This window comes from Ahaetulla prasina, chromosome 3, assembly GCF_028640845.1.
Source record: "Ahaetulla prasina isolate Xishuangbanna chromosome 3, ASM2864084v1, whole genome shotgun sequence".
Taxonomy (NCBI): domain Eukaryota; kingdom Metazoa; phylum Chordata; class Lepidosauria; order Squamata; family Colubridae; genus Ahaetulla; species Ahaetulla prasina.
The window spans coordinates 190,541,860-190,650,708 of NC_080541.1; the positions used below are offsets into that span (position 1 = coordinate 190,541,860).

At 38.2% G+C, this 108,849-nt stretch overlaps 3 protein-coding genes across 12 annotated transcripts; 1 reads left to right on the forward strand and 2 right to left on the reverse strand.

The window, feature by feature from the left end:
• Positions 1–4,596: 4,596 nt before the first annotated feature.
• PHF20 (PHD finger protein 20) lies at positions 4,597–56,529 on the forward strand. Of its 5 annotated transcripts, none has more exons than XM_058174330.1 (19): positions 4,597–4,732; positions 14,469–14,571; positions 17,662–17,772; positions 21,182–21,353; positions 22,936–23,020; positions 25,279–25,358; positions 29,228–29,612; positions 32,181–32,288; positions 32,721–32,888; positions 34,133–34,300; positions 34,464–34,739; positions 35,741–35,839; positions 36,764–36,925; positions 42,108–42,283; positions 43,522–43,657; positions 44,556–44,751; positions 45,889–46,288; positions 47,095–47,266; positions 56,326–56,529. In XM_058174330.1, exons 2-19 carry the CDS (start codon positions 14,474–14,476, stop codon positions 56,340–56,342), a joined length of 3,009 nt encoding a protein of 1,002 aa, XP_058030313.1. In that variant the 5' UTR covers positions 4,597–4,732; positions 14,469–14,473; the 3' UTR covers positions 56,343–56,529. The 5 variants fall into 5 exon arrangements, with proteins under 5 accessions (XP_058030313.1, XP_058030311.1, XP_058030312.1 ...); XM_058174328.1 differs by lacking the exon at positions 56,326–56,529 and adding an exon at positions 51,668–53,256; XM_058174329.1 differs by lacking the exon at positions 56,326–56,529 and adding an exon at positions 51,668–53,256 and having other exon boundaries at positions 43,522–43,621.
• Positions 53,644–60,062, reverse strand: SLA2 (Src like adaptor 2). 2 transcript variants are annotated; one of them, XM_058174340.1, is made up of 7 exons: positions 59,922–60,062; positions 57,960–58,056; positions 57,327–57,413; positions 57,080–57,183; positions 56,605–56,754; positions 56,280–56,412; positions 53,644–54,878 (listed from the first exon to the last, which is right to left on the reverse strand). In XM_058174340.1, exons 1-7 carry the CDS (start codon positions 60,016–60,018, stop codon positions 54,791–54,793), a joined length of 756 nt encoding a protein of 251 aa, XP_058030323.1. In that variant the 5' UTR covers positions 60,019–60,062; the 3' UTR covers positions 53,644–54,790. The 2 variants fall into 2 exon arrangements, with proteins under 2 accessions (XP_058030323.1, XP_058030322.1); XM_058174339.1 differs by having other exon boundaries at positions 53,644–54,883.
• Positions 60,063–62,504: 2,442 nt separating this feature from the next.
• Positions 62,505–104,773, reverse strand: NDRG3 (NDRG family member 3). Of its 5 annotated transcripts, none has more exons than XM_058174334.1 (17): positions 104,687–104,736; positions 82,644–82,748; positions 80,961–80,996; positions 77,647–77,752; positions 77,314–77,434; positions 76,877–76,939; positions 76,519–76,579; positions 75,820–75,906; positions 75,384–75,440; positions 74,030–74,133; positions 72,401–72,466; positions 70,670–70,721; positions 69,242–69,289; positions 67,830–67,865; positions 67,473–67,524; positions 66,814–66,852; positions 62,505–66,085 (listed from the first exon to the last, which is right to left on the reverse strand). In XM_058174334.1, exons 2-17 carry the CDS (start codon positions 82,698–82,700, stop codon positions 65,907–65,909), a joined length of 1,164 nt encoding a protein of 387 aa, XP_058030317.1. In that variant the 5' UTR covers positions 82,701–82,748; positions 104,687–104,736; the 3' UTR covers positions 62,505–65,906. The 5 variants fall into 5 exon arrangements, with proteins under 5 accessions (XP_058030317.1, XP_058030316.1, XP_058030320.1 ...); XM_058174333.1 differs by lacking the exon at positions 104,687–104,736 and adding an exon at positions 104,554–104,674 and having other exon boundaries at positions 65,898–66,085; XM_058174337.1 differs by lacking the exon at positions 66,814–66,852 and having other exon boundaries at positions 65,898–66,085; positions 104,687–104,768.
• Between the last annotated feature and the right edge of the window lie 4,076 nt (positions 104,774–108,849).

A 108,849-nucleotide genomic window follows, 5' to 3' on the forward strand; every position in this document is an offset into this window, starting at 1 on the left:
AAAAAATGACTCTCCAAAAATTCCTGTAAAAAATTTCTTACTTCCTTTTTGATTTCTTCTTTTAATTTTTGAATCTGAGCTGAAGAAATTTCAGCTGAAATTTCAAAGTTTTTAATAACTTTTGGCACTATTTGCTTAAAGGCCATTTTTTTAAAAAAAGGATAGCTTAATAATAAACCAAAAAAAAGAAAGAAGAAAAATTTTTAAAAGAAAATTTCAAAAAAAACCCTATCTTTTAAGTCTATAATCCCAAGGAAGATGAAAAAATATAAATCATAAGATTCTCATTTCTTCCAGTTAGTCAGTATCTTCCTATATATCTTCTTTTTCAACACACTTTTGGCACTATTTGCTTAAAAGCCATTTAAAATATATATAACAAGTCAAGCCCAAAAAGAGAAAAAATATAAATCATAAAATTCTCATATCTTCCGTTTAGTCAGTATGTTTCTATGTATCTTCTTTCTTCTACTTCAACACTAGCTGTTAGTAAGCATTTCTACTTTCGTTTTCAGAGCACACATTCCACAAAACCGCCATTTGCTTTCTTCTCTCCTATCTTCGCAGCCAATAAATCCTCAGGGTTTCACAATCTTCTTACAAGCAGATGTTAGAACTCCAGTTTTTGCTCCGTCCACGTTTAAATCCGTCATTAAATCAATTCTTGTCGTGGCGGTTGGATGCTTCGTTTGTTTGCCATGAAGGCAAGTGCCTCTCCTAGCCCGGAGCTTATCAGATTATAGAAGGAGAACTTCCCACCAGATAAGGGCATCTCAACCTCAAATCTAATTGCTCAGCTTTCCTCCTTCGCCCGGAGGAAAGAATACAAGCTGCTGGACTCAGATTTACGATGTCCTAACAGCTTTTACAGACTAGGGAGTCAGCAGCTAAATCATAGCTGCTTTCTGCACGAAGCAGAGCCAAACCGGAAGTCAAAATTTCATTTTATTAGAGATGTCATATTGGCACATCTGGAAACACCCACATCTGAAGTCTCCCGGGTTTTCCCCATCCCAAAGGAAATCCAAGTCCCCCTGCACCCACATGTCCATCACATGGTCCAATCAGGCCACCATCCTAGCTGGAGTAGCTTCTCAATGTCGGGGGAAACGGCGGTCAGGTTGGGGAAAATCCTCTGGCTTGCCGTAGGACCGAGTCTGCAGATATTTTCTTAAGCTCCGCCTCCTATAGCCTCTTCCAGCTTTTCGACTCGGTCCTTGCCAGGACCACTAGTGTCATAGCTTTCTCCCTTTAGCTGTAACTGTTCTATACCTTTAAATAGCTGTAAATCACCATTAATTAGCTGTAGACTCCTACTTTCCTTTCCAGCGCGACGAGCCTTTTAACAGGCTCCGCTGAAGGCCGGCCTCATCGGGTTTAATTATCGGCCGGCAGTTCCTGGGTCAGCGTTCACAGGCTCGCCCTGACACGCGCCCAGAAGGCTCGCTGTATATATTATCAGCGAGCAGGCAGTGGCTACCCTTAACAACGTCCTGCCTCGGCGTTGGAGACCTCACGCCAGAACTGACTCTTTGCCTATCGCGTTAGCAGCCTTATCGGCAAGCGATCTGGAACGCCCCCTCCCTCGCATTTCGGAACGAGCTGCCTCAGCGAGGGAGTGGCAAGAGCAACTGCCCCCGCGAATGCGCACATGACCCTCTCTGCTCCCCCTGCTCCTGGCACAGTAGGCCCGTTTTTTTGCTGTCCCCAGCCTCCAGAGCCTTTCTAGGATCTGGGGAGTGTGAAAACAGCCTTTCCCACTCCCTCAGAGGCCCTCTGGAGGCCGAAAATGGCCCGTTTGCCAATTTCCTGTGGGAATGGAAGGCCCATTTTTTGCTCACCCCAGCTTCCAGGCCTCTGGAGCCTGGGGAGAGAGAAAAATGGGCCATCCCCACTACCCCCGAGGTACTCCAGAGGCAGAAACAGCCTGTTTCCCTACTTCTGGTGGGCCCAGAAGGCCTGAAAATCAGCTGGGCTGAGCTCATGTGCCCACCGATATGGCTACGCGTGCCACAGGTGGCACGCATGCCATAGGTTCGCCATCACGGTTATAGATTGTCTAATCATTCACATTTTGCCCATATTCCCATAATTCACAGTTCCCCATTTTGGTGTAGCCGTTTTGTTACTGATCACAATAAAATACCCTAATCCCATGATGGCGAACCTTCTGCCTGTGATGGCATGGGAGCCATCGTCCCAGTTTAGCTCTGCTATGCATGTGCACGTCACTGCCCCCGGCCAGGTTGTCTTTGGGTCTCTGCCACGCATGCATGGGAGGCGGGGCACAGGTGGGGCATATGTGCAGGGTGCATGCAGGGGGCTGTGCACACATGCGTAGGGAGCGTATGTGCAGGGGCTGTGCACATTGCATTTTGGGGGTTCGGGCACACACACGCACATTTGCACCTACGCACCCACTTTGGGCACTCGGTCTGGAAAAGGTTAGCCATCACTGCCCTAATCTATACGGACTGGGTAGAGTACAACAGCTTGGAATAAAATACAATTAAAATTATAATAACTTTTTGATGGTCACTCGAACAGAATAATGGGCCAACAGCTAACTGGGACAGTAGTACTTTACTGTAAATTGCTTCCTTAAGGCAAGGACTATTGGACCACCCATACTGGGGTAGTACATACCGGTATTTCATAATGGAAATCATTCCTGAGAAGATCTGTTGCTTGGTCTATGCTTCACAAATATTCCAAGGAGTCGGATGTTCAACAGACTCTGTGTAAATGTCTGAACAGATGTTCTTTTGGAAAAGCATTGGCTGATCTAGCTCAGTCCTTCACCCTGAATGGTTTTAAAGCAGTGGTGAAATCCAAATATTTTTACTACCGGTTCTGTGGGCATGGCTGGATGGGCATGGCAGGGGAAGGATACTGCAGAATCCCCATTCCCATCCCAAACGGGCCAGCCAGAGGTAACATTTGCCGGTTCTCCGAACTACTCAAAATTTCCGCTACCGGTTCTCCAGAACCTGTTAGAACTTGCTGGATTTCACCCGTTTTAAAGATGACTACAACTTTGTATTGGTCCTGGAAGCCTGCTGGAACCAATTCAGCAACTCCAAAACTGGATAGGGGTTAGCCCTATCAGCATTTTTGACAGTGCTTGCTATAACAATTGGAGTTTCCAGGTCATCTCCAAAGGCAACCTCACATAGACTATCTAATGAAGTGATTATTAACTTGCCAATACATGCTGATCAAGGTAGGGTGGTAACTAGTCAAAGTTGGACAGTCCCCTAGCTACAGCTTCCTTGTTTTAATAGAAATTGACAATCCAGGAGACCCCAAGTCACAAACTAACTTGTTTCAGGAGGGTATGACCCATCAAAACTAAGCACAGGACTATAGTAAATACAGTACAGACTTCTCAGCGATTTACTGGCAAGCAACTCCAGCTTGGAATGGTTTAATCTGAGCTGCTTTTGTCCCATCAGGATCCTTAGATCCTCCAGGAACTGATTCAGGACTTAAAAGACAGGATCTTGGGCTTTAGATTTTTATACCATGTTTGATTAGTGCATGCGTTGGGATTTTTCTTGGTAGGGGCTAGGTTTATAAAATTGTATTCTTTAAAAAGTGTTTGTAAAGCAAATTTCAAAGAAGCACTTGTCTCAAAATTTTCACTTAATACCGTTTTTAAATTCCTGCAGATTTCTGAGCAAGAAATAACGCTTCAGGCATTACGTGGACGACCTAATGAGAATAGTAATAACATGTACAAGCAGCTTTGACATGTGTCATTAGCTATTAATTATAGTGGGTGGGGTAGCTGCGCCAAGCCTCGCACATGAAGAAAAAGAACAATATCTCCAATAAGTATGTTGATTCGTTCATGATTTAGTGTTATATCGAACATAATCAAGAGAATCGAAAGAATTTTCCAGTATTTCGGATATTCCAGTATTTCTTCTAGTTTGTGGGCTTTCGATTTGGATGAAATATATGGGAGTATATTGTACGGTTTAATCCACGCAGTCATCTCTTGACGATCCTTACTATGAGGGTAAACGTGATCCTATGAAGCTTCCATGAGTGGGGTTAATTTGAAGCCCGGGATTTCCTCCAGTGGTAGACTATAACGTCTCAGGCCGAAATCATGCCGAATCTGGATTACCGAAGATTCTTTTAAACAGCTAAAAGATACCAAGAACTAAATCTGCACTCCGAATACGTGATTTCATCTTACACCGCGATATCCTTTTTTCCTGCTCTCTTTCTTTGCAGGCGTGTAATTTTGTGGAAGAAAACGGTCTCTGTTCCGTCTAATAACGTAGTACTTTGTATACTAGACTTAACAGCAGCGCGATGCTGTCGTGGATGCTCGTGGATAAAGATCGCTAGGCAGCCGAGCTTTTCAGTTTCTGAATATCTGCAACACACTGGAGATCTAGCGACCACGACCGCGCGGGATCGGGGATCTCATTCGTCCACCGCAAAGGTTCCGAGTGGGAGAGATTGTGAGCAAAGCCGGCCCGCAAGTTGCGCTTCTCCGGACTCCCGCCCGACAGCAAAAGCCACGCCCCCGCCCGCTCCTCCCCCCCTCCTCCCCCCCTCTCACGGCGATCGGACTAGCGGTACTGCAGCCGTGGCGGCCATTTTGTGGCACTGCTGCGTCGTCGTCGTCGGCGGTTGTTTGGTTTCGGTAACAGGAGCTCGCGGGAAGAATCAGCTTCCACGCTCACGCCTTTTTTTTTCCCGTGCGAAGAACCCGGTAAGATACAACGACGCTTCTTAAGGAACTCCCGGCGGAAAGCAGCCGGAGGAAACCCGGCAGGGGAACACCAAGGGCTCCCGCCACGGCCTCACAAAGGCGGAGAGGGGCGGGGACCGGCCGGGAGTCAGTGGGAGACTCCCAGGGTTTGGGTGCCTGGTTTTTGTTCAGTGCGGAGCCCAGCGGCGCACCGCGTAGGCGAATGGCTCCTGCCGGGTTCTCTGAAGCCTTTTTTAAGGGGGCTGGCCCTGGGGCCTGGCGTACCGGTCCCTCCGGCTCGTAGCGCCCGCGTGGGCTTGGCGAGCGGAGGCCTCGCGAGTTCTTGCTGGGGGGCGGGAGGTGTTGCCGGCCGCACCATGCTTTCCGCTTTGCCACTCCGGGTCGGAGGCCGGTGATGATGATGCCAGGCTCCTGACCGAGGCTGAATGCCAAAGCGTAAGCGCGCTTTCTTCCTGCCTAAAGAAGTGCTGGCTTTTTTTTTCCCCCTTGGGATGCCACTACTTTTGTGACCTTGATCGCCGGGAGGTGCTGCATTCGCCTTTTAAATCGGAACGTCTCTGGCTTCAACCGGGCCGCAAAGCCTCGTCGATGTCTAAACGGCGTGAAAAGTTGTACTTTTGTGTATGACAAGCCTTGGCGCGCGTGGTTGCTTTTTCATTCCGTCTCTTGTTTTCAGGGACCGCCTCCGGATAACGTTTTTCAAAAAATAGCCTTTTTAGTTAGTGACCGGCAGTAATTGACACCGCCGTGCTGTGCTATCTTTCAAAATTGCATTCCTGAAATCAACTGTTAGGATAATGAATAAGTGCTGACGAATCCCTGGGACTTGGGAGCGCGTATTATTAACTTGACAGACATGATGGGTGTTGCAGTTATATAACATTACTTTCTGCTAATTGCTTACCCTCGGGGTTCTTATTGTTTGAAGAGGTCAGTCCTCTGAAGGGCTGAACCGACCATAGACATTGCAAGGTTTTGTTTTTTTTAATTTACCGAATGTCTACATGCTATTTTGTGTTTTTTTTTAAAAATTATGAGAGAACAACCTGGAATAAATTATTTTTTCTGCTTTTACCTAGAAATCTTAATAGCTTGATTTATTTTTCACAGAATTGGGCTTAATTGGTTTGACGAAGAAATCAATTAAACATATTCAGTGGGGTCAGAATAATTCATTTTTCAAGTTTCTGAAGTTACCTAGAGATGTTGGTAGAACAAAATAGTTGAACTGTGTTTAGTTTTCTGTCTTTATTAAGGGTGATTCTTTATAACTAGATCTTTCATATTTCAAACATGGAGTAAAGTATAACAACAGTAGAGTCTGAAATACTTTAAATTAAAGGAATTTCTTTTGCGGGCTAATGAATACATTATACAGTATACAGTATTTTTTCAGAAATTTTGTCTTTTCTTTTTGAAAATTTTATTTAAATAATAAATTCTTATAATGATGTTTCTTCATCACATTGTCTAATTCAGCAGTAATGAAACTTTTGAAAATTTACTGCAAGTTCATTCCAAAATATAACATTTTCATTGCAGCATACGCCACTTAGAAAAACCGTTCTCCTCAAAAGTGTGGCTTTATTGAACCTACTTGCCCAAGATGATAAATGTGGCACAGTTTGCCATACAACCTTCCTGATGTGCTGTGTATCTACCGCTTACATGTGTCATAATTGTTTGCAGACTGACCTCTGTTGGTCCAAGACAGAACTGCGCAGGCGACATGGTTTTGAAAACTAGTCCTGCCCACTTCCTTAATACAAGAGAAAGGCAAAATTTGACTTTTGTTGTTCTTTTGCTTACTCTGTTTTTATCTTGACTGTGGTTTATGTTAGTGTGTTGTTTTTATTGTTACATGATTTATGGTATTTTAACTGTTAACTTTTCAGAGTTATAAGTTTGAGATGGGCAGCCATATAAATAAAAAAATTAAAATGTTATTTAAGTGTTTTTTAGCTTTTTTCTTAGCCTCATGGAGTTTTGGATTTAGTTTGGCATATCCTTATCTGAACTAAAATCCTTAAGTATAGAATGTAAGGGAAACTCTTAATTTTTTAAAATATATATTTCTGGTTTGATTATGTTGAATCTGAGAAATCAACCAGAAACCCCACATTCAAAATAGTGCCTTTCGAGGTATATATTTTTTATCTTTTTAAAAATTAAACAAAAGCAAGGCAAACATTATTTAAAATATTGAATTAAAAAACTAAAATAAAAGAAAAAATGTAAATAAACATTTATGTTTAACATGTTTAAAATCTTTGCATTTCATCCTATCCTAGTTTCTCAATATTTTTATCAAGTATATATGTACAACCTGAAAAACACCTTTAGCACAACATTGTTACTACAGATAAAGGATAATAATCAAATTTATATTAATCAATCTGTAATTGAAAGGTTTTTCAAAGCCTTCCTTTAATGTTTCAACTTAAACTGATTGCAGAAATTTTTGAATACACTGGACCAAAGCATTCAAGTTGTTGAGATAAGAATTTGAATATATTTCTTATGTTGTAACAATTTAAGTGCCTTAAAAAACATTGTCAATGGCAGAAGTCCTATGAACATTTGTTGGGTGATTTCACCAATATCTTCAAAACATTTGACCAAAAAGAATGGATAATGAGCATTTCTATCAGAACCGATTCTAAATTATGTTATAATCCCACCAACCCAATCTTATGAGTTAAAATTTATTTAATGTAATTTTAGTGGTAAGAAATGCAGCTTTGGGTGATTTTCCAGATCAATATTTGATGGTTTTATACATAAATTTCTTCTGAAATTCATTCCATTTAGATCTCAAACAATCCTCCCAGAACTGATTATTTTACGCACAATGGGATTCTTTAAAGAGTTGTGGCTCACTTATTTTGTCAATGTCATGTGGGGAAATTCACTGGAGAAAGCAATTTATGCTAGGAAGAATTAGTAATAAAAGGAAACCAGGTCTTCAAAGAACAAGATAGCTGAACAGCATCAAAGCTGACACTAGTGAGAGCATAGTAAACTCAAAGAAACTGTGCAAGATCAGAAGATGTAGAGCAGGGGTGTTAAATTGACAGCCCACAGCCCAGATGCATCTTAAATTGGCCATGGGTGTTAAATTGGCCATGCCCACCCCAGCTCTGTGAAGGCAAAAGAGTCACAATATGTCACGTGACGTCAACATGACACAGTGAGTTTGATACCCGTGATGTAGAGAAACCTGGCCTTATGAAATCACCAAGACTGACACAACTGAACAGATAACATCATCCTCAACATGAAAGAGTTTTATGTAATATTGAATAATAGTTGATTTTTAGTAAGAAAAAATTATACCATTCCTTAAGTATCTTTAAAACCAATGTAAAGATTTAGGAACAGTTCCAGTAAAGGATTGTTATGAGCTAAATAAATGTATTGGTTATGATCTTCTGCACATGATTAAACCAATTACTGTTGCCACTACAATACTTGTATTTAAAGTAATTACTGTTCTAAATCTTCTGTTTCTAGTTCCATTGCCTGTTACTTGGTTTCATAATTCCTGATTTAACATGGTATTGGGACTCAAACTTCTTTTGTTAAGCAACACTGTCAAAATGGTGATGTCATTGGACTGTGCCATTTAGCTATGGCAGATCCAACACTTTTGGTTGGCATTGTTAACTGAATCCACTTGATCTGAAGATCAGTGGTGAAATCCAAATTTTTTTACTACCGGTTCTGTGGGTGTGGCTTGGTGGGCATGCTGTAGTTTGGTTGGCGTGGCTTGGTGGGTGTGGCAGGAGAAGGATACTGCAAAATCTCCATTCCCACCCCACTCTGGGGCCAGCCAGAGTTGACATTTGCCAGTTCTTCGAACTACTCAAAATTTCTGCTACTGGTTCTCCAGAACCTGTCAGAACCTGCTGGATTTCATCCCTGCTGAAGATGGCAGTGAAGGTTGCAAATTATGATTACATGACCACAAAACACTACAACGTTATAGTAGCTAGCCAATTGCTGTATGTCTGGATTGCGATCCTCTGACTGCAGGAACAACCAGTTGTAAATATCACTCATTCAACTTTAGTAAATTCGGTCACTGAAAAATTATTATTAAGTAAAACTACCTATATGAAAATAATTTCCTTTAAATTTTCACATGACAATAAAGAGGACTTAGCAAACTGCACACTGCAAGCAAAAATATGATGGAGTTTTATACATACCTTATTTTTCGGAGTATAAGACAACTTTTTTCATTTATACAGCGAATGTTGCTGAAGCCCCATCCACTCATCCGTCCTCACCCTTTGGCCGTTTTTGGCTTCTGTGCATCGCGTTTTCTGCCTCCACACACTCAGTTTTAGACCCGTTCCAGACTGGGGGTCTCCACAGCACATCGCTGCCAATTGCCACCTCCATGAGTCACGTTTTTGGCTGGTTCCAGGTGGCGGGGATTGGCAGCGGCAATCACCAGTGCCTGGAAAGGGCCAAAAATGCAACGTGCAGAGGCCAAAAAACATGACGCGCAGAGGTGGCAATCGGTAGCAATGTGCTCTGGAGATCCTGGCAGTCTGGAACAGATCAAAATGGAGCGCACGGAGGCCAAAAACACAACACATGGAAGCAGCGATGGGCTGTGATGATCCCCACAGCCTGGAACAGCTGATTGGCAGTATTCCGGGAGAGCAATCCAATCGCTGCTTGTGCTGAATCAGGCTGCGATAACGTGCTGAAGCTGACCAGGCTGTTTCTATTTACTGCAAGGACGCTAGCCAGATGAATACCAATGGATGCTGGTAGGCAAAGGCAGAATTTTTTTTTCTTGTTTTCCTCCCCAAAAACTAATGTGCATCCTATACTCCAAAAAATACTTTATTTGAAACATTGATATCTTACAATTAAGGGTATTAATTCATTTTAAAAATTCAAATAAATTTGGGGCATACTAATTCATATATCATTGGATTACCTATCAGGGTAATTCTAACCTGTATCATTAAGAAATGAATATCTGCTATCTCAAATCCATGTTTAAAAATTTTGGAAGCTTGAAAAAATGGAAAGAATTTCAGAAAAGTTTTGCCAGGATAAACGAGAAGTTAGGGGGGGAAAGAATGTAAATAGATTTTTAACCTAAGGAATAGTACCTCTTTTAGCTGTACAGGATATTAACAAAGATATTTTGAAGAGAGAAAAATTTATAAACTAAAGCTGAATTTAAAATAACATATTAGTTGTTAGCTAACAATATTTAACTGATGCAATGTGTTGCCAGAAATAAACCATATTTATTCCTGTAGACGAATCAGTCATTCGCTCACCAACACAAAAGCATACGAAACCTAGTATTATATAAACATCTGGCCAGTGGAAAACATGCAGAATTGTACATTATTTTAGCCTGAAAATAATCTCTTGAAAAAATTTAGTTTACAGTCCTACTTCCATATTAATGAAATTAATTTTGAAATAGCAATGAGTAAGTTTTTTCTGAGGATTACCAATGTAGCAATGAAAAAATGCAATATATATTTAGAATGATATATAAAGATACTGTATTTAAATTTAACTGCAGAACATGTGTTTCAGAACCATAAACAAAGCCTTCTTTACATTTTAGTTGTGCCTATAATTGATTGATTGGTTATGTGCCATCAAATTATTTTCAATTCTTAGTGAAAAATAAAGATTATCTTCAGGATGATATGTCCCCAATTTTAGATGCACTCATTGGTGTTATAACTGAGTTCAACCACCTTATTGTTGGACATTTTCTCTTCCTTCTACCCTTCTCAGCATTACAGACTTTTTGGCAATTCACAAATTGTTCAGTATATGATAATTTGAGCTTGTTACTTGTGCAAGTGAGACCTGTGAATTCTTTTGTTCTGTGATCCATTTGTATATTTTCTTGGCTGTTCATGCTATTCTCAGGAATCTTCTGTAACAGTAGTATTTCAAAAGCATCAGTATCCTTGTCCTTTTTGAAAGTCTAACTCACTTCCATAGAAAATCACAAGAAAATCCATTGCCTGCACTATTTGATGTTTTAAGGTCTAGACCAGTTTTTGGTGCCTAGTGGCCAAAGCGCACATGAATGCACGCAAACGTGCCAGAACCCCCAAAATGCAATGCAAGCACCCCCTGTGCATGTGGGCCCCCACGCATGCACACGTCCCCTGCATACGCGCCCCCTGCACTCTGTTTTGGCTTCCAGGTTGGTGTGGAAGGCTTTCCAGGCCCAAAATGAGGTGCGGGGGCCCTGCAAAGCCTCCTGTATCAACCTGGAAGCCAAAACAGGGCACGGGGGTGTCACACAAGGCTTCCCCTGCACCCTGTTTTGGGCCTGGAAAGCCACCTGCACCCCCTGTGCATGCATCCCGCCGCCCCTGCACATGCTTGTGCGCGTCCCCCGCATGCATCCCGACTCCCCACATGCATGGCAGAGACCTGAAGACCAGCTGGCTTGCAGGAGGTGTGCGCGCATGCGCAGTAAAGCTGGGCTGTGGCAACGACTGGCATGCTCGCAGAGCATTTCGCCATCACAGGTTCGCCATCACAGGTCTAGACAAATCACAGCATATGAACATGTTTTCCAAAGTCTTCATAGTTACTCTGTACCAGAGGTGTCAAACTCAATTTCATTGAGGGCCACATCAGGATTGGGTTTAACCTTGGAGGGCTGGGGGGGCATGGCCATGGTGGGCATGGTACAGGAGCACACCTCCTCAGACATGGTTTTATAAACTTATAAAAATAAGTGTACATTTCTGTGATTTTGTTTTTTTAATATTTACTTGATCTACTTGATCACCTTATGAGAAAGAGACCAGATCAAGAAACTGACTCCATAGGAAGACTAGAACTATAAATTATTGACATAGGCTATAGTAGCAGAATCCTGCAAGCCTGAAAGGTAAAATATTTTACTTTTCCTCCTTTTATAATCTGAGTCAAGGAAGATCTCCTGAGGCCCCATTTTGGGTCTGGAAGGCCTCCTGAACCACTCTGCAGGCCCCGTTTTTGGGCTTGGAAGCGGTTGTGGGGGGGGCACCACCCCGCACCCATTTTTACTAGCAGAGGCACCATGGGCCGGTCCTTTGCTATTTCCAGACCGGCCCATCCGCATCGGGCCCGCGGGTCTTGAGTTTGACACCCCTGCTCTATACAGTGCTAGCATGCATCCAAAAAATTGTGGAATTCTAAATGTAGGGCCATAAATTAATTGTCTCCACATTCATTTAATATTCTTATTTAAGCTATTTTAGAATAATAAGTACTTATTAAAATACTGACTATATCCTTTTATGGTTAATTATTGCTATATTTAGCAATAAGTATAGTAAAGTAAGATAAATGTTGCTCACGAAGACAATATTAAAAGGTTGGAAAAAAGTTAAAAAGTTCTAAACCTTCATATTTTGTATTATTACAGCAGAATTGAGCATTTCTTAGGATTGTCTGATTTGAACCTTTTCTAGAAATAAACAATTTTTAGAACTCCAAGACTCACCAAATTAAGACAAGTATAAAAACAATTAAAAGGCAGAATTTATTTGATCATATTTAAAGTATTTTTTCTGAATCAGAATTGAAGTAAATTTGGATGTACATTCTACTCACCCAAATATTTCATTTCAATGATGTTTCTAATTAATTTCTATATTCAAATGGAACAATTATAGGTTGGAATTGATCTACATTAAATAAACCTATTTCACAAACATTTCTGCCTTGGGAATTGTATCTGTTTTATTACAAATAATATAATAGTAGTGTGATTGTAGAATTGTATTTAGCCATTGATGTTTCTTTCCTGGAAATGTGTTTTTAGTACAGTATAAAAGTTATCCAGTTGCAAAAATCAAGTATCAGACACTCACTGCTGCTATTTTGGATTAACCAATCAAATCAAATGACCACTGCCATTCAGAATTGCAGGGGATGAACTGGATGAGCTTATAATTGTTCTTGATGGTATGGCATGTTTTACTATTCCTACTATGCTAGTAGTAGGTATTGAAGATCTACTGCTGTGTGTGTGTGTGTGTGTGTGTGTGTGTGTGTGTGTTACTTAATCTTTTTCCTGAAGATAGAAAGCTGATTTGGAAACATTCATTGCCTGGTGGGATGAATTTCAAGAGAGTATTAAGGCATGTGCTGACCAATAAGTGCTGGTCTAAATTTTAAAAAATTCCCATAATGACTACAAGTAGTCCTTAACTTACAAACATTTTCATTAATAATGTCCTCAGAAAGGGTGGTTTATGGCTTGTAAATGCTTTATAACATTTCTAACCATCACAAAATGTCTCCTACCCCAGCTTGTGATTTCAGTCTGGGTGCTTGGTAACCTGTTTATACTTACAGCTGGTTGCCAGGCACCCCACGATCATGTGCCATCTTCTCTGTCAGCTTCCCCAGAAATTGTACAGGGAAGGTTGCAAGCTATGGGGGCTGGTTGAAAGAGCACCTTGTTGAAGGATTTCAGCTCCATGCTTGAGATCCTTTGGCAGGAACTTTTTCAGCCAGCCCCTAGAGATGAGAAGGAACCAAAACCCAAGCAGGATTTTGCAGAGAGACAGCACACTAAGGTATGCAGGGTGCCTCAGGGGTGAGGGGAGGCCCTGGAAAGCCCAGCACAGATTGTGTGGGAATGTCTCCCCATTCAGGGGCTGAAAATATTGCTTGAGTTTTGAGCCGAGCCTCCCAGGGTCTTTCCCCAACACCCTGAGGCACCTTGCACTCTTTACCTGGGACTTCACTTAATGTTACCCACATAATCGCTTAACATCTGCAACCAAGAGTGTCAACATTCTGGTCATTGAACGAAGCAGTCACATGATGTCTCAATAACTTCACTTAATGATCAAGATTCTGGCCTCAATTGTGCTAATAGGTTGAGGACTACCGATACTTATCTTCAGTGATTGAAATTCACACTTCTTGCCTCTGATACAATAAAGAAAATAAGATGTTCTTGACTATTATAATATTTTCAATATTATGAAAAATGTGTTGGTAGAGATTTTTAGAGGAAAAATTGAATGCTCACAGCAGCTTTTCAGCTACATAACTGCAGCATATATTCAGTGATGGTTAATAGTTTTTAGCAATAACAATAACAATAGCATTTAGACTTACATACAGCTTCATAGTGCTTTACAGCCCTCTCTAAGCAGTTTACAGAGTCAGCATATTGCTCCCAACAATCTGGGTCCTCATTTTACCAACCTCGGAAGGATGGAAGGCTGAGTCAACCTTGAGCCTGGTGAGATTCAATCTGCCAAAAACTGTTGGCAGCTGGTGATCAGCAGAAGTAGTCTGCAGTACTGCACTCTAACCACTGCGCCACCGCAGCTTTTTAGATGTTTGGTAGAGAAGAGTTTGTGCTAAATGATGATCTAATATGTAGCAGTAAATTGTTCATAGCATGCATATTACTAGAACTATATGACATGAATATTTATGTAGTTTTCTCTTTTTAATGTACTTGTTAACTTTCTCACTCATCTGAGAAAAAATACTTTTATGGCAATATCAGGGAGGATAGTTTTATTTATCAAATTTGTATAGCTGCCCATCTTTCCAAAAACAATTCTTGGCAGTACAGACTTAAAAGGTTAAGATTTTTAGCATAGCATATTCCATACATGCTATCTACAGTAAACACTGACCCATGTATTTGCTTGTCCTTTATTTATAACAGTTTGTACATATGCTCTTTCATGTTTTTTCATCCATTCAGTTTGAATGCTTATATGGGCCTATGGTCTGTTACACTCCTCTGGTGAGGTGACATTGTCTCCCTGGCAGCTATTTCTGCAGTGGCACTCAGAGCCATGGCTGAGGTAAGTGAGCTTACTGCAAGCCATGGTACCAGTTTATGATTAAGATAAGAGCAATTTAACATTAATTTCAGCCTGGATTGGGTTGAACAGCATGTTAAACTTAACCTTGGTGTAGCTTAGCATTCAATGGAAACAAAACCATTTGGAAAAAGAAAAGTTTATAGAAGCCAGCTTCTATTTGTACAATTGCTTTGAAATAGAAGGTAGTTTTCTTAAGGAGATAGCAAGGATTACTTCAAGATGAATTTTAGCTTTTAATCCCCTAGGCAAGTCTGTATGCTCAGAAAAGGAGATATTTACATCACTCTGCTTTCATTAGACTGTCTGTACTAGAAGGGATAATTTTGGCCTATATAGTAAAAGGCTTACCTAATAAACATAATAACACGGCCTCTGGCTTTCTCATGGAATCTCAGAAGGGCATAAAACATTGTTTTAGAGAAAGTCTCTGTCCTACAACTTCAAGTTGCAGAATACAGAATAGAATGTAGAATAACTGAGTTGGAAGGGACCTTGGAGATCTTCTAGTCCAGGGGTCGGCAACCCGCAGCTCCGGAGCCACAAGCGGCTCTTTGGGCCCTCTATCGTGGCTCCCTGTCCCATCACTGGTTTGCCCTGCCCCTCATTTCTTTTTTGGACTCCAGCCCGAAGCGGCAAGAAGCGAAGGCTGCCTTCTGCATAAATGAGGCGTGAAGGCAGGTACAGTGCAGCTTTGCTCCTGCACTTTCCTCCCCCCTTCCTTTTGTAACCCTCTGTCTGGCTGTGGCTGAGCTGGGAGCATGCACACGCATGGAGGGACTCTCCGTAAGCGAGCCGCTGCCCGCCCCGTGTACACCTTTCCTGAGCTTTGGCACTCACTTGAGGAGGGACTCCCCACGCATGCACATGCTCCCGACTCAGCCACAGCTGTCCCGGGTGTCCTGAGAGGAGGAGGGAGAAGAGGGTCACCGGAGAGTGCAGGAGCGAAGCTGCCCTGTACCTGCCTTTGCGCCACATTTACACATAAGGCAGCCTTTGTTTCCTGTCACTTCAAGCTGGAGTCTCCCTGTGCGTATGAATGCTCCCGGCTCAGCCACAGCCGGTCAGGAAGTTAAGAGCGGAGGAGGGGAGGAGAATGGTCACCCGAAGAGAGGGGGGAACGAGACATACAGAGAGAGAGAGAGAGAGACATACAGAGTGATACACAGAGGGGATCAGAGAGACATAGAGAGACACATACAGAGTGATACATAGAGAGTTGGGGGGGAGTTAGAGATACAGAGGGAGAGAGACATGGAGGCGATAGGGAAAGGGGGAGAGAATAATTTTGTGCCTGGGTGGGCGTGGCTAGGTCATGTGAATGGGTGGGAGTCAGTGACATCGGGTTGGCCACACCCACCCAGGTTTTGTGGCTTCCAGTGTGTTCTTTTCCTGTAGGAAACAGGTCCAAATGGTTCTTCGAGTGTTTAAGGTTGCCGACCCCTGTTCTAGTCCAACCCCTTGTTCATATAGGAGACCCTATAGGCTTTCACGATAGCTGCTGATCTGTTGTGCTCTTTATAAAACTGCAAGTTTTAATCAAGTCATACAATTTATTTGTGGTTATATTAAAACCAGTAGTACTGTACAATATACCAAAAATTATGCCAGTTAAAGCTGTTGTATAATATTCTCATGAAAGAATTTGTACTGATGTGGTTTCAGTTTGTAGTTTTATTAGTTCAAATTAGGAATGATCAAATTCTGATCAGTAGCTTAGTTTATGGTATTTAAAACAGCATTTTAAAACTATTTTATAATTTTAGTTGTACATAAAACTAAGAACTGTAAAGCTGATGAAACTGTAGGGATAATTGTATATTTCTTGAGAGAAACTTGCAAACTTTTAAACAAGTGAGTTCCAGTATATTAAATGTAACGCAGTGGGGTTACAGTGTTTGCAGTCTTACATTTAGTAAACCATTTCATGCTCCAAATTAACAATATGAATATCTTAAATATTTAGAAGTAGTTTGACCAAAATTGAAAGTTGAAATCTGTTGCTCAGATAGGTTGTTGACCATTAGTTGATTTAAATACAGTAGAATTATGAAATTATTGGCAAAAGCACATAAATATTGATTGATTATGTGCCATCAAGTCAGTGTTGATCATAAAGATATTCTTAAGGACAATCTGTTCCCAACCTGGTCCTGCAGTCTTACTTATCATCACTGTAATAAGTGATGTTTAAATGCAAACACACACCAATGTTACATGTAATGTATACTTCCAGCACCTTAAAACTCATTAATAAGCTTTAGGGTATTAAGTTTTCTCCTAGAACAACACAGAGTATTGAGAAGTTATACTTTACTTTGTAAATTATAATTCTCTATTTCAGGTATATATTATTGCAAATTATAGCAATATTATATGCAACTACTGAATGGAAGCCACTTGAAATAGTGATTATCTATAATAGCTATTCCATGTGGCACATATTCTTTTCTGTGCTATTTAATTATGATTAATCTGTGCAGCTATACAGAGGTAAAACATTCAGATAGATAATAGATTAGGGGTGTCAAACCCGCATCGTCATGGTGACATCATATGATGTATCACGACTTTTTCCCCCTTTGCTAAGCCGGGCGTGGCTGTGGCCAGCGTGTGATGCATTTGGCCCACAGGCTGCGAGTTTGACAGCCTTTAGATGGAGCAAGTAAAGATATATAGAACAAATCGTTTTGTACCAACACTATACTAAATTGCCTTCCCAGACATGAAATGCTTATAATGGCCTAAAAATAACTTGCACACGATACTTTAATTCCAAGCAGTCTGTATTTTAACTTGATTCATACATATAGAAGACACAATTCTTGAGATAGAACTTCTTGTATAATAAGTTTGACATGGGGGGGGGTCACAGTTCAGTTTTAATAAGGTTTGAGATTAAGACTATACAAATATGGTCTTCACCTTTAGAAGACCATAACATGTGCTTTCAACATAATGCTACAGATTGTTTTTACTTGAAACATGGATTGTGAATTATTTTAATTAGACAGTTTATCAAAAAGAGCATAACTCTAATTCCGGTGATTGATGTTTCATTGCATTTTTCAGGGAAATAAAAGCAACGTCTTATAACAAAATGAAAAAACATCCACCAAACAGAAGAGGTATCAACTTTGAAGTGGGAGCCCAGTTGGAAGCCCGAGACAGATTAAAAAACTGGTATTTCTTATTTTATGATCAAACTTGGATACATTTTTTGTAATGCTGTCATATTGTGTTGCAAACAAGGAGTCAAACCAACAAATGTTCCAATGCAGATCCGTTTGTGATTTAGCTATTTATTTATTTACTTATTTATTTAGCTTGTTTGGCTTTATTCCAATAACATTTAAGGAAGTAATTTACCTGAACTTGCAGGCTGTATTCATGTGGAAAAACCTTTAAATTATTAAGATGATTTAATAACTAATAAAATACCATAGTGACATTTGTCCAAGCTTTAATATAATGTACTGAACAAAAGTAGCTAAATTTATATTGGTATTTACAACAAATTATATAAAGAAAGGGGTTTTTTTTAATGGCTTGCCTTAAATGTAACAATGCTTTGGAGTGAAAATGAGCAGTGGGCTTCAATAATCACTACTTTTCTTCCATGGTACACCTGGTTTAAGAGGCTTTTGGGATTTAATAAAACGTGGATTTCAGGATATCTAAACTAAGGAGAAATTTATTTAAGCACCACATATATCAGAATTACTAATTAGAATCCTCTATTTGAACATTACATTAATAATGAATGGTTGGCTCACAGAATCCCCCCAAGATACTCCTATATGGTTAAATTTATGAAAAAAATTTTTTTGTTTTCATTGGAAGATAAGAAATAGGTATAGTAAACTATAATATTTAATAGATCACTCTTCAATTATACTATCATCTTTCTAGCTTTGGTTTGCAACCAGATAAGTATAAGCATAGTTTCCAACTGCTGAAAACTTGCATATCTTTGCTCCAAACTTATTTTAGTGCAAGGTAGTGCAACTTTTTTCTCAGATGACGTTTGCCTTTTGAATAGCATGTTGGAAACCATACTCTAAAATGGACTGAACCAAAGTTAAAAATTAAGCATATTTTGAATTAAATATTAATTAAATGCAATTAATATTATTCCTTTCCATATATTTAATAATTAGCTTTTTGTTATATTAAAATTAAATTAATATTTGAAACCATTTAATATGGTTTAGTCAAGGATTGAAGGGCTACATGTCACAGGTGGCGCACAAAGAAAGAGTTGTGAGTATTAGCTTTCCCTTAGACCGTGGTCCCCAACTGTTCTGGTTTGGTGACCCAGCAGGGGGGAGGGGATGGTTCTTTGAGAGCAGCCAGTGTGTGTTCCTGCTGTTCACGTGAATGGAGCTTCGCACATGAGTGGAAGCACACACCATTCGCGTGAGGAGAGCTACACACACGCGCTCACCCAGCATTCATCTTCTTTTTCTTCTTTTCACAGGGCTCCCAGAATTAGGGCTCCTTATAAAAATAACCTTTATTTTTATAAATCAATTAGTGGCATTTTCTATAGCTGTAATTAATCTGAGTTCTATTCATTCATTCATTCATTCAATTTCCATAGCTGCTCATCTCCATCAATGACACTGTTTATATACAGTAGCTTGTCCTGTCAGTGTTGGTGGGAGTGTTGTTTTCTCCTTGGTAGTTTTTTCATTAGACCGTTGTTTACTGCTTGAGGAATTATCAGGGAGAAAGCAACACACCCATCAACATTGACAGGGCAAACTATTGTATATAAACAGAGCAAACCCTATTCCCTTCTAATACTCAAGGTGTTATCTAATCAGGTAATGAAATGTTTGCAAATAACCAACTAAACTAAGCTCAGAGAGCACCAAGGAGCTTATAGTTCAACCTTGAGATGCATCTAGTCTCTTCTAATAGTTTGTAAATATGTTGAGCAATTTATATATATATAGAACAGAAGTTATTAAATAAACAATTCAAGTAGCATGTACAAGTAAATATGAATTATTAGAAGGAAAATGTCAATGTCAATGTTTGTTATGCAAACTATAATTGACATAACCCGATCATTTCCAGCATTGTGTCTTTCTAGACCCAATTCTATTCAGCAATTACTTCATTGGATTTCTTTTAGAATCAGCTTACACTGATTCTGGACTTTTTCTGTTTCATATATAAATTGAATACTTTACAATTAAAGCAAAATAGTTTGCAAGAAAAGAAGTAGAGGTAGTCCTTGACTATTGACACATTTGAGCCTGGAATCTTATGTGATTGAGCCAAGCAGTTGTTAAGCGAGATGATCGCTTACTTAATGGCCGCAATTGTGGCTGTTCCAGTTGCAGGCATTAAATGAGAGTGTGGAGGATGGGTAGCTCAGGGGGTATGGGAGGCCCATAGATTACAGTGCCCATTGGCACATTGAAAGCTGTTACAGCCCAGGAGACCCCATTGGTTACCACTGTATGCAGTAAGCTGCCAGAAGACCTGGGCTGGGTACCACATGGCCCAATGGCATCTGCCAGGCTGGCTGCAGGGCCCAGCAGCATGTATAAATTGCTTCATTTATCTTTGCATTTTCTGAAATTGTTTACAGTTGCTCCCAGACAATGTGAGGCACAAACTTCCACAGAGGCTGCCTCGTACCATTCTGCAACCTGGTGCCACTCTTGCAATTGTTCAGAGAGCTCCTTTTCCAAATTGTGCAGTTTGGAGAAACAGCTTCCCAAATGATTGCAAGAATGGTACCAGCTTTCCATGGTGGTGTATCAGGCCTAGGCCTCCCAGACCATGGCTTATTTCCATAGCCGATGGGCATTGTAGGAGTCAATCTGGGTCTTCTGCCTGCAGCAGACTTCCTTGCATTGATGGACCATGTAGTGGCCAGTCTGGGCTTCCCAAGAGTGGTGGGATGTGGACTAGATCTAGGTCTCCAAGATTCTGAGGCTTTGTGCAGTCCAGGTGGGCAGCTGAGATGGGAAGGAGAGCATTAGGTGGGGACAGTTGCAGTCCCCCTGTGTTATTGGTCATAAGAGCGGACTGACTGCCAAATGGGTGAATTATTTCTTGGCCATCCAAAGATTATCCAGACAGTTTTTGGGGTTTATATGCTTCATAACTGTTGCAAACCTGGCTGAGATCATTACCACAATATTTATGAAAAGGTTAATTGTAAAACATTCAAGGCCTGTTGAGCAAACATTTGAATAACAATCACTGTTGCCTCAGTATTTGTACTTTATATGTTTGGCCACCCCTGCTAGGATTTGAACTGGAAATTGAAACAGTTATTTATTTTTTCAGAATAATGTGAAGAAATTGTCATGAATAAGATGATTTTTTTTTTCACAGATTGATAAACCATTAGTATGTTATTGCAGGTCCCTTTGGCTAGGGAGCTTCACTTGGTGGTTCCTAACTAACAGGCCTTTTTTGTTGAAGCCACCACATGTATGTGAGATGAGCTGTCATATAAAAATGATTAAATAAATAAATGCATAAGGATATATTGTTGAATGTATATTTTCAGTTTTACTCAAATATATTCGGCAAAAAATACTTTATACTAACTTTGTTTATATAGGTATCCAGCTCACATTGAAGAAATTGATTATGAAGAAGGAAAGGTGCTTATCCATTTTAAACGTTGGAATCACCGCTATGATGAATGGTTTTGCTGGGACAGTCCTTATTTACGTCCTTTAGAAAAAATACAATTAAGGAAAGAAGGATTACATGAGGAAGAAGGCTCTTCAGTAAGTAAAAACATTGGTCTAGTAAAAAGAATTAGAAATCCACCTAAATTATATAATTTAGAAATTAAAGAAACTTAACACAATTGCCAGTTTTGCTTTTTTATTGAAGAAATAAGATAAAAATGTACAGATAGTCCTCGGCTTATGGTGACAGTGGAATCAGAATTTTTGTTACTAAGCAATATGGTCTAAAGTGTGGCTGCATCACTTACTACTGGTAATGCCGCAGTGCTAGTTACTGTCATTAACTGAATTTGTTGCAGTTGTTGGGTGAGGCAGCTTCCTACCAGCTTCCCACAATTCAAACAAATGGAGAAGCCAGCAGGAAGTTGCAAGTCTCAGACCAGCAGGCAGGTAAGTGGCTGCTGCTGTGAGAAATGGGATTTAAAGGATGTGGGAGTATGAGAAAGATGTAAGCAGATGTACGAGAAGCATCATGCGAGGATGCACGAGGTTTCAGCATGGGTCAAGAAGGGGACCATTTGGGTTAAAGAAGATGCACAGGAGTGAGGTGTAGGTTGGGAAGAGCTTAAGGAGAACCATATGCATTGGGAAAGAGGTGAGGGGGTGCTATGTGGGTCAGGGAGGGTGCATGGGAAGTGCTACGTGAGTTGGGGAGGGTAAATGGTATGTGTGAAAGGTGCTGGTTAGGGAGGTGCACCGATGTGTGTGAGAAGTGCCGCAGGGGGAGGGGTTGTACAAGGGGCTGGCATGAGCTCAGAGAGACTTTCTCCGTGTGGAAGACTTATTAACACATCTATTTGCAACCTTCCCTGCCTGCTTTCCCATTGACATTTTGGGGAAGACAGCTGGGAAAATTTCAAATGACAATAGCGTGATTGCTGGAGGCTTAGTAAACAGTCTTAAGTACAAATGGGTTGCCAGGTTCCCAGATTGCAATCGTGACTGTGAGGATGTTGCAGCTGCATAACTTTGGAGACCTGTCATAAGTCCCTTTGTTCAGCACAGTTCTAACTGAACAGTCACTGAACAAATGGTTATAAGTCGAGGACTACCTGCAAAGAAAAATAAACTAGGAAAAAATGAAAAGTTATTAAACAAACACAGATTTATTTTGCTTAATTATAACTATAAATAGTGTAATAAAAGAATGATAACTTGCTTTCTATTAATAAGGCTAGTTTCTAATGAAAAGCTGATGAATAACATGTATTGATCTTTATTTAGGGCTTCCAGCATCACAGAACATTTTACTGCTAAAAGTCAATTTTTCATAATTTTTCATATAGATAGTTACTCTGATTAATTTCATTTAGGATGGCCTCTGGTTAACTCAAAAGAGAATAGCAATATTCAGTTTTCAAATATTTGTGCCATTTCATAGCAGTTTGTTCATTTTGATTATTTTAATTATATCAAGCACAATCTTTGTTATGAGATGCTATTATAATGATTTTCTTAATAAGCTGCATAACATGTTTATCATTCAATAGAAAGTAATTTAATATATCTGCTGTTGAAAATATTAGTTTGTAACAATAGACTATTATTTTAAAATTACAATGCAATAGCTTATTTATTTTATACAACTTAGAATGATAAATGCTTCCTGTTTTTCTAGGAATTTCACATAAATGATCAGGTGTTAGCTTGCTGGTCTGATTGTCGTTTTTATCCAGCAAAGGTTACCTCTGTTAACAAGGATGGTAAGGCATCATATGTAACTTTTTAATATTTGGAACTCTGTAGAGATTCTTAGTCTTCCAGGTCATGGTTGTTCCAAAGGTGCTTTTTCAGGAGGCAACTGAACTTACTTGTTTTTTCTTTGAAGACTGTTTGCTTCTCATCCAAAAAGCTTCTTCAGCTCTGACAGAATAATAGGAAATGGAAGGATTTATATTCCTTGCATTAGAGGGTTGTTGAAGCAATATCTGGAAGGAAGTATTCTCCATTACAGCATTCAGGAGTACCAGAGAAAACAGTATCATTCTTTTCATACTGTTCCTGATTTTTATGAACATAAAATATTAGTTGTAGTATTGTTTCTTCAAGATATATATCAATGATCTCAATGAGGATTTTAGGAAGATTACTTCTTAAATTACTGGCATAGGGTCTAAGAAAACCTCTGACCCAGGTATGGATCAGAGACCACCTTGGAGACCACCTTCGGCTCTTTAGAAGTTGTCTTTTCTGAATCAGAGCAGAAAATGATAGGCATCAGTGGGAGTGGCAAAAAGAAGGGCAGATGAAGAAGTGTATGTGATAATTGTGCAGATCCAATAGTTTACATGGTTGTGTTAGAGATTTGGCACAAAGATGTAATATAGGTAGTCCTTGACTTACAACCATTCATTTAGTGACTATTCAAAGTTACAATGGGACTGAAAAAAAGTGACTTATGACTGTTTTTCACACAACTGTTGCAGCTTCTGCAGGCTCACATGATCAAAATTTAGGCATTTGACAACTGACATTTATAACAGTTGCCCTGTCCCAGGATCATGTGATCCCCATTTGTACCTTCCCAGATAGCTTCCAAGCAAGTAAAGTCAACGATGGAAGCTGGATTTACATAATGACCATATGATTTATTTAACAACTGCAGTGATTTGCAACTGTGACAAAGGGTAAAGAAGGACTCCCTGTGGATTTTACTCTGCTAGTTGCTGCCAACTATAGGAGCAGTGCTCATCTCCATTTCAATGGTCATTGAGCCAGCCCTGTCTGAAGACATTTCCATGGTCATGTGGCCAGCATGATGTCATGGAGCGCTGTTATCTTCCCACTGAAGTGGTACCTATTTATCTACTTGCATTTGCATGCTTTCAAACAGCTAGGTTCATGGGAGCTAGGGTGAACAGGAGCTCACTCCATTGCTCAACACTTGGGTCTTGAATCTGGACCGCCGGCTTTCCAACTGCCAAGCTCAGTATCTTAACCACTGAGCCATCACAACTGTGGCAAAAAAGATAGTAAAATGAGACAAAACTGACTTGCTTAACAATGAAAATTTTGGACTCAATTATAGTCATAAGACTAGGTATAATAATGACATTTTCTTGATTACATTGTAACATGGCTTCATTGTTATCATTATGCTTCATTACAAGCATTACTTATGATAACTTTAAGTGCATGGAAGAAAGAATTTTAAAATATAATATAAACAGATTTTTTTCTGCATTAGAATGATTGTACTTTTGAAAGAAGCTAAGTGCAAAATTGCAGAATTTTTCATATTTACTAAATAACCACAAGTGTTTATTCAATATTTGCTTTTAATTTGGTAGCCAGATTCTTTATCAGAATAGGCATATTTACAGCTGGAGGTGCCAAGCTCTCCTCTTTCTGTTTCAAGGGGTCACAGCCATCTAAACTGCAGAATGACTGATTTTTTTTTCTTTCTTTCCTGAACATTATTAGGTAACCTGTTTTTTCCTGATAAAACTATTGACTTTCCACTTACCTTTCACCGCTATCAGTGACATTTGCCTTTGCTAGATAGGACCTGAGCTGCTTCCTCCTCTTCTGTCTTTGGCAGTTAATACCTTAGAGATGCACTCTTCTGCTTTGTGGACTTGAGGCCATACTTAACAGGCCTTTAGCTCAATCCACGTCAGTTGGTCACTCTAACTTATTCTTTATTAAAACCATAGATCTTCATCAGCCAGAACTGCTCAAATCCATCTTAGTTCCCTCCATTCTCACGGTTCTTCCTAGAGTTCCTCTTATAGTTTTAGATTATCCCTAAAGACAGCCCAACATCTGTGGACTCTTCCACTCTCCCCTTTGGGAAAATTCTCTAAGAAAAAGTAAAATAAATTATACTCCTAGGTCCTTAATATGCACATCGGTTCAAATTATTTGTTTGTTTGGGTTTTTGCATGTACACGAGAGCAGCCAGTGGGAAGCCATGACTAAATGCAGGCTGTCACACTAATTTTTTTCTTTTAAATTTCAGGAACTTATACTGTGAAATTTTATGATGGTGTGATTCAGACAGTCAAAAATATACATGTCAAACCTTTTTCCAAAGATCAGGTAGGAAACATATTTTGAAATTTTATGCATGTCAAATTGATTTTATTGGTCAATTTGATCAAATCAAAGTTGTTTTGCAGTTTAAGGTATGGGTCACGTTTGCGTGTCATGCAAAATCATTGTGAATATGAAATGCGTATTATTAAATCTAGATTATGCATTCTCTACTTACATAATAGGAAAGAGATTTTTTTGCTTCTATTTAATCAGGGTTTAGCATGTTGTCCATATATGAAGGAAAAATACCTTTTTAAAATAAAAAAAACATCTTGAAATAAATATTTTTAATAACATATGAAGCTGTGATTGTTTGAATCAGTTTGTTACAATGTACTAGTCACACATCACTAACCATACACTATTATTTATAAGATGTAGTGATTTCATTTATTATTTCTGTGCTATGTTAAAATAAATAAAGCCATGTGATTAAATACCACATCTAAATTATAGATATAGATATATACATATCTATATAGATACACACACACACACACACACACACACACACACACACACACACACACACAGTCATGGCCGAAATTGTTGGCACCCCAGAAATTTTTCCAGAAAATCAAGTATTTCTCACAGAAAAGTATTGCAGTAACACATGTTTTGCTATACACATATTTATTCCCTTTGTGTGTAGTGGAACAAAACAAAAAAGGGAGGAAAAAAAGCAAATTGGACATAATGGCACACAAAACTCCAAAAATGGGCTGGACAAATTTATTGGCACCCTTAACTTAATATTTGGTTGCACACCCTTTAGAAAAAAATAACTGAAATCAGTCGCTTCATATAACCATCAATAAGCTTCTTACATCTCTCACCCGGAATTTTGGACCACTCTTCCTTTGCAAACTGCTCCAGGTCTCTCTTATTGGAAGGGCACCTTTTCCCAACAGCAATTTTAAGATCTCTCCACAGGTGTTCAGTGGGATTTAGATCTGGACTCATTGCCGGCCACTTCAGAACTCTCCAGCGCTTTGTTGCCATCCATTTCTGGGAGGTGCTTTTTGACGTATGTTTGGGGTCATTGTCCTGCTGGAAGACCCAAGATCTCAGACGCAAACCCAGCTTTCTGACACTGGGCTCTACGGTGTGACCCAAAATCCTTTGGTAATCCTCAGATTTCATGATGCCTTGCACACAGTCAAGGCTCCCAGTGCCAGAGGCAGCAAATCAACCCCAAAACATCATTGAACCTCCACCATATTTCACTGTAGGTACTGTGTTCTTTTCTTTGTAGGCCTCATTCCGTTTTCGGTAAACAGTAGAATGATGTGCTTTACCAAAAAGCTCTATCTTGGTCTCATCTGTCCACAAGACGTTTTCTCAGAAGGATTTTGGCTTACTCAAGTACATTTTGGCAAACTGTAGTCTTGCTTTTTTATGTCTCTGTGTCAGCAGTGGGGTCCTCCTGGGTCTCCTGCCATAGTGTTTCATTTCATTTAGATGTCGACGGATAGTTCGCGCTGACACTGATGCTCCCTGAGCCTGCTGGACAGCTTGAATTTCTTTGGAACTTGTTTAGGGCTGCTTATCCACCATCCGGACTATCCTGCGTTGCAACCTTTCATCAATTTTTCTCTTCTGTCCACACCCAGGGAGATTAGCTACAGTGCCATGGGTTGCAAACTTCTTGATAATGTTGCGCACTGTGGACAGAGGCAAATCTAGATCTCTGGAGATGGACTTATAACCTTGAGATTGTTGATATTTTTCCACAATTTTGGTTCTCAAGTCCTCAGACAGTTCTCTTCTCCTCTTTCTGTTGTCCATGCTTAGTGTGGCACACACAGACACACAATGCAAAGATTAAGTGCACTTCTCTCCTTTTTATCTGCTTTCAGGTGTGATTTTTATATTGCCCACACCTGTTACTTGCCCCAGGTGAGTTTAAAGGAGTATCGCATGCTTGAAACAATCTTATTTATCCACAATTTTGAAGGGGTGCCAATAATTCTGTCCAGCCCATTTTTGGAGTTTTGTGTGCCATTATGTCCAATTTGCTTTTTTTCCTGCCTTTTTTTGTTTTGTTCCAATACACACAAAGGGAATAAACATGTATAGCAAAACATGTTAATGCAATACTTTTCTGTGAGAAATACTTGATTTTCTGGAAAAAATTCTGGGGTACCTACAATTTCGGCCACGTGTGTGTGTGTGTATAGGTCTTGGCATATTCAGGTCTTTTCCCGTGTAAAGTTGAGCGACGTTTCGACGAGGTCTCACTCATATTCAGGCTGGTGCTTTTGGCTTACGTGGGAGAAAACCCGAATAACCAAAGACCTACATACAAACACCCACGAAAACCTCAGAATTCATATGAATATATGAATGATTTAGACGTGGTCTTTAATCACATGGCTTTATTTATTTTAACATAGCACAGTAATAATAAATGAAATCACTACATCTTATAAATAATAGTGAATGGTTAGTGATGTGTGACTAGTACATTTGCAGGTGGGACAGGCGAGAAGCGGGACACAGGTCTTACCTTTCAAGCTCCATTGCTTTCCTCGCCATTGTGTCCAGGGAAACATGCTGTAAAAGAAAACCTTTGAGAAGTTTGATTGAACTCGCGAGAAGGTCTTCTTTTACAACGTGTTTCCCTGGACACAAGCGTTGAGGAAAGCAACGGAGCTAAGGTAAGACCTGCATCCTGCTTCTCCCGCGTCCCACCTGCCACCCCCAAATAGCATCCCTAAAGAGGGCGGGTGGCTAAGCAAGGGGCAGGAACTCTGTCATGCCCAGTGGTGGTGGGGAGAATAGACGGCATGGGGAACCACATCTTGCTTCACTCGCCTTGCTTCTCCCCCGCCCCACTACCCCTCTCGATAAAGAGACGCCGGGGAAGGGAAGCAGCCAGGCTGCTGTTTCCATTGGGATGGGGTGGGATGTGTTGGGCTGCGAGATGCGTGTCTTACCTTTCAAGCTCCATCGCTTTCCTCGCCATTGTGTTCAGGGAAACACGCTGTAAAAGAAAATCTTCTTGCGAGTTCGAGAAGTTTGATTAAACTCGCGAGGTTTTCTTTTACAGCGTGTTTCCCTGGACACAACGGTGAGGAACGTGATGGAGCTGGAAAGGTAAGACGCGTGTCCCGGTTCTTGCCCACCCTACCTGCCACCCCCAAACTACATCCCTAAAGGGGGCGGGTGGCTAAGCAAGGGGCAGGAGCCCTGTCATGCCCGGTGAGGGGGGAGAAGAGATGGCAAGGAGAGTCATGTCTCGCTCAATGCATCTCGTTTCTTCCCCGCCCCACCACCCCTCTCAATAAAGAGACAGCGGGGAAGGGATGTAGCTGTTGCCATTGGGGTGGGGTGGGACGTGTTGGGCTGCTCAGCCGGCTTGAAGAACAGGGAGGGGACAGCAGCGACGGGACATCCAGTCCGACACTCGCTGCAGCCCCCAAATAATAAGACCCCCCGATAATAAGGCCAAACCCTTATTTGGGGAGGTCAAAAGAAAATAAGACCCTGTCTTATTTTTGGGGAAACAAGGTTTAAATATATTCCTTGTCAACATGAGAAACTTGATAAAGGAAAACAAAAGGTTCCAAAAGTATCTAGGACAAGATGGATTTTCATTATTTCCATATATGTGTATAGCATTCGAAACATAGTTTTAGCATGATGTGCAAACGTAGTCACAGAATCCAAGTTTTCTGTCTCTTAATTTTGATTTTTAAAAAACTTGATTATTATCTGTTTCTTCTATCAGGTATATTTGTTTTGTAAAAGTTTTCAGTATTGATCATTGATGCTCTAGTATTAAATGATTTTGTTTTTCTAGCTTTTTCCTTAGTTTAATAAATTAATTTATAATAAAAATAAATCACACCCACTTTTTTTGTTTTTAGTCTATTGTGAATAATTCAAAACCTAAGGAGAGATGTAATGAAATTCCTTCATCTCCTGAAAGATGGGAAAAATTTAAAGAGCAAAGGAAAACAGCTGAAAATAATAAGAAAGACAAGGATGAAAAGCCATTAAAGATTGAACGAAGATCTAAAACTGATAAAGAAGGAAAACTAATTGGTTCTTCAGAGAAAAATAAAGTTTCTGAAAAAGCCCTATCTAAAGATGGGAAAGAAGACAAGGAGAATATATCTGAAAATGATAGAGAATTCTCAATAGATACACAGATTGAAAAAAAACCAGAAAATGATAATGTGAAGGTCCCATCAGAAAACATCAAAGAAACTAAGCGACGGCGTGGTAGACCACCTGTGGTGCCTCCAGCAGGTCAGTCAAAACTAAGTGTTGGGACAAAGGTATACAACCTAAGGTCCCAAGATCATATGCAACTTCTCCAAACTTAATTTGACTACAAGTACTCTTTTAAAAAGTGCCAAGGAACTATATTTTTTAATAGATACGCAAGGGCGTGCTGAGGATTTCAGACAATATCTGCACTATAAAGTCACTCAGATCCGGGATGGGCTGGACTCAGATTGGGTAGATTCGGGCGGGGTGACGGAGGTAGATCTTGAGGATTCATCTGGGAAGAGTTTGATACTGTGGTTCCCGAAGACATGGACAGGATACTGAGGAGGCTGAATGCGACCACATGTTTATTGGACACGTGTCCCTCCTGGTTGGTACTGGCCACACAGGAGGTTACACGAGGCTGGCTTCAGGGAATTGTCAATGTTTCTTTGATGGAGGGTGTCTTCCCTACCGCCTTGAAAGAGGCGGTGGTGAGGCCCCTCCTCAAGAAGCCTTCCCTGGATCCAGCTGTTTTAGCGAATTTTCGTCCTGTCTGCAACCTTCGTTTTGTGGCGAAGGTTGTTGAGAGTGTACCTGGATGAAACTGTCTATCTTGACCCGTTCCAGTCCGGCTTCCGGCCTGGGTACAGCACGGAGACGGCATTGGTCGCGTTGGTGGATGATCTCTGGAGGGCTCGGGACAGGGGTTGTTCCTCTGCCCTGGTCCTATTAGATCTCTCAGCGGCTTTCGATACCATCGACCATGGTATCTTGCTGCGTCGGCTGGAGAGTTTAAGAGTGTGGGGCACCATTTATCAGTGGTTCTCCTATCTTTCTGACCGGTCGCAGACGGTGTTGGCAGGAGGGCAGAGATCGGCTGCGAGGCGCCTCGTGTGGGGTGCCACAGGGGTTGGTTCTCTCGCCGCTTCTGTTCAACATCTATATGAAGCCGCTGGGTGAGATCATTCGTGGCTTCGAGGTGCAATGTCATCTGTACGCTGATGATACTGAGCTGTACATTTCCACCCCGACCCACCCCAACGATACCGTCGAAGTGATGTCCCGGTGTCTGGAGGCCGTGCGGGTCTGGATGGGGAAGAACAGGCTTCGACTCAACCCTTCCAAGACTGAGTGGCTGTGGATGCCGGCATCCCGGTACTGCCAGCTGATACCATCGCTGACTGTTGGGGGCGAGTCATTGGCCCCTATGGAGAGGGTTCGCAACTTAGGTGTTCTCCTGGATGTACGGCTGTCTTTAGAAGATCATATAACAACCGTCGCCAGGGGAGCTTTTCATCAGGTTTGCCTGATATGCCAGTTGCGTCCCTTCCTAGACCGGGATTCCCTATGCACGGTCACTCATGCCCTCGTCACTTCCCGCCTGGACTACTGTAATGCTCTCTACATGGGGCTCCCCTTGAAGAGCACCCGGAGGCTCCAACTGGTCCAGAATGCGGCTGCACGGGTAATAGAGGGAGTGACTCGAACCTCTCATGTAACACCTCTCCTGTGCAAGCTGCACTGGCTTCCGGTGGTCTTCCGGGTGCAATTCAAGGTGTTGGTTACCATCTTTAAAGTGCTCCATGGCATAGGACCGGGTTATTTACAGGACCGCCTACTGCCTCCAATAGCCTCCCAGCGACCTGTGCACTCCCATAGGGAGGGCCTCCTCAGGGTACCGTCAATCAAACAATGTCGATTGGCGACGCCCAGGGGCAGGGCCTTCTCTGTGGGGGCTCCTGCCCTCTGGAATGAGCTGCCTCTGGGGTTACGGCAACTCCCCGACCTCTGGACCTTTAGGCGCGAGCTTAAGACCTTATTTTATTGTGCAGGACTGGCCTAATGTATTTTAAATGGGGTTTTAATTGGTTTTATTATAGTTTTATTCGTTTCAGCCTATTTGAATTTAGATTTTTAAAATGTTTTTAATTTTTGTAACTTTGTTTTATTTGGCTGTAAACCGCCCTGAGTCCTTCGGGAGATGGGCGGTATATAAATTTAATTAATAAAATAAATGAAATAAATAAATAAATATGCTAGAAAGATAAAATTGTTAAATATATGGGAAATAATCATATTCCCTATGCACACTGGCATGAATTAGTTTTTATTGAAATGAAATAACATTTTCATTTGATTCTGGGCTTCTAATTTTCTTATCCTTGAACCCACCTACTTCTGGGAATGCAGCTCATAGTGTATCAGTTAGTCTAAAACTAATACTCAGTGCTCCATATTTGCACATAAACATTATAGAAACTGTCTATGTACTAGAAATATTTAAAGTGTTATAGACTGAGTTCTATCTATGATTATGCCATTTGTTTTAAATCACACACAATATGTTTGGAATCGGCAGCATAATAGCAGTCTTGTTTTTTAAAAAGTATTGTATAGTTTTTAAGAAACTGAAGACAGTGATGACATGGAGGTTTCCTTTTGACTTATTTTAATTATAGAATATAATGAATAATTTAAACAAAAAAAAAACCCTACAGGATTCAAATTCTAAATCCTGCAAATGCCTCATACAAAATTACTTTCTCCTAAAGCATGAACTCTTTCATATATATTGAAATATTTTTGTTCTATTTATATATTTAGAACAAGGTTCTCAAACACTGCAGCCAATAACTTTAGAACTGAGAAGACGAAAAATTCCTAAAGGAGGAGAGGTCCCTTCAAAACGTCCCCGGCTCCAGAAGAATATGTGTGAGTCAAGCTCTGTTTATTTAAATAGAATAGAAAAAAAAACAAGTATAGTATAACTAGATTTCAAATGTAGGAATTTACTGGGGTGGTATTTTTAAATAAGGGTGTATACATAAATGTCACAGTAGGTGCCAATATTATCCAACCTTGGTTCACTACACTAAACAGGGTGGATGTGAAACCGCCAAGAAATAATAAGACTGAAGAGTAGTTTGGAACATCACATACACAAAAAACCACAGAACAATGGAAAATCACTTCCATGTAGCTATGAGAAATTTATACAAAGATGTCTATATAGACAACATATGTCATGCTTGACTCAGGAGAGAGAGTACCTTTATAACTCTTTGTTTTTTAAATTTTGTGTATGTATATCAATGTATTTATGATACTAGTGTACCAATTGCTGTTTCACAAAATTATTTTTAGCACAAGAGAAGTTAAAAAGTGCTCCAGACAGTCAAAAGGATTCCATAAAGAGACAATCAAAGCATTCTAATACCAGTAGCCATGACACTTTAGACAATAGCATTACCACACCACTTCTGGATGAAATTGGGCCTTTAGAAGAAACTACTCCAAAAGAAGTTAGTGAAGGTAAAAAGCTCATTTTATATGTGTTGTCAGTCACTTTTGGAATCAAAGCCCAGTTCTAGAGTTGAGGGATCATGTTGCAGTTTGCCCAAAACCATTTTTTATCTTTTTTAAAGATCTTAAGAGGTGTTTAGCTCCTTCTTATAGATCCTAGCTATCGCCTAGGAATTGTGTCCAATAACCTAAAAGTAATTTTACATTATTTTTCAGGAAATGGGAAGGGAAGGGAAGGATTCAAGACAGGGTTACTTTTATTGGAACAGAATCTTTAAGTTTAAATATGCTTCCTCTTCCTCACTTTTCCTTCATGTGGCTAGGGAGGGGCCTGTTGACTCAAATTACTTTCTTGTAATGGGATAGAACTGTTCTTGTCTGATTATTGCTATGATTATATTTACTCAAGATTATATTTCACAAATGTTTAATAAAAAATAATGTAAATTACTAATAGAACTATTTGTAAAACTGTTTGAAACATTTAAATGTTTAAAGTACTTTGAACAACTTTTAAATTGTACTTTGTGGGACAAGCAGAAGCTCAGAAATTAAAAACATCTGTTAAAAGTATCAGCATTAATAGTTTTTAATGCAGATTGTAGCACTGAAAAGTGTTCAGTGGCAAGGGAAGGGGAATTTAAATGTTTGAGGAAAACTTTTTGAAACTAAAGTACTTGGAGAATAAAAATTCTCTTCATGCTTTATTGTTTCTTAGTTTGAAATAATTCTACTTCTGAAATTCTAATTTTAAAACTGCATACTCAGGGCAAGCATGCAATTAAGTTACCGTATATACTCGAGTATAAGCCGAGTTTTTCAGCATGTTTTTTGTGCTGAAAAACGTCCCCTCGGCTTATACTCGAGTATATACGGCTTATACTCGAGTTTTGTTTTTTTTTCTTCTTTTTTTCACATTATACCGGATGGCGCAAACTTGGCGGGCTTTTGCATTAGCGCGGGGAAGCCCTGCCGGTGCAGTGAGAGGGCGGGGCGGGGGAGCCGCCAGCCTTCTCGGCTGAGGGAGGGAGGGTTTCCCTGACCGGTAGCTGCCTCATTTCCCTCCCTCGGCTTATACTCGAGTCCCCAGTTTACCCCAGTTTTTTGGGGTAAAATTGGGGACCTCGGCTTATACTCGGATCGGTTTATATTCGAGTATATACGGTACTTTTTTTATAGTTGTTCAAAAATTCCTTCTATAATATTGTGTAATCTTCTGTAGATTAATCTTATTCTCCTGTTTTATCTTTTAGATCTCTTAGAGGCTTGTGCTAAATCTGACCAAAAGATTACTGAAGAGTCTTCTCCACCTTCAGAAGTATCTCCGGCTTCAGTAAATGATAAAAAATTAAAGGAAGAGAACATAGCTGAGTCTTCCTCCTCGCCCCGTTTGAAAGAGACTTCTGTCACATCTGTTACAGGTTAATTTGAGGGGGATAGTCTTTGAGGAGAAAGTGCACCCTGAATTTTGATGGGGCTAGGGTGGTGTAATGCCAGTCTCTTACCCTGCATGCTTTTAATATCTGTTGCATCTTATAATTAAATACAGGATTTTAAAACTGTTAATACTTGCTGTTTTTGTAGTAAGCGGTTCTTCTAAGAGAATTGATGGTTTTACTGCTTCCAAAGCCACAATTGAACATGAACCTAAATTTCGATGCAAGTTCTTAGACTGTTCCAAATCCTTTCGAAAAGCTAAACTGCTGCATTATCATATGAAGTATTTCCATGGGATTGAGAAATCACCAGAACCACAACAAAATCCTGCAACCAGAAATATTCAAACAAGAGGTTCCTTGGCTTCTGAAAAGGCTAGTCAGGAAGGTTGTAACAGAAGGCGGACGACATCTGGTTGCTTATGTAAGTGGTATTCTTTCTTTAAAAAATACATTTAATTACTTTGAATCAGTTGCTTTAAAGGCTAGTATTTTTAAAGTTTTTCCTGCTTTTCTTCAATTTAGTACTTAAACAACACAAACGTATCAATTTCATATGATTAATGTTAATTATGCAGAAATATTGACATGTGAAAGGAAGATAATCACTTTTTGGTTTTTGGTTTTTGAAATTATTTGATGTTTACTGGCTTTATGGATACAGTTGTAAATTCTGAAAACGAGTGTAAATTTAGAGAGCTGAATAGAGGAAGTCAGTTTGGGAGAAACAGGAAGACATTAAAAGAGACATGGCAAATAATGCTGAAATGGTGAATTTGAAGAGCCTACTGAACACCATTCACTTTCATCGTATCTAAAGTATACCTGAGTAAAAACCTAATGCTTCTAAACCAGTGGTCCCCAACCTTTGCAGCTTGGCAGCCTGCCTGGGAGAGGTGGGGAGGAGAACCAGGCTATGTGAGCGGTAGGGTGGCAAGTGCATGTACAGCTCCACTCAGAAGGCAGGCTTTGGACCACAGACTCCTTCAGACTTCTCCACGTCAAAAGCTTTTGCAAAGGGACAGAAGGCCTGAAGCAGTGCAAGATCGTTCCCCTGAAGCCTTTCATTCATTTGCAAAAGCTTTTGGCATGGAAAAGAGAAGGTTGTGGGCGTGGTATTGTGCTCCTTCAGGGTGTCCTGCGCAGGCAGCCTCTGAGTCAGTGAAACTGAGCAGGGTATGCTTGTCCCACTCAGCCTCTGCTGTCACTGCTCCACTTTTGGAGCATGGGGAGCAGACAGCTTGGCAGGGCGGGGAGAAGGAAACCGGGCCACGTGAGTGGCGGGCTGGTGCATGCGCAGCTCTACTCACACAAGAGAGAATCTTCGGGGCCCAGTTGCAAATAGGCCATGGCCCACAATTTGGGGACCTCTGTTCTAAACTATAAAGGATAAGACATAATGATGTTATCCTATTTTTTTTAAAGCTGCTAAAGAAAAGGATAAAAACAAAGAAAAGAAACCCAGAGACTTTGGAAGATCAAAATCGAAGAAAAAGAAAAAGAAAAAAAAGAAAATAAAAACAGGTAATATTTTAATAGAAAATTGCTACTGAGAGGGATGCCTTTTAATTTTCTTAGGCAGTTTGTATCATTTGAGAGAGAATATATCTAAAACCTAACATGTTGAAGCCAATAAAATAGATATGCCTACATCAGTTTTCTTTTTATTAAAAAATCCTTCTTGTGAGCCACAGAAACAATTAATTATGGAAAAGAATCTGAAGATTTCTGCTGGTTTATCTGGTAGTCAAATTTTTCTTCTGTGAGAGGAGCTTGCCTCTTAATGCAGAAGTGGGCAATTAACAGTCTTCATATATTTTTGATTTTGAAGCATAATTCCCACTCTACCTCCCAAATGGATTCAAGTGGGATACCTCTGGGTAGATTAGAAGGTACAGTTATGATCCATCTCCATACCTGTGGTAACTGAAGGAGATTATTACTAGTAATATTGAAAGTTGAACAAAAATGTGGACAGGTATAAAGCTTTTAAATACAGTTATTTACAGTAGTTGTCATCGCCTGCTCTTAGAGATATAATCATGTAACACTAGATATAGCCTTCCTATTTTATGGCTATTTTAAACACAGGTAGCCTGCATATTTTACAGTTGTTTTTGGCTGTATGTGGATTATCTTTGTGGTTAATGGACTGCGATAAAACACCACCTCTCTGTCATGTGCTTCTTCCTTCCTTCCTTCCTTGCCATCTTTCTTAATTTTAAGTCAATTTTAATGTTAATATTTATTTCAATGTTTTATCTTGTTACTTTTACTTGGTTGTAAGATGATTGTTACTTTTACTCTAGGCAAGATGGGCAGCATATAAATTTAATAATAAATAAAAACATATTGTTTAAATCAATAAATCGTAATATTAGAGTTTGTGTGCATTCATTTTCTATAATATTCAGTTCTGGATAATAACACTTTAATTAAACTTTCCAGAACATTCAGGAAGTGAAGAAAACGTTGACTTTTCCCAAGATCTTTCTCCAAAGTCTGCCATTACAACAAGATATAATTCAACAAATCGATCTTGTATGCATTTGAATACACAAATACATAGCTCTGATTCTGGGCATCGTAAACAGAAATTAAAAATCACTGGTAAGACTGGTTTTCTATTTTCTCTGATGGTTTTAACTAAAAAAATTAAAAATAATTCTGAATATTAATGATAATTGGGAATTATTTTCACAGGCTTGCTGTTTATGGTTTAGTGTTGATAGCTTTGACATACCTTTTTTGTAGTTATTTCTATACTTTTGTGTAATTTTGAATTATTTAAATCAGGGATATGCAAATTTCTTAAACTTGAAGTCTGCACTTAAGGAAAAAGGTATATAAAAATGACATGGCATTTCCAGGTCCAAATTTTGGGGGTGATATTTTCAGGATTTGAAAGCGAATTTGCGCAGTACAGTTGGTCCCTAAATTTCACAAAGTTTATGCTTCTTGGCCCTCCACCTCATTTTAGAAGGAATTTTAAATCTTTCTGGCAAAACATCTCTGCAAATTTAGATTCTATTATTCAGCAAGAGGCATTGCTTTGCAAAACTAACGTAAGAATAGCCCTGCAGTCTCAGGCCAAGGCCCATCTTAGCCTAGCAGTTTGTTTCTCACAATGGCTAATTGATGCTTTTTTGCTGTTCACAAACAAGACATGGAGACATGCTCTTGCCATCATTGTTCTCTTGCAGTTCATGTTTGGAGGGTTGTTGCCTTTAAGCCAGTGTAAACTGGGTTTTCATGACATAAACATCAAGCTCTGCCTGCCTAGCTTGCACAGGGAGCATTGTTGACAGTCATAGACTTTAGTTTGCTACCTAGTAGCCTAAATTTGACACCCAGGACTTCCTAGTTATAGTTCTCAACATTATCGGAGCCAGTGTGGATCATGACTGCTGTTTTCCCCCCAGCAATTAATATAGATGGTCCATGGCATCTATAGTCTTCACACTTGGCAGGTATATCACCACTTTGTACCACCAATACAAACTCACCTTGTATATTTCCAATGAGTCAATAACCTGCAGTCAAAAACCCTGTATGCTCCCTAAGAGAAATACTAGTACAAAAGAATGGAAATGTATCATCTGAGAGTTGAGTCTTCCTACAAGAGTATACACTTCATCTTTGAAATAATATGATCCTCCAAATCTCACATATCCCCCATGAGCAAGGTGTCAGCTTTGGAAGCCATACTAGGCCGTATCATTGAAATGGGATGTAAACTTAGAATAACTTTATTCTCACTTTGAATGTACACTAATCAGCATACATTGAAATGAAATTTCGTTGCATACAACTCTCAAAAGAGTCACCACCTCCAATATACACTACATAAATATGACAAAATAAATAAATACAAAATTATGCATATACCCTCATATATTACATGACACAGAGAAATAACACAGTCTAGTCTGGTTGTATACATGTACATGGCGAGAAAAGCGAATCTTGTGAGTTTACCAGCCGGATAGCATAGGGAACAAAACTGTAACAGAATCTGGTAGTCCTGCTAGAAATACTTTGAAACCACCTCGCAGAGAGGAGCAACAGAAACAAACTGTAAAGTGAGTGTGTGGGTCTCCAACAATGCTTTGAGCTCTATGCACATAGCGCTTATAAACAGTATCCTGAATAACAGGAAGCAAGCTTCCTATAATCTTCTCAGCTGTCCTTACCACGCTCTGTATGGACTTTCTGTCTGAGGCACTGCTGCCATCAAACAAAACAGTGATATAGTTTGTTAAAACGCTCTCAATTGTACCTCTGTAAAAAGTAAACAGGACAGAGACGACTTCCGGTGTCCAGCGGCAACGGTCGTCTGGAGGCTTCTCCTGCCTCCAGTGCCCGCGACATACAGGACTGTGGGGACCGATGCTGGCGCGTCCTAGGCTCGGCGGGTTTGAGGCCACAGGCCGTGCCATTATTTTGGTCGTCGCCTGGGCGCTGTGCCCGTGACACCGGGCTTTGGATTTATAACTGCAGCAGCCTGGTGGTGAACAGGAGCGGAGAAGAATTGAGGAATGGAGAAGGGAAGGGATATCGGTAAACGCGAGTGGAGTGCCCGGAGTGCGGGGGTTTTCTCCCCTGCGGTTGGAAGGAGCACGAGTCATTCTGGAGAGAGGAGAACTTAAAATAAGAAGATTACCGGTTTTGTGGAGCTCTGGAGAAGAGGTGATGGAGAAATTTAGGAGGGAGGTTTGAGGCCCCTCCTCTGGGGAACAGTGGTGGCGTCCAGCTTCCGCCTTCACTATGAGAATCTTGATGACATCACTTCCCTTGGGCTTCCTGGTTGACTAACTGTACTCTGGACTCGTTGCTCCTGTGAGTGCCCCCTGGTGGATCCGGAGGAAATTACAAGGATACTGTGCTTGCCTGAGGATTTTGTATTTTTTTTTTCAAATGGCAAAGGTCAGAGACCAACTGCTGGAGAGATGGAGAGAATTCTGGAAAAGTTAGCTAATATGGACAAGAAATTGGATGATTTGCAAAGAGGCCAAACGGAAATAAGAGCAGAAATTGTGACTATCCAAAAGGATTTAAAGGATACTCAACAAGTCTCAGCAGAAAACAAGCAGAAAGTGGAAGGTCTGGAGGGTGAGATGCGGGCAGTGCAGAAAAGAGAGGAGACGACAGGCAATGCTGTGCTTGGACTACAGATGGATAAAATGTCTTATTTCCTTAGGTTTCAAAATTTGGAAGAAGTGGACCAAGAAGATTTGAGAGATGTTGTGACTAAATTGTTGGGAGAATTTCTTGGGAGAGGTGTTGATTTCATGAATTGGGATGTGGATCGAGTTTATAGAGTTAATTCACAATATGCACGCACGCATGCAGTTCCCAGAGAGGTTCATGTCAAATTTGTGAGAAGAGAGACGAGAGATGAAATTCTTAGAAAACATAGGAGTGGGGCACTGATTTACAGGGGCAGGAGATAGCCATTCTGAGGCAGATTCCCAGACAGGTACGTGAAATGAGAAAGAAATATTACTTTTTGTCAAGCAAATTGTACCAGAAGGGAGTGGGCTTCAGATGGCTGATGCCAGAGGGATTGATGATTTTCCGGGAGGGCATTACGAAAAAAATTAGTACAATTGCGGAGGCTACGGCCTACGTGGAGGAACACAGAGTCTTCCTGGAATCAGATGACCCAGGAATTGAAGAAGGGGAGGTTATAGACCATGGGGCGGAGGCGGCTGCCGCTGTTGCGGCCCTGGAGTTGGGTCAGGCTGAACCCAGAGTTCTGAGATCCAAAACTAGGAAGTGATAAAGATATTTGGTATTGTGTTGGTTTTCCTTATTCTCTTTTGTACGATATTCTGTTTATTTTTGACCCTTCTTTATTGCGTATCTAAGATTTGTAAACTTAGCTACTTCGTGTCACCTGTTTGCCATATGGCTGTTGTATGTGTTAAAAAATTTGAGTAAAATTCTTATCTTGCATAAGAAAAATGAAAATTTACCATACCTGATATGTATTTGTATAAACCTTTTTTGACCAATAAAAACTTTTTGAATAAAAAAAAAAAAGTAAACAGGACAGAAGGAGAAAGATGTGCTCTCCTCATCCGACGTAGGAAATGTGGACTCTGGTTTGCACATTTCACTAAGGGTTACATGTGGAGAGACCAATTCAGATTGTTAGTTATCTGCACCCCCAGATACTTAATACTGTTGACCACCTCTACAGCTGCATCCTTGATATTGAATAGAGTATGACTATGCTGGCTCTTTCTAAAATGTACAACTTATCACATCCTGGAACATGTCACCTATATACCTTACTGGCTCCTCCTGACTCAGCTACTTTGTTTTCAAAGAAACTGGTAAACTTCGAGAGCTAGGAGTTCATTGTACTGAGAACAAACCCATATTATACCCCCAAAGCAGCTGGTACTTCGTTTTAGCCAAACTTAGGTTATACCAAAAAGCACTGTGGAAAAAGCTGAACATTTTTCTCTCCCATGCTATCTTTGTATTCCAATCTAGTTACGAATTCTAATTTCTATTAATGAAATAATAAGGCTAGGGTCTACGTAAGATCCCTAAATCTACTGCAGTGCATGGGGATTAATGGGACCCTGATTAAAATGATAATGATTAATGATAATGTCAGCAGATTCAGGTTTTACGTAATGTAACACCTTTTGTAAAATTGTAAAATATCTAATGTAACAAAACTACATTATGAACTAGTTTACACTCTTCTGTAAAACTATTCAGTAAAAGTAGGGTTTCTCCTCCTCTTCCTCACTTATTATTATTCGTCTCTTCCAAATATGACATGACTATGCCCTAGTGACCTCTAGATTGGATGGCTGCAATGTGCTGTACCTTGAGGCTGCCCTTTAAGATAATTTGGAAGCTGCAGCTGGTGCAGAAATGCAGGCAGCTAGCTGGGTCTGTTTTTAGGGACCTGTGACACCACTGCATTGCAAATTGCATTGGCTGCCAGTGTGCTTCTGGGTTCAAGCAGCCATGGCAGTGCAGTGGTTAGAACACAGTTTTGCAGGCTAGAGTTTGCAGAGTTTGATCCTGACCACCAGCTCAAGGTTGATTCAGACTTCCACCCTTCCAAGGTTGGTAAAACGGGGACCCAGATTGCTGGGGACAATATGCTGACATTTGTAAACTACTCAGAGAGTGCTGGAAAGCATTATGGAGTGGTATATAAGTCTAAATGTTATTGCTATTGCTAATTCAAGCTGAAGTCCTTTATGGCTTAAGACCAAGTTATTTTGGACTGTCTCTCCCCAGTTGTTGACTGGCATGCCCAGGAGACCCTTTTCTATCATGGGGCCAACCCTCTGGAATATAATGCTACCTGCAGTAAGATTGACAGTGTCCATGTTGGCCTTACTAAGGCACCAAACGTGATTGTGTCCCTGAGCTTGGGCCCCTGGGTGAGGGCAGAGCTCTTTTCTCGGCTTTTGGCTAAGTATAGTATCTATGCTGTGGATTTTATATTTTTGTATATGTTTTAAATATTTTTTATACTGTTAGCCATTCAGAGTCATATATGTGAGAGGAATAGCAAAATAAATCCACTAAATAAATACATGTCTATATGGGATTCCTTTGCTGAAATGAATGGTTCTTTATCTGTGATTGTGTTGCAACAATGTCTTTCTGTTGTTAATTATCAATTCATCAGCTCTCCACATGTATGCAAATCAAAATGTATGAAAATATTGCTAATACCTATTGAGTAGCAGGCAATAATTTATAAACCATCCACAATCTGTTGGATTCATTCAAATTCAATGTTTGCACACAGAGGATGATACGCTGAGTGAATCATCTGCAGAAAGTTTGCTTTGGAGTGATGATGACTGCAGTAGAGATATTGATGTAACAACCAATCCTGATGAAGATCTTGAAGATGATGATAATGACTTTGAAATCGTTCGCTGCATTTGTGAAGTAGAGGAAGAAAATGACTTTATGATTCAGGTACATTGTAGAAGATGAGAGTATAACAAAAGAAATTGCCAGTCCCCAAAGAAATTAAATAGGAATCATAAGATTATTGGAACTCTGTCCTGGATAACTAATTGGGAAGACTTCTTGATAAGTACGATTTTGTAATGGCTAAACAGAATGACCTTGAGAGACAAGAAAAAAACTGTCCTTGACTTATGACCACAATTGAACCCAAAATGTTTCTTGCTAAGCAAGACAGTTGTTAAATGAATTTTACAACCTTTTTTGCCCAATTGTTAAGTAAATCACAGCAGTTGTTAAGTTAGTAACATTATTGTTATGTGGATCTGGCTTGCCTATTGACCTCGTTTGTCAGAAGGTGGCAAAAGGTGATCGCATGATCCCGGGACACTGCAACTGTCACAATTATAAGTCAGTTGCCAAATGGCTGAATTTTGATCATGGGACTATGGGGATGTTGCAACAGTCGTGTGAAAAATGGTCATAAGTCATTTTTTCCAGTGCCATTGTAACTTTGAATGGTTAAATGAACTGTTGTAAATCGAGGACTATCTATACTAAAGCAATGGTGGGATGAAGGAAACTGAGTCGGAACTATAACTTGAGAAACTGTTCAGGCAGGATCCTCCCAAGTTGTCAGGAAGATAAAGGGAAACAAGGGGGAAATGCATTCAGACTTGGAACACTCTGTTAGTGTAACTTAATAATAAAAATAGTATTGGCCTTCATACTTTTTCCTAGTCTTGTCTACCATGAAGAGCTGACAGATTTTTTTCTCAATTTATAGTTTCCTTACTTGTTCTAGACATTTACTTTAATAGCTCATGGACAAATGCTAAAAAAGTTCAGGTCAAGTTATTTCTGTTCCCCTATGTTTCTATTTATGGATAATGATTGTGCTACTTACCTACAAAAAAAGAAGGGAATTTGTTACCCAGCAAACTGAAGAAATGATCAAAATTATCATAATTTTAAAACAGTAATGATTTACAAGCCTCAAATTTGTTTTCCAACTCAGATTTTCCTGAGTTGAAACAGTCACGGCCATTACTATCTACGACCTAATGTATCTGATAGTTGTTGCTTCAGAGATGGTAATAATAGGATGGAGCATGGTCTAAACTCTAGAAACACCCTGAATGACCATACTTTGACTTGCCCCAATGTTATAGAGAGAGTTTGAAATAGCTTATGAAATAGCAAGTTGTGCTTACCTGTTTGATCTAATTCTGCCTAATATTTAACAGTGTGAAGAATGTCTCTGTTGGCAGCATGGAGTTTGTATGGGTTTATTAGAAGAAAATGTACCTGAGAAATATACGTGTTATGTTTGTCAAGATCCTCCAGGTACAAAGATTTCTAAGGTTGCAGAGTCTTCTAATAGTATGTAATAATTATATTATTTTATGCATTGTTGTAATTTTCAAGTATTTGATAGCAAATTGTTTAACTTACCGTAATAACCAATATAGTGAATATGCTATACTGATAATATATATAATAATTTATGAAATTTACTGATTTTAAATCTACATATCATTAATATTGGTCTTTAAGTTGAAAGGGTGAATATATCTTGTTTAATTAGTAAACATTGTATTTAGCCAGCTGCTTGAGTCTTCCACTATAGTCCTGGCAAGGGGGAAGCTGCTACTACCAACATAGGCTCATCCTTGTTGAATGTTTAATATTTCTGCATGAAAGTTAATTTAAAATGTGATCTGTTCTTAATAAATTTTCTTCAATAAATAAATGTAATTTTTTACTTATTGATGTAATTAGATTCTCTTTCTAGTTTTGGACTTGTATGCAAAAATATTGAAAATTCAAAAGTCTTCACAATTTTTTATGCAACATTATATACCAGAATAAAATAACCCCACTATTTTAAAGGATTTGTACAATATTTTTAATGTTTTCCTGTTTGGGCTTGAAACTTGATTAAAAGTACTTTCAGTTCTCTAAGAGATGACAGAATTAGGAATCATGGTCTGGGTGAGAGGCAATAATACCAATGATACGATTGTGCTTTCTTTAATTAAAATAGTTTTAAACTCACACTTTTATTATTTTTTTACTAATTTATTCAAAAGATTATAATTAAAATGTAGTTGTTGTAGCTTTTATTATTATTGGAAGTTTTTTCAGATTTGGAGGTTAAATTTGCAATCAAAATGCAAATTTTTGCTGTTTATTTTAAAATAGTGGCAGATTAGAATATGGCTAATAATGAGCATATACTTGCTTTTATTTTTAATTTACTTCCCTGTTGTTGCTTTAGGCAAGCGATCCAGTTTGAAGTATTGGTATGAAAAGGAATGGTTATGCAATGGCCACATGCATGGTTTAGCATTTTTGGGAGAAAACTATTCCCATCAAAATGCTAAGAAAATAGTAGCTACACACCAGCTTCTTGGCGATGTGCAAAAAGTGATAGAAGTGCTACATGGACTTCAGTTGAAGATGAGCATTTTGCAGTAAGCTATATTTGGATGTATTTGCTTGAATTATAATGATACAATTCAAAGAATTAAGTACAATTGAATTTCATAAAGCTATTGTATAACCTATCATTTAGATATTGGTATGCTTATCAGATGGTCCAGGATAATATTAAACCAGGGGTGTCAAACTGGCAGCCTGCAGGCCGGATGTATCATGCGCAGGCCTTGCCCATCCCTGCTCTGCGAAGGGAAAAAAGTCATGTGATGGCAGTATGACACTGCAAGTTTGACACCAGTGTGTTAAAACATTTTTACAGCACTTCCCCTGTTATGGTCCAACTTGACTTTGGATACCTTTCACCTTTCATTTTTCTATCAGTAGAAAAATATACCATCTATACCCAAATCCAAACTAGTTGGAAGAAGCTAGCTTCAGGCCATAAGTGGAATTATAGAAATCATTCTGATTAATCAATCTTTAGATGGTTAATGATTTGTTTTTATAAGATATCAAATAATACTGATAAGAAATAGCAAGGTAGTAGGGTTCCCTGCATTTTAATAGGTCTACCCCCCATCTGCTCCTCTTTACCACTGCCAAATGAAACTTCATTTGCAACATTTGTACACGGTAATATTTATGTGAAATAACTTGAGATAGGAGTCACTAATCGTTAAAGAGATGTTTGAAATAATAATTCATGGGGTAGCTTTTCTTCTTACCATTTATAACTGGAACGCATGCTTGAACTTGTACATCACATGTTCTTTGAAGCCATTGTGAAGATTTGTCTTCCATTTTACAGTGTTCTAAATACTTATATGATTTTTAAGAATCTACTTTTATTGAACATATCAATAGAACCACTGAAGAACTACGTTTTTAAGTATTAACATTAAATTCAGATAGATTCATTTATGTCAGATGATGCTTTTACTTGTTTTACTTATTCTGTTTAACTGTTTAAGTTAATGGTGCTTATAAATAGTAAGAGATCTCTAATATGCACATGCCAAACACTAACACTATCCTGATTTCTCTGAAATCTGATAGAAGATTCACAGTGGCTAGTTTCCAGCTTTTTCAGATGAATTTAGAAGATAAAAGGTATAAGCTGAATTCTAGTAAAAAAAATTAGTGTGATTTCCATGTATTTATCTTTTTAACAGAAGCAAGGAACATCCTGACTTGAAACTTTGGTGTCAGCCTTGGAAGCATCTCAAAATAGAAGAAAAATCTCATACCACTAGACTCATTCACATTGAAGAAAACAGTTGCAAAGAGGAGACCACAAATTATAGAACTTTTAATGGAACAGTTGAGAAACCTCCAACCATTCCCTTTGTAGAGGAATCTTATATCACTAGTGAGCATTGTTACCAAAAACCTCGAGCTTACTATCCTGCTATAGAACAGAGACTTGTTGTAGAAACCAGAAATTCAGACATTGATGATGGTGTTAATAGGATAAGAGAAAATGGAGATGATGCCGTAGTGGAGAGATTAGGATGGGAACTGGATAGAGAAATATGCAAGTTGGAAAATGAATCAAAACATAACTATTCTAAGGTATGTTTTACTGAACCCTTCCTAGTTTTTAACATTACAGATGGGAAGTTGGAATTTCTATGCTATTGTGATTATTACATTAGTTGGTTTCATGTAGCTAAGGAATAGTTGAGAAAGATAGATAGACAGAAAGAGAGAGAGACAAAGAGGAAGGAAGGGAAAAGAAAGAAGGAAGAAGAGAGGGAGAGAAATATGCAAGTTGGAAAATGAATCAAAACAACTATTCTAAGGTACGTTTTACTGAACACTTTCTAGTTTTTAACATTACAGATGGAAAGTTGGAATTCCTATGCTATTGTGATGATGATTACATTAGTTGGGTTCATGTAGCTAAGGAGACAGACAGACAGACAGACACAGGGAAAGAAGAAGGAAAGAGAAGGAAGGAAGGAGAGATAGAGAGAATGTATAACTTATAATATATTGGACTTGTTAATTTGTACTTCATTCACAGACAGCCATCATCATTTAATCTTTTGTACCAAAATATTAGGAATTAAACATATAGCAATACCAATACCACTTAAACTTGTATATTGATTCACAGTGCTTTACAGCCCTCTCTGAGCAGTTTACAATGTCAGCATATGGCCCCCAACAATCTGGGTCCTCATTTTACCAACCTTGGAAGGATGAGTCAATCTTGAGTCAGTCAGGATCAAATTCCTGGATTTGGGCACAGTTAGCCTACAATACTGCATTCTAACCACTGTGCCACGACAGCTCCCTATATATAATCTCTTGTACTGTTTATATTTAAAATTGTTCACTGTTTATAGTGAATCTTAACTTTCCTATTTTTCTAGGTAAGAGAAAAAATCACATCAGAAGAAGATACTGAAGAGAGATTGCTTGAGAAAGACAAAGATGGAATTATGAATTCCCAGCTGCAGTGGCAGCTTAACCTTTTAACCCACGTTGAGTCTCTGCAAGATGAAGTTACCCACAGGATGGATTTAATTGAAAAGGAATTAGATGGTAATGGCTTTTTTCTGCTACAAATTTTAACAGTTCAATTAAGATCTGTTCAATTGCTTTGTCTTGTGTTTTATTTCTTACATTAAATCTGTTTAATCGAGGCTCATAATCATATTGGGTTGGCAAACTGAGTTTAGATTCTTCCTGGAAAGGCCAGTGTTTTTCCCTTGAGTCTTTCTATCTATCCAGAGTTCATCATCTAGGTTCTTTTGTGTCTTCAAAACTGAAATTTTAAAAAGTTCTTAATTAAGTTCTTAATTAAGTCATCACAGGATGCTTTTCAAATACTACAATAGGTTGGATGAAACTATCAGTATACAGGCTGATGCGAGTCCTCTAAAGTGGATCGGGTTAAATCTTGTTAAAACATAGCTGATTCCAGGTAGATTCCAGGTATATCATGTATAATATTCCCTTAAATTTAACTGCAGTTTTCCATACTGAAATAGCTCTCTAGCTTTTGTAACTAAAAGAGGCATGCTCATTTAATTACCCAGGAGCCATCCCATTATTTTGCCAGTCCGGAGGCTTGCTAACAAACAGGACCTCCCAAAAGCTAAAACAGAGAAGGCCAGCCTCTGTGTGGGGGGAGGAGAGCTGTTCCCTAAAGTGGGGGCTACAGCAGTAAAGGCAGATTGTCTATGAGCTGCCAAATACAGTAAAATTGTTGATAGGTACTGAAGAAAGTTGCTTATATTTAGTAGCAACTAAACTTCTCTGAAATACAGATGTCTGCTTTATTAGGATGGTATAAATTGAATTTGTAGTGCTTCAAAGAAATTGTAAGCCTTAAGTTTAATAGGAACTATTCACAGATTGTAGAACTACTGAAATCATTACAGGTAGTCCTCAACTTACAACCTTTCACTTACTGATTTGTTCAAAGTTACAACAGCACTGAAAAAAGTGACATGACCATTTTTCACAGGTACCACTATTGCAGCATCCCCATGGTCATGTGATCAAAATTCAGATGTTTGGCAACTGATTCATATATATGACGGTTGCAGGATCCTGGGGTAATATGATCACCCTTTGTGACCTTCTGACAAGGAAAGTCAGTGGGGAAGTCAGATTCACTTAACAATTGCACGGATCCACTTAACTATGGCATGAAAGGCCTTAAAATGGGGCAAAATTCACTTGACAACTGCCTCATTTAGCAATAGAAATGTTGGGTTCAGTTGTGGTGATAGGTAGGTAGACTATCTGTAACTGATGCTTATGTGCTTTATCATCAATCATAATATCAGTTGGGTGCATGTGTGTCTGTGTGCACATACATGGCAGTGAGTCAAGACTGCATGCTGTTTTCTTAACAAAATTTTCAGAAGTGGTTTGCCACTTGCCTTTTCCTAAGTCTGAAATAAAGTAATTGGGCCAAAGCCACCCAGATAGCTCCGTTCTTAAGTCAGACAGTCTCAGTTCCCTGATTTCAAGATTGCTCTCTTAAAACACTACAGTCTCACATACATCCCACAGATATGTGCAGTGATGTGACTTGGATTTTATAGTAGTTTTTGATGAGTGTGTGTGTGTGTATTCTCCATTTTAGTATAGTATCATGGAGTAAAGTAGCAATTGTTTGATTTCATATGCTTTACCTGGAGTACTTTTCCTGTGATTTCTCAGTTGATTGATTGATTGATTGATTGATTGACTGACTGACGATGGTACTTTTACTAAACAGAGGCTTGATGTATCTGAAAACATTCTAAATAAAGTTATAGTAAATTGATGTAGTTTCCAAATATAGTTTGAAAAGTACCGTATTTTTCGGAATATAAGACGCACCGGAGTATAAGACGCAGCTTAGTTTTTGGGGAGGAAAATAAGAAAAAAACTGGCAGGTGGATTGGCCTCCCAGAATATCTCCAATCAGCTGTTCCCAGAGGTGAATTTTAGGAACAGGTTCCTTGGTTGTGAGCTCTGCGCCTTGTTTTTTGTTTTTTGTTTTTTGGGGGGGTTTTTTCCCTGCCTCTGAAACTCTGTTTCAGAAAAAACTTTTTTCTGCCTCTGAAAGCCTCCAAAGCAGAACTTCAGAAAAAAAACCTCTGAAGCTCTGTTTGGGAGCTTCTTTTATTTATTAATTAATTAATTAATTAATTAATTAATTAAATTTTTATACCGCCCTTCTCCTGAAGGACTCAGGGCGGTTCACAGCCAAATAAAACCACAATGAATAAATACAGAATAAAATCAATAATTAAAAAACTTATTAAATATGGCCCCAAATTAAAATGCATTTAGAACAATAAAACCCACTTTAAAATTTAAAATTTTCTGAAGCTGTATTTGGGGCTTTTTTTTTGAAGTTCCATTTGGGGCTTTTTTTCTAAGCTCCGTTTCTGATGCTTTTTTCAGCCTCTGAAACCTCCTTTTGAGAAGCTGGGCGGGGCTACATTCAGAGTATAAGACGCACCTGGATTTTCACCCTCTTTTTTGGGGGAAAAGGTATGTCTTATACTCCGAAAAATACGGTATATGCCACTAAATACTTGAAATGAAAAACAGCAAAGTTAATAAATAATGTTGAACCACATCTACTTTCAACTATATGCCTTCATTTACCTAGCTATAGCTAGAAAATCAAGAAACAAAGCTTTAAGGGAGGAACTTCTTGCTTTCCAGCATTAAGTATTTAGGGATATTAGAATATTTTGAATCAGGTAGGTTAGAAATTGTCAATATTGTTGATTCTATATTTTTTAAAACCCAAATGGCCATTGGTACATTATATGGCAATGAATTCCATAGACAGTGGTTTTGTCTGGGTATTGCCCAGAATCTATTGCTAATCTCTTTTCATTTCATTCTTTTTTATCTGTATTTTGTGCATTTAGCATTGGTTCTGAAGAACCGGTAGCGAAATTTTGAGTAGTTCAGAGAACTGGCAAATACCACCTTTGACTGGCCCCAGAGTGGGGTGGGAATGAAGATTTTGCAATATCCTTCCCCCAGGAATTGGGAGGGAATGGGGATATTGCAATATCCTTCCCCTGGAGTGGGGTGGGAATGGAGATTTTGCAGTATCCTTCCCCTGCCACACCCACCAAGCCATGCCCACAGTAAAAAAGATTGAATTCCAACACACACACACACACACACACACACACACATTCTTTTTCCTCTGAATTAAAAAACAAGACTAGAAAATATCCTTAATGTCATTTGGATCATCGTTTTCTATACTTCATTACATTGTTTTTTATGAGCTGGGTTTGTAGAATATTCATTTTCACTGAATATTCCACCATAACTCTAATATATGCTTTCTGGATGTCAGTTCAAATACCATCAAGTGCTTGAATTCCATTTGCACCTCCTCAATCTCATTCAGTTTCACCATTATGTATATATTGGTATCATTTGCAAATTTCCCTAGCGGATGGCTCATCCCTAACTTTCAGGTTTTTGGTAAAGTATAAAGAGCACTTGTCATAGCCCATATTAAAAGGTAAAGGTATCCCCTGCCAGTCGTTTCTGACTTTTGGGGGTGGTGCTCATCTCAGATTCACAGCCAGAGAACCATTGTTGTCCAAAGATGCTTCCGTGGTCACGTGGCCAGCATGAATATATGCTGAAGGCACACTGAGCACTGTAAAGTGGTACCTCTTTATCTACTTGCATTCATATGCTTTCAAACTGCTAGGTTAGCAGGAGCTGGGGTAAGTAATGGAAGCTCATTCTGTCATGCAGTACTTAGATCTCAAATGCTAACCTTCCAGTCAACAAGCCCAGCATCTTCACCGCTCAATCACCACACATTTTAGGAGCATGCATAAAATGGGAAAAACATTTTAAACCTGGAGCAAAGCATGTTCTCAATGTTCTGCCACACTTCTTTCTAATTCCAGGTTTTAAGCAAAATTCAGATGAGGCAAATAGGGCAAGACTGGCACTTCCTCTTACCTGTCATTGGTTCATAACGCGGCATAACAAAACAGTTTGCTTACCCCACTAGTTTTCCCAGTGACTTTCCTTGTTCTGTTAACACCCTCCACTCAGCCCCCATATATCTTTGCTCCCTTCTCTATCCCAGTACTAAGCACAGACTGTTATAATCTGTGCCTAGATCAAAACATATGTTTGGAATATTTTAATCTGAGCACAGATCAAATGAGAAGGGATTGTCCTTCTCATTTGATCTGTGCTCAGATTAAAACATTCCAAACATATGTTTTGATCTAGGCACAGATTATAACAGTTCACTACTGTATGTCTATATTTGGGCTGCTATTTTAAATTGCTTGATAGTTAATATATTTTAGTAAAAGTATCTGAAAAATTGATTACTTTAGATGAAAGATTACACTCTCCTACTGAAGCTAATACAAATCTATTTAAATTTAGCCATCAGTAACTTAGACCTTTGTGATTGTTGTGTACCTTCTCTTACAGTTTTAGAGAGTTGGTTGGATTATACTGGAGAGCTGGAGCCACCAGAACCGTTAGCAAGACTTCCTCAACTGAAGCATTGTATAAAACAACTTCTCACAGACTTGGGCAAAGTACAACAAATAGCACTTTGCTGTTCAACATGATATGAAATTTCTGCTGGATGGCTGGAGCCTGTCGTATGATGAGCACTCTCTATTTTAATGGAATAGCATGCTTGTTGCATGTGATGCAGAACTGACTTCAGGGAATTATTTAGGGGCAAGGGTTACTCTTCATAAAAGTAAAGAGATTGCCCTTATTTTGTTTAGTTGGCCTTTGCTAGGCATTTTTTAACATTATGGAAAGGGATTTATTCTTGTCTTCAAAATGTAGGAGCAGGTTGGCAAAGGATTTTTTCATTCCTTGTATCAAGTTGAAATAACCATTAATGTTCTTTGCATATATACACTGACAAAATTGTGCCACTGGAGAACAAAGTTTTAAGAGCCAAAAATAATTAGTGATCCAAGGCTGTAGATAACATTCTGCCTAGTTTATTTAAGTGACTTAACGTGTCAGAAAGACTCATACTTTATCCTAATAGTTTATGCATAACTACGGTATTTAATCAATAGAAGATATTATTTTCAAGCCTAGCAAGTATGAATGTCTAATTTTATAGTAAACTGTTACAAGAGGTTTGCATATATGATCTGAAACTAATCTACTATTTTAAATAGATGTAGTAGAAGGTCCCAATTTGGTTGCACTTCTTTTCCTAGTAAATTATCATTTTTCATATTTATCATGACATTGTAGCATGATGCTCATGGTACTGGGACACTCATTTATGTTGAGCTTCTGTGCATTCTTGAATTTTTAAATCTGGCCATGCTGTGCCTCCCATGTACTGATGACATATCCTGAACGCAGGGTATAAAAGTGTCTACACAAAGGATGTATTACAGATTCAAATCTAGCCATGGCCATTGATGACCATGGTATTGTTTTCTTCCATACTGTTAATAATTGCCATTCCGGTTATAGTTTGAAACATAATCTTTTTCAATATTATAAATGTTTTCATTGTAGATACTTGTAAAGTGTGGTTTTGGGAATCAGTTAATTTTATATTTGTGTATAACAAAGAGTCTCAAGGTCTATGCATGAGGTACTGTTCCCAAAGGCAGTGGGACATTATGTTAAACAATGTTTTTGAAACCCCTTTTTGTACTTTTACTTTTAGTTTCCTTACTAGCATTATTTGTGAGATCAAAGTGAAGAAATGCTGCTTACATTGAAGCTACATTATATAGTAGCTTTTCGAACATTTGTGTATGGTAACTATTTTATATGTTTAAGAATATCATTTGCCTGCAGATCGTATTTCCATCACTACTTTTTGTTAGATAACATCTGGGACAAGAAATTACTTTGAGGTGGACAGAATAGGGTATTTTTGCATTGGGTATTCTGAATGTTGGATTTTTCCTACCTTGATATTGGAGTTGTTTTTGACACCACCAAAGTTTAAATTAAAGCACATTTGTGAGTTGAAGACCTGTTTAGTGTACAAATTGGTAATTATGAATAAAAATCCTTAATGTTTATATGCTGCAGAATTATGTAGGTTTCAGTTATCTAGTGTTTGTCATAGAAGTAACATTTTTCTGACCATCTTATCTCATTCAAAAACAGTCTACTTTTTTTTGCATTCTGACAGAGACATGCCAAGACTAATTTCAGGGAATAATTTGTCTCCAATTATTTGGCTTATAGGTTATAAGTATAGCAGCTGTACAGCAGATAAAATTATTTTGCTGTAATAAATTGGAATAAAGTTTGTGATTATTAAAGACATCCAGTTGTCGCATAATAGCATTATGGGGAGTTTTCTAGATAACAAGATATCCCTGAAAAAATATTTCTCTATCTTTTCACTGTAAACAAGCAAGTGCATTTTGTTAAGGCTTGAATAACTTAAATTTCTAGCTATATCCCTTTAATGTTGAACATAATCTTAAAACTATAGAGCAGGACTTAGACATATGTAACTTTCAAAGTGTTACAAATTGTAACTGATAGAACTTCTAATTAGCATGGCCAGTACTTAGGGACACTGAATTATCATTTAACAACATCTGGAAGATCCACAGTTCCATATTCCTGAAATCTGCCATGTAGGAAACTGGGAGCCAGACAAGTTCAATACTAAGAGTAACTCTTCTATTTTTGTGGCCTTTGAACTAATTTCCTGATTGTTCAGGCTATAAAGTAGTTACAATATAAGAGGAAATATGTAACTCAGAATTGAACTATGGATTTCTTGGTGCTCTCTGAACTTGGCTGTTTGCTTGTAGACATTTCATTAACCAATTAAGTAAGGTCAGTGCTAATCAGGTTGTGAAACATTTGCAAGTAAACAACCAAGTTCAGACATCATCAATGACTCCACTATAATTTATTTTAAATTTTTATTTGTGTTCCTCCTTTATTATTTTTACAAATAACTCAAGGTGGTGAATATGAGGTTTGTTTAGTTTTAACATAAAACCAATGCATTGTGGCTTCATTAAACAAACTATGCAGCTTATGAGTGCTACCAAAAGCTGCCATAGGTTTTTGTGTGTCTTTTATATGCTGTGTGTGGATACTGTATAGAGAACACTTGCATTTCCATTCTATCTTTGGTAGCTCCATTCCTACCATTCTTCCTCTCAGATCAGAGAAAGCATCTTTCCTTGCTTTCCTTTGTTGTTTCTTGAACTGTTGACATTAATGTTCCAATGCTCCATTACAGCCTGGTGAAACAATTATTTGGTTTATTGTGAATATTTCACTTTTTTGCATTACTAATCAATTACAAATTAACAAGTGTAAAACCTGTAGGGAAAATACATAAATATACTTCACACACAAACATACGGTATTTCAATGAGCCAAGCATCTTGGAAAAAGATGAAAAGTATAACTATGATAACACTGATTTAAGGATAACCACTTTGAATCAACTTGATAAAAATACCACAAATTCAACAGAACTTGTGTTCAAGCTTCATATTCCAGAAATACTTCCAATATTTGCTTTATGTATCTTTGGTTTGCCTTCCTTTTCTGTTTGGTGTGCCCTGTAATGACAGGTCTTCAGTCATAAACAGGTAAGTAGTAACTGCTTCTCGCAAGCCAAGACTGATGGGAGAATCTTCTCTTAGCGGTTCTTCTGACAACAAGTCTGAGCTAGATAGAAGAAAACATTTCTGAGCAACATTGTTAAAAGAAGAATAATGACTTTGTTTTTATTTTGTTTCTAGTAATAATGCATGATGCTCATAAGAACAAACAACTTTCAGCATATTCTGCTTCAGTACACTGGAAAGTTTGCTTTTGCTAATGGCATGGATTTTTCCCTTGTAGCAACAGATGCAATACTTCCTTGCTGCAGTGGTTTATGTTTGTTACAGCTGAGGATTCTGGAGTTGCAAAGAAACAACTAGTCTCATTATTATTATTATTATTATTATTATTATTATTATTATTATTATTATTATTATTATTATTAATTTATTTGATTTTTATACCGCCCTTCTCCCGAAGGACTCAGGGCGGTGTACAGGCAACAATAAAATACAGACACTACAGTATACAATTTAAAATGCAAGTTAAACTTATTATAATTAGCCTAAAAATGGATTGTTTTTAAAATGATATAGAACCAGTGTAGAACAGTGGCCCTAACCCTTTGGGCACAGAAAGCTCTGAAAACAGCTACCATTTCAGCAACGAATTGGGGGTCTGAAAATGGCAGCTGCTTCCAGGAAGCATGGAAAGCATTCCTGAGCACGCCAGGTCCTACTAGGGATGGGATGGGGGAGAAAAGGTGGGGGCACCACAGTATTCCCATGGTCTAAGGCAGTGGCCGGGGCGAATCAGTAGCAGCGGCGGTGGAAGGCTCTGCCACCTGCCTGGACGTCATCAAATACGCTCTGTGTGAGTGAAGTGTACTTGTGCGAACTGGTAGCAAAGGTAAGTAAAACCCACCCCTGGTCTAAGGGTGAACAACTTCAGTGGCACTGCAACTGTATGGTCTAACTTTACTAAATGGTCACTCATTGACCATTTAGTAATCACTTATGCCTTGGTATTTGTTTCGATTATTGCAATGCACATAAGAAATTGAAGACTTGGAAGCTGTAACTGGTCCAGAACTAGCAATTTTGAGTTTCAGTTTATTTGCCTATATAACACCTGTCAGTTTTTCATAAACTATTAAGATTTGTTTACTTCCATAGGCTGGGGAGACTGAGGAATTGTTTTGTCTCTTATATAAAGTGATGAGATATATATATACTAGGGTTGCTCTTCAGTGCTCAGGAAATTACATTGTTGGTTGCTCATATTTTCACATTGTTGTATTTAGTTTTTAATATGATTACTATTTCAAAGATCCATAAACTACTCGGAATCAGACATAATTGGAGCAGTATATTAGTAAAATAAATATCCCTAAATTGTGCGAACATGATTTTGCAAAATATTGTTGGTTTGTTACCAAAATTTGAACAATCCAGCCAGCCATATTACTTGAGTTCTTGATAAAGATTGAATATAGGTTGAATATAAAAAATAAAATAACCTCTTTATCTGTTGCCAGTTGAGAGCAGATTTTTTTGCTTCTACAGGTTTGGGAAGATTATGAAACAAGCTGGAACTAGCCCCTTGGATGAAGCACGGTTTCTTCAAACAGCAACATAAGCCATCACTACTTTCTATTAAAGATAATAAACAAACATAGATTTTCCATATATAGGGTTTTCTGACAGCCTGCTGTCTTGCAGTGAAATACAGTTCACTACTGTATTGCAGTGAAAAAAAATCCAGCTGCAACAGTCATCATGTTGCTTTTCCAGCTTTTGGATAAAAATGCACTTTATTTTCTTGGTGAAAAAAATAATAATTACCAGAATAATAGTCCACCAGTTCATGCAAGCTTGGGAAAGTAAGGCTGGGGGAGATGTACAACCAATTGTTCTCCAAGCAGTTAATGCGGTAGTGTTTCACAGAATTCCAGGATTCATGGTTTGTGCATCTGATTGATAAAGAGTAGCAACCTGTTTGTCAGAATAAAGCAATGTGTAACATATTTAGACAGAAAACAAGTCCACCCAATCCAACTGCTAACAGAATTTAATGAATGTGTTTCATTAAATTCTCTTGAAAGCAATGAGATCTTTGTTCTGATGTTTAGAGTTATGCTAGTATCCTTAAAACCTGTCTTAGTTGAAGAAAACTTAACTATTAATTTTAAAGCTTAATTAGATGTTATCACATTTAATCCATGGTAGGCCATAAAAAGCACACCCACTTGGTGTACCTTATATTTCCTCACACTTACAGAACTATGAAATTCCTTTGGACATTCTCTGGAATCCATACCTTTCTTCGCTTGTCTCTTTCTTACAATGAAAGAACCTTCCTGGTTTACAGGCAACAGTAACAATTCCTCAGCTTTTGCTCGATCAATCCCATCATAGAGCCACCTGAAAACAAAAAACGGGTCAGTATGAAAAATATGTGTAAGTTTCCTTGTAGGGTTGAGGATCTCTTGGAACACAGAGAACCCCTGCCCCCCCCCAAATATTCTGTGATGTTACTTCAGATAGAGAAAAACCACAGTGCTTACCTGTGTGAAATTTTAGCTATGTTGTTACTAGGTACACAGCATTCTTTGCCAGTTGCTACTGACTTGACTTGACACCATTCACCCTCTCTGCAGGAGAAGAAATGTAACTTAAAGCCATGACCTCAAGTAAAATTCTGCTGTACCTTGAAGAAGTTCCCATTTTTAAAATTCTAGTCGAGCAGGCTAGATGTAAATGTAAAGAGGAAAAATGGAGAATGAGGAACTAATAGGCTAATTTGGATAGCTAATACAAAGTAGATATGGAAAACAAAATAAGGTCTGACTACGGTTGTTTTCAAAATTGGATTTTCCTGAAGTGAGGATCTCCCTAATCTCTCCAATATATATCCCTCTTGACCACCATAATATTAACATCCTCATTCTCCATTTTTCCTCTTTACATTTTACAGTATTGTATTTATATTTAATACTGATACTTAAAATTAAAAATAGCATACACAAAATATGTAAATAACTACTAAAAAATAAACTAGGAGACCATATGGAGCTGATTAGTTAGAAGGGCTAATTTGGTCTTTCTCAACTTGAACTTCATTTGCATTAATAAGATAATTCCCAAAATTTCCAGTTGGAAATTGCTGGATGTTTTGTCCCTTTTCTGTTAATACTCACTCAGATAGCAAACTCAGCTGTTCCCCCATCCTTAGTACTGACTCTGTGTCTCTAGAAGGAAAATCACTGACTGCAACAATCATGGGGGAATTCGTAACTGCAGATTAAAAGAAAAAATATACACCAACCAGGTTATTGTGTGATTTTAATCTCAATATTTGAAGTATTCTTGCAAAGTTTTACTGTATGTCTCATTTTAAGATTATTTCACAGCTTCCTCTAGACTAGAATGTAGAAACCGATGTGTTGATAGAAGCTAATTTCCAACAATATTGAGCAACACCAAATTGTTTCCCATTCATTTGTGGTCAAGACAGAACATTTCATTATAGCATTACATAATTTGAATCCAGTATTCTACAATTTTTTTATACAAATGTACTCAGATTAAGAAAGATTTTTCGCTTACTGCCTTCTCCCAAGGCTGAAGCACTCGTGTGAGAATGCCAGAAAGCATTCTCTATAGTCAGGCGCTATCAGTGGAATTTCCTTCTAAGGGCACTTCATCTTGTCTACTTCAACTTTTCAGTTTCAGGCTGTTTACCTGTTAGTTAAAACATTTTAAAATCACCTGTTCATCATCATCTATTTTACCACAACTGATGATAAATACTCATCCTAATGGCTATAACTACAGTAATTAATATATTTGCTATTTATCATTTAATTCTCAGAATGATACTAGAACTGGCTCTTTTGTTTTTAAAAGTCACTACCAATGCTACTGAATAAAACATTGTTTTAAGATTGTTTTAAAACAATCTTAAAATTTTATGATTATAGTTCTTCAAATCAGTCTTCTGGTAACTACATGGACAGATCCATGAATTTTTCATGGCTAGCGTAACTATATTCTTCCAGGATGTTTTTTGACTTTCCAATTGAGGGTCATAGAAAATGACCCAGTCATCCAGTTAGCTTCTATACCTAAGGGAAACCTAGTCCAGAATTTTTTTTCTACTAAACCAAACTGAGTCTCTTGTGAAGTACAAAGGTACTTCCTGTGATCTTGACACTATACCTCCGTGATGAAGCCAAAACTTGCAGTCTCTTAGTGGCACATGTTTAGTCTGTGACCTATCAGTTTCTTCTCACAGTTACTACCTTTAAGGCAGGTATCATCTGTCTCATACTCATGCATCTAGTTTTCCTAGCTAAGTGCACAATCTTCCATTTCTCACTATTGAACATCATTTTGTTGCACTCCATTTGATTCTTGAGCTTGTTTTTTGGATTGTTAGCAATCTCCACCCTTGCCAGTTTTGTGTCATCTGCAAATTTAAGAGCATCCCTCATATTTCCTCTTTTATAAAGATGTTGAAGAGTCCTCGGGCCAGGATAGAACCCTGAGATAACTTCCTCCGAGTAGATAGACCCATCAAGGAATCCAAATTGGCCAACTGCAAATATAGTGGGATAATCTGTCCCACATTGTGGAGCAGACTAAATAGTTATAATTGCTATGTTAATGAGTTTCATGTTCAATCAAAGATTTAGAATTTCTCAACCAAAATTAATAAAAGCTGCTAGATAACTAAAATGGAAGTGCTCAAGACTTCCATTTCCAGTGGCACACAGAACCCGATCATAGTACATGACATAAAATTTCACAAACAATATGTATGTATGTATATCATGTGACTGTAACCTTTCAGGTAATAAATCGCATTACTTGTTATGTATGAAAATGAATCGTTGTATACAGATGTCCAGAAGCCTATAAATATTTTCCCCTATTTTTCTGCATAGATTTTTTCTTTCTCTGTTCCCTAAAATCAATATGGTGGACTAAGGAGATAAAGATTAAATCCCTCTGCTGTTGTAGAGAGCCACATTAGTATAGTGCTTAAGTCAATAGACTAGAAACTGGGAGACTATGAATTTAGTCTGTCATAGGCACAAAATATGTGTGTGTGTATTGTTTTAAGACTCAGACTGATGGTAGCACAGCATAACCCCTACCTGGCAGATTTACGCTATCGCTCTGGCTATGCCTTATGTTCAGTTGTGGGCTTGTCTGATTAGCAATCTGTTTCCTCTTACAGGGCAAGCTTCCCATCACAATTTGTTGCTAACAGCAGTCTTCTAGTATACCACTCAGAGGGGCCTATCAACAAAAGGCAGAAAATAAACATAAAAATTCAATGTTGTCTTTGAAGACTGTTAGGAAAGTACAGAAGAAACCAAATGCTGTTACAATTAATCAGCTGCCATTTTCTAATTTCTTCTAAGGTAGATGTGTTATTAGTGTTGAAAGAGAAAGTATTAAATCATACCACAAACAAGAAGCAACAATTTCTGAAAGCAGGGAAAAGGAGAGATAAGATGGCCAATTCTCCAGCATGGACTGATGAATATTGCTCAGGAATACAGTATCTGTCTTACATCAGTAACGTAATAAAAAAAGTTGTCCTGAATTTAGGGCATCATAATTAAGATGGCTTTCATCTCAAAACCTTTTTTTTAAAAGAATTTGCCTTTTTTAAAAAAGCCTCTTGCCTTGTAACCTGGAAGGCATGATCTTAATAACCGATACTGAAATGTTCATGTTATGGTAGTAAAAAATGTTTTAACTGCTACTAACATAATCCTATGAATAAGAAAAAAAAGTTCAGAAACATCTGCAGGGCTGAAAGTACCTTTTCCTTTTGGAGTTTGTTCAAAGTTGAAGGCTCTTTCCTGGAAAAAAAAAAGTATGGAGTTTCATGCTCTTCCTTCATCCTATCTCTCTGGCTTCCATTGAGCTACTCCTAACAACCGTATTTACATTTTTCTACACAATAAGAAGCTATAATTATACCAGTCCATGAGTTTTTGTATGATCATGCAGCTGTTTTTAATTTTCCCCATTTTAAAAGTATTCTAGTTAAGAGTATAATGTTTATATTTTTGTTTAACTCAGAATGGTTTGTACTCACCCTCATTATACCATAGCCGGGTCTTCAGATAGGTGATGCAGGGAATTTTTCTTTCATTGTAGGAGCTCTGGAAATGGATGACAACCCCCAATTCTAACTAGAACACAATTCATATGAGTGCTCCAGAGAAACCCCAGCCTTTTTCTTCAGTGGAAGTTTCTCAGAATACAAATGTCATTGAGTTGCCTGCAAACTATTTTTTCTATTGGTTTGGATCTTTTGCTGCAATCTTTCAGGCAACTATTGTCATGCAGTATACAGGAGCAAATTAATATTGAAGCAATAGTTATCTTGATCCTTCTTCATGCCAAGTGCACCCAAGCATGATACTTAGCACATTGGTATAGTTTGAGTGCATGTTATTAAGTGTTAAATTCTAAGAACTCACAAACAGCTCAGTTTCCTCTGACGTCATGGAAAGGTGGTTGATGGCTGTTTCATTTTTCTCCACAGAAAACCACTGTGTGATAAATTATATCCTAAAGACATTGCTATAATAAATGTTCAGCATTCTCAAAACAGTGCACAAGGGTAGAAAGTACACTCTACTATAGTCAGACTGTTTTTAAATTCTTTTAAGGAATTAAAACGATAAAGTGAGCATTGCAAAGTAAATCTCCAAAACAATCTTTATTTCCAAGAAGGCTGTTGCCACCCAGTTATAAAAACAACTTCTTGGTCAGTGTTGTGTTTTGCAAATCCTCCCCTCAGAACATAAAAGGTGGAAGAGATAATAACAGTTTTATAGTGGTAAAATCCGTGCTAAATGGATGATTTGCAGCTCACTTACCATGGCAACTATTTGGCGAATTCACTGTTTACTCTCAATAATTTCAAAAGTGTCTTCAGATTCCAGAGAGTGTGGATTAGTGCATATTAGAGAACAACGAATTCTTACACAGGAGAAAAATGCAAGTTCCCTTGAAGGCAATACACACGTATTTTAGACTTAATTTATTATTAAAGTAGACTTGAACTCATTGCATGTGAAGCACACCCAAGTTTAAATATCTGTCACCACCTTCCAACTGGCAGACTAATGTTAAAATGTCACTGGAGGCTTTCGGGTTATTCAGTCCCTGCTGGTCACTTATGAAGTCTTATCTGTCTTAGTAGCCTAAAAGTAGCATAAATTATCATCACAGTCTAGCTGAACTATAACCCTATAAATTTCTGTATGCACAAACACAAACCACATTGCCAAGCTTCTGACAAAACCAGAGCAACAATGATTGGAAAGAAAGGTGGAGCCAAAGATCAGTGACATTAACGTATGTATCTTGCACATTTTGCTAACATCTAAAGCCAGTTAAGCTTGTAATAGTCTCTTGCCCAATTATTTTCAGATAGGTTGTTTTCTCTGCAATGCTGTTTCAAAACAAAAAAAACAAACAAAAAAACGGCTTCATAATTTTAACCAAATCATACCAAAACAAACTCTTTGAATATACAGGCTGCAAACACACTTTTTAGAACATATGGGATTCCAAATGAAGCACTTTGAACCATGAGCAGTTACAGTGCCTCAGACTGCCAACCCGAGCTTTAAACCCCTCCCCCACCCCCACTAAACAAAAGTTCCACTAAGGCCAAGTAGAGCTGTCTGACAGCATAATTAATCATAGGTAGTTTATGCAAAGGAGAAGTCACAAGTCAAGTTTGAAACAATCTTGGCTTTTAAGTTACATATGGCACAATGAAAGCTGGGGGCGGCGAATCAGGAAAATATGTGCACACTGGATATTAATACAAAATTAGAAGTTGATTCAGACATGGTTAAAAAAAAGATGCCAGAAGACTGTTTCTGATTTCTTAAATCCTGTTATTGCATATATTTCTGTTGAAAGTGTTATTAAATTTTGTTGCTTTTTATTTAAGATGTGGGTTTTTTCTTTTTTTCTTTTTTTAAAAAAGCATGTTTATTTCTTAGGAGGAAAGAAAAATGTACATTTCCAATTTTCTGTTTGTTCTTAGCTGGCCTTCAGTCTTCTCAGATTCTAAATCTGGGTTCCCATCTGAGGGAAGAAAAACATTTTTTTCTGAAGGGAAGAAATAAATGCCTCTCTCCTCATTTTTTTCATCTGCTGCTTTTTTTCCTTTTGCCTCTCCCCATAATGTGTGTTTTTTAAAATTTCTTTCTTTATATGACTTCCAGACTTTGGCTCTATTTATTCTGCCTCTTCTTTCACATGACCTGTGGTGGCTGAGCTCCCAGGCAGCATCTTGCTTTCCCTCCTTCCTTCTTGCTTCCTATCCAACATTTCTATTTGATTGGCAATCGGTCATCAGAAAAAGAAAGGGAGCTTCTCAATTTTTGTGCTATCTTTAATCTCAGGGAAACTAATTTGTTCATTTTGGAATTCAACTGATTGTATGTCAATATTATTCAATAATCTATTACTGTACTCTTTAAAAAACAAGTCAAAAGGGAGGAAAAAAGGACACAGAGACAATCACCTTAACAATTAAAATTGATTATACTTTATTTAACTGGTTTGAATTTTCCCCCTGGCAAAATCTTCCAATCCCTTCTTCTACCTGAAACAGAATTGAATCTGACATTTCCTGAAGATCTTGGCCTTATAAACAATACACAGCAGTAAAAAGTAGATAATCTGCCATAGTTTCATGAAAAATGCAGCTACATTTCTCTTCCCAATAGCAGCAATCTCACTGTCTAGCAGATCATAGATTTTCTCTCTTCCAGCTAAAATTAGAAAACACAAAATCATTGTGAATTCAAGAAAATAATATGATTTAGGAACTTCCTAATTCTCATGGTAAAAATTTCCCATATCTACCAGGAGCAAAGAATTAAATTTAATAACATTGCATGGAATGAATGTGTATATGTGTGCGTGCATGCGCACACATGCGCACACACACAGATACCCTATATAAACACATGTAATATACAGGCCATAAGCAGAGCACACTTTTACAATATAAAGTACACCAAAGCATTCCTTTAACTAGTATTTAAATGAAACAATAGTTTTATGTAACTCAAGAACAACAAATATTTCAGTTTAGATATTTCCCTTTTGTATTTTTAGTAATGCATCTGCTTGAGAGAAAGGCTACAAAACTAGCTATGGGTTCAGAAATCCTGAGTTAATTCTATTCTATAGTCTTTTTAGAATTATATTCTGAAATCCCAGTGAAGCAGATTTTAAATTATTTCCAAAACTGCCTGATTCTTAGTGCACTTAATTTTAATCTATTTCCATCAGAATATAAATTATATATATTTATGTGTGTGTGTGTTTGTAGGAAAATACGTATTATTTTCCTTCTAAATTAACAGAAAAAAATTTCTGTAATAGTCCATAATAAAATATTTGTTTAATGAAAATAGTGGAGGGAAATTTACATAAAGAACCAAATGGTCTTTCACAGATATAGAATTATAATTATAATTAATAAATGTTAAGCTAGTCTTCAAGTACAGAATGAATAAGTTCCCATTTTATATATATTCATTCAAGATTAGTTGTCTTCAATCCCCACATACACTTACGTGGGAATGAAACCCATCAAACTCAATGAGGTTTACTTTAGGATCAATGTTTATAGCATTGTCTTCTTATTCACTCAACTATTTAAAAACCAGAATTTAGAATTCAGTTGTTCAATTCAATATAATTCATCTTATTTCAATAACTATAAATATAACTCTGAACTAGTACATTTAATTCCCTTTAGAAATTAAAGGTGCATAATCTATTGTCAAAGTTACTGATCACTTGTGAAAATTAAGATATTTGGCTTAGTATTGTTTTTCAACTTTGGAATTTTTTTTCCAACTTCAGGAATTAATAGTATACGGTTTTGGGAATTATATTTAATATCACCTGGTTCTATTTATAAATCTGCTATAATGTAACTTTACCAATTTTATAGTGTGTAAATCCTTTACACACAGTAGAATAATATGCCCTCTATGTTGGAAATTAGGCTGGCTAAATACCTCATTCTTGTAACCTAATTGTCCTCGTGAGAGATGCTTCTGAATAAACCAACAGGAAAGAGCTTCCTTTCTCCTGCTCAGTTAAGAAAGATAGAACTCTTGTACAACTGATACATTATGTTACGATCTCAAGAGTTTGAACAGAAATAGAGCCACTCTTAGGAGTTCTGAATCAAAGGTGTCCTCTCTAATCAGAACTCCAAAAACAGTGTTAGGATCACAGTCAAAAAGCCTTAACGTCTTTCAGCAGAAGCACACTAGAAAGCAATTCTAAGTGGAAAAAAAAGCCACAAAAATGATCATCTGAATTTCGAGAAGACAGAAGAGAGACACTGTTCCCAGATGATCGGATAGCACAGGAGGCCAGGGGAAATGAAGACATCTTCATCTTGCCTAGCACCAATGAAAGTTAGTAGTTAATGGATGCATACAGATGTATACAATTTCAGTGGCAAGCCCACTGTGGAAGCGCATTTACCACACTCATGACACACACATTATTTCTTCATATTTAACTGAGAACAAGCTAAATTTGGATTTATACAGCATTAATTAGCAAGCCCTTGCGTCACCCATGAAAGTATTTCTTTCCCTTGCATGTTACAGAGCAAGGTTCTGCACATAGAATTAACTGGCTGAACCAAACTGCCATTTTTAAGAAATCAAAACCACTACCACCACACCAGGGAACATCTTTTAAAGAGCACCAAGTATTTCAAGCAGATAAACATGACGGTGTGATGGAGAGGTGGAAGGAATGAAAACAAAATGGTTGGTTTCCTTGAGGGGGGGGGAGAAAGGCAAAAGGAGAGACCCAGCTTTTGATCTAGAGCCTGCAAAAAAATATCAGAGCTCAAAAATAACTCCTGTGCCTCCAGCAGCTATCGTTCAGTACATCCGTAGGCAGCTAAAAGTTTCTGTACAAACATAACTAAATATAACACCAAGGAGATGGGTGAAAAGTTAGCAGGCATAATGAGAGGGAAAAACCTGTTAATGCCACTTGTTGGATGGGTGCAGAAAAGAGAGAAAAGGAACGGTCTGGATTCACATGCTTGCTTAACAGGATACTTCCATAGTCTGAGGATTGCCATGGACTTCAGTAGTTTCAGGTATTCCCATGTTCACCTCCCTTAGGTTGTTGGCTTGAAACCGTGCTTGAGTGCTTTCTCCTGAACCTACACTTGAAGTTGACTGGGTACGGGAACGGATCAACCTGGTCATGCTTGCAGATGGCACTGTAAGGAGACAGGCAAGTGAATGCCAGAAATAATAAATGTTTTTTAACTGCCTCAGAGGTCTTATAATGGAGGAGGCACAAAGAAAAGGAAAGCTGCTGCTGAAAAGCAAATTAGGCATCACTCTGTTCACGTTTCTTTAGTCTGTACTTGCTGTGGTAAAATGCAGGAACATTTGTATATAGAAAACAGCTTAAACCTTTTCTCATCTTCAGATCTTGCTTGCAAATAAACTTCCTTTTCACTCCTCCCTCCCAGTTGAGCTTAATTTTCACTTTTACTTCTACTTGTAACTGCTTCTTTAGACATACCTGCCAACAACCTCTGTATTTTGCTGAAGAAGAGTTGGGACTAGTGTTTCTCCCACACATCATTCCACTCTCAGAAGTGAAAGGGTTGTATAAACCTATGATCAGGGAACACCCTGATACAGTCAATCAGCAGAAACATTCTGTGCAAGGCAGTCGTGCCCTCTCCCCTCTATGCATATAGCCCATGAAGCTTTTTCAGAAAGTTTGAATTCATATATCTGATTCCTGCACCACCAGTTAGCTGCAAATCATGCAATAGTCAAACCAAGGCAAATTAAACCACTAAAAAGGATTGTAGCACAAAAAGTGTACAATGAGATGGCCTAGAGTGCAAAAGATCACCAGGCCATGCTGTAAGCGGCATAATGCATAAGAAAAATGGAACTCAGCCAAACCAGACAATATACTTGTAGATACCTGGCTCAGTGTTCAGGTGACTGAGCTGCATGTAAGGGACTGGAAGCAGAGATAAGAGAGGGAATGGGAAACAAAGTTAGGGAAGTTATAACAAACTTGAGACAATGTAAGCCTTGCCTAACCGTAAGCGTTTCCATATTTTGAATTCTATAGCTTTAAGAGTTGCTTAGTAAAACAATAAGAATATTTTGGGCAATTTACAACATGTTTTCAATTGTTAGACTTTTACTGAACCTAATACTACTTTCTACAATGAAAAAAAGCTCATGCATATTACTTTACAGATAAACATTTTAAGAATACCCTAACATCACTTTTGCCAATAAAGTTACTGGTAAGAAAAACTATAATGATAATCTTTTAAGCACAGGTTAGATATTTGTCTCTCCAAAACAGCCTTTAGGAAACTAGAAAGATCCAAATCTATTCAATAGAGAACAAATCACTAAAAGGTAGAACTGTCATTCAAGGACTGATGATTAATCCTCCTTTACAAATATCCTACTGTGGTAGATAAAACTATCTTATAGTACAATAGTGTGTATGAATTTACGATGGCCAAAGGGCAGAATAGGATTTATGATTGAGAAATAAATAATCTCAGTCACTTAGTAGGCTCTAAATTGAAATTAATGCAAAGACAATATATTATCACTTACTATAACCCATTCCTTGAACGAAGTATTTGAAAGCTTCAGTTAGCTTCCCAGGCTGTAAAAGAAAAATAATAATCAAAAAGTATAAGCAAGTACTGCTATACACAATTTGAGGCATTGTTAATACACAATTAAATGGATAGGATATATATTTGGGTGATGTATATATATTTGTTGATTTTCCAACTTTCTATTTTTTTCTTTTGTTGTTCATTTTGCTATTTCATAATTAATTAATTTGTTAGACATTACAAATTCTTTTGGTTTTTTTTTAAAACTGCAATTAAAAATGGTAATAAATGATTAGTTGGATATCTTTTAGATGCATTAAGTATAACAATTCCTAGAATAAAAGCTTACCTGAACAACTTGGGGCAATCCTCCACAATCTGCCATCTGAAAGAGAAAAGTGGATGGTTAAAAAAATAGTTGAGCTATAAATCTATTAAGTGATTCCATCATAGTACTATGATGGAGTATAGAGAGACAAAAACTTCTATTTCCAAGCACGTAAGATTTTAAAACTGAAGTTTTTCCATGTAAATATAAGTCCCTGGTGTACTGAAAATGGGAGACAATGAAACATAACATTGGCAAAAAAAGGAAAAGACAAAATAGATATATGAAACATGTAATAAATGCACTCACACCCACCCTTATACATACCTACCATATTTCCCCAAAAATAGGACATATCCTGAAAATAAGGCCAAGCCTGATTTTTGGGGTGGGCGTAAATATACGCCCTCCCCCAAAAACAAGCCCTGGTGAAGAGGTAGGTGTGGCCAGCACAGGAGGCAGCCCCGCAGCCAGAGCAGAGAGGCGGTGAAGGGTGAAGGGAGCTGCAGCCCCGCATGGGGAGACCACGCTGCCCCACCACCATCCAAGCACTGAAGATGGCTTCCTCTGCGGCTTCCAAAATCCAACTGGAATCCGAGAAGAGGCCGGTCAGGCCAGCCACCTGCTGTCGAGTCTTCTGGGAGCTGGGGCAGCCACAGGGAGTTGGAACCATAGAGGGGGAAGCAGCCCGCTCTCTGCTCTTTCAGCTGCCCAGCTGCAGGGCGGCAAGTGGCTCCAGCTCTATCATGCGCCAGGAAGCTGCAGACACCCCAGTCCAGTCCCAATTGCCCTTGCTAAACTGCACATTGAGACCCCTGCTGCCATGCGCTCTGCCACCCAGACTCACCTTTGCTGCCATTTTCTTGCTTCTGGCCTTTGTTCCTTTTTCACAATGCAAAACCATCCCCATACAATCAAGGAGTATGGCAAAAAGCATTCTTTTTGGCATGTTCTAGCTCTGGGAGAGGCTGCTTTGTGCCTCCCCCCCCCCTTTATTTTTTTTCATCATGCAAAGCCAGCTTATATGGCTCAGCAGCTAGGTCAGACATGCTTTATCAGTAACGGGAACAAAGTGGTGAGGGGTAACCTGGGGCACTACAGGGCAGGATGGTAGGGGACCAAAATTCACAGATGTGGGGGGAAATAGATGGGTGGGAGAATTGCAGCACCCCTGTGGTTGTAATTATGAGCTGTCTGCCAAGGAGCCTAATTTTTATTCCTCAACCATGGGGGCACTACAGTGGCTATAACCTTGGGCATCGGTGATAAGCCATTTTGTTCAGTGCCATCATAACTTCTAGTGTAATTTTAAACAGTTGCTGAATGAATAGTTTTAAGAAACCATTCTTCCCACAATCCCCTTCTGTAGGCTTCATATAAAGCCCACAGGAGGGGATCACTTGTCATCAGAAAAGTCTTTAATTTTTGGTTACCTTCAGGAGTGTTGTATTTATTGGATCTAGGCGTGAATTGCATTCAACCTACAAAACACAAAATAATGCATATACATAGTTATCACTGACAAACTAACTATAATTCAAAGCCCTCCCTAAGAAGCCAGTGCCTCAACAGCAACAGTATCTATATATTAGAAGCAAAGTTTAAAATTAAAATACTATATTTACAATCACTAATTTTAAAAACAATATTCCTGTCTTTCCTGTAATAAGGGTTTCATTTCAGCATCTGACTGCTAGAACAAACCTGATCCCATCACCATTATGTCAGCAGATATAGTGGTAAATTGCATGTTGGACTCAGATTTATGTTCAATACCCGCCCAGTCCAAAAATTCACTGGGCGTGTCTCTATTTCACAAACTAATTTTTACACAATTGTTATCAAGACTGTTATCAAGAAAAAAGAAAGAAAAATCCCATGTACTCTGCAACATGAAGAGTCTAATGTGGATGAGAGTAAGGATCCTTAAATCTTTAGGAAGTGACAAATCCAATTTATATGGCCAACTCCTTCAGAGGTGCTTTTGGCATTTGCTTTGTCTATATATACAACATGGAGACTAAATCAACTCAGAGGAGTACAGGAAAGCATGCAATTTAGATCGTCTCCATTGAAATCACAAAGTGCTATGTGGTTCTCAATATACAAATATTCTATTATTACCATTTTGAAAGGAAGATTCAAACTTCTTTAGGAATAGAATAGAATAGAATAGAATAGAATAGGATAGGATAGGATAGGATAGGATAGGATAGGATAGGGATAGGGATAGAGGCTTAGTGTGATTGGACACATAAGGAATTTGTCTTTGGTGCATAAGCTGTCAGTGTACATAAAAGCAAAAAAAGCAAAAAGAAAAGAAACAAAATACATTCATCAAGAATCATAAGATACAACACTTAGTCATGGGTTACTAATAAGCAATCAAATCATACTAGGAAACAAACAGAACAATATACATTGTAAAAATATAAGCAATGTGGTTATAGTTACAGTATAAATGGGAGGAGATAGGTAATAGGAAGGATGAAAGAAGAGTAATAGTAATATAGTCTTAGTAAATAGTTTGACAGTGTTGAGGGAATTATTTGTTTAGCAGAGTGATGGCATTCAGGAAAAAACTGTCCTTGTGTCTAGTTATTCTGGTCATAACTGTTGAGATTCCCCCACGTAGGAACCTTTGCTTGTATCTTATATCTTAAAATACAGAAAATTGCCTATATTAAACTATTATAGTATATTATTAAAATGCAGATAAATTATTTGCACGCTTCAAATAAAGCAAATTCCAAAATTTAGAAAATTTTACTTCCTCCACTAAAGGAAAATTTGAAAGTCTAGATGAAATTACAGCATGATAAGAGTTGAGGAAATTACTAACTAGTGATTAGGTTACTTACCACAGCCTCAACTGCAGGAGAGCTGTCTCCAACTACTAATAAGGCAGGGCACCTGTAAAGAAGACACAGTTCAGCATTATAATCTATACAATCATCAGCTGAGTTTTCTGCAGGTTCCAAAGCTTTGTCAAAATGCCGGAATTAACTGTGTGCTATCACAATGCAAATTCCATCCCTTATGTGTGTGCAAAATTATTATGTACAAAATGTGGGGGATGTGCTGCAATTCTTTCATCATTTGCCTCTCTGTGATGTTCCCCATCTGATTAGCATTAACACCATCTTCTGTTGTCAAAATCCTGCTTTTTAATCTTTTGATCATGCTCACATCTGGATCATGTTTTAATAGTGCAATATTATACCAGAACATATAGGACACGGGTGTCAAAGTCGATCGCGTCATGGGCCGTATCGTGATGTTTTTTGCCTTTGCAGAGCTAGGGTGGGCATGGTTTACGTGTGATATATCCAGCCTGCAGCCCGCCAGTTTGACAGGCCTGATACAGGGTATCAAAACATGTTCATTCATTTCAATGGGGACAGAGCCTTATGAAACAAGTCTTCCCAGTCTTGCTCAGCATTTGTTTACAATATATAAACCACTATATATTGGCCATAAACTCCTCAAATACTTTGCCATGTATAAGAGCATCAGTTCTAGCTGTCAAGATGTTACTTATATAGATAGTTTGAAGGGTAGCAGCATTGGGTGTAGTAAAGGGAAAACACAAGCCTCCCTATACGTAAGCCGTTACACCACAGTCTGAATGCCTGACAACGTGGTGCCTGCTAAACATAAAGGTTCTCTGAATAAAAGGCAGGTGGGTGTGTGTGTGGAAAAAAAGATGCCAGAAGACAACAAAGAGAAGTCTATAGAGAAAACACCTGCTGGATTACCTCATCAGGCAAACAAATCCCCCCTCCCCCCCCCCTTCTATACTGCCTGGCTGGGATTCAGCTCATTGCCCTGGCAGAGAAAAGATCAGGTTCCTCATGCTGGAAAGTCTTGCTCAGAATAAAGGAAGGGGCCATGCTTAAGTTAGGAGTTGTTTATAGGCTCACAGCCGAAGCTGGAAAGCTTACTCAGACTACTGGTGTGAAAGCAGAACAAGCTTCAAACTGCTGCCGCCACCAGATCCATTTACTTTCCTGGTTAAATACAGTGTTTTGAGCATTAGTCTGAGCTTTAAATTTGGACTGCTGAGTCCCCAAAGAGTCTGTTTTGTATTCAATACCTCTACCTGAATGTTCAAGGGATTAGGAATAATAAACTTCAGTAGTTTCTTGGAGAGCATTGAGCTTTCTAGTCAGTTGTCTTTACAAGAGTCTCTGCCATGTTGGGGAAACACACTCAACATTATGGATTCATATAGACATATCTTTGGGGGCCAAGATCAACTCTGCAATACACCTTTCAGCAGAAGGCTTATGAAATCTAAAAACTCAGCCCTCACAAACAGTTTTTAAACATCTTGTATGTGCCTGTAGTGCATACATACGTACATGTAATATATGTAATTTTATGTGCAATATATAAAAAAACATCTGATGTAATATAAATAGGAAAGAAAAGTTGAATACAAAATTATTTAGCTTGCTACTATGTCTATCAAAAGCACTAAAAAAGTGAGGGAAGGGAAGTAACTTTTGCAACCAAAGGAAATATAGGCAGGGGGAAAAATCTACCCAGCTTCAAGCAATATGGTTGAAAGACAGTCAAAAGCTTCTTACTTGAGTGTTTTTGGTGCTTCTTCATTCATACCCAAGACTGGTCTTTCAATATCCAGATCTCTACGACTTGAAGGCAAAGACAGACCTACTTAGTCTATTGAGATTGAAATGATATAGAAGCTTTATAATTAATACATAAATAAGTAAGCAAGCAATTAGCAGTCTGGGAAGTAATGGCTAAGACAGAAATTTTGTGTCATTAGATTGTGACTACTTATGATGGGGAAAAATATGAAACTTTTGAAGTACTGAACCTTAGTAATAAAAATATGGGGCTAAAACCATCTAATCTCGGTATTAGTTTTCTCAGTACTGGTAGCTAAATGGATCTAGTCCCATACTATGGGAATGTTTGAAGATTTTTTATGATATAATTTCTAATTTTTTAAAGCTACTTCTTAAAATCCACTGGACCACATATGTTAAAATATCAGATATTTCAAATACATACACATGCACATTTTTGAAATGAAGAGAAGCTATTGAGAGAACCGATCATGGATCTCTCACATTGTATCTGACTTGGAACTTATGTCTAGCTTGATGAAGGGGCCCTTTCTAAACATTCTGTTTCTAAAGGGATACTCATGTGCTGCTTCTTTCTTAAACAAAAAAGTAGGAAAATATGAAGAGATAATTAGAAGAGGTTTTGTTGTGGAGAAAAATCTACAACATTACAGACTATAATGGAAATAAAACTGGAAATTTAACACAAAAAAGAACAAGACTTTTCCCTAAACCAGTGGTCACCAATTGTGGTGGTCCGCAGAAAAATTATTTGCATTTTTTAATATTGTACTAAATCAGGGGTCCGCAAACTACGGCCCCTGGGCTGGATATGGTGCAATGAACTGTTGCTGCAGAGTCTCCCCCTTGGGGTCTTTTTGTGTGGGTCGGAGCGGGGTAGAAATTCCAACTTGGGGTCTGCTTCAGCCTCCTGGTGTGGGGCTTTGGGTGAAGGCTGGAGGGAAGCACCGCTGGTGGCAAAGAGCCAGAGGGCCTTGTTCCAGTGGGACTGTATCATGGCCTGGAACTGGCTGACCATCTCAGCCTGCTGAGCCTCCAGGCGCCGGTACCTGGCCTTGGACTCCCGCAGGTCTTCCCTCTGCTTAGAAAGCCTATGCTTGTAGTCCTGAGGGAGGTGCTTCTGCTGAGCCTCCTTCTCGGTCAGATCCAATTTGAACTGAGCCAGCTGTTTTGCCAACTCTTTCTCATGGTGGCTGCTCAGCTCCAACACCTACTTCCTGTTTGGGCCCCAAAGAGCCCGGGTGGGCAGGCAAGGAGTGGCTGGGAGGGGAGGGGCAATTAGAAGCCGGCGAGGCGCTCCTCAACATGAGTGACATCAAATTAGCCACACCCACCCAGTCACCTCCTCCCAGCCAGTCATTAAGCAGATCATATTAGTGGTCCACGGGATTTAAAATTATGAATTTAGTGGTCCCTGAGGTCCAAAAGGTTGGGGACCCCTGCCCTAAACTATCTTGCAGGCCTTTTACAGTTGAAATTAAGGCTAAATATACTGATTTGTGAATGTACGTTATCTGCTGCTTAAAGCATTATTCATACTTTCAAAACTGGAGTGGAGAAAATAAAAGAGTTTTCAGTGTGGATCCAAAATAGACATGTTACCTGTTATAGGAGGTAACGAAGAGCTGAAGGTTTTCTTGATTTATGTCTTGTGCAATGTGAAGTCTGTATGTCTGAATTAGCTCCAGATTAGCCTGCAGTTCTTCCTGAGATAACAAAGAAATAACAAATATTATAATTATTTGTCTGGTTAATTGCACTATAAAACAGTAAGCACACTTCAGCTATCTTGCAAAAACTAAGAAGGTAATATACACTGCAGACTACAAGCAGGTAAAAATCAGCTTGCATACCAGCAGAAAGTTTGAGTTCCAGTTTATACTTATTATCAATAATAATAATAATAATAATAATAATAATAATAATAATAATAATAATAATAATAATAATAATAATAATAATAATAATAATATTTTTTTTTTATTCATAGACCGCCCTTCTCCCAAAGGACTCAGGGCGGTGTACAGCCACAAATAAAATACAGAACGAAAACAACAATACAAAACTAAAAACAACCCTTAAAAAACCTATTTAATATGGCTACTTATAGATAAAAATATTACCCTCTAAAATTTACAAAAATTTAAAACCCATAAATCAATTTGATAATATAAAATTTAAGCGAGTCCAGCAAGACGAAATAAGTAGGTTTTAAGTTCGCGGCGGAAGGAAATTATAGTCTTCTGTCACACTTATTTCAGGAATAATACTTAAAATTATGAAAGCATAAGCATTCTTATAAACAATTCCTGTGCTAGGAACAAGAATAGTTCATTAATATATGTGAGGTTGATTACCGTGTTTTCCTGAAAATAAGACAGGGTCTTATTTTCTTTTGACCCCCGAATTATGGCCCTGGCCTTATTATCAGGGGATCTGTCAAAGACACGCTCCTTCTGTGCACCATCAAGCCCTATCCCTCCTACAGGAGGGGAAGAAAACGTGAGCGGCCTGAAGGCGCCAAGCCATGTGAGCACCTGTTCCCTCCCATGCTTGCGCGCCTCCCAGGCCACACCATGTTAATGTGGGCGAAGCCGGTGAGCACCCGGCTGGAAGCTGCTGGAAATAGCGAAGAGGCTGGTTGGGCCAGCTGCCTGCTGTTGAGTCTTCCAGGAGCTGGGGCAGCCGCATGGAGTTAGAACCATAGAGTGGGCTGCTTCCCGCTCTATGGTTCCAACTCCATGCAATTAAGGGGCCCAGCTGCCATTAGCTGACCGGGAAAGGGAAGGGCTGCCTCCTGTGCTGGCCACGCCCACACTTTCACTAGGGCTTATTTTCAGGGGAGGACGCTCACCCAAAAATTAGGTTTAGCCTTATTTTCGGGACATGTCCCATTTTCGGGGAAACACGGTATATATATTGGTATTTTCAATATTAAAACTTGTAATTAACTTACATGGCCAAAATGGTGAGCTAAAACAATATCCACAAGGTTAGTTGTCCATCCAGAAAACTGAAAAAAAGAAACCAAAATTACATATTGGCGCTGCTCAGTTTTATATTAACACGTCCTGCTTTTTCACATACTGTTTCATCCGTCACTAATTCTAGTATTAGAAATACATGCAGATATTCTCTCTAAATCGTTCATTGTTTGACCCAAGGCCAGGTTTATGGCTGAGAGAAACCTATAATACAGCTACATAAAACGTACCAAAATACATTTCAGTATGTCAAATCAATAAAGCCTGTATTCTTTAATCTTCCTTTGGGTTTAGAAAAGAAAAAAAAAGTGATAGTCCAAAATAAATACTTATTCAGTGTTTTTTGAATTTCTAGTCGTGTAGAACAATATTATCACCTTGGTCACAAAACAGAGAGTTCTATCCTACCTTGGATGCTGCCCAATCTATCCAACCTTTTGCGCATGGATCAATATTAATTAGCACTAAGCCTTCTACCAAGTCTGGATGATTCAACTAAAAACAGAAATGGAAAATATTAAAATTTTACTTTTCTGACTGTTCATGCTGTAATTGTATATTCTATAAAATTCTTTAAATTCTATAAAAAATATTTTTATTATGACAGTATAATAAATATATCAAATAAATACATAAACATAGGAAATAAACATATTTATTGTGGGAAGTATTAGGTATGCCACCTTCAGTTGTACAAAATAATCCAATAATAAACTATAAACTATGAGTAAAAAGGAATAAAACATAATTTTAAGGTGACTACTAAAAAGGCCACGGTGTTGGAGAATATAACTTAGAACACAAGGAAATGCTGGCAAGTTTATTGTGGTTTTCAAAAGTAAATGCATTCTTTTTTATGAGATGATGATGCACTAATTTCTTTTTTACAATAGCATGATAATCATAATCTTGAATTAACTGCCTCAAATTTACTCAATATTTTACAGCATTCATACCACTAAAGAATGAGACTGTTTTTACCACTATTGGCAAAATGTCTGCTCACTACTACGTGTATCGCTCCTATATGTGGATTCTACCTGGACATCTAGAGCCTAAACAGACTTAATTTGCTGAAACAAAGAAATGAACACAAATGCTATTTACCGCAAACCTGCTGAGAATATAGGCACCAGCTCCAACTCCTATTCCAATTACACTTTTTAGGCTGAAAAAAAGTTGAAAATGAAGAGAATCCCTTAGTATTCTTTCTATTAGCAGGACCCATCGCATTTATGTAACCTTAATATCATACAACTTATACAATTTTCCTTTGTATGATTTTATGATAAGAAATAAGATATAAGAAAGATTCTACAAATGGCATCTGAATAAACTTTACAGCCATTGGCTTTATTGCAATATGATAACAGCTGTTCTTTTTCCTCTGGACAACATTAAAGAAAGGCTATTTAGCATCTGTGATTGTTAATAAAGGAAAGTCAGGGTTATTCTGCATACTTGCCTCAGGTGCATAAGAACAGCAGGAAGCATTTCAGCGAGTTCATCAGTACTAGGATACTGATATCTGAAATTGGAAAAGATGAAGTTGACATAAAAGGACTTTAGTCCAAAGGCTAGTTCATCAAATATATGCCATTTTGCAAGGAGATTTCAACAGCTCCATAGTAATAGATTCTAGGACATGGTTAATTAGAGTATGGCTTTGTAGTGATCAAAAGGCTTTCAACTCAGAGGCCTAAAGGTCTCACAAAAGAGTTGTCCCACCAGTAACATATCTACATACATTTACCCATGGCATTATTCTTACTTGTATTTCTGTATCTGCCAAATCAGTACTGTATCTCTTTACATACATTAAGCCAATACTGGAAATCTGGCTATTCACCTATCTATTTCAATTTTAAACATTGTGGATCAAAGGAATATTACTACACTTACCCAGAAGGGAAAGCAGGAGCCCCCTCTTGTTGTCCAGGTGCATCAACATGGCATACTGCAAAGTGTTGTGTGATTTCCTGCATGTCTTCAAAATTGAAGAAAGTATTGAAGCAGGACTTATCTGTAGGACAAACCCACAAAATGACCATGAAAGCACCACTTCAGTTCCTGATTCTTACTTTGAAAAATACAAGTTAAGATTGGTAATGTTCATGTTTGTTTTCTAGTTATGGTAAATTAAAAGAACTGCTTCTGCATCAAACACTTCTATTCTGAAAATACGAACACAACATAGTAAGTCAACATGAAAATACCATGAAAAAAAGGACTCACGGTTGAGGCCAATATCATGATACGTTAGGATGACGGGTCGATTGCCTTTTGAAGTGCCCCGCATAGTAACATGGACAACTCCATAAGCTGTCTCTATATCATGCTCCTACAGAACGAAAGGTCAAATGTTTGAGATTAAAGAGGAATAATCTCTACACAGAAAACATGACAAAGTCCCTAGTAAATAGCTCAAAAACTGAGAATACCAGGGAATAAAAAGGATATTATTTAATCTGCACAAAAAGCCTCCTGATTTAAAAAATGATTCTATAAATCTTCTTTTTACAAAGTTCTCATCAAATAGTGAATTTTAAATTTCAGGAACTGCTCAAAGAAAAGAATTTTATATAGAGGTTGTTAAAACAGGAAAAGTACTCTTTTGTACTCTTTCAGTTTTCATTAAAGAAATGTGGAAAGAATAGTGCATATGTGCTTTTCTAATATATTCAAGTGTGATATATACATCCAGTAGGATTCATAGTTTTTTTCTATAAATTTAACTCTTTCATGGGATCCATTTATTGATTGAGAAGAGAAAGATACTAAGACTTCTTACATGAGATGCATAAGTTTTAAGTTTGGACTTTCATATAAGAGTTATACTTTTCTGAAAAAACCAGCTGTACAGTGTTTAGCTTAAATCCAGGTGTAACTAAAAATATGAAAAACTGAAACAGGGCCGTAACATATAGTCCAACTGAAATTCAAAATGCTTTTAAATGTTATAGGGGTTATTCTAATACTAAACTGTGAAAAAAAGGAAAGAAAGGAAAGAGAATAACATTGCTGTAATGGGCATGCTTAGATACTCTCCTTAGAGTATGCTACAACTCTAACAGAAGTTAAAGAATCTTCTCAAAGAGTTTATGCCTATATAATAAAAAATAGATTCTGCCAAACAAATTGATTTTACTCAATCTCATTAACTCTGTTTTGTCCAACTCAGATCCAGCCTATATGCTATGACCACAAGAAACCCTTCTGTGTAATTCTTTATTGAGCCAATATATTGGAATACTTTTGAAATATTTGCAAACTACAATACTTCCATACAACAGACACTTTCTGGCTGCATACGATCACTAACTTTCTAAATACTTTGTGTCTGAACAGAACAACAACCACATAGAAATCCTTCTTGCCTATAGTGATGTTAAGATTTGAAAAATCCTGACAAACAGGAAAAAGATTCCATCTAACACGTAGCTTTACTCTTTTACACATTTTACTTAGATTCTGAATAAAGTCAAAATGCAAAATTATGATGTGAAAATCATGCTAAGCTAGTTGCTCAAATATAAACTAGCACAGTGAAGTGCCAAATTATTCAAACTCACACAGAGGAAAACTATTAATAGAACAGCAACACAGTCTATGCAAGCAATGCTGGTTTCTATGGTATTCTATATAAATAGATGAAAGTGTAAATCTAGAATGATTACTTTTTGAAATGTAAGCCAATTATGTACACAATGACTCCAACAACTCAAGATGTGACAAAGAGTAGAGTTCAATCAGGATTTTTGTCTGAACATATTCTAGCATGTGAATACAGAATATTATTCACCCAACAGAATAACTTTGTTTAGGCTCCATATATTTTACATGCATTTTTAGATGATTACTAGACAATCCCTGATTATTGGGTCATAATTTCAGAGATATTTCTGTATCTAATACTTGCATATCCCTGTGTACCCTTCCTGGTCCTCGACGTACCTCCCTCATAGCCAACTAAGTGATAAACCCAGTTAATTTTATGATTTTCTCTTTTTTATACAAGTTATATCTAACCTATTTTATACCAGTGAGTAGTATAAGAAGAGATTGTTCCCAACTACTGTAAACTATTTTATATTCCTTAACAAGGTCATCAAGCCCGAACAAATATATGCATTATAGTCATATGCACTTCAATGTGCCTTGTTTACCATCTCATTATGAAGATTCACTCTTTAGTAATATTTTATATAGTGCAAAAAAATACATTTCTCTATTCTGTATACCTTTGTCAAAAACTACCTATGAACATGTCCTTCATATCATTAACTTTTGAGGTAAGCAGTTGTACAAAATAGAGAAAGAGAATATAAAAAAATTATCCAAAAGCAGAGGTGGGCTGCTGGGGGTTTGCAGTGGTTCGGGAGAACCTCTAGCTAAGATTCTGTGCAGTTCGGAGAACCCCCAAATCCCACACTTGGCTGGCCCCGCCCACCCCTCCCCTCCCCAGAGTCTGCACTAGGCCAGTTTTGGATGCAGGTAAGTGCAGAGCGCATGTGGAGGCTTGGAGAGAGCAAAAAACAAGGCCACCAGAAATTCAGGAAGGCTGGAAATGGACCCATTTCCGGGCTCCAGAGCCTGGGGAGGCTCTGGTGGCCACTCGGAGGCTCGAAGAAAGCCTCCAGAACCCAGGGAGGGGAAATCCCCCCCTGTTGTGGTGCAGGAGGCCGACTAGGCCACACCCACCATGGCCACACCCACCCAGCAACCGGGCAGAGAACCCCTTGCTAAAACGTTTGAAGCCCACCCCTGTCCAAAAGGTAACCAAAAACATACTTCAGAATAATGATAAGATAAACATCTCAAAACACAATTCTTTAAGATCTAAATCAATAATATTTATTTGTTGCATCTGCTTTCCTTCAAAACCAATAAATGTGTTAAATATAACCTTCCTAAGGGGCTTCTAAAAATTAAGTCAATTGGAGAGTCAATTGACCACTGCAAAATGGACATAACATTGGACACAACTCACTTAAAAACCATATTGCTTAGCAACAGAAGTAAATCGATGACTACCTGCCACATAAATAAGTGTCCTTTCTTGCTTGCTAAATCATAGCACTATCATAACCTAAACTGATAACAGATACTGTAATAAAAAAGAATGGTTCTTCCATGGTTATAAAAGGCAGCTTTTAAGCTTTTTAAACCTTAATAAATCAGACCAAATGTGATCTGAGGAGGAGGAAGTTGATTTCAAAGATTCGGAGTTAGATAGGAAAAGAGTTCAAAATGTGATATAGCCATTCTGAGATCTGGGAAAACAGCCTTAACGGAAATATATATTTGCATCTGAAAAATACTTCATACAACTGTAGCAATGTAACCCTCATTTTGATTCATAAGTTGATGGGAAACAATCTTCTCCAAATCACATTCTTGTAGGGAAATACTTTTTTTCCAACATGCAGATAACCAAAAATGGGTATATGGGAAGCAATGGCCTACAGCTTTCTCAATTTCATCTCAAAAATTTATCTCAAAAATAGAAAAGACTGACAAAGCAGAAACGTTCCAGTATAAGTACTTACTTGACAGTCAAAGTCCTGGAAGTTTCGAGCTGAATTCTGTCAATATAAGAATGGCCATTGATCAACAAACCATAAACTTTGCTTTACACCTGTTTGAAAAGCTTTACACCAGTTTGAAAAGCTTATTCCAACACTGCAGTTACAACTAAAGTATAGTACTGAGCTGAAGCTTCCTGTATTAAATTGCAATAAAGAAGTGCACAATAGTAACAATTACCCCACCTCACCAGTCTTCTATCCTAGAAATCAATCTATTCCATCATTTCCATGATGGAAATGCCAGGATTTCTAACATCAAACAGGATATTCTCAAGGAACAAATACTTTCCAATTTTAAGATAAAGTTCTTGGCCCTAAATTCAAGTTTTTATCTTCAATTGTATTTTGAAAGACATCAAAATTATATAGGCTAAAAGTATGCATACATTACAACAATGGGACTACTGCTGAATGATGGTTGCTTTGCATATAAAATGTTTCCAGGAATTATCATTGGAATGTCACCTTATAAGGCAGGGTCCCCAAACATTGATCCACAGACCAATACTGGTCTGTGGCTCATTGGGAATGGGCCGCGCAAGTTGCATGTGAGCGTGTGAAAGTTCATTTGCACATGCACAGGATTAAGTTGTACATGCAAAACCATCCCCTTGAAATATAAGGATATACCACTTGAAAGTGTACTAATTTTAAATTTTTAGCTAAAGAAACTTCATCATAAAGATCAAACAATACTGTTTAAGTTAACCTAATTTGTTCACTTAGGTAACATCTCTTCTATGTTGTCTACACAGAACAGTTAATCTAATAAACGGCATAAAATCAAAACAAAATAAAACCCCTTTATTTTGGGATATCTATGTATCTGAAACTCTGCATAACACAAAATAGAAATCAATATTTTATAAAAATACATTCCAAGATCATTGCACAATATATTCTGTTTAGGCTACCATGAGAGACAGTTTGGTCTAGTGGTTAAGGCACTAGGCTAGAATGCGAGAGACTGTGAGTTCAAGAGCCCCTCTAAGCATAAAAAAATCATCTGGATGACTTTGAGACAATCATTCTCTCTAAGTCCAACCCACCTCACAGGGTTGTTTGTTGTGGGGAAAACAGGAGGAGGAAAGTGTGCTGGATATGTTCACTGCCTTGAGATATTTGTAAAATAATAAAGATGAACTATGTGGACAGTAAAGCCCTACAGCCTCCTATCCACTGGAATTCCCCCCCCCCAACCTTTAAGATTTCATTAAAAATATGCCTGAACATTCATAAATATTTTTATAGCAATTATTATGCCTTTGATGTTTTCAAGTAGACTTCAATCAACAAAAGCTTAACCATAATAGATCTGTTTGCTTTGAAATGCCACAAGACTATTTGAAATCAATATATATGGCACTTCAGTGAACAACAGCACAGATTTAAGAGCTTTTTTCATGAAATCTGAAACCTAGAATTTGTTTCAGGGGAGCAAGGTTTGGGAGGAGAATTGTCTTTCTACATTAAATATAGGAATTTTCAAGAGTTTTCAATGGCTCTTCTCAGTGAATTAAATTCTACATCCACAGGAGAAAACTATAATATATATTCCTCCTACACACTAATATCTCCTCCTAGTTGGCATATAGTACAAAATTGTTAAGAGTTTTTCTCATGCTCAAACACAACTTTCTTTACCTTATTATTCAAGAGAGGTTTAATTTCTGTTAACTGGACATCTTGCAATTCATCCATGTTTGCTGAAATCGATGAGATTCACTGCTGAACAGCAAAGTACTCCTCCTAAAAGCAAAACAAACAAACAAAAGGTTTACAATGCAGGAAATGATCCCAGATCAAAATAGACTATAGACTATGCTTCTCAAACAGTTAGAGGGTATATTGAAGCCTCTAGAAATAGTAACTTCTTCCTCTTTTCACAAAGATGAATGTATGTCTGGCTGAATCATAAACATAAGATGATATTTCTGGAAGAAGATGCTAAATATTTAAATCAGACAACTTAGATTCTCTATGCCTTATATTTTCTGTAAGATAGCATTACACAAAAATAGCAGTATAATGCAATTTAACTTTCTTAATATTCAAGATTAAGTATTATGCTTTAGTAACAGCTAAGGGAGATAAAAAGAGTAATTATATGAAACAAACAAAATGTTAAAAGCTATTATATTCATGTAGTTACTCACCAAACATATCTAAATTACATTAAAGTAACCAAAATATCTTTACAAAATCCAAAATATCTTTACAAGACCTCACAATTTTTGAGCACACCTAATGTTGAAAGTTGAAAAATTTGACACACCCTATAAAATTTCACTTACCAGTATTTTTATTGCTGTGAAAATGTTTACAAGTTGATTTGAGGTCAGCAAAACTGAGAAATTAACTATTTTGCCTTGCTAAGTTTTTCCTTTATTTCATCTTTTAAGCTAGTTCTAGTTTGTATAAATTTAAGATTACAGCAGGAACATAAAAGCCCAGAAAACATCTTCAATATATTTTAATAGTTAATTTATTATTGACAAATTAAATTCACATTATTTTTACAATTATTCTTCAGTTTTAAAACTACAGTAGTAAAATTAGTAAATCAATTTTTGCTAGACACAAATGTGTTGTTGACTCTTTTAGAAAGTTTTAAATCAGAAACAGAAACAGTTTAATGGCCAGAGCTAACATTTTGGGGGAAAGGGATAACAGTGTTGGGAGCTTGATTATGTAAAACATACAGAGCCATGTTACATAACCAAAAATAGTTTTCTCTACTATCCTGTGAGAATTTTGAGAAAGAAATGTTGTTTTTAAATTATGTGACTGCAAAAATGAGTTCAAGGACCTTGTGAGCCATTGGAATTTCTAGTTCTCTTTCCCTGGGTTAAGTGATGGTATTTTGTAAAAACAATCCCATGAATTCATTAATGAAAATTACTGTAATGGTAGCTTTGTAAGCAGTTATACTTAAGGTTATCCAAGAGTTGGAAGTATTAATTGCCTTCATTCTTCTTTGCAAAGTGTTTATTTTGTGACAACTGGCAATCGAGCCCCCATTACTGCTTGCATGATCTATCTTTTGCTCCATTTCATCTTTTTGCTTCATCAAATAAGAAACAAAGCAATTATAGAAGCCTGATGCAGAGTTAAACTAGTTGATTTTTTTTTTTAACTGGAAGATTATGAAACCTCCACATGTTGATTCCATTACATTTGAAAGCCATATTTCGCTGTACTTATCCATTCAAAATCTGTATCGACATCTGCTCATAGGTGGCAAATGTAATCAGGTCTTCAATCCATTGGGTGAATGGGATCATACTCTTTCTTTCAAATGCTACAATATCAGTCTTCAGGTGAGGAATGTAAACTAATGTGCTGCATTTTTATTTATTTTTTTGCTGAATGGATGGGGGGGCTTTACAGGTGAAAAGGCAGCTGGATGCAAGCTCCAATTGCCAAACTTCTCTCTAAAACAGGGCTGTCAAACTCGTGGCCCACTGGCCAGATGCTGTTGTGACCTAGGCCCAAGTAGTTATTACCAGACACAATCAGTCCTAAACAAACATATTTTATTAGAATAGCTGAGAATTACTTCATTCTCAGCTTCGTCCAAATTAAGTCCAAAATGAAGTCCTTCAGAAAAAGTCCTTTGGCCTTATCACAAACCTTTGTCTTCTTTGGCACCCTGCCAAAGGCTTTTCTTGGCAAGAACCCCATGAAGTTCAGAAACAGAAGATAAGAAACAATTGCAGCAAGTTGCTTTCCTACAAAGAACCCAAGAGCCGTTGCTGTTCTTTTAAGCCATATGGGAGGGGCCAATCATCTCCTGGCCTTACTCCCGAGTCATCCTTTTTGCTCTTGCCTTCTGGTAGCTCTTCACATGTGTGCACTAGGAACAGGCTCCTCCTGTTCCTAGGAACAGGCTCCTCCTGCTCTGCTGTCCGCCTCTGGAGGCTCCGGAGTCTGTGCATTGCTCCTAGATGGCCCTGGCCCCATCTCTACCTCCGATGCAGGCCCTCGTTTGTGCCTTCCCTGACTCCAGGACTGGTCCATTGTCCTCCCCAGCCTCCTCACTGTCCAACTCCCTTGCCAGCTCTGCAGGCTGCTGGCGGACCACAACAGATGCATCACGCGCTGTCCACGCCCATGCCCAGTTTAGTGAAGGGGGAAAAAGTCCCGATAGTCACATGATGCCACCTTGATGCCACAAGTTTGATACCCCTGTTCTAGAACAAAGAAATATTTTAAAATTACTTTTATGTACTTCGGACAGCTATTTTTTGGAAGTAGACAGCTGAAGTAAACATTTTGCAGCTACTTGAGATCAGCTGTGATTCACAAGTTTCATCATGCCCTGAGCCAATTATGCAGGTTTGCTAAGACTCAAGTTTTAATCAAATCTCATCTTTTTAGTCACTTTGGAGATTTAAAAAAATTGTTTAAGATTGAAAAAACATTTGCAACCTCAACTTTAATAGTCATTAGATGAGTCTCCCTTTAATCCATTTAAAAGGAAAATTACATGTTTCCAGCTTTCCCCCCCCCCCCCGGTATGCAGCAAAAGGGCGATTATAATGTTATTTTGGGAAAGTCTTAAAAGTTTTGGATGAAATTGATTTAAAAAAGAACTTTGAAGTTAATTAGAAAGATAGTCCCACAAGGGAAATCTGTCCTATAGTATTTGCATTTCAAACTGATAACAAGTCTTTGAAGATTGATCATTAGAAGACATCCGATGGCTACTTTAAAGAAAACTGATCTGTGGATTCAAGAAATGCTTGAGCATTTTAACTCTACATTGGAATCAAAAATTATGAAAGAGGAACAAATCACTATGAAGATAAAAATGGACTTTAAGATGGATTAACATCCTATAGGAAAGATGGAAATATTGGATTTTAAATGGATAGGATGACCATTTAAAAAATATAAGAGACATACAAATAATGTATCAAAAGAGCCATGTGGATTATCCTTTTAAATCAGAATATAAGAGAGATACTGAAGTTATAATTTCTACATGGAAATTACAAATGGATTTGAATAAAGATGACAAGAATTTTGAGAGAAGAGATAACGATAGTAGAAGAAAATAGGAGTTAGAACTTAAGAATGGCTGTAAGGAAAAAGAAAAAAAATAATTTTTTATTGTGGTTAAATAAATTGCTATCTCTGATGATGCTTAATGGTTATCTTGATTGGATAAGTATTTTTGTCAGGGAAATAATGAACTGGGTTAATAGGTTTTTATTTATTTTTGTCCACTTTTATTATTTTTACAAACAACACAACACACCTTCCTCCTCCCTTTTTCCACAATAATCTTGTGCGGTGTGTTGGATTGAGAGTGACTGCCCAAGGTCACTGGCCCAAGGTCACTGAGATGGTTTTTAATGGGGAATAAAACTCAAGAGTTTCCTGTTTCTAGCCTGGTGTCTTAATCACTATACCAAACTGGCTGTTTTTGGTTTGCAATATCTACATATTTTGTTAGATAAATAAGGGGCTAATATTTCTGGTAATGTTTATTAGTTTTAAATTTTTATAATGTTTGTTAATGGCATTAATTTTGATTATTAAAAAGAGGCATGAGGGAGATTTAGATTAAATGGAAAGGGGGATTATATACTTACACTGTTAAGTGTTTTTGTTAAGTTTTTACTGAACTTTTGCTACTGAATAAGGAAAGCTAAACATTTAGAGATGAGTTTATAGAAAATGGGGTGAGTTATGGAATGACTCATTTGCATTTTAAGAGACAGTGATCAATTGTTAAAATTGGAATATACGTTTTGAGGTTGAAGGGGGAAACATCTTTTGCTAGTAACTTCCCTTTTTTCTTTTTGCAGGGGATTTGTTTCTACACTTTTTAATATTTATTTTTCCTTTTTTTAAATATATATTTTTGTATTAGGTTCTTGCATTGTAGTTTTATCTGTTTAATATAATTCTTAATAAAATTTATTGAGAAAAGACTGTCTGATATCTCTTTTTTTATGTAAGACTGTGTTGGATTATCATCATCATGATTTTGCTAGCAGGTGAAATTAAGGACGTTGTACGTAGTTTGCATACTTCATTAAGTCTCTTATTTTTTGATATTGGAATGTACAGTAGACTTTCAAATCTGTTGGCCACTGTGATGTTCTCTAGATTTCCTGGCACAGCTTGGTTAGAACCTTTATTGATTCTTCTGGTACTTGGCACATTTCTGAGGGGTATTCCATCAGTTCCTGTAGCCTTCCAAGTAGTCACTGGAGTGCTGATCTAATTTTATCTTCTAATACTAGAGATTTTGGTAAGAAAGGAATTTCTTCTAACATATATGTTTCTTATCTCTGCTGCCCCATGTAGGTTTTTGCTTGCTTGCTTTACCTGTGCAGCTGGTTTGACCTTCATGAGTGATCTGGCTGAAAATGTATATACGGTACTTGACTTCTTTGCTCATCCCTCCTAGGAACACTGCTCCCCACCGCCACAATGAAGCAGCACAGCAGGAATTGAGTCAGTATCCAGTTTTGCTCATTAAAACAGTGCCTAATTGCTCTAAAGTATTATCTATCACTACAGGTTAGGGCACTTTTTAGAGTTCTGTCTCTGATAATAAAAACCCAGGATAGCCCTCTATCAGAAATGAACCCATCCATATGTACTTTTCCCCTCCCCATCCTTTTTCTGAATGCTTGTTTTAATTAGATTCCCTTGTCTCTAACTCATTTCTTTATGGGTTTAATATCACAAAGCTAACAGCTGGGATAATCCAAGAAATAAGTTACCCATATGATGCTAAAAAGAGCAGTATCCAGAGAGCTTCAAGCTTTGTTCACCATCATTGGTAAATATAGTTGATTGTTGTTTCCAAGGCAACTGTATGTGCTCTCTTTGCAAATACACAAGAAGCCCAGCATCAGGGTGACTAAGGAAGTCTCTTGCCCAACTTTTCCTTTTTCTAGGACTGATATTTGGCATCTTAAATCTCCAACACTGAGCATGCAAATAAAAAGTATTGAAAATAGAATGAGACTGGAGGAAGTCTTGTGTGGGGCTTTCAATTCAGATTTTACCCATCTAGCCCAGTAAATCTAGATTGTAATATTTTTTTCTGGGCTGGTGAATTTATCTGAAAAATGAATTAAGAGCTGTAGGCATTTCTCAGAAAATACTTACTTTACTATGTGGGGAGTTTGCTTTTTCATAAAATGGCTGCCAAATTGAGCAATTAAAAAAAATATTTTCAGGAGACGAATTGGTGAAGCTATTGAATTCTACCCATATTACTTTCTAAAAAGTTACCATGTCTTGGCTCCTGAAATCAAGATGATACTAAATAGTTGCAAAGAGATTCTAGGTTGTTGCTGTTATTTATTGAACATCTGGGTTTTGCAACTCTGACATAGAAGTCTTATTTTGTTCCTTTTTTTCCCTAACAGATGGGTACAATAGGTCACAGCATTAACCATTTTTATCCTCTTGGAATGCCAATGGGCCTATATATAGTCTAAAGTGGAAGTCAGCAACCCGCGGCTCCTGAGCTGCATGCCGCTCTTTCACCCCTCTCCTGCGGTTCCCTGTCGCATGACTGGTAGTTATGTTTTTCAGCAGTTCTGGCTGATCTTACCACTGGCTGGTCCCACCAGTCATCCCTCCCCTCTCAGTCATTTCTTGCCTGACCTGAGAAGAGACTTGCTCCGGGCCTGCCGCGCTCATCTTGTTGCTAGGGGCAAGTGGGGCAGGGTCACATTGTGGCTCTGCATTGTAATGGGTCCTGGGAGGAGGGGACCCGTCTTCCCCATTGTGAAGCACACTAAATTTTGCTGTGCTGCACAAGGCGCTGAGAGAGCACATCATGGCCTGCCCGATGCCTCATGGCCTCTGCCTCATGGCCTGCCCACTGCTCTCGCAAAGCCTTGGACAGTGCAGTGAAATTTAGTATGCATCCCTAAGCGTCCGAGGCGTACCCAGCACCAACAAAGGCTGGACGTAACTGCCTACCATTTCCTGCTTCAGTCTGTCAGGCCGCAAGACCCCTGGATGAGATGCCTCAGAATCAGAATCAGAGAGAGGGAGAGAGGAGGGAGGACAAGAAGGGGGGGAGAGAGTAACAGAGAGAGAAAAGAGATACATAGAGAGGGGGGAGAGCGAAAGGGAGAGAGAGAGAGAGAGAGGAGGAGGAGAGGGAGACAGACCCTTTCAGTACATATTGCAGTACCTCACTTGATGATCTCAATTAAGTAATCAGGTCAATAATACAAAGACAGTTACCTGGTTTTCAGATGTTTAGGGCTTCAAACCATATCCAAAATTCTGAATGGCTTTGTAACAAATGGATATCCAGTGTAGTTCCTTCAACAAATGGCTAACATGACTGAATGACTCATTCAATAACCTGGTTTCTACATTCTGTATCACTTTGCATTTTCAAGAGCAACCACAAACAGAATATATTACAGTAATCTCAATATGAAGTTACCGTACCAGCAAATGGACTACTTTTGTCAGGCCCAACTCAAATATGACACAGCAAAATCCAATTGAGTCCAAGCCTTTATTTGCTTATATCTAGTGGATAAAATCTTAAACTAAAGCTATTCTAACCAACCAGATATATCCTGAGAGATTCTACAGTGTCGCTACCCTGAACCCACTCCCCTCTACAGTTTAGTCAGCCTCTTAATCTGCCTCTCTCTAGGAAACTCTGTGTTACCAAAACTTGTATTCACTGATTCTCCAGGTGCACATTCCATCACAGCTGTAAATAGGCTGTTCCTGTCCAGGAAATAGTATAGTTACCTACCAGTTGAAACAGGCAACAGTAAATCCTAGCTTCAGGGATCGCTTGGGATTCTAATGAAATGATTCTAGAAGCACCTCTAACAATGGATTTGTTCTTTCTGAGACAATATAGCCCTTTTAGAGCAGATACATTCTCCAGTTTCCAAACCTGGGAAATTAGCCACAGTGTTTTACTGAAATTTTGTCTTACTTCACAGTACTGGCCCTCATCCACCTATTGTGGTAGGTAGTATTCTGGTTCAGAACATATACAGCTTCTCCTGGTTAAGTTAGAATAGAATTTTTATTGGCCAAGTGTGATTGGACACACAAGGAATTTGTCTTGGTGCATATGCTCTCAGTGTACATAAAAGAAAAGATACCTTCATCAAGGTACAACATTTACAACACAATTGATGATCAATATATCAATATAAATCATAAGGATTGCCAGCAACAAGTTATAGTCATACAGTCATAAGTGGAAAGAGATTGGTGATGGGAACTATGAAACGATTAATAGTAGTGCAGATTCAGTAAATAGTCTGACAGTGTTGAGGGAATTATTTGTTTAGCAGAGTGATGGCCTTCGGGAAAAAACTGTTCTTGTGTCTAGTTGTTCTGGTGTGCAGTGCTCTATAGCGTCATTTTGAGGGTAGTAGTTGAAACAGTTTATGTCCAGGATGCGAGGGATCTGCAAATATTTTCACGGCTCTCTTCTTGATTCGTGCAGTATACAGGTCCTCAATGGAAGGCAGGTTGGTAGCAATTATTTTTTCTGCAGTTCTAATTATCCTCTGAAGTCTGTGTTTTTCTTGTTGGGTTGCAGAACCGAACCAGACAGTTATAGAGGTGCAAATGACAGACTCAATAATTCCTCTGTAGAACTGGATCAGCAGCTCCTTGGGCAGTTTGAGCTTACTGAGTTGTCGCAGAAAGAACATTCTTTGTTGTCCTTTTTTAATGATGTTTTTGATGTTAGCTGTCCATTTGAGATCTTGCGATATGATAGAACCCAGAAATTTGAAGGTTTCTACTGTTGATACTGTGTTGTCAAGTATTGTGAGAGGTGGAAGTATGGAAGGGTTTCTCCTAAAGTCTACCACCATTTCTATGGTTTTGAGTGTGTTCAATTCCAGATTGTTTTGGTTGCACCACAAGGCTAGTCGTTCGACCTCTTGTCTATATGCGGATTCCTCATTGTCTCGAATGAGACCAATCACTGTTGTGTCATCTGCGAACTTCAGTAGCTTAACAGATGGATCATTGGAGATGCAGTCATTGGTATACAGAGAGAAGTGGGGAGAGCACACAGCCTTGGGGGGGGCCTGTCCTAATTATACAGGTATTTGATGTGATCTTGCTTAGCTTCACTTGCTGCTTCCTGTTTGTTAGGAAGCTTGTGATCCACTTACAAGTCTGTTCCGGTACCTGTAGCTGGTTTAGCTTAGTTAGAAGAATGTCTGGAATGATGGTATTGAATGCTGAACTAAAGTCTACAAAAAGGACCCTTGCATAGGTCTTTGGAGACTCAAGATGTTGTAGGATGTAGTGCAGAGCCATATTAACAGCATCATCTGTTGATCTATTTGCTCGGTATGCAAATTGCAAGGGGTCTAACAGCAGATCCGTGATGGTTTTCAGGTAGGAAAGCACTAGCCTTTCAAAGGTTTTCATGACTACAGATGTTAAAGCAACTGGTCTGTAGTCATTCAGTTCCTTGATGGTGGGCTTCTTCGGCACTGGCATGATGGTAGAGCGTTTGAACCAAGAAGGAACATAACACATCTCTAGTGATTTATTGAAAATATGGGTGAAGATGGAGGCCAATTGGTCAGCACAGACTTTTAAGCAAGAAGGAGTTATCTTGTCTGGGCCTGGAGCTTTTCCTGGCTTTTGTCTGTGAAATAGGTCCTGCACTTCCTTTTCTGTGATCACTAGGGGTTGTGAACCCAATGAAATGGGGTCAGTTGTAGGAGGCTTGGCTGTTGTTGGTGTGTCTGAGATGGGGGTTGTGGAGATAGGTGGCTGTAGTTTCCTTTCAAACCTGCAGTAAAACTCATTCAGGTCATCTGCCAGTTGTTGATTACCTTCAGCCTGGGAAGGAGGTTTGCCATAGCCGGTGATATTTTTAAGAGTTTTCCACATGTTTGCTGGTTCATTTGCTGAAAATTGATTCTTTAGCTTTTCAGAGTAGCTTCTTTTTGCTGCTCTTATCTCCCTTGTTAGTGCATTTCTGGCCTGATTGTACAGCATTTTATCACCTTTTCTGTAGGCTTCCTCTTTGGAATGTCGTAGCTGCTTAAGTTTAGGTGTAAACCAAGGTTTGTTGTTACTGTGTATTCGCAAGTTCCTTGTAGGTACACATAGGTCTTCACAGAAGCTGACATATGATGTTACAGTATCTGTGAGTTCATCCAGGTCTGCAGAGGTATCTTTAAAAATATTCCAATCAGTGCAGTCAAAACATGCCTGTAGCTTTAATTCTGATTCCTCCGTCCAGGTTTTCACTGATTTAATTATTGGTTTTGTGGCTTTAAGTCTTTGCCTGTAAGCAGGTACAAGGTGAATCATGCAATGATCAGAGTGTCCTACAGCTGCACGTGGTAAAGACCGATAGGCATCTTTTAGTATTGTGTAGCAATGGTCTAGAGTATTCTTGCCTCTGGTGGGACAATTGACATGCTGAAAGTATTTTGGTAGCTCTTTCCTTAAGTTTGTCTTGTTTAGATCTCCCAAAACAATGGCCAGTGAATCAGGGTGTTTGGCTTCAGCCTCCATGATTTGGTCAGCTAGAGTTCGTAATGCCTTGTTTACACAGGCTTGTGGTGGGACATAAACAGCAATTAGAAGAAATGAGGAAAATTCACGAGGCGAATAGTAAGGTTTACAGTTGATAATTAGAGTCTCTAAATTGTTGTCACAGAATTTGTACATTATTTTAAAATCTTGACACCAGTTTCTGCTAATATATAGGCATAAGCCTCCTCCTTTCTTTTTACCAGATGTTTCTGGAATCCTGTCTGATCGTTCTATTTGAAATCCTGGAATGTTCAGGCTGCTATTTTCAATTGATTCATTTAACCAGGTTTCAGAGAAGCATAGGACTGCTGAATTGCAAAAATCAGAATAGTATTTGTTTAAGAGGAGTATTTCATCCATCTTATTTGCAAGTGAGCGTATATTTGTTAGGAAAATTGAAGGCAGAGGAGTTTTAGTGCGAGTTCTTAGCTTGATTAAGATCCCAGTTCGTTTACCTCTTTTCCTTCGTTTCCGTCGTTTGGTTTTTTTAGTAATCCATGGCTCCATGGGAATTGCCTCCTCCTGTGTTAGAATCTCCTCCGTGTTTGTAAAGACAGGCGGGGATGAGATTAAAGAAAGCTGCTCCTTAAAGAAATGTTCCTTAATTTTTAGCAGATGGTCTCGTGAGTAGGAAATCCATAGTGAGTCACAGAGAACAATTAGAAATAAAGAAACAATTAGAGAGCATTTCACTGAGGCAGCCTTCGTCGGCGCCATCTTGGAAGTTATGGAGAAGCAGAGCCAAGTGTCATGTATACATTGATGAAACCCATCCTCAAAAGTTCTGGTGATGCCTCTGGCAATTTTCTACAGATGTTAAATACCACTATAGACATAAAATAATGCATTATGGCATCTCACAGAATAGCTGTCAAAAGTTCAGAGTCAATAGTACTATTCTTTGAGATTGCTTGCTGAGAGATAAATGGGCTCGATAATCACATTGCTTCTATCTCATTCCTGCAAGAGGTCAATTTGGCTGTGGCCGATTCTCTCCTCAAATCAGGTCTGAACTCAGACCAAAAGGGACAAGATAATCAATGCCTTCCATTAATGCTTGCAGCTACAGAGCTGCCACGCTCTCAAGTACCCCACACCGAAAAGGAGTGTTTGTAATTAGATAATAATTGATAAAATCCTCTGGATTCAAGATATTTTCTTCAGTAGGTTAACTTCCTTCAAGGATCCAGCACCACCCTGATGCTAAGGTTCACCATTTCCTGGAACTGCCATTCACCACTCTCCAGAAGTATAATTCATATAAAGCAAGATGAGCAGGAGTTAAATGAACAAAAGTAGGACTAGATAGGGCAGGAAGCTTTGATTGCACCAGAATGGTACCTTTGCAAAGTAATGTAATGTCTATGATTCATAGTTTCTGTTGCTGTAAAACATTATCAATATTCTTACTTTTGCTAAAGAGAGGTTTTATTTCTTACACTATACTAACATCCAACAAGCCAACAAAATGACTGAACAAAATTTTATAAGTTGTAGCCTGGGAGTTTTGTATTTAAAACATAGGTAATTGAGACCTAGATTTGTCATCCTTTTCCATGAAGTAGTATTATAGCACATAGCAATTAAGACTTGAATCTAACATATTCAAAACATTACTATATTCATTCATGGTGTCACATGAACTGTCACTCTCAGCCTTCTCCCATGTAAATAAGCACTGGAATTTTGGAAAAGTTAATACCATATTATTAATATATTTATTTCTGTTTTCCATTTCATATTTTTAGGAAAATATAGTCTGCCAATTTTTATAAAATCAATAAATATGAATTTAAGGATGGAGAAGTAATAATTTGATCTGTCTTTAATGATATGAATTAAGATCTTTATTTTCTCTCTCAACCAAACTGGTAATAAACTAGACTGAGGGCCTCATCACCTAGATTTTTGGATAAAAAAATGTAGGATAAAAGAATGAGAGCAAAAAAGAAATAGCATTTTAAACCTTTAATCAGCAAGCTGAAGACATATTCACACTTCAGCACAGACTACATAATAACACTGAACCCAAAGAGAACACTTCAGAGATTAAGTTTATGAGAAATTCCACAAAGAAAAGTAAACAGTTGGAACTGAATAAAAAATAGAACCAAATGACAAGTTAGTCATATGAGAAAACTACTAGAAGAAACTAAACAGCTTTCTTTTATGAAAAGTAAAATCGCATGTTTAAAATGGTTTCTTAAATCTGTCCTTAGTAGTATTTGGCCATATTACTTGTAGCATGCTTTTATTTGATAGAATATAAGCCTTATTAAAAGTCACCATAGCATAAGTGAAATAGACATGTATCTCATTTATTTCCATAGAAGGGACGTTGACTTACCTGAAGGTTGCTTTTCTGTGTGTTGGTAGGGTTTTCACTCAGTCTCTGATGATTGGATGGTGGATTAACCCATTAGTGGATCATCCGTACAACACACAGGAAAAGGGAATGTCTGTAGCTCAGGGTTGAACTGTGGAGTTCTTGGTGCTCTTGAGCTGGGTTGTTTGCCTGCAATTGTGTTGTTAGCCAAATGGTGCAAGGATATTACTCATTTGGGTACAGCATGTTGCAAACAAACAACATTCCTCAGGAAGGAACAAGAACTCCACTTACTCATTTATTAACCTGCAACCTACTGCAAATTCATAAAAAGAAAACTTGATCACATTTATTTAAAAATGATGAATGTGTTATTTTGACACTGGAGTCTGCAGGCAGCCTTAAAAATTGAACTTCTAAATAAAAAATAAACTAGCCCCAAGAATTGGTAAATCAGAATGAACCTGAAATGAAGCCAAAATGCAATATGAAACACTGTATTGAAATATTTGAATTGAATTGAAATACTGTATTGAACAGAAATATAAGAATTGAGTTTTTGTAACTGAGGACCTTATAGAAGTTTAGATAGCTAAAAAAAACATACAATAAATCACGGTGAAAATTTTGGATTTTTTTGGTAACCCTTTTCTTCTTTAAATTTGCAGGTCTTTTATTTATTTAATAAAAAGGTAAAGGTTCCCCTCGCACATATGTACTAGTCGTTGCCGACTCTAGAGGGCAGTGCTCATCTCCATTTCAAAGCTGAAGAGCCAGCGCTGTCCGAAGATGTCTCCGTGGTCATGTGGCCGGCATGACTAAATACCAAAGGCGCACGAACGCTGTTACCTTCCCACCAAAGGTGGTCCCTATTTTTCTACTTGCATTTTTTATGTGCTTTCGAACTGCTAGGTTGGCAGAAGCTGGGGCAAGCAACGGGAGCTCACTCCATTACGCGGCACTAGGGATTCGAACCACTGAACTGCCGACCTTTCGATCAACAAGCTCAGCGTCTTAGCCTCTGAGCCACCGTGTCCTCTATTTATTTCATATTTGGCTTAATTTTCCAATTTTCAGAAAAATTAAGTTTTATGCTCATATACAAAATGGGCATTATTCAGAAAATGTTTAAGCTATTAAATACATATTTTAAAATAGCAATTTTGTGTGGAAATTTTTTTATTTTTTTTCACATGCTTGCAAAATACACAAAATAAATAAAGTGTTACAACCAAGTTTAGATACAAATTTAAAAGCTAGTTTCTGCCAATTTATAAAATTCTAGCAGTGGCTCATTTTAAAATAATGATCACATTGATTTAGTCAGATATTTAAAATGGAGCATTCATTATTACAACTATTAAAAGTTGCATCATACAATTCATTGGAAGAATCTATATCACACAGACATTACATGGAATGTTTAGCCATAAATATACTTTTACTTCTGTTATACAAAATCATTATATAGACACTAGGTATCCCATAAGAGAACAGAATGTAGTTGATGGGAAATTCCATGTAATGTCTACACATTTAAGTGTTATACAGATGGCGTTCTTTTTCCACATATGTGAAACTCAGCTTTAAATAAATATCCTCAAATTGTTACTATCTATTGACAAATGATACAAAGCTTCTAGAACCTAGAATTGTGTAAATCAAAATGTTGCTGTTACTACTATTATGTCAAATATTTTATTTATTTTATTTATTTTACAAATCTCATGAAGTATTTTAATCTTTTTTATAGAAATATATAACATAATAATGAAATTCACATTGTCTTTCTACAATTAAAAACCCACTATTTCTAAAGATCATTTTCTTATTACTTCATTACTCTGGAATTTCAAGATAGCATATCACTGTTGTCCCTTATTTTATCTTTACAATAATTATTACTCAGAGGCATGTTAGAGTGAGATACTGTGTTTCCTGGTCTTATATTTTGTTGGGCTCTAAAATAAGCACTAGGGCTTATTTCAGGATGATCAGCCTGGCTGGGTGCCCTACTTCCCAGTCATGCACAAGAGGCAGCAGTCATGCAGGGACTGATGGTATCCAGCAGCAGCTGCAGCCCACTGGGCTCACTCTGGGACTGCTCAACTTCCGCAGCGCAGGTGACTTGATTCCTTATCCAAGCAGCAGACGGAGGCTGGCAATCTGGCTGTGCTGGTCACAGGAAAGCTATGAGGTTGTGGGCCAGAGTGGGCAGCCGGCCACAGGAGGCTCATCTTCACAGAGCGGCACTGGCAGCACACAGAGGCAGAGGTGCGGGGTGGAAGGCAGGTGATCCTGATGCATTGTGCGGGCCATAGGCAAACTGAGACACAAAGACGAGTCTCCCACCTGCTCCAGCCTACCAACTCTTGGCTTTCCCATAGTCCATGGGCCTTCTCCCCTTCACTAGGGGTTTATCTTTGGGGTAGGGCTTATATTAGGTACACACTTAAAAATCAGGCTAGGTCTTATTTTCGGGGTAGGTCTTATTTTTGGGGGAAACACAGTAGCAGTATTTGATTTACAACTATGTCTTTCAAACTTGGCAACCTTAATGTATGTAGCCAACTTTCTTTTTTCAGTTTAATATCAGACTGCACAAATTGGCTAATCAATTAACCAGTGGAACAGCTTGCATTCAGAAATTGTAGGTGCTTCATCACTGGAGGTTTTTAAGAAGAAGATGGACAGCCTCTTGTCTGAAACAGTATAGGGTCTACTGTTTGAACAGGGTTTGGACTAGAAGACCTCTAAGGTCTCTTCCAGCTCTATTATGATTGGAATATATCAATTAGCCAAAATTTAAGTATTTATTGAGCCCATCCAATGGATGTTTGATTATGAACATTCATACAGAATAAACTGCTAGACAGAAGTCATTTTTAAATCCTGCACTCGTGTCACTTCCTATAAATCTCTTCCAAACTAGCCCTCCAGAACAATTGTATTTATGTATGTGGGAAGTGGTAGAATCAATTAAAAATCCATTCTGCTAATGGACATCTGTTGACAGGTTTATGTCATTGGATCCAAGTCTTAGGTAATCAAATTTGAATTAAACTTTTTTTTCATTTTTGATTTGTGGCTGATTAAATATGCGTAAAAATGTTTTCCCATTTCAACATTGAGCTTCCTTCCCATTTGAAATACATAATTTTAACTGAAATTTTTTTTGTATAAATATAACTTACGTTTTAGGGTTAAAGGCATTTTTTGAAAGTCATTAAACTCTCTTTTTATGATCCTGTAATCCCTTAATTCGGGATAGAGTCGGGGCAACTGGATGGAGCTGAGTGTTTACTGGCCAGATGCCAAAACTCATTCAATTCCATTTATGGGTTTTCTCCAACTATTCCTAGGTTTAGGAAAGAGAAGAATATGCAGAGACAGAATGCCCAACATGCTATTCTCAGCCACCACAGTGGGAGTTACATGGTTGAAGTTAGAATATAATACATCTGAAGAAATATGAGTTATGAAGAACTGAAGTTGGTTGAATTCCTAGTATTAAAAAGTCAATCAAAAAAGGCAGAGGCCTTGAAAGCACACGTTTATAGAAAATATTTAATAAGCGGTCCTGTGAATATTGACTGAAAGGGATACATTCAACTTAGGTTTTTTTAAGAGTACATAATGTATTTGACAGCATACACACCTTTAGGTGGTTTGTTTCCCAGCATTTCCACACCACCATATCTGGTGTCAGGACTGAGAAACAGAGCCAAAAACAAAATACAGAAAGAATAATTTACTTCTAAAATACCACTATCCTTATATAAACTGGAGAGAAACCTATCTGAGTTCACAGCTTATTTAGCAACTGAAGAAAGAAGGCAATGAATTAAAAAAATAAGGTCATGCTTACTCAAATATCTTATTTGCTAAATGCCTAAATTATGTTTGTGACAAATCTTTTAATAACAGCCAACAGGAGCAGATCCCCTATATCTGCTCTACATATATAATGGAATGTGTGGATGACTTGGGGGATACGGGGAAGAGATGATAACTGAGAAATAATCAGACAAGAGAGGCAGGAATCCTAATTGAGTAACTGTCAGAGCAAAACAACTCGGGAAGAACTTGCCCTAATTCTTCAGTCTGTTAAAAGTTCCAGTGGGAAGTTTGGCCCTTCAGACTTGAAAGATTCTGTTAATGTAGCCTTATAATAAAGTCACTCATCTAATTGTGTTTCCTGGCTGGTTAACCCAGGAGACCTGATATCATGGTTGAGATTCTCTCAAGGAAATTTGGGAGCACATAGAGGAATGCAGGAAGGGACAGAACAAGGCAATTACCACTGCATGAGCAGAAGTTGGCTTGTAAACATAATGGCATAATGTAGGTCATTACACATAAATAAGAAAGTACCTAATACAGTACTAGTTGTAATCAGATAAGCCTATTGAGAAGATTACAGGACTACTTAAGGTAATGATCTTCCTTTAGCTAGAAATAGGCCAATGATAAGCATTTGTTGGAGTTGTAATTTAAAATATTTGGAAGGTACAGGCTGCCAAACTGACTGAGTTGAAGAAGCCGTTGGAGCCATCTGGAGTGGCTCATCTTCACTGTATTAAGGCTACAATTATGATCATTAATCCATATAATATTATCAATACCATGAAAGTTTACCTCCTGGATGCTAGAGTAGCCCTTACAGATTCTTGAAACTTGAAGGATAGAATCCTGAGATACAATTGTTGTTGTTTTTTAACTACACCAAACAGTATCTCCCAGATGCAGCAGCACCATCGACTTTGAAGGTATGAGCATTATTTTAGTAAATGTTACCACATTATTGTGCTCTTGAGGTTCTGAAGCATCAAGCTGAGGCCTCTCACTGCTTTCTCCACAGAGGGAGTTCTAATAAGATAAGTAGAACATGTAAGCAAATATAAATGTGGACACACTGGTACCCAAAGCACTCCAGAACATGTGTCAAATTTTTCAACTTTCAATTTCTAAACATTAGGGGTGCTGAAAATTTGTGACATGCCTTGGGGATTGTAAAGATATTTTGGTTACTTTATTATAATTTAGATGTGCTTGGTAAAACAACTACAAAAATACCATAACTTTTTAACATTTTGTTTGTTTCATAAGGACTGTCATTACTTTGATGAATTTTCTAGGTGTGGAAGCCAATCTAAAGACAGTGCTTTCAACAAGAACTCCCTATATGAAATCTGAGGGTGATGATAAGTCCATTCAAATAACTAACAACACAAAGAAAAAAAATCTGATAAATACTAGTTAAATATTAAAAAGGCTGGTAAAGAGAAAAGCTTGCATTTCTTCCCTAAAAGTAGAAAATATGGGAGCTGAGTGCAACTGCAGAGGGGTGGAGTAACAGAAAAATATATCCCACTCCCGGTGTGCCACAGAAAAATACATCCCCTCCCAATGTGCCATAGAAAAAAACCTCAAAAAGTGGAGGCAACTTGAAGATGACCAAGTCTTTAATGACCAGGCACCTTTATAGCAAAATATATCTCAGACAGTCAGACTCCAAGCTATTTAGGGTTTTGCAGTAAAAACAATCCCTTAAATTATGCCCAGAAAATAACTGTCTATCTGTGCAAGACTTTTAATATCACTTGGCACTGTGCACTATGTAGAAGCTTGGCCACTGATTTTTGAATTGAAATTCAAGACGCTCATTATAGGCAGCTCCATGAAGACTACTCTACAGTTGTCATGTGAATTAAGCTATTTGTAACTTGAAAAAGAGAGGACTCCCTTTCTCTAAAAATTAAATTATTTTGGCCTGTGAATTACCCAGAAATAAGGGTGCACTTGTATAATGCCAGAAAGTGAATGACATTTTATAACTATACGTATTTCATTCTCTTTTTCCATATCGGATTATAGACTCTAGTAATCATATCTTTCTATTTCAGTTGCTACGGAAGCTTTTTCCGATCTGTGTATGCCACTCAGCCTTTTAAGAGCATGTCTAATAATCTCACACATATCCATATTTTTGCAAATATCAAACTAATGAGGGATGCTTATTAATATATCACTGTGATCCAATCTGAAATTCTATTTATGAAAAATATTATAGTATATTACAATAGAATTTTACCTATGCCTCAGATTACAGTCTCATGATAGCATAATAAAACAGAGCAAGGGTATTTGTTTAGGTCAATTATAGTATTTGTAATAGTATATTAACAATGAATAAACATCATAAAATAGAAAATATATTGGAGATCATCTATTCCAGCCCATTCAATTGAAAAATCTGCAATGCATAGGGCAACCACCCCAATTGTTCAAGTCTAAACAATTGGGGTGGTTGCCCCAATTGTTCAGCTGAAATGGAAGCAATCATCTTCCAAAATAATCCAGCTGTAAAAACCTGGGAGAAGGGGGAATGCAAGCATCTTACTTCCAAACGCTAAGCATGCTGCACCATCTGTGTGACCCACATTTATTAAACTTGAATTTAAATATAAAGGAACCCAGGGCTAACAATTGCACAGAAGAAGAAAGTATTGTTCCAAAGCTTTCCTTTTCCTTCTTAAGTACCAGGTAAGCACATATATAAATACACATGCACACACACACATCCATCCATCCATCCATCCATCCATCCATCCATCCATCCATCCATCTATCTCTCTCTCTCTCTCTCTCTCTCTCTCTCTCCAGCAGTTTAGCATAAGGGTAAGACATTTCCTGTATAGAGAGCAGTGAAATCAGCTTCAATGCCAGTTGGAAAACATTAAAACATTAAAAATTCCTGAAGAAAAAAGTCAGAAATGGTCAACTATCATTTAAAATAAAACTTTACTAATTAATATTTAAAAGGGATGCAGTGGCTCAGGGGCTAGGACGTTGAGCTTGTCCTAGCTCAAAAAAAAAAGGTTGGCAGCTCAACGGTTTGAATCCCTAATGCTGCCTTGTAACAGGGTGAGCTCCCGTTACTTGTCCCAGCTTCTGCCAACCTAGCAGTTTCGAAAGCACGTAAAAATGCAAGTAGAAAAAATGGGGACCACCTTTGGTGGGAAGGTAACAGCGTTCCGTGCGCCTTTGGTGTTGAGTCATGCCGGCCACATGACCACGGAGACGTCTTCAGACAGCGCTGGCTCTTCAGCTTTGAAACGGAGATGAGCACCGCCCCCTAGAGTCGGCAACGACTAGCATGTATGTGCAAGGGGAACCTTTACCTTTACCTTAATTAATATTTGTCAGGTTTAGCTGCTTTACTTATTAGGAATCTTGAAATTTGAGAGAATACCCTGAATACTACATTCAGCTTTCACTATCTGCTAGCCTCCTGAAGATACAATAATCCAATAGGGAGTTTCCTTGGGAGGTAAAGGTAGTTTGCAAGAAAATTCAAACTGACCAATCAGTGATATGGATGCCATGTGTTTCGGGTGATTTCTACACCACTTGTCAAAAATGAGGTTGGATGGAGGAAAATTATACTAGGTTGTAGATTCACAACACTTTTTGTCCAAACTTGCCTTGCAGTGAGATGAGCAGCAAACAAATTTCATAGATAGTCTTTGACTTCAGTCATGATCTAAAAAGTGGGGAGGATTGACTGCATTCCTTCCAAAAGCTCCTTCACAATTTTCTAATATTTAGCTGAAATCTGGATGCTTAGAATTTCAGTGCAGTGCTTCTAATCCTACCATTCATGCCCCATATTTACAAATCTGAGGCCATTTCTGCATCAGATTTTCACATGTAGAGACATTTTTTTCATTTGAACTTCACCAAACATAACATATATTCTCTTTCAACAGATATATGAATTGCTTTTCAAAACTCTTATAATCATGATTACTTTTATTGAATGTTTGTCATCCAAATTAGTGACCCAGTACAAGGGTACCTACAATGTTACATCTATTATTGGACATAACACTCCAAAGGTGTCCTAATCAGCACAGTGTAAACACAACTTTTAATCTTGTAATTTGAATATTATTTATTTACCAAACTACCTTATAAGAGTGCTAATTGGTGCAATATCTTAGATGTACACTTAATTTTAACCTTCCAGCAATTTCTTGTTGTATAAAAAAAGTCTTCAGTAAAAAACTTCAAATATATTGGCTATACCATGAAAATATACTGCATTCAATGTTGCTGGTTAACAGATTATGAGGAAAGGTATGGGCCTTCTATAAACACTGACTAGAATCCCCTTCCACATTTTAGAAAAAAACAGAATATGCATCTGAAAATAAGAAAAGATATTAACATATAAAAAGCAAAGAAGGCAAATCCCATTAACATGGGGGCGGGAGAAGCAAAGAGGGATGATTCAGATGACAACCCCATTGTAAAATATTAAATGGTAAAACAGCTTCTATTCACAAACAATAGGTCTGAAACAAACCAGGTAAATCCAGGTCAAATAAAGAGATGCAACTATATCTGAGCTGTAAATCACTTGGGACTAAGTACTCCCAAGAGAAAAGTCTAATGTGGCTATTCATTAACTCACCTACCATTGCCTGCAAACAAAATAATTCTTATTTTTGTTAGTGGCTTTAGCTACATTTCTTTCTCCTCAACAAAAGCATGCAACATAAACATTAGAAAAAGATGGTGGAAGACCTCTAGCACAAACAATGTTTTGTTACAAGAGCGTCATAATAGGAAATTTTGAAATCTACCCTAATACAAATTTACACAGATATCCCACCAGTTTTAGGACTTTGTATGGTGCTTGTTTAAATTACAGCCTTGAAAAGATTTACTACCTTCAATCATTGCCTCCCTGGCAAGAGGAGAACGGCAAAGTGGCAAAAAACGAAAAACAGCACTTTTCCCCACTAACACTAGCGTTTTATTTTATTAAAAGGCACTAGTTTTTGTAAACTACAGCACACTTCATCAGATGGCTGGACTCTTTGGGGACGGGGGGGGGGGGTGTTGAGCAAAGGAAAACAGGATGCAGGTAGGTCGTGAGCAAGATTACAAATATATCCATAAAGAATCGTACCGCGTCAAAAAACAAACAAACACAAAAACATCCTACAGCTTATTGAGACCTTCTGAGACTGTCTGAAACCTTTCAATGCGAGTTTCCATTTTCTCTCTCTCTCTCTGTTAAATCCCAATGCTTTTCCCAAACAGTCTTCAGTCGGACTCCCTTTATGTGCACAAGGCGAAGCGGCAGAAGGAGGGTAGCCTGCACTCTTCTCCTTCCGAATTTTTTCACAAAGAGAGCGCGGCGGCTACGGTGGCCTTTGCCCTGGGCTTCATTCAACGGTCAGAGATCGACCATCGCGCCGTGTCCTTTCCCCTTTTCCTTCTGCGTTGAATCCCCCACCCCCTTCTCGCAGGAGCTCCATCACACCCGAAGGGCAGAGAAGCCTGTAACCGACAGAAGAGACGGTCTTTAGCTGGTCGGGTAACGAAACGTCTGGAAACCACCAAGCTCAGAGAGCCCCAAGGGCTCCACAAGAACATCTACCTGAGAGGTATTAAGCATTCCGCTCCGAGGGGGCCTGCGAGTACCTAACAGGGCTGTCGGGGGGGGGGAACATCCGGGCCACGCGAAGGGACGGCAGCAGCCTCCCGCAGCGAGGGGTCTTCCAGATGGCTGCCCTGATTATTAACGGATTAAGGGCTCGACTGGGGAGAGCTGAATACAGGAATATTCCCGCGGAAGTCCTCCCTGGCGAGAAGATGTTGTGTTTTTTTTACCTCTTGTCTTCCCCGAATGAGTTCAAACACAAGGCACGCAGGGCGAGGAAGGACGGACGGATCAGCCTTGAAGGAACGGAACAAGCCTTTCCCACACCCCACAGCGACTCTCACGACGCAACCCGGAACGTACCTTACAGGGAGACACCGTGCAGGTGATGTTCAGTCAGCAACAGCAGCATGTGTAGAAAAAAAAGAGGGGGGGGGAGAGAGCTGCGCAGGCGCACTGCGCCCCAATGCGCGTCTCCCCGTCTGGCGCGCAACCGCAGTTCTTGGTCAGTCTTTCACAGAAGGAAGGGCAGACTTGGGTTGAAAGGGGAAGCGGGCCTCGGGATAGGGCTGGGAGAGGGTGAGACGGGAGTGGGGGCGGGTCGATGGGAAGGGGAGAAAGTTTGGCTTCGCGCTGAACGGCGACATAGACGACGCGACGGCTGAGATGGGAGCGACACAACGGCTCGCGCGTTGTTTTAGGGATGAGGAGAGCCGGGTTCACATACTCGTTCTCGCCGGGTGATTTTAGGCTACTTCTTTACTTTCTGCACAAGTTACTTTTTAGGAGGGGATTTTTAAAAGAGCAAGATAGAGATAATCGAGAGATGGGAGATATAAGCTCTTAAAAGAAAAATACATATAAATAAAATTGCTACGTTAATGGAGGTGGGGATAGATGGGTTATGGTCCTGTGCAAAGGAATTAGTATTAGCTTAGTTTGGGGAGCTAGGTTATTGCTGTAGTTATTTCTGATTATTCCACATAGACTATTGTCTAAACTCATGGATCTTGGGCTTTTTTATTCAATCTGCATTTGGATTATGGTTTTCCTGTCTGGCTGCTCTCAGAGGGTCAGATTAGCTAATCATCTCTCTTCAGCCCTTATTCTTAACACTGGTACACCACAGGGTTGCATGTCAAGTCCCTTACTCTAGGCTATACTCTTTATGTGCATGACTGCATTCCCACTCATGCCTGTAATACTATTACTAAATTTGCAGATAATATAACAGTGGTGGGATTCATGGGGGTGGGGGCGATGAGTCTGCCTATTGAGATGAGGTGGACCATTTGCTTTTGTGGTGTGGAGACAATAACTTGATCCTTAATACCAATAAGACCAAGGAGCTTATAATGGACTATAGAAGGAATAGATCAGACATCCAGCCTTTGCTTATCAACGGAGACCAAGTAGAGCAAGTGGCCAGTTTTAAGTTTCTGAGTGTTACCATAAAAAAGGACCTGACCTGGGGCGCTTACATTACAGCACTAGGCAAAAGGGCCCAGCAGAGATTATACTATCTGAGATTTCTCAGTAACCAACAACTGAATGAAAAACTGCTAGTGACCTACCGCTGCACCATGGAGAGTATTTTAACATACTGCACCTGTGTATGGTTTGCCAATTGCACAGCGCTCCAGAGGGTTAACATCATTGCCCAGAGGATCATTGGTTACCCTCTCCCCTCTTTGGAAGAGCTTTATACCTCCTGCTACCTTAAGAAAGTCAAAACATTTTTAAAGATCCATCTCATCCTGGGCACCTTTTTTTGAACTATTACCATCTGGCAGATGGTACAGGACAATAAAAACAAGGACAAATAGGCTGAAAAGCAGCTTCTATCCCAGAGCATTGAATTGAATTGAATTCTACTATATAGTGCAATATTAATATCGGAGGTTTTCAATTCAATTATATAGAATGTGAAGGATGTGTGTTTGTGTTTTATAGTTATAATGTACACTGAAGATGGCATTTAATTTTGTTGTACAAGATGCAATGACGAAGTAAAGTAAACTAATTTATAACATCCCAAATGGGCTTCCACAATATTCCAGAATATATTCCCCAAATCTTCAGAGCAAATAAGGAATCAAAAATACTGATTTCCATATTACTTTTATTCATCTATTATTGTAAACATATTTGAAAATAGCCCCTGCCTGTTGTATTGCTTCAAACACTGGGATATCCAGTGAAACTCAACAGTGGGAGACAAAAAATAAAAGGAAGTGATCCTTCTTTTAGTGATCCTTCTTTTAGTGATGTGCACAGTTAAGCTATGGAATTTATTATCACAAAACATGGCAATAGTAATTGCAGTAATAGTTTTAAAAACATTTTAAATTCATAGAGAAAGGTCTATAAATTACAATAGGTGATCACTTAATGAAATTGTTCAACTTTAAAAAATGGCGAGTTGTTGGAAAAAATGTAATTATTTGAAACCAATAATTTTGAGCAGTGGAATTTTTAAATATTAAAAAAAATCTGTATGGAGGTTGTCACAGATTAAGACAAATTTAAGCAAAGGCACTTTTTCATAGTATGATTCTGGAATTTACTGCTGGAAACATTGAGACACTATATCAGCATATTTAACTGCTAATGTTTTTTTTCTCATTAGTTATTTCAAGAAACAATGAGTAGCTAAAATCGTTTAATCTAATGGCCTTACTAGAAATCAATGGAATCTATGCTATTTAGATAATAATTGTTCTGTAAACAGTCTGGAAAAAACTGGATTTAAGTACTGTAGTCATTTTAAAGAACTGTCTTAGGATAGCCAAAATATAACTGTATGTTGAGAAACGATTTACTGTCTGACCTACAAAAAGAACATAATTGTTTAGCAAGAATTGGAAGCTTTAGGAAGAATTGGAAGTGTTCTTTTGCTGTCACCACTGAGCTGTAGCAGTTTTATATGTAGCCCCCAAATTAAGGCTTTTATTTTCATTTTATGCTGTTCAAATAGTAATGAAACAAACTGGCTCTTCTTAGATCTAAATACTTTCTATTAATTAACCTAATAAATTAAATTAACTACAGTGCAACTTAAGGAAGTTTCTATTTAATTCATAGCCAAATATGATATTAACCTATCTACTTACTGTACAAAATGAAGCTTCTGACCACATTTGCTTACAATAATTGACAAGGATGGGAATGCCCATTAGAAAGTCAAATAGATAAAAATAGAAGATAAATATATACATTGAGTAAATATAATGGTTTTAAAGCCAGCGGTGGTTTCAGTTGACTAATAAATAGTTAACGATAAGAAACGCATTGTACTATTCTTATTAAGAGATCAAGTACACTGTATATTTTAACATAAATGTTTAAAATTGTCTTCTGAAATTATAAATTTTATTTTTAAATGATATGGGACTATGTAGATCTGTAGACTTAGAAACAGTAATTTAATTTAAAGGATACCACTCTGATTGATAATACAGGCCATTTTCAGTTATAGTCTACTTTTTTACAATCATAATAGATCTGCTGCCTACTAACTAGTAGTTAACTCTTGTGTGGCAGTTTATTTAAATGCATTTTAAATACATGGTCTGAGAGCTGAAGGTATGTCAAATTGTAGGATGCTTCATGTCTGTAAAGTAATAGCAAAAAGGTCAGACATTTGTTTATTTAGTGTATGGCATACAATGTCAGGGAAATTTACAAATGCTAGACACAATGCAGTCCTGACAGCATTCATTGCTAGTTTATTCTGTTCAGTGCTTGCATGCCTATGGTGCACCAAAGAGAGCAAACTAGCTTATACCAGCTGACTAGCAGAGCTCAGGTTGCTGGCTCTTCCAGGCTCCTCCGCCAGTCTTGCCTCACCTCGTGTTATGTTGCCTCGTGTCAGCCAAGTCCAGTGCCAGCTTCTGCTTTCTACACACATGAGCGCAGCAAGGTTTTCCCCACCAAAATGGTACCCATTTATCTACTTGCAATATTGCTTGCTTTCAAACTGCTTTGTGGGCAGGAGCTAGGGTATGAGTTACGGGAGCTCACCCTGTCTTGTGGAGCTAGCCTTGAACTGCTGGAGTGCAGACCATTTCTAGCCAGCAGTTTCAGCATCATTAAGCCACTGTGCCACCACATCAGAGGTGGGTTTCAGCAGGTTCTGACCAGTTCTGGAGAACCGGTAGCGGAAATTTTCAGTAGTTCAGAGAACCGGTAGTAAAAATTCTGACTGGCCCCGCCCCCATTTAGTCTCTGTCTCCCGAGTCCCAGCTGATCGGGAGGAAATGGGGATTTTGCAGTATCCTTCCCCTGGATTGGGGAGGGAATGGAGATTTTAAAGTATCCTTCCCCTGGATTGGGAACGGAATGGAGATTTTGTAGTATCCTTCCCCTGGATTGGGGAGTTAATGGGGATTTTGAAGTATCCTTCCCCTGGATTGGGGAGAGAATGGAGATTTTACAGTATCCTTCCCCTGGATTGGGAAGGGAATGGGGATTTTACAGTATCCTTCCCCTAGATTGGGGAGGAAATGGGGATTTTGCAGTAGCCT

Bases quoted from the DNA above. Each gene is read 5' to 3' on its own strand.
- PHF20 (XM_058174328.1), top strand. From the start codon at position 14,474: ATGCTTATATGGGCCTATGGTCTGTTACACTCCTCTGGTGAGGTGACA. The intron at 25,359-29,227 runs GTAGGAAACATA...TTTTGTTTTTAG, and splicing joins AACCTTTTTCCAAAGATCAG to TCTATTGTGAATAATTCAAA. The intron at 32,889-34,132 runs GTAAAAAGCTCA...TTTATCTTTTAG, and splicing joins TCCAAAAGAAGTTAGTGAAG to ATCTCTTAGAGGCTTGTGCT.
- SLA2 (XM_058174339.1), bottom strand. From the start codon at position 60,018: ATGGGAAGCTTGCCCTGTAAGAGGAAACAGATTGCTAATCAGACAAGC. The intron at 57,414-57,959 runs GTGAGTATTAAC...CTTCTCCTGCAG, and splicing joins CAGCTGAGTTTGCTATCTGA to AGAGGGTGAATGGTGTCAAG. The intron at 56,755-57,079 runs GTATGGATTCCA...TCTGACAAACAG, and splicing joins AAAGAGACAAGCGAAGAAAG to GTTGCTACTCTTTATCAATC.
- NDRG3 (XM_058174334.1), bottom strand. From the start codon at position 82,700: ATGGATGAATTGCAAGATGTCCAGTTAACAGAAATTAAACCTCTCTTG. The intron at 77,753-80,960 runs GTAAGTACTTAT...TTCGTTCTGTAG, and splicing joins TCCAGGACTTTGACTGTCAA to GAGCATGATATAGAGACAGC. The intron at 76,940-77,313 runs GTAAGTGTAGTA...TTCCAATTTCAG, and splicing joins GCTCCTGCTTTCCCTTCTGG to ATATCAGTATCCTAGTACTG.